This window comes from Fistularia commersonii, chromosome 31, assembly GCF_037954325.1.
Source record: "Fistularia commersonii isolate RoL2024-O1a breed Wild chromosome 31, RoL_Fcom_v1.0, whole genome shotgun sequence".
Classification (NCBI taxonomy): Eukaryota; Metazoa; Chordata; class Actinopteri; order Syngnathiformes; family Fistulariidae; genus Fistularia; species Fistularia commersonii.
Window position 1 is genome coordinate 8,116,457 of NC_141314.1, and position 124,880 is coordinate 8,241,336.

Below are 124,880 nucleotides of genomic sequence, written 5' to 3' on the forward strand. Positions count from 1 at the left end.
ATTATTATTCTCATGATTATTATCATTATTGTGGATATAATTATTGTTGCTGTAATTACGAGCTGCATCCATTTCTCCTACTTTATCAATCTCACTATTATTAATATTATCATTACTATTATGATTATTTCATTTTAGCCATTAAATAACATATGACCAGGGATGTGAAGTATGGGGGACATTTACATTTAGAGGAGTCAGTAAAACATTTTGTGTGGTTACGTTAACAGTAAAAGAGCATACCTATGAATTATAGTTATTATTATTATTATTAGTCGTCGTCCCACCAAAAAAATAAAAAATAAATAAAAATAAATCAGGCATCAGTCAAGCTGTTGTGAATTATCTCATTTGGACCTTCGTTTCCATCAGGCAGTCTGTGGCTGCATTGTAACACCTGCCAAATATCATTTTAAGTTGGCGATCACCATCAATCACGGAGCTTTTTATCAAGATGACTGCATTGTAGCCTGATCATAAGAACACTGAACTCAAAACTAATTGCACTTATGTTGTCTAGACCCTCCCTTCCCCCCTAAAAAAAGACAGACACAGCTGTTTTTGATATAAATGTCATCATTTATCACCCCATTTGTTCACGTATTACCCAAAAGAGCGATGAAGATTTCAGCGCGTTGTATTAGGAGAAAGCGGAAAGCGAATGAATTACTCTTCCCGATGAGGCTGGGAGCGGCACAGAGCTCCAGCCTGTGAATCATCATCATCATCATCATCATCATCAGCAGATAAAAAGCAACGTCTTTTTTATCTATTTCTCAGTCCTTTCACTTTGCCTGCCGGTGTAACACTTCTGCCGGTGTTTTCAAACACAAGAAAAAGCATATCATATAATTATTTGCTCTCGCAGAGATCATATCTGTGCGTTTTTTTTTTCTACACTCATTACAAATTCGAGCGAACGTTTAGCCCCGAGGAGAATGCTGTGCGGTCAGAAAGCCTTTAATTGCTAATAATGCAACATAATTATCACTTTCAACAAGAGTTGTGCCCGACCTCGGCTGCTAGGGCCTCCCGCGTAGGTTTTATGTTTGAAACGGTGCACGGTGAGCCGCATCACAACGAGCAACAGCCTGGACTGTAAATGATCAATTCATTCGCTCCTTTGTTGGTTGAAATCATTCATCGGGCTAAATGATGTGCAAAGGAAAACCTCGCAGGGGGCCTTTGAGTTTCTGCAACACACGAGCAGAAACAACGTCGGCGGAGGGGAGCTTCGATACGACCTCGACCGTTCAGGTCACGGGACTTTACAGAGTCTGGGGATCTCAGAATAAATGGGCCGCCGTCCCGGAGCCGTCCCCTGGGAGCCTCGCTGAGTTGTGGGATCGGGCGTCCACTTTGACCCCGTTCGGATTGGACGTTTTCCCCTCTCGCGACCGGGTCGCCCCGCATCAGCCGTCTGATTGATACAAATGAGTTACCGTAAAACGCATTACGTCCGATGTTATGAAGACGTGAAACCCAATAAATAACGCCGGCCATCATCGCCGAACTTATTTATGTTTCCATTCATGATCGCTGACGTTGTCGCGAGCCCTGTCGTGGTAACACGCTCCCTTCATATCTGGCCGCCTCTAAAAGGGGACACAAGCGTGCGCGGCGTGCACCGCGCAGCATGCACCGCCCCGCGTAACGGGGAAACTCATTGCACCGCAGTATCAATATCTGAAGCTGCGGCTATTTGCAATGCAATTAAAACTCAATTTTCAAAGCACATTGCTGAGGGTGATAAATGGGCCAGTAATCCCTTAATTGTTCTCTCTTCTGCAGAATCACAGGGATGTTGTGTCATTAGAGACAGAGGAACGGGGAGTAAATAAAAGGGGTGTGCAAATTTTTAGTTTTGTTTTATTTTAAAGGGAGGTATTCATTTCATTATCACTGATATATTGAGGGAAAAGGTTACTGGGTTTTAGCCCCTGGAGAAACAGAGAGAGGCTGTTGAACTTTTCTTCTCCTCCATCTTCGTGGGCCAACCGTGCCCCGCTTTCTGCCTTGCAGGTACACGAGTGTGTTTGTGTGAGATTGCACAGTGACAATTGAAGGCCGCGGGTGAGAAGGAGAACTTCTGGGGGTGGGGGCGAGGCGTTCAGTGGAAAAGACAAAGAAAAAGACTCAAAGAAAGAAACAAAGCTCCTCCGTGAATCCAAAGGGTCTCCGGACCATCCATCCATCCATCCATCCATCCATCCATCCATCCATCCATCCATCCATCCATCCATCCATCCATCCATCCATCCATCCATTGATCCCTTCACGGTTTGGTTGTTATTGACAAGCTTAATGCACTCTCATTTAGTTTGGTCATTTGAGGCTTATAATTCAACATCCCATCAAGTCTGACCACCAGAAACGGCTGCAATCTGGACTTCAGATCAGCTCCCCCACAGCCCACGTCTCTCTCTCTCTCTCTCTCTCTCTCTCTCTCTCTCTCTCTCTCTCTCTCTCTCTCCATCCCTCCCTCCCTCTCAGTCGCGGAGAGCTCTGCAGCTGGGCTGCACCCCGATGAACCCCGGTGTTGCACCGAGAGCGACCGCTGGATTTCCACCGGAAGACAACCTTCAGCCCCCAGCAGAACATATGAATCTGGCCAGAGAGAGGCTTTTCTAGAGGAGTTGGGCAAAAAGAAAAAGAAAAAGAAAAAGAAAAAGGATGGAGAAAATGAAAATGGCACATGGGCTGCTTCTGCTCGCACTGTGGCTGTGTGACAGATCGTCCGCAGGATTTCCCAATCAGATTAATATCGGTAAGTGCTTACTGTGTTTTCATATATTTTCATTAATTTTATTTATTATTTTTTTTAGTTTGGCGCGGATAGATCGGACGCAAGGCTGCGGACGCGGCGGCGATGTGAGATCGGAGCTTTGCGCAGTCGGACGGACTTAACTTGTCTTTATCCGTGCACAAACGCTGCATGCCCGGGGGAGGGAGAACAAAAAAAAAAATAGGAAACAAAAGAAAATGTGAAAAATAAATCTGCGGATGATGAATCTGTCTTAATGCATCGGTGGAAAGAGGGGGAGAAAAAAAAAAAGAAAAGGCAGGGAGGACGAAGTGAGAGAAGCGCGCCGGCCACCTTCATCTCAAGTCCCAACGAGGGTCCATTCCGGTTCTCAGCAGCTGATAGTTATCATTCTCCAGCGCTACATCTCCTCTTTTAGTGAAATAAAAACACGAGGGAGCACGGAGCGTGATGTTGCCTCGCATGTCTTGCAGGGGGACTCTTCATGCGATCCACGGTGCAGGAGCACAGCGCCTTCAGGTTCGCCGTCCAACTCTACAACACCAACCAAAACACCACGGAGAAACCTTTCCACCTCAACTACAATGTCGACAACCTGGAGTCCTCCAACAGCTTCTCGGTCACCCACGCGTGTAAGTGTGTGTGTGTGTGTTGCGTGTCCACCCCCCCCCCCCCCCCCCCCCCCCATCACTAACGTCCAAGTAGAATCACTAATGTCAGACTTCCAGGGAAACAGGCACGTCCATCAACTTAGAATATACTTTATAAACATGTAATATGCAGCTTCTAAAAAGAAATCTTCATTCTGCGTGAGAGCGGAGACGCCGTTTCCCTTTTTCAAATGTTTTTTTTTTCTCTTAAAGATTCTCTGACGGTGATGAGATGCTGTGCACATTGCGGCCTTGAGAGGCGGTCAGGGGCTGCAGGAGGGGGGGTTGGTGTTCACAGTACGGGCCGCACCGCAATGAAAATACTAGATTTTAAAATCCGGAGCGGGCTAAATGCAAAGGAGGATGTTCATTTCCTCACACACACACACACACACACACACACACGCAGGAAAATTCTCCACGTTGCATTTTTTTATTTCACCCCGAGCTTCTTTACGAGCTCTATTATGTGGTAATGTTCATCCTCGTGCCACCGCTGCACAGAGCCGCTTTGATTTGCGGCCGATCCAACAAATAAGCTCTTTTTTTTTTTCCCTTTTACCCCCTCTCGGTTCCTCCCAGACGGACGGCGCGGGGAAAGAAAGAATCAAAAAAAATGACATTTTGTTTTAAAAATGATGGATTTTCGGTTTGGCCTGAACGGCAGACTTCGCAGACAGACGGCTCTTTTTCTGACTGGCGCGATTGAATCCTCGTAACACCTCCCCAACCCCGACCCCGACCCCCCCCCTCCCCCGTGTTACACCGTCATAATGGCCCCACTGACTCTCCATGCGCCGGAGCCCCTCCGCCCGCTCCATCCTTTGACTCGCCGCGTGTTACAGAGCATCTCCCCCAGCATTGCAGAGTCAGCTCATTAGCACCCAGCCCTCATAGCACCTCACTGTGCTGTCATTGGGTGAAAGGGGAAAAAAATCCATAGCTCCCCGACCAACGCCAGCAAATGAGTCGGGCTCAGATCTGCAGAAGAGGTGGGTCTGAGCGGCGAGGGAGACGAAACGGAGCGTCGTATCGGAGGCGGCAGAAGCCGCCGGGATCCTAACGAAGGCATTCACAAGAAACAATAAGCAAATGAGAGTGAATAAATAATAGATAGCGCCATGCAATTTCACGCATGTTGAAGAGGAACGGAACCATAGGACGAAAAGTCTTGATATCGGGATCTAATTAAATTCAGGGGCAGACAGAGCTTTGGCGAGAGGAAGGAGTTCCTGTGGGAGCCGTGGCCCCGTTTCTTCTTTCTTACTTTTTTTTTTTTTTTTCACTGCCATGTCAAAGCGCCCTCATGGAGCGCGGCGTCTCAGGGCTGCTGTAAACTTTAGACACCGTGACGTTTCACCGCGAAGGATTTCAAATATATTAAATATTTATCTTTTAGCCTGGTCGTCCGGTTTCCGACCCACAGTCTAAAAAAACCATGCAGGAGCCCAGACGCGTGATTGGTCGGATGTCGACCTGCTAGCGACCCCCGCCTCTCGTCCAATGACGGCCGGGATCGGCTCCGACCCCACCTTGACCCCGAATGCGGGACGAGCTGCGGTGACAAATGGATAAATTGATCCTTCAGTTGTGGGGTAAAAAAAAGGAACAATTGTGAAATTTCCCTGAAAAAATTAACGGGAGCCTCTTATTTTTCACGTAGTAACAATCACAACTGCGCCGAATCCTAAGCCGGCTGCATTTTATCAACATAAAATGAATTTGCACGAGAAGCCCTCGTCTTAGTTGTATCAACAAAACTGTCCCGGAAAAGCGTCGACGCGCGTATTTTTTTAGTTTTTTCCGAAGTTATTCATGTGATACATAATCTGAGACAAGCTGAGCCCCCCAGAACTGCAAACGGCTCACGCTGAGCTCACAACGGTCACATTGTCGCCACCCGAAACAGCGACGGCGGAAAGAGATGACTGACATTAAATATCACTTATCTGCTGACTTCCGGGCCTTTGGAGGCTCGGCCTCCGGCGAGCCCGAGACCTCACGTGCCGCGGAGTTTTAGATTTGTTTGCAGATTTGTCGGCGTGTTGTTTGTTCTGCGAGTTGTCACAGTTATTTATTTCCTTTGTCATCAAAAGCTTGATGTGGATGACTCAGGCCTTTATCAGCAGTAGCATACATCTATTTTACGAGGGGGAGGCTCGGCGTAGATTTTACAAACACGCCATTTATGTGGAGTAAATCAGATTTGAGGCGAACTATGTTTCAGGATTTACCAATACCGGATCTGCTGTCAGAGTCGCCGCAGCGACGACGGGTGCTTTATTCTGCTGTTTTAAATTTTTTCTCGTGAGTTCTCAGGGACATGGTCTCACATCCCTAGGTTTTAACTGTCCCTCCATTATTAAAAAAAAATTAATGAATATTAAAAAAAAAAAAAAAACAGGGAGATGCGCTTACAGTAAGAAGCTTAAAACTTGCAGTAAATTGGTTTCCCTCTCTGAAAGAAAGAAAGTATGAAAATTCTTACATATAATTAAGTGCAAGGAGACTTTTCTTTCAAGTCAGTTTAAAAGCATTTGGCGATTAATTGAATTAGTGACCGGCAGCAAACAAATAGGTGGCTTTAGTTATCCTGAAGGCGCAGCTTTGTACTACAGGGCCACGGAGCACACTTTGGTGGCAAGACTGTTTCTGCTTTGAAGTGGCATCAGAAATTCTGAAATATGTAATTACCGGCGCGGCTTCCATAATAGCTGTGAAAGCGGAGAGTCAGGTACGCTGGCAGAGCAGGCAGGGATGGTTCAAAGCAGAGGGGTCGGATTGTGAGAAAGCCGAGAGGACGGCGTTTATGTTCACGGTGGTCACGACTTGCTAACTTAATGGCAACATCATCCTTCTTCTTTTTTTTTTTTTTTTTTCCTGTTTACTCTTCTTCTTCCTTCACCTGAGGCAAAAACACATCAAACCCTGCCCCCCCCCCACCCCCCCACCCCGCCGCCAGTCCGTGCTACGCTATTTATTAGATTACCCGCCTTGATTTCTGTTAAAGGCAAATTTCGCAATGCTTGACTTTTGAATCTCATTTCCGCGTTCCCCATTCCTTATTCTGTCATTACGCTAATGGTCTGTGTCCTCTCTGCCAGACTTCTTTCATGTGGCCACTTCTACTCCGATCAATCCTCCGCCCTCCGAAAGCAGTCGCGGTAGAAGCAGATGTTTTTTGGCCCCATTATTATATTTTTTTTCCAAGTTGGTGTTAGCTTCTTTGTGGGCCGTGGCTGTTCCCGGATTAGAGCCCCAATTCAAGAAGAAATAAAAGCTACCTTGTTGGCATTCATCTTTTTTTTTTACCGCGAGGGAGAAAAGACAGCAATATGGTAGTGTTAATATATTAAAAAGGAGTTTAGCATGTCGCTCAGCAGGTGCGGCCCAGTTAAGATGGAATGATGGCGTCGGGTAGCAATATTCAAATTAATTGTTGCACCGCACGTCTTCATGCAGAAATCTTTGGCAATTTTTTTTGCAAGTGACAAAATCTATTTTTGAATAATATATAAAATATAGACAACAAAAATAAGCATGCTCATGCTCTGTGCTGCGGGGGTTGCCGACACCGGTCTTAGCTGCCATTGGCCGAGAGGCGGGGTTCACCCCGGACCGTTCGCCAGTTGCTGACGGGGCCACATATACGGACAAAGATACAGTTTGCTATCATTTCGCACGTCATATAAAGAAAAACGACCTTCACGCTTCCATTCAACCGCCATGTAGAGACAAACAAGCATTCAATATCTCATTCACTCGTCAGGTAGAGACAAACAACCATTCAGTCTCAATACATACTGTATACTTCTAAATACAATTGAAAGCAAAGCAGACGTTAAAGTTGGCTTTCACCAGCCGCTTCCCATTTGAAAGTTTTTTTTTTATTTTTATTTCAGTTAACTCTTTTTTTCTTCCTATTAGGATCTGTGGTTTGTCCAGAATCACGAGATGCACGAGTTCACGAATACCACGGCAATGCTATTGAATTGTCACGGTCATCCAGAAACACATACTATGGGATAGAAGACTATCAGCCAGAATGAAAAGAAAGATGTACGAGATGATTTTGCACGGTATAGAAACAGTGACAAGGACAAAAAGACAGGAGGCAGAGCTGGAGGCAACAGAGATGAAGATGTTGAGGTTCTTTTTGGGAGTGACCAGGATGGAGAGGATCAGGAATGAGTCCATCAGAGGGACGACACATGTTAGATATTTTGGAGAGAAGGTCAGAGAAGCCAGACTGAGATGCCAGACATAGTCAATATATTGGTAGACGGATGCTGGAATTGGAGCTGCCAGGCAGGAGGTCTGGAAGAAGACCAAAGAGAAGATTTATGGACGTCATGAGAGAGGATATGAAGGTAGTCGGTGAGAGAGGAGTTAACAGAGAATAGGGTTAGATGGAGAAGGTTGATTCGCTGTGGCGACCCCTGAAGGGAAGAGCTGAAAGGAAAAGAAGAAGATTCAGAGACACGCTACTCTGGTTTTTCTCTCGCCACAACAGATCCTTAGAAGCAACTTCATTACTGACCTTTACACCCACTTGAGGAGTGTGAGCGCCGCACATGTTGCCCAGAAACACCAACAGTTTCCTCACACCGGCGGCCCACACACTGACTGAACGCATGTGGCAAATGGCATATGCTGTCGAGCACGGACTCAAGAGCCCTTACCGAATCTTAGCGTGCATTGTTGGTCATAGCTTTTTATTTTTCATTCTCAGTGTGCAAAAGGAAGGCACGCACACCCGACTGAGAGACGTGCTTCCGCCGTGCACGGCCTGTCAGCGACGGGCTGTGGTCAAGAGCGGCTCCTCGTGTGATCGTAGTAGCGCCGCTCTTGTCTTTTCATGCGGTAACTCAGCTTGAAAGGTGTGACCAAACAAACATGGCAGGCATAGCTCGGGAAAAAGAGATGAAACTTATTTCGGGGGGATAGAGATGAGGACGTCAGGAAGGGAAAGCTGAAGTTTAAGAATATGATTTAATCTTATTTTAGGGGCTCAAGGCCTTAAAGAGTTTATCTGTGCAAAATAGGACTTCTCCTGTCTCGTGGGTTCGACTGTGAAACATTAGCACAGTCCAAGGCATAGATAGTGATTTTTTTTTTTTTTTTTTTTTATGGACAAATGGGCACGTGCATGTGAATATCTGCAAGTGCACGTCGCACAACCCTGCACCTTCATCGGCGTAACATCACGCATCGAGGAAGTAGGTGCGTGCCGTCACACACGCCCCGACATACCCGACCCCTCGGCACCCTCAGCGAGCTAATGGGCTATTTTGGCAAACCAATTACATTTTTCAATCAAGGTAAAAAAAAAAAAAAAAAAGAAAGAAAATCCCGGTGAAATTATTGCCAATCCTGTCTCTGTGTGCAAAGAGCCGGAATCATTTTGGAATATGCAGAGTAATTCAGTGCCGGGTGTGTTTCAGAGGCACTGTGACTGCAGCAGTATCTCTGGAGGAAAGATGAACATGATGTCCTGATTTTGAGGACAGCAGGCCAGGCAGAAAGTCTCAGGGGCCTGTTGAGGTGGCTCGATGCAGGCCTCAGTCAGATGACTCTTATAGCGGCAGCTCCGGATGAGGTTAAATGCTGTGGGAAATGCAGGACCTCTGTGAGGGAAGCAGGTTGTAAGGGGGAAAAAATGGGAAATTGCCCAGTTTGGATTGTAAATAATGAGGCAGGATTCTTCAGTTGGTTTACATGTCAGCTGATACTCATCCTGGTGCAACGCAGGCGCCACGGATCTGATAGTCACTGATACATTTTGATGCCATCAACATTAAAAAAAAAAAAAACTCAAATCTTCTCTTAATCAACCTCAAGGTGCGCTTGCCAAAGCAACATCTCACACTGGCACTGACACGATGCCAGAGAGCTGATCCGGTCGCGGTTTCCACTCTGTGATGACACGACTCTCGGTGCGTGCACGCTGTAACCTCCCTGTTTCAGTAGATCTCTTGGTTCCGTCGTGATGTTTTTAAAAGCCGGAACTCACATTACTGGGTTACAGACCGAAAGAAGGGGAATTTAAAACCCGGCCCCCCGTCTCTTCGTGCGGATTATGTTTATTATTTGATTAAATATGTTAGTTTATTTAAAATTCGGAGCTGAGAGGAATAGCTAAGATAAGCATTTATCTTTTGAATGAATTAAAAATAAATCAATAATATGGAAAACACTAGACGCTGTAACAATAAGCTATGATCACCACATTTTCGGAGTGCCACGGATAGACATTACCGGACACGTCGCAGGCAGGATGCCAAACGCTCACCTAGAGTCGACATAATTCAGTCGCCGAGATTCAGTCTCGAATACAGAGATAAAAATAATAAATATAATTGGGAATTTTTCGGGCCCCCCAAACCCGACTCAATATGACTTTACTTTAGCTAAACAAAATGAGAAATCCATTAAAATATCATGGCGCTACGACAGACGCTGTACCATGGAAGGAAACTACATGATTTACTGATAGATAGCTCTGATTGATTAGCATTAACAAGCATGTTTATAAAATATTCTCGAAGTCTCGATGGCGGTGTGAACACCGCTCACGACGTTTGTAACGTCCGCGTCGGATGAAAGATTTTTCAGCAGCACAATCGCCGAGGCTCGGAGAGTCTCGAAGAGCAAATCTCCGACGGGAGCGTTATTTTGACCCAATTTTCCGGCCATGAGATGCCCTGCACTGTATTTATTTATATGTTTAAAGTCAGGCAGAGGGCTGAGTCTGTAATGAGATTCAGAATAGAAAATATACAGTGCACTCACAGGCAGATTCAACACAATGAATTTTTAAACAGAATATCAAAAGATCCTCTTAAACCCAACCTGAGGAGAAGTGGTACTGTCAGCGTAATATTTGTCTTGGAATCAATGAATCTGGCAGATGTTGTTTGATAAAACAACAGCTCTCCTCCCTCACAGCAGTGTTTGCTTCCGATCTCCGCGTATCCTCCACAAACACCGGGCATTTGGCCATTTTGGAATCCCTGGAATATGAGAGGCATGTACTGTTTTGACTCGGAAGATCGGTAAGCGGCGGCTCAAATCGGAGATTCTCCAACGCTATCTCTCATCTTGACGGCGAGCTATCCTTTTGCGTCGTCGTTTATGTTTGGGTCATTGTGCTCTTTGGGTTTCCTATTGATTTTCCCTTATCAATTTACTCAATTCTGTGGGGCAAAATGGGATAAACAGCAAGAAGGAAGCGGGATTAAGTTCAAATGATTATAGATGGACTGTCACAGCAGCCTGAAGATACCGCCACCTAACAAGCCACAATTATTATTGTGGACAAAGCCGACATGGAGCCATTATAAACACTAAAAAAGGCTATGTGCTTTTGATAAAATGCTGAGTGCAGCAATTTAAAAAGTGCTCATAATGTATCATACATGAAAGCTTTAACACTGATAACAATAAAATGGTCACCACTATAAAAAATGATTTAGTCCACCATTGAATAAAATGCATTATAGATACGGATATATAGATATATATATACACGTGATTTATATATATGATTATTAAAGCAAGTAGATTTGAAAATAAAGTGTGTTCCACTGATGCACTCATGGCGAATACGGGAACGCGAGGCGTAGATCATGGCCCTTTTTTGAGATGCGGCGTGACGGCCCATCTTTTTTCCCCCCACATGCGCTCGCCGCTATTCAAATAATAGTGTGGTTTATGAACTATAAGTCAACAATAGCAAGGTAAGCCTGTGCTCCCTTATTGAAGATGATATCAGTGCTGCGTTGTAATGAATAGAGGACCTGACTGACCAAATAAAAAACAGTGATAAACACCGCGGGGGGAGCAGCACATGCGTAAACACACAACGCCTTTGCGGTGGATTAAATACATTTGTGGCTACGCCTTTTGTAAGCGCAAAATGTTTGCGATAAGAAAAAGTCGCTACATGTGGCGCATTTTAAATTAAAAAAAAAAGGGCCAGGGCCGAGCCGCTATTGGAGCCATTCATCTCAGGTGCATCGGGGATTTGTCTGCCAGCCGCCGAGCTCCATGTGGCTGCTTTCCATTTTGTTTGCTCAATGAGTGAAAGTGCTCAAGGAAAGTGGGGTAGCTGTTTTGTGGCAGAGATAATTTTTCATTTCAAGATGTCATTAACCCTTGTGTAGCAGCCACCGCGAGCTGTGAAAGGATGCGAAAGGAAGGGCTTTTAGTGACTTTTTACTCGTAACGATCCGCGATACCGCAGTCGGTATTTTTTTATTCCTACCCTCCCTCTGGTCTTTCTCATTTCTCGCTCGCACTCGCTTTCTCTCACCCCCTTTGTATATATTTAATCTCGCCCACAAAGCCCATTACATCTATGTTCCCATAGCCATTGCAGTCAGCTCGCTATTGGCCATTCACCAGACTCCCTGACAATACCGTTAATAACTGAATCAGTAATCCTCTACTTTAGTTGGAACAGCATCCCACCTCGTCTGAAGTTGCCGGTCTGGATTTAAAGGGTTCAAACTAAAAAGGGGAGCACTGTGGTCCGCTTCAATGGGAGCTGCTGACTACACTGTCCTCACCAAGGTCAAACAGTTTGTGAAATTGTGTTCGTCCACTTTAGCTGAGCTGTTTCCCCTTGCATGTGTGTGTGTCTGTGTGTGTGTTGGGGGGGGGGGGGGGGGTTGAAGAATAATTTCTGAGCTAAAGACAGTCAAGAAGGAGGAGGACATGCAGCGGTGTTGTGTTGAATACAAAGCATTAACAGGGAGTGTCACAATGTGCTCTCTCCCACCTAGTAAATATTGGATCACAGTGCTTCCAGCTTCCAGTCCCGATGAAATATTGACGCATTCTATCACCTTGATCTGCACATTTCTGCCTTGTTTCAAGAGACAGTCCCTCGCAGAGCCCTCCCAAAGCTGCATGTCTGTGCAGAAACAAGGGCTCCATCATAACTGATTGCTTGTGACAGTTCACAGTCGCCGGGCCAGTGAAGCATCATAACCTTGTGAAACTAGTGTATGGGCACTCTAGCATACAGGGTGAAGGAGAGAAGAAAGATACATTAGCATATTCCTTGCAGTGATACCGACATGCAAATAAGACGTACACTGCGATGAACAGCATCGGCGGTTAATATTAAAGGTATCTTATGTAATCACAGACATAATGCGGGCCAACACCTCCGGAGACAAGGGTGAATTTATGGATAATTACGACAACAGTGATTGCGGCTGACAAACGGAGACCACAGCAACATCAGGAGGGATCTGTTGATGAGTAGCGCTGATGACTGAAACAGAAATATCTTCTGGCAGGCCTGAGGAACAGACCCAAATCACTCACACTGTGTTGTTACCATAACTAAAACGAATATATCTCAGTGTGTTCAGTGATTCAGAGAGGAGGCAGCAGTGTCGTTAAACACGCGCACGCGATGCAGAGAGAGCCATAATCACATGACGATTGTCCCTTTTGGGCAGAAACGCTGGTCACCGGGTAGAAAATAGGGGCCGGGTTTATACCGCGTTACCCTTCATCACGGCAGCTTTTATTTTGTGTCGGACTTACGGCGCAGGAGAGCGGGAGGGTAGGAAGGGGCTGGGGGGGGGGAGTCTTGGTAGGACGTGCAAGGGGGTCAGAACGTGACCGGGGCACCGTCAAACGTGACACAGGTTACTTTCACCGCATCCGCGTCCAAAATCTTGTTTTCTCCGGTAAGATCAGTTGCGGTGTCAATGCTGTGCTTTGTGCGAATCCCTTGTATGAACAGCATTCCTTCTGCAGTGTTGGTTTGGCCCTAGCATGTGTGTGTGTGTGTGTCATACATTTAGTTTCACCCCTGCAGTTTGGGAACTGGGACCTGAAACACTCAAGGATCCTGATCTCGGAGATTGTTGCTATCGCGTTCCTCGGCTCGTTCTGTTGTTTGAACCCTGCTCTTAATGAGCTGATGCATACGAAAGCACAAAAAGTGTGACAACACTTTACATAATTCTTTGCCCAACTCTCTTGTCCGCAGTGCTCACTACACCCATGAGTGAAAATTAAGTGAACATGATGTGCTCATTCAAGCATGACCCGCCTCTGTTTCTCCCTTCAATGGTTAATTCGGGGAGCGTTGTTGTGTGGCTCTCGCCATTTCACACATGGCTACGTAAAACCTGTGGGCGGTCGCTCCCGGCCCACTATCTGTGCTTGTGAGTCCATGCATGACTGTGTGATGAAATATTGAAGTGTTCCATCACTGACCATTGGGTAGCCCCCGTCATGATTCCCGCCCCCCCTTCCTCTTTTTCCGAAAATCTTCCTCCCTATTGGTCTGGGTGGCGTGACTTTATTTTCGGTGGCAATCAGAAAGGCAACCTCATCTGGACCTGTGACAGAGCTAATCCATCGCAGCTGCAGAATGAAAAAGGCTGTTTGGAGTGAATCCATTCCTAAGGCCTCAGCGGAAAGCTTTTCTCAGATGTCGGTGCCCTTTGCTGCTGTGACAGTGCTAGAATGTGATGAAAAGGGACTTGGGAGAGTTCAGTGGCTTAGCTATGTTTATGAGAGAGGGGAATTGTGAGCGAAAAGGCACAGAACTGAAGATGGAAAGATGAAGTGACCGACCACGGCGCCTCCCTTTGCTGTCGAGTGCGTGCGTGCGAGTGCAAGTAGATACCAAACCCGCGACCACTTGATCTCTCCATTTATTCTCCGATACGCCACAGTTTCCGTCTTCCAAGTACCTTGCCTCCATCCGGTGTTCGACCACGATTACATTGGTGATCATACATATCGGTGTATGAAGGTGGAACCCTCATTTAATGCCAAACCCCCCTTTTCTGCCTCACAAAACATTAATAGATAAATAAAAAATGTTTTTTCAAAGACCAAAACTCTGGATAGCTGTGACACAGCAGTTTGATATTTTTTAGTCTTAGATTGTTTTAGGAAAAACTCAGGGATATAAAGCAGCAAATGTCTTTACACCCTATCCATCTATCTATATCTATCTATCTATCTATCTATCTATCTATCTATCTATCTATCTATCTATCTATCTGGAAAGATTGTGTGAAAAAATGAAAAATTTGAAATGATTTTTTTTTTCATTGCGTTATTGATTAATTGATTGTGTTATTCATTCATTCTTTAAAGGTTTTTGTCTCAGTCTAAGATTGTTTTTAGGAGAAACTCAGGGATATAAAGCAGCAAATGTCTTTACACTCTATCTATCCATCCATCCATCCATCCATCCATCCATCCATCCATCCATCCATCCATCCATCCATCCATCCATCCATCCATCCATCCATCCATCTATCTATCTATCTATCTATCTATCTATCTATCTATCTATCTATCTATCTATCTATCTATCTATCTATCTCGACAGATTGTGTGAAAAATGACACTTCATGGTGTTAAAGTGTCAGCCGGCTATAAAAAGGCAGTCTTACCGTCAATGTTTTTCTGTTTGTTTTGTTTAAACTAAACCGCATGGTAAATAGCTGCCATTTCCTCATTTGTACTTCTGCACGAGGCCTCCGGGGGTGTCAGCCAGTGACACGAACCGATGCAACCGCATGAGAGCAAGGATGACTTCTAGCATTGTCGGTAATGCTCCTAGTGCTCGTCCTTCCCACACAGGGGATTGTCAAGAGCATAATCACAGTTCACTCATTTATGTTTGCAAGAGAGACACATGAGAGGCGAGTAAATCGATATGCTGGTTGCAGCGCTGCAACGGAATACCATTTTAGCAGTTTTATGTAGTAGATAAGATGAATATGAGGCAGGCTGTCCGTGTTGATATTGTAGCGGCGCACCGGAAATAAATCAATATAGGAGCCCTGTGCTAGACTGGTGCTGCCCAGAATAGGAATCAAAATATTATAGCAAGAAGTTGTGCTTCACACAATATGTACTGCTTTTTTAGACATTTTTAGAATTGGAAATAATTTGTCTGCTGTTGTTGAAGCTGAAGCTTTCTTTGAAGTAGTAGAACACTGAATTGCTTTTGTTAAGCTTTACAAAAAAGTGGAGGGTCCTTTGCAACTCATTTTGTTTTCGCCATTGCATGGGGCCGTTTTACAAAAACGTATTTAGTTTTGTATTTGAATTTCTGCACGTTAGCGCAGTGTTAGCGCAGACCGCGACATCAATCGCAAACCGTGCATGATACACCCAGGTATAGATATTTTCATACCTGAATTACATCTATTACAATTGTTATGGGTAATGACTACTTATATTTATACTAGTACTGGTGGCGCTGAGTACTGCACAGGTTACCAATGGCTACTTTGGGTAGCTTTTGACCTCAGCTCTGTCAACTTGAACCCTGAAACCAACAATGCAAAATCTGACATGAATGTGTTCATCCCAATTTAAAGCCAGTATTTTGATCCCCCAAATAAATATGGCTATTTTCTTTTTCTCCTCATCGATCCACGGTTATTTGATGTCAGTTTAGCGGTTGTTGCTCTTTTAGGTTCGGTTTTCACAATCAAATCTGCTTTTCCCCAGCCGGGTTCCACCTGAGAATTAAACCTGTTTTTTCTCACTTTTGATTTGAACTGATTTGAGCGAGATGCGGCGACGCACGGTTCGATGCTAACGTGCCGGACAAAAGCTGTGCGCTCGAACAGAGGTTTGAGAAAGAAACGTTCTAGGTTGGGTTGCCTTCCCTAATTGGATAACAGAGATGCATTTGCTTCACTTGTTCCAGTGTTGGGAGCCCGGGAGAAGAACGCAGATTCACTTTCTTCTCGGGACGTTGTACTACATATTGTCCTACCGCCCATTAGTGTTGCTACTTCCTTTTCTAAGCTATTAGGTACTTTATGCATGGCAAGATATATAATTTGAATAGAGCTCTTCCGTAGAGAAATGCTTGTTAAAAAAAAAAAAATCTTCAGGGTTTTTTCTCAGAGTAAATCTCTTTAGTCCTAGACTGGGTCGTGGCAGAATTAAATATTTAGATGTAATGAATATGCTTGTTGACTAAAGAGTTTTATTGGAGTTGTAGGGTGCCATTAATCTGCATAGTTTAATTTTGCACACACTGTTGGCTGACGATTAGGCCATGTTGCATATAGATACGTACACCAACATATAAAAGAGGACTATATTTACACGAGCATTATCAAGTCCGAAAGGGTTGAGGATTGCGAAGGTGGCCGGTTACTCGACAGCAGAGCCCACATTCGACGAATAAACATTTCAAAGTTGCTTAATTAACGTTCAGGAAATCAGAGCCTGCATTACCGGTCTAAACATTGAAAATAAATAACCATGAAGTGTTGCCGCTAAGGCTTTATGACTGATTGTATTACCCTACGTGCGGCCCTGTGATCAATTGGCGACTGCACAATGAGTTGTATAGGGAATAAATTAACAAATTATGTGATTCAAAACAAGAATCGAAGGTTGTTGTCCTAACTTTACATCAGAGAACCATTCGATCGGCCAAAGCAGGTCCAACGCCCGGCACCACGATATCCTGTATCTTCAAGCTTCCCAAAAGATCCGAAAGCAGTGGTCATCACAGCGCAAAACACGTCAACACGGCTGACAAGTTTCATTTTCATGATTATTCTTCGTGTCAAAGAACCCATTGGACCATCAAGAATTACCAACAATTTTCAAATCACTAAAGCAAGACTGTTTAGCCGCCATACCAACTCGTGTCTTTTCTTTCACTCTTAAGTAAGTGCGGGATTTGACCCAGTAACTGCTCCACCTTAGAGCGCCAGTCATGGCTGCAGAGCTGGTTTTAATGTATAATGCATCTTAAAAATTCCCCTTGCTGCCAACTCTCATAAACACAGATATGACGTCTGCAGGTGTTATTCGAGCGGTTGTTTGGATCTTGTAATTCCTCCGACGTCGTGTTTTCTCTCATGGTAGCATTGTTCTCACCACTGATTGTAAACATTCCCTGAACTCAAACCTGTTTGCAAAAAGAGGCGTTAATATTCAACGAGACTGCCCTAATTTACACTCGGTAATTACTTTTTTCAAATGTGAATATACTCGCAGTGCGTCAGAGCCGTCGGAACCTAATTCGACTCCACTGCCCTGCGTCATTGCGACCAGATCAAACTAAATGTCAAATCAGCCCCAAACTCCTCTGAGTGTCTTTATTTTTTTTCTATTTGCTGTCGGTCCTCTGAGAATGAAAGTCTTTTCATCTGAGGTGAGAAAAAAAAAAAACGCTTGCTCTTTTCTTTACAAGTGCCATACAAAGTAGCACTCCGAGGGAAAACTGTTGATTTTTTATGAGACAATGTGCTGTTTAAGGGAAAGTTGAGAGGGACGCGTTCAAGGTTTTTTTTTTAATGCTGAGTCCCCTCAAATGTATAGGATTACAGCCTTCGGTTTCCAATCTCTCTCATCCTCTCACTCTCTGCCGCCGTCAATTTTATCATTCAGGAGGAGAGCACTGTCTCAGCAAGGGCACTAATAAGATGAAAAGTGGTGCTGGACTCCAGATACTTAACCATCCTTGGATTGGGGCTCAGGAGCGGGACTTTTAAGCAATGTCTTCAAGGTTAAAAAAAAACAGACCTATCTCCGGTTCTCTTTGAGTTACCCTTTTTTATTTTTGCTCTGGAGAATGATAAAGAAAGAAAAAAAAAACGATCCTAGAAAAGATGTTTTAAAATTCAAACTTATAATCGGGCTCCATGATGCAAATCCCTTTGTGACTCAAGTGTCTTGCATCGCCACAGGATATTGTGACATATAATTTGATTAGTGAGACCGGTGGCGACAGCGTAGTTAAAATGTGGAGGAACTGTCTTGTAGTCATCTTCTTGTCGGGGCCCCTCGAGACAGGCAGACTCTTGGCTACGTACTTGCATATAAGATGTACACGAGGCCCGAAATACCCCTAAAGGACGGAAACAACTCGTCAGAAAGGATAGTCCTCTGTTACACTGTAAATGAATATGTATATTTGGCATCTTTGCAACCCCATCTTGCAGACAAATGCAAGAGAGATGAAACACCACAAGCGGCTTAACATGCAGGATGGAGGCCTTGTGTCAGTGTATATATAAATATATATGTCAGTGTATCTCTCTCTCTCTCTCTCTACATATATATATATATATATATATATATATATATATATATATGGACTCAACTTATATAATGATCCCCTTGCGGCTTCAAAGCCCTTATTAGCAGATTATATTCACCCATTCACACACACACACACACACACACACACACACACACAATAATGATGGCAGAGCTGCTACGCATTAGGGGGACTCGTTTTTTTTTGCCAAAGGACACTTTGGCATGCAGATAGGAGTTGGGAATTGAACAACCGCCCACCATTTTGAGGGCTGATATATATATATATATATATATACAGAATATTCTACCTATATTTTATACATAGCTTTTCACTTGGGCCTGCAGTGCACTTCAGCTTAAGTTCCTCCCAGGGGGTGGAATTATTATTTTTATAGACAGGAAAAATAAATCAAGTCAACCTGGCGTTGTTCTTAACAGTTTTTTTTTTTAAATCTCATTCTGGAGATGATTGATTTAGAGTTCAGTTTAGTGCAGCTGGATTTTTTTTTTAAAATACAACGCAGACAGAAACCCCCTTCGAGAGTATTTGTATGAACGACGGATAACAGAATCGCGGTATATAGGAAGGCGGCAAAAACAATCAAGAATTTTGACACTGATGGGAAAAAAAACATGCTTGTCTGCAGTTTTTTTTTTGTTGCTTTTGCCCCAGAAAGCCGAGAAACAAGAGAGCATTTCGGTTGCCAGTTATCCCCCCTGCTGTTTCGTATTGGACTCAAAACAACACCTGAAATATCACCACCATTGTTAACCCAGGCGAGTCCGGCTCGCTCGCGCTCCAGTCAAAACGGTCCCAGGCGGGTTCTTAAACCGCTTCTGAAACTTCCATCTTTTTTCTTGAACGCCTTCGCCATGAACAGAACTGATTGGCTAAAACTGATATCCACTAAAGCTGTGAATTACGAGCCACGCGCCACTTCTGACGGCAACAACAGTGAATGTTTGCAGTTGTGGTCAGCGGGCATGTTGAACCGTCTCAATCCTTTTTTTCCCCGAGCACCCGTCCCCTCTGGGGCCTCTTATATGTTGAAGTGATACTGTGTGTTACAACATGTTGGCACACCTTCATTGACCATCCATCCCTATTAAATCCACACACTCCCCCCCCCCCCCCATCCCCTGTCTTCGGTCACCGTGTTCTTTCCCCGCTTCAGTCTCTTCCCTTCCTCCATATTCATCTGCAAAGAGGAGCATGCCTCAGGCCCGCATTGCTGATTGGAGGATTAGTGGTGTGTGAGAGACTTTGTCACCAGCTTTCAGGGAAATCCAATTACAGAATATCATAAGCCTTACATGTTTCATACTCTGCTGAATCCTCCTTAAAAATGCACACAGACATACTCAAAGGGTCAGTGTGTAGCTGCTTCCTTCGACATGAGCGGCGGTGATCTTCTAGAATGTGTGAGGATATCGTGTCTTTTAAAAACATAAACTTAGTCCCGTAGCCTCTGCATCACCCCTGCTTTGCAGCAAATTGTGGAACGCGCTGTCAAAGACGGGACGGCTACTTGTTCTACGAGACGAACCAGGATGTCAGCGGAGGTCTCTCGACATGAAGTAATGGCCGAGGGTGTAATTCTTGAGCCCGCATAAATAGTATTTGTTCCGCATCCGTGTATCAAGAAAGTGACATGCGGGGGACGGGTGTGTGCAATATGAGATTTCTGTCTGTTTCACCCCAGCGCTATCAGGCTGATTCCCCCCGGTGCTCAGCAGACTGTCCAGCCCGACGCCGTTACGCAAACTTTCAAAATTGCCACTATATCTAACATGTAAACAGCGGCCTTGTTCAAACCTGTTGCTCGGCATAATCATTATGTTGCTCAAACAAAAGGCACTGTCAATAAAGAACTCAGAGGTCCCCCCCCCCCCCGTCTCTTCAAACACTGAATGGCGGCGAGACCTTGGAGGTGAAAATATCTGTCAAAGCGAGATGGAGCTGAGAACCATTGCCTCCCGTGGGGATGCTCAGCAGCCACTGTCACTAGTACAGAACGGTATCATCAAGGTGGGAGGTTGACAGGAGAGAGTCGCTATTCGAAAGGCTGCAGAGGGGCGAAGTAACAAACAAACACAAAAAAAAAAAAAGCCAAGGGCAATAGCTGACGGGTGGAGAAGTAATAGTTCATGGACTCAATGTGACCTAAGTAACTGTAATCCCCGGGTCCGATTGTCATCTACGAAGGTGAACCTCCAATATGACAAGCGTCATTATAAAATCTCCCCCGATGGTCAAATCGCTTTACATATGTCTTTTATGCAGGTTATTTTTTATGATAATTACTATGCGAGTATGACTGTGATCGGGGAAAATCTCAACTCAACCCTCTTGCATATTAAAGGTAAGATGTAACGCGATAATATATTCATCTAGGATATTTTTAATTTTTTTGCATTGGAGTGCGAGTGTGCATTTAACTAATGGTTTGTTTCAATGAGCCTGTGGCACGTTTATTTCAATATAGCACTTCTGAAGTCCATATTGGTTGAACACTTCATCATATTAAACGTCGCTGAAGAAAAGATACTGGGATCTAAAATCATTATAAGATATTTTGGCAGCACAAAGAAGCCTATTGGACATTTTTTTTTTTAAAGCAGACAGTTCTAGTTTGCATAAGTAATCCTCACTTGGCTTACTTCAGCGAGCCATATTCAAAGATTCTTATAATCATGTCATATCATGTGAGATCTGAGATTTTAATTTGCTCTCTCTTCTGCTAACACAGCAGAGGTCTGGCCACGTCTTGGCTTTCAACAGATTGGCATTTAGATTTAATTAGCCTTCCATCAAAACACACTGAGGGTGGTTTGGAAAAAGTGGATTTTGTCATGGTTGTATTTCCAGTCAAACTTGCGAAACCTCCAAGAGAAGCAATATAATGATTGGAAAGGGATTTAATTTCCACTAAGATATTGCATTCTGCAACAAAGACATTTTGAATCTCTAAATCATTTAATAGGGTTTTGTTTTTTGACTTAACGCAGAATAGGAACAGGAAACCTATGACTTTTTCTTTTGCATTATCACTTTTGTAAGGTTTCTTCTATTGATTGCTGTTTCCATCCATAAATGCTGTAATTAAATACTTCTGCGTTGGAAGAGGCGTTAAGATTCTACCCATATTTAACCTGGTTAAGCAACTAGATAGTAATGTTCACGTAGAAAGAACCACTGGCTGTTCATGCAGAAATGAAGATACTGAGACGGGCGAAATATTTGTGCAAGCCTGATCGGTATAGTTTCCCAATAAAACATGTCCGCTGAGGCATTGCGCTTTTGAAAATTATGCAAATCACAATTGATTTGAATTTATTATGAGGATTGTTATCTAGATCCTTTCAGGTGGCGTTTGTAAACAACACATATTAAAATAGAGCAAAACGTGTAAGAGACAGCAAATAAATATAGGAGACAACCAAATGCACGAGTTGCGGATGTTAAAAGAAATCGTCAGCGGCACGTGGGAAGCTCCCGGATGCACAGGAGACAAAAACCGCAGCTGTCAAGCTGACGTGCTCACATATAAACCGGATGCACAAACACATTCACAGATAAAGATTAGGTTTGTTTGTTTCTTATGTGGCTCTGGCCGGTTGGTTGATGGAGGGAAAAAAAAAAAAAAAAAAAAAAAATTAAACCTAAAATGTTAAACTTTATTTCAGTTGTAAAATAGCACATTTGGTGAAGTAAATTTGCGACGTTAATTATTTGCACCGAGGGGAATTATATCATAGCCCCTCAGCAAAGGCATAACTAGGATGAACGTTGCGTGTGCATGTGTGCAGGAAGGTACAGAGAGAAAAAAAAAAATGGGTCTATTGCAATTGGACTCCTTACAGCATCCTTTTAACGCTCACGGCAACATTGCAGTTAACTCGTTCTTCGATCTAGCTTTGCCATTTGAGTTAACCGTTTGAATCGCATCACATCATCGTATGACGAGAGCCGGTGCAATCCCCGAGGGCACCGAGAAGCAATCTCCCCCCTCCGACAGCATCCCCCTTTTCAGACCAAGAAGGGCTCGTCCGAATACGGGCTGGTGGAAACTGGATGGAGGAAGGGGACGCCGGCGAAGGGATCTACGAGCACCCGAGGGAAGAAAAGGACGAGGCGAAGGCAGGGAAAAAAAAAAGGAGAGCATGTGGCTGACAGGAGAGACAGTAGAGCCGGGGAGAGAGAAAGAGAGAGAGAGAGAGAACGCAGGTTTTATGAAAAAGAATAGAAACGGCTAAAGAGATAGAATCAGCATTGACATTTTGCTGTTCCCAGCCCGCTTCCCTGGGCTGTGCAAGGCTCTGGCTTTGGGTTGGAAAACAACATGGAAGTTGAAATACTCTGTGCGTATGAAAAAGGTTGTTTTTTTTTTTTTTTTTTTTTATGAATTAGCCTGGAGTGCCTGCAGGACACCACATATCCTTCTGAACTAGAATTCCAGCAGGCCAGCCATCTCAAGTGATGCGTCAGAAACGTAACATCCCCGTAGCACCGCGAGTGTCCTGATTATAGAAGGCAATGAGGGCGGCACACTGTGTGTGTTTGACCAGTGAACTGGAGATGGGATGCATGGTTCCCTGCAGCAGGGAGGGGGAGGAGGAGGAGACGGCACGGTTAGCTGCAGAGGAAGAAAAAAAAAAAAAAAAACGGGGGTGGGGGTGAGATTGAAAGGGTGTCGGGGTGGACTTATATATTTGTTGTTTATATCGGGCCTCATGCAAATTTCCGAAACGACTCGTTGTCGGAGGACCCGACTGTAAATTAGAAATTGTCGACTTTCATCATGACATTCAGAGAATCATTTGATAGCATTTACCGGGGTATTATTTGTTGAGAGTTACTGTAGTGACAGGTTTTACCTCTTTATTTCCACTCAAGGCACATTTATTCTTTTTTCTATTAAATTACTAAGAGGGATTAGATCAATGCCGGGGCTCGCCTCTGCAGCACACTCCAGTACGAGTGCCGAGCACTTGCAGGAGACGTCCAGCATAGCTCTCTGCTCCACTGATGCAGCCGGGTGATAATATGAGTGAAACTATCTGAGAAGGAGAGAAGAGAGGCACTCAGGTGGAGCGAGATACTGCCACATTTGAAGAGGATGTATGCTTTAGGGGATGACCAGATGGCTGGGGCAAAAGACAGGCAACAATAGGAGAGAGGTCAAGACAGTCTTGAGGATAGAAGACGGAAGAGGGAAGCATTGAGGAAAGATGGGCTCAGTGCTGCGTGAACAGAGACATTGCTGAAAGAAACTGTAGGAATAAATGCATATAGAGGCTGGGCTCTTTTTGCCTGCAATGCAGTAATCCAGAACTTTCCATATCTTAAAACCAATGGATAGAGAAAAAAAACAAAAAAAGTTTGGAAAGTGTCCCGTTCTCCACCGCGCTTTAAGGGCCAGAGATAAGAGAAAACGATGCTTTAGTTATTGATTTGTAATCGCTTGCTTTATAAACGTCAGTTCACTGAAAAGTTTGAAAAGCCTCATTTTGCAGTATAAATTTGACTAGATGTCTTACCATTTCATTTCAACACACAGGTCAGTCAATGTATGCTCTTCTTATTTAGTCAGTCACTCTTTTGCCGAGCCGGATGGAAAAATGTGTAATACACTCAAACTTTAAAATGTCTTATTTTGCAGTAAATTGAGTCAGTTTGTACAAAATGTGACCGTTCAAAAAAAAAGCTTTATCATGCATTGTTGAATGTGTCTATTAATGTTTCAATTTTAAAGAACTATAGTCTCATTTCTTCCATCTGTCTACGGCAGCTGCATTGTGGTAAGAGCTTCAATGTCTTTGTCTCCAAATACTGGATGATGGCAATTTTAATTGTCCTCCCATTGTGTGTTATAAATGGTGCTTGTAGCAAGCCGGCTGAAGAAATGGTCGTTTCTAATATGCTGAACTAGCGTTTTAGTCAAGTCATCATCAGCAACACTGCTTGCTTCATGTGAGCAGTCGTGATTTTTTTTTTTTAAACCCCTCCAGTCGATGTAAACACCCTCGAAGCCCCAATATGCAGTGTAGCTTGTTAGAAGATAAGAGTGAGAGAACAAAAGGTTTCTGTGTGGCAACAGTTTCATTGAAAATCAATAACACCATTTCCATTAATTGTATCTACTGCTACAGTAGCCGTGGCGTCGCCGCGTGCAGCTCTGAAAGCAGCCCCGCCGTCACATGACCCGTCAAAAATGATGCTCATGCGGCCAGACGCGGGGGAAGCGGCGGGTACGGACGTATCGCCGAAGAAATCGTGCCGATCTCGTGGCATCAGAACGCTCGCCGACGGTCAGAAGTACCCGATGCTGGCAGATGTGACGCGGCGATCCCGGCTGGTGTGTTTCCCCAAGACAGAACACGTCGTTCTTATTTGAAAAAAAAAAATCCCTTTCAGGCGTCCGACTATGAATCTACCGCGGATCACACAATCTCACTATATGAATGGCATCACTCATGCGATAACTGGGACACACAAACCTTTCCGTGGCGATGTCTTATGCGGCTCAGTGCCGCTCCGCAAATGGAGCAGGGTGATAAAACCCAGGGTAAGGATATGGAGTAGAAGTGTATGTGCATAATAAGCAAAGGCCGGCTGAGCAGAAACACCGAAGCTGCCAGACCTGCTCCCAGAGGAGGAGTTCTATGTCAGAACTGGCCCGAATTAAGAAGGAGTGCAGAGAAGTGCGGGCCTTGTCAAGGCCTGGACCTCTTGCTTTCTCCCATTCAGTACGGAGGATTGCGCTGACCCCGCCGCAGTCGCCCGCAGCGATGCTGTCCATCTGTTGATTCGCCGATCAAGAAGTGTCCAGTGTGAGCAGCGTGTACGCCTGCAAGGGCGCTATTACCTGGAGTGAGGTGTCCGCTGCGGGACAGATAGGGAGGGAACGGAATTGGAAAGGATGAGGAAAACGGTGAGATTTCTCACTCGCGTTGTGTTCAAGAGCTACAGATGTGAACACTTGGAATTTTACAAAGGGTTCAAAATGAATTTCCCGGACCGGCAACAAAACAGGTGCGCGCATAAGCGTCCGTTGTGAGTCCTGTGCACGATTTGCACGTCGCCGGATAATGCAAACCGATGAGCGATTCCATCTCAGGGTTAGTTAGATCACATGTGAGACTTTTCACCATGAGCAATATTAAAACAAATACCTGACCTTTGTTTTCTATTCTCTGTAAAATGCCAATTGATAGTCATCAGCCAATCAGGTGTAAGCTTGGATGGAGTCATCTTTTCCAACAATTGGCGCTGATGTATTGAAAGTGTTTACGGACGTTAAGAACGCTTGATTACCCAGCGGGAACCCTCGAGAGTCAATCAGAATAAGTGAACAGCCATTCACGATAGGAGAGGAAAGCAAAACACACCTGTAGCCCTCAATATTAGTTTCCACATTAATAGTTTCTGACTGAACGCAAGCCTGACAGTTAATGCTGTCCCAGTAGAATGTGAGATGAATAGACGGGTAAAAAAAAAAAAGAAAAAAAAAAAACCTGTATTTGCACACTCAGATGCACATTCCCCATGTTGGTTGTTCTAGATTTGTTACAGGAAAAAAAAAAAAAAAAAAAAAAAAAAAAATCAAACGCAGCTGTAACTGACGTCGCGCCTCAATCAAAAACACACACCCTGAATGAGGTCAATAAATGCAAAATTGAAATAACTTTTGAGTCGAGATGGAAGGAGTTGTCATTTTCCGCCCTCTCACAGGAAGATACAGAAGCAGAGACAGCAAGAGCTCACAGCTGCTGCGACTGCTGCACCGAGTCTTTCATTGTGGTTCGGGGGGGGCGGGGTGCTCGGTGGTTGGAGGCTCCTGCTGGGAACTGGAGAACTTTAGTGGCTCACATGACTTTTTTATCCTTGAACTAACACTGTTGTCGCTACAAACGAACTCCTCCGAGGTGGCATGTTTGTTTAAGGTCAAGCAGCACAGATGGAGTCACAGGATCGAGGATTTAAAAAGCACAGGACCGCCTGCATTAAGTCAATGTTAATATTGTATCACAACAAACACGTTCGAGAACATCAGTAACTACAGCAGACTTGCAGTGAAAGGTAATTGAGTTTTTTTTTTTGGATGATAAAAAGCCCTAATTAGTTTTGCAGTAAGTCTTTTTCACATTTCAACAACTAAATTAATTGGAAAGACTCACGATATATTTGTAAAATTAATATGATACCAACTTCACAATTCTAATCATGTCATTTTAGCGGTGTGCTCATTTCCTCTATCCATCTTTTAGCCATATTTTGAAAATATGATTGGAAAATTCCACAATTTGATTAAAAAAAAAAAAAAAAGGATTTCTTATTTACAAATGAGATAAATAAAAAAATGGAATCGCCAATTACACTGGTGGAGAAGACTGCAGCTCGCAGGGAGTTCCCTTCAGGATCAAACTTAGGGGCACAATGTTCTTGTACTTTGACAAGTACACTAATGTTCAAACGCTGCTGAGTGCAGCCGGCCGTGTTCAAGTGAATCCTCAGGCATTTATTGTAGCCAAAAACCTTGTCAACGCACGCTCCTCCCGCACTATATTCCTCTTCAGATACAGCTTGTGCATGAAGAAAGTGATTTTTGTTTTGTTGAAATTTTTTACATTCGAAAAGAAAACAGTTCCTGCTGAGTGCGTTCTTGTTGTTGGTGAGCTTCCAGAAAGTCTTATTGTTTTACTTGACTCTCGCTCAGTTTGTAAAACACTGACAGAAATCTGATTAGCCTGCATATAAATATATATATGTATATTCACAAACATGTTTTTCCACCGTGTGAAATTGAAACGCAAAGCAGGGGTGACATTTGACGGGCAAGATCAAAAATATAGAGCTTCGAGCAATCATTCATGTTAATAATGTCTCTTTTGATTTACATTTCCTTCATAATCAATACTTATGGGATGGAAATAACCTTGTCAATCGGACCAAGCAGAATATGCCTACATCAGTAACAGTTTGCTGTCAATGCTTTGTCAAGTGTATTGAGGGTCAATGCGAGTCACACCAACCTTTAATTGGTTATTAGTGTTGGGTCAAACAATGCGATCGATCTGTAACTGCTTAAAGCGATGAGGTACGTATTTGTAGATGTGCATACACAAATTTTGCTGACTCCCGTCCTAACGCACCTGGTCTCTTCCCCCTTTGCTCTCTGCAGTTTGCTCCCAGTTCTCCCGCGGAGTGTACGCCATCTTTGGATTCTACGACAAGAAGTCCATGAACACCTTGACGTCATTCTGCGGCGCTCTGCACACCTCCTTTGTGACCCCCAGTTACCCGACGGACAACGAAGTGCAGTTTGTCATCCAGATGCGCCCCGCCCTGCGTGGTGCCGTTTTGAGCCTGTTGTCTCACTACAAATGGCAGAAGTTTGTCTACCTCTACGACACGGACAGAGGTGGGTGACAACAGGGCCCCGGAGACTTTCATGAATCGCAGGTTTCAATCGTAAAGACGATCTTTAAATGTAGCGCGGCGTGTCGGAATAGCATCCGCTGTGACGCACACAGTTGCGGGTTTACCCGTGAGCGCATCTGTTCACGCCGGACTACTTCTTACAGTAGGATATGATGTAAACTTGGAATAAATTTGCTTGCGATTCATCAGGCTTGAAGAAATTGTGTGTCTTATGAGCCTGAATCGTCGGGTTCTCTGAGCACTCAGCTGGTTTCTGTTAGTTAATCTGCTCATATTGTTGATACAGGGTCATCTTTCATCAGAAATGAGGTATGCTACATCCGCCGCTGATTTTTTTTTTCTCTCCAGGAATCAAAGTCTCTGCCCGTTTGCGGAGGCCGACTGTTGTTTTTCATCGATGAGGATATTTATGTCGTTCCCACAACGCAACAGACGCGCATCTCGTGAAAACATTCGCGTCCTATCCGAGTGCCTGTCACCGCGCTGAAGTGCTCGTGTTTAAGGCTCCTAATATCAAATGACAAAACAAGCTCATTATCTCGCAACAGAAAAATGATGTACTCCTACAGAATTTCCAGTTTGCTCAAACAGCACCTGGGCAGGAGGCAAGAATATCTAGGATATGATGGGCAAAGTCACCTTGTGTCCTCCTTTTTCAAAAGGAACAATATTTGGGAGCCAAAAAGAATGGCTGCATACTCCTCCTCTGCTACAGCAGCATGAATTTGCTATGTTTATTTGCTCATTATGGGAAGGTCCTGACCCGTAGATAAGCTTCAAGCAACCTGTCTTCGTTCAGCATGCTCTTAGCTCCCAGTGTGAATCTTTTTTTTTTTTTTTCTGGTGCATCCTCACACCCTCACTGCTCTGTCTTGCTTTGAGGCAGCCTATGAAGTGTGCTTTAACATAAAGTCCGCTGTCTTTGGGTCTCCAAGTCTGTAGGGTCCAGAGCTGAAGGCCTTAATCCACCACACAGCCTGCAGATAATATGTGGTTAATTAGGGTCACTCTGACTAGAACACTCTTTGGATCTTCCCTGTGGATGCTAGTAACCCGCACGTCCTTCAGCCATCCAATCAAACCCGGCTACCTCTGCTTTTGACTTTGTTTTGTCTGTGTGTGTGTGTGTGTGTGTGTGTCAAGTGAATCTGTTTTGGGCAGAGTGCTATATGTGGTGGAGGCGGAGAACCTGAAATATATAACAAAAGGTCTCAGGGAGAGTGATGACAGACATTTAGCTTAAAGACACAAAGGTGGGTAAGAGGGCAACAGAGGGAAGTAAAGTGAGCAGGAGGAAACGAAAACACCAATTCGGTTCGGCAATCAAGGCAACAGCAGGCGTGTGTGATGTACAGCCATTTACCTGTGTACGGACAATTCCCTGTGTACAACATCCCTGTGTTGGAGCCCATGCCAAGCCACTTTTACCACTCTCCTTACTGCCAGTGGTGTAAGACGATCCCTTATTAGTGGGAGGACATTGGCCCCAGGAGAGGATTAAAACCGTTTATTGATGCACTCCATCCAGCACTTTGGGGGGCTTTGACACTTGGCTCATCAAGCAGACAGATGTGTCGCCGAGCTTCTACTTTCTCTTATCAGGTAGTGCAGCTCCCCTGGCAATATGGACACCGGCTAAACCAGGAGGGCTGACAAGAGAAACTAGTCTTTTAGGGTGTATGTTTTTGTCTCACTTTGGAGAAAAAAAAAAAACAAAAACTGTCAGACGGCTTCTTTCATCAAGATTCAGTGTTGATTTCATTTGAGTTTGTCGTTTTGATTCTTTGGTTCCTCTTTCAGTGCTGCTCTCAATGAGATGCAGGGGTCAGCTAATTGAGAGCTGATGAAAGACTATTGTCTTGCAGTCTGTTTTATTACTCCGCTTTCCTTTTCCACAAAAGTTTCTTGCCCACATTTGTAATAATCGGCATGTTCACAATCTTAGACCACTATGTGGTATTTTGCACGCTCAATCAAAAATTAAGTATCCGGGAAATGATTTGTCCCTTTGATTCTTTTAGTCTAGCCGTTCCACGGAGAAATTGGTAGTTATTATAACTAACCAATCCGCCAACCTGTTGTAAGTCGTCTATGTTGAGTTCAGCGGTATCCGATAACAACATGAGTTTTAGGTCTAACTGACTCCAAACAATCATGTTTTTTTAATAGGATACTGCTTCCACATATGCGGTGTGCTTTGTGGCTAATGGCAAGCTAGCCAAGTATGCTAGCCGAGCTAGCCCATCTTTATAGCCATCTTTATGGCAAGCTAGCCAAGTATGGGCAAGCTTGTCCTCTGCTGAACCACTGCGAGCCTCGGCTGCACGCGACAAGTAGAAGCACGCCTATTTTCTATTGTTGATATTTGATTATATATTGTATTCTGAAGCAAACCAACCTCACGCCAGCCTTTCGAGCTTTGAGTCACGACATTAGTTGAAGCACAACTAACGCTGTGAGAATAGGTTGTTGAAATTGGCCCTTTAATATAAAAATCTATATAATGTTGACATAGAAGTGGGGAAAAACAAGAATTGTGTAAAAACCTAGTCTCAGGTGACTGGAGATGACTCAACTAACCAGTTGCTTATAGTAGATAATATTTGTTTTTTTTTGTTTTTTTTTGCCCCGTTATTTTGTTGAGTAATTAAAAACACTGATTGTTCACAATCCTAGAAACAACTTAGCAATTATTCTCCCTATTTTCCCAGATGGAAAGTGAGACAGAAGACAGCGCAGAGGACAAGTAGAAGTACCACCATGAGCTCGTATTTGAGTCAATAGAAAAGATTAATTACCATCACACTATTCATTTAGCTCTGTTATTCACCCAACAAAAAAGCTTTTAGGCCCCTGTGCCGGGCTTTCAGTCAGAAAGTGACGGTCCATATGCTTCAGGCTTAGATGTTCCAGAGGGAAATTGAGGTAAATTTGTACCCTAAATACTAATATCAGACAGCCGTTTGAAAGAAGACGTTATGATAAATGAGCGACAGCGGAGCCAAATGGAGGCTTCGAAGGCACGGCTAAACCACCTTAATTTGAGGCTACTCTTCATTTGCCAGACTTAATACATCGGCAGGGTTTGTGTATTGCACGTATCGTGCGGTTTGAACTCGGTTAAAGATTTTACGAAAATATTTTTAATTCTTTCCCTGAAAAAAAACGCTGAAATCGGGAAAAAAAAAAATGCATTATCCCCCAACCGCTATTATTTTTTTAATTTTTTTTTCTGTACTTAAAAAGTTTGCATCAGGAGACGAATTTCAGGTTAAAGCTGTAGGGGGTGGATGGTGGATGGATTCTGCCCCTTTCTGTTCTGGTGGTCAGATATGGGCAGATAATTGCCAGGTCTGTGCTGGAGAGACAGATGATTACAGGCTTTATTGTCTCTCCCAGGCACAATCAACCCTGATTCAGCAATCTCACCTCTACTTGATTTATGAGTCACACTCTGTTTCTCCCTCTCTGCTGAAACCTTTATACTACTTCCATATACGCTTTGCCTTTTGCCTCGTCCTGTGTGTCACCGTGACTATCCAGTGTGTCAGATATAACTTCAGATTTGGTTCCTGCAATGGAAACTTACCAGATGCAATTAATAATGTTAACCTGCCCTGATGACAACAATAGTGAAGGGTGCAATTGGGCTTTTCAACCGGATAATCCAAGACTCCAAGAGCAAATAGTCTGTAAATATTGATAAAAGGTAGGTTTCATTTACTACTGAGTATTTAGTGACTGAGTCAGCTAATGCATTCCATACTCTGTTACCCTACCATCTAAAATGTATTGAATTCAAAGTATACTACCAAATCTGACATGCCGAGATAAGATTTCCAATCTATGATTGGACAAATTTTAGGGGAGGGATTTGGCTCATGTCAACAGGCTTTTAATTTGATGCCTTCGTCCCCGTCCTTGCAGCAGCTGGCTTAGGTTCAGTATTTCCAGTTGCAGTTTTGTCCGTCTCATTATTGTATCACAACATCTCGGGAGGGAGTTTGTTTGGATTCAGAGCAAATATAATGCACTCGGACTGAAGGATGAATTGATTGTAACTAGACTGAAAAGGTCAAGGTCCCTGTGTTTGCAAAAAAAAAAAAAAAAAAAAAGCTGTAAACTCAAGAATTCTCTCACTAATTAGGCCATTATTTCAAATAAAAGTGTAGAACGATAAAATGGTAATGACATTTCACATATCTGAGAGATCAGTTAATCTTCCATGTGACAGCACAATGTTCTGTACAAGACATGTCTGGCCACAATTTAGGGGCCAAATTTTAGGAACAGAAGGGGAAAATGTGGCCATACATCACATTTTGCCTGATATTAAATTAGCCAGAAAAAATTTGAGAGCTGACCTTGGAACAGACATGATCGGACTGATAATCCTCCCCATCAAATGAAAACACGTGTGAAGCATCCCGGCTACTTCGGCGGGTCCACTACACTAATAGAACTATAACATTTTCAGAGTTAATTTAGTCGACAGCTGTCTTCTTACTTACCCTGTCAATTTCTTCAACATTAAACTGCCCATGATGTTTAGTGAATACCAATCCAGAGAGAGCAATGCATCGTGGCGCCTGAAGCCACCACCTATTTAAATCCATTAAATTGTTGTGCATTAGCCCATCTCACAGTATCCATTGCTGCACCAAGATGCTGATGGCTAAATAAGAGCATTGCCGGGCAACCCTGCTGCCTCTTGATACCATTTTCCTCGTTCATCAATATTCCAAACGCGCAACACTTCATAATCAAAATGATCCAAAGCGGGGCTGTTCCACAGAAAGCACATGGCTATTTGCTTCTTGTATTATTTACCTGCTAAGATGTCGAGCTGTAACCGGAATAGTGTGAATTGTCGTGACGCTATTAGAGCGCCGGGAAGTCAAATGCCCTTTGAACGAAAATCTCCCACTTGGAATCTGGATTTCGGAAATCTCTCTAAGAGTTGTTTTTTTTTTGTTCCCAATGCATGTCTCTCATTCACCGTGTTGATCATTTTCAGCTGAGCCAACTGTGCGTTGATATCTGTAAATAAAGTGCGTGCATTTTGTGTAGCATTTGCATCCACAATGGAAATCTGTTTTACCTTAACTCTTATCAATATTTTAGTTTCCTTTGGATTTTTTTTTTTTTTTCAATTATTATTATTACTATCCCGCCAGGAAGCGGTGGATCCTAAAAGGTCAAACAAAATACCAATTTTAAGGCTGTGAAGAGAAGAAAAAAAACAAAAAACAAAGATATCAAGCGGTTTCTCAAAGTTGGAGCAATCATACAACCCAATTACTACGAACCAAAATCTCATCAAAATTTTTGGGGAGCTTTGCATGGCGTAGATACAAATTAAAGGACGACTTTGAGAGCGGGGATTCATTTTAATAGCTCCTCGTGTTAAAACAGAAGTTAGACTGACACAAATTAAATTCTTGCGCCCGATAAGCAGCACGAACATCAGATAACCTGTGCAGTCAGATAATCTGAGAGAGGCGGAAGGCCTGAGCCGCGGCCAGAGGTTTCTGCTGTGATTATGTCGGCTCAGTTTGCGCAGAGAGAGACCGGGATTCAGCTGAGAGACAACCTTCAAAGTTTTACCAAATATTCGTCGACCATAAGTGCTACGACCTTGCCGCCTGAACAATGGAGATAGAAAACAAGGGTCTGCTGAGTGGGATGATATAAATAATTTGCTTTTGTTGACAAAAAAAATCCTCAGTTTGAGTTTATTCCTATTGATGTAATTGTCATGGAGCGATGTTGCATTTAGTGAACAAAGACTTTTGTGAGAAGTGAAAGGAGATGCAATTTCATTTTATTTTTTTTTTATGGATTGTCAACCACTCCAGCCTCTTTGTGTGAAATGAGTAAAGTTGCTTTTCTCCCATTGTATAAATACAAGAAATAGTTGTCGGGAATTCATTATCGAGGGTGCAAGGGCCTATTCCGGCGGTTGCCAGTCTATTATATAGAGCAGCCGTCTCAGACTCGCGGCCCTCGGAACAATATTTTGTGCCCCCCTGCCTGAAATTAAATCTATGTGGCCCGTGCGTTTTTTCTCATATGCATCTGGCGGTTTTATACAGTGGCTTTAAAAAAATACCCAGTAAGGAAAAAATGAAAAAGTAACTTTGCAATGTATTTTTTTGCTTGAAAATTTGAAAACAAAATGATTTTTGGATGAAAAAAAGGTCTAGTGACATTGTTAAAAAGATCTTTTCTTTTCTTCTTTCTATAAAAACCACAAAAACAACAGCAAAAAAAAGGCAAAATTAAAAAGATTGATTCAATAACCAGAATATCCAACATTAGCTTTGTAAACATTATACCTCCTCTTCTACATGCTACCAATACATTTTCTAATAAATTCTAGTGGTAAATTTTCCCATGGAGGCAAGATTTTCTCTTTTAACTCAACAATATTTTTAGGGTGTAATTTTACGATTCTTTTATAATATTCATTTTTAATATCTATTCATCATGTATTTTTTTGAGGAACAGTTCATTACACATAAAGAATTTTAGAATTTACCTGTTTACCTCCTTTACACTAAAACAAAGGAAAAATTTGGAGTTAGTGTTACTTCTAGGTATTGATTTCACTGGTCCGGTCCCCTCGACATCAAATTAGGCCGTATGAGGCCTCCGGACCAAAATGAGTTTGACACCCCTGATATAGTGACATACAACTATTCACTCTTTCGTGTGCATCTGGGCAATTTAGGATCAATTTAACCACTTGCATGATTTCGGGCCGAGCGAGGAAACCCGTGGAGAACACGGTGCCCCCACATAAAAATGCCCCTTGTCGGAATCGAACCTTCTTGCTGCGAGTCGCAGAGCTTACAACATATCGTATTTGTTACATTTTCACCGGGGTTTTACTTTGGCTTTTCAACACCCTACCTTGTGAAAGTAAATGCAGTCTTCTCCTTGCAATCATGCTGAAAACAACTTCATCCCTTTTGGGTTGATGATTGACATCTACTGGTTCTTTCATTTCAAAACCCCCTCGTGTGTAGTTGACGTTTCAAGCTCGGCGAAGATTTTTAGTGTAACTTTTAAGGAAGTAAATCTGCGTTTCATCTGCGGATGAACTCATAAATCACTCCAAAATCGTACCGCTTTGTCAAGTCGCTTCTGAAGTTGGGGTTGAAATTTCTGCTGACACTTAAGGCTATGTTCTCTGCGCCTGTCTCAGAGCAGAGGTGTAGGTAAATGTTTCCTTTACACCGAATCATGACGCTCGATTCAACACCGACTGCCAACTTTTCAGCCCCGTTAGATTATGAAGTGAACATGATTTCTATTGAACCGAACGCAGATTGGACACGCCAACGATATCAATCGGAACACAAAGGCCATATCTGGCAGAGACATGACATCATTGTCAGTTATTTCTGTCAGCGCAGTTATTTTAATCTACAACACCTCGTCTTTGAGCAGGTGACAAACGGTCGAGTCTGATTTAAGATCGATATCGATTTCTCGGTTTTGACCGATATCGCGTTTTGTCTGAAGACCGGTTCGACTGCCTGTCAGGATCTCGTTGTGCTTTTCGGTGTGTTATTGCTTTATTTCAAGTAGGAATGAAATAACCAACTGGTGAAACTGCAAACTAACAAGTGCATTTTATCCCTTTCTTTGCATGACCATTTTAGGAAGTGAGCCTAGAAGTGCTGGATGTGACCTAGAATAGGAAAAGAAAAAGGAATCCCACCAGCTGCCGAGAGGGTATAATTTTAATGTGGTATGTTTTATAGCATACCTGACGATATCAAGTCTTTCAGATTCATACATCGGATGGCTAAGTAGGAGTCTTATGCAAATACCCCAAATTATACGATACTGCGTAAAGGGCTCAGACTTCTGCACATGTTTTTATCTCCAACATAACTTCCTAAATGGCTGGTTGTGCAATAAAAAAGCAGAAATGGGTTATCAAGTCGATAATGTTTTGACTACATCAATCACAGACCACTTGGCTTTGGATTACACCCTTATAATTCAGCATAGATGGGGTTGATAAGCTGTTAAACAGGCAGACAAGATAACTACAGCCTGGCTCAATTGGCAGCGCAATGTGCCAGCGGGGCCAAGAGGCTTCTGATTGGGAGGATTGGATGGCCGCATATAGTTAGCCTAATCTCTTCTATTCCTGCCAAGCTTGATAGAAGAATAGAAGATATGAAGGGGGTGTTGGGAGCAATCAGCCAGAGTCAGATACACTGTAACAAAAGTGAACCTTACTCCCTATTCTTCAGCAATCCCTCTAATTGGCTATCCAGAGACAGTTGCCTTTGTTCGTAAAAGAGTCGAGCAATAACTGCCTCCCGCCGCTCCCCTGGACGGCTTTCATGACAAACCAAATAGATCCTGACCCAAAATTCGATTGTTGGGCTTCCACGTTGCCTCTGACGCTGTAAACAATGCATGAAATTAAGTAGCACGGCGCACGACCAGATTAACTCGACGCGTAATTGTTGGTAAAGGCACGGAGGCACGTGAAATCGCTATTACGGTTAGCGGTCGAAATGATGATTTGACATGTTTTTCATACGCAGTCTCCATGCATTCTGTATTTTATCTTATAAAGAAAAAAAAGCCGTTAGATCACACCCTCGCTTTCCGTTCCCTCCATTTGTTACACGGGTAAATCATACGGCGCTGTGACACATTTCACACAAATAACGTCTACTCAAGTGCAGTATTGTCACTCAGAGCGGTTGATTTATACTCGTCTCACAATGTGAGATAATAAGTGTGACGGCCAGCTCCCATCTGCAAGTATGTTTATATCATAGGCTGCGGCTTGTTTCCTTGTCTTTGTGGTCTCATCACAGCTACTGTGATGGCTCATCAGCTACACCCGGTCGGGACTTTACACAAACACATACGATTCCTGTGCGTTAGTGGCCCTCTCCTTCACGCCGGCTTCATAACAGCTAAATTATGCATGCATCAGGAGAGGGAATCAGCTTGGACACGCTGACAAGAAAGGGCACATCAGAGAACTCTTAAAATGCACGAGAAAAATGAGATTAAAGAAATATGAATGAAGCCATGCATCACTGGCATTTCTCCGTCTTTCTATTTTGCACACATAAACCGGTATCACCGGCACCGTGACATCCCGATGCACACATTCAAACTGTGGTTGCGACCTCTGTAATTCAGTTATCCCTTGAAAAACTACAAGTCAAGCACCCTTGCCTTAAAAAAAAAAGTGATATGATGGCTATCGTTTGTCACTATAAGCACACAATAAACCTCCATGCTCTCTCTGTCCGTTTTAAACTGAAGCTGGAATAAAGCCATTTAACCACCTACTCGCTGCCTGCTTCAGCAGCCATGAAATTACTGCTGGGAGCTTCTTCTTCTTCTTCTTCTTCTTCTTTTCACCGTAAACAAATGCCCTCGCCTTTGCGTGGAGCAGCTGCTGCTTGATGTCAACGTTGCACCGTGTTGCAGGGGCCAGTGTGATGAAACGACCAATAAAATGAACACGCCACCCGACAAAAACACCGGCGTATAATTATTCCCCGGCAATTCACACGAAAGGTTGATCCTTTCCTAAATACGCGCTGATTAGCCAAAGCTTCCCACTTTTCAGCAACTTGATCAATCTCTTCAGACGCACACAAACATATCTACGGAAATGTGGCGCTGTGTAGCGGGAGAGAAGGAGAAAGAGAGAGAGAGACCGAGAAACAAAGACTGGCAGGGGGAGATCGAAAAGCTTTAGAAAGTCTGTGGGTGGATTTTCACAGTGGAAACGTGCAACAGCCCTCCCTCCTCCATGTATGCACTTCTAAAGATCCAGACAACATGCTGCTTCTGTTTGATTTGACATGTGCTGTCTTTTTGATTAGAACAGAACTTGGCACCGGGACTGTTTTGGTGATAGACCCACTGTAAACACCACATCAAAGCTTTGGCTACACACTTTTGGGCTATTTTGGCTTTCACTTCATGGCGAATGCTCCTTCACGACCATCAGGGTCAACGTCTAAAGCTTCTTTTTCCTCTTGGCGGGACTGAATGGAGAGGCTCTTAGCTGCTTTGATGTACTGCACAGCAGTTACAGTTTTTTTTGTTTTTTGGTTTTTCCCTCTTTAAATTGCAGAACATTATTTGGTTGGTCCCGTTTGTCCACGATTTTAATTGTCTGGTAAGATACCCGTATCCCCAAATAACATCTGGAATGCCATATTTATATAGCCGCTGGGGGGGCTTTTTCCATTTTCAGGCATTGATTTAGATGTCACATTTGTTGTTTTGTTTGCTGAATTAATAAGGTGCCCGTGTCATAAAATGTCATAAAAAAACTCAAGATTGATGCCACTGGAAAAATAACCCAAATAAATGATGATGAAAATCATGAAATCGTGATAGTTCTGCAACAACAATCGATAACATGCAACTATTTAAATCATTGCCATATATCAGAGTCTTCATGGGTGTAACAGCGCATTTTTTCAAAGTATTCAAATATTCCACTATATGGTGACGGGAATCTTATCATTATCAATAAATAGCACTGGACAATATTGGTTCTATCTGTGGGCTTCGACTGCATTAAACCAAAGAATTCTGATGGCTCTGATTCTGATGATCGATCTACCTGGTCCAAAAATAACCCAAAAACAAATGATGAAACTAAATATATTGACTGATCCATTGTTTCGTACAAGTATAGTTAAATTGTAGTCATCCTTTTGAAAGACATAGCAAAGTAAGACATCTTTTGTAATCTGGGTAACTCGCATTTACGGAACCCGCTTTGAACAAAACACATCGACGCAGTCGCTGCTTTGAATCTGTTATACGTGAACTTCAAAGAATCAGTAAAAGAAAATGCAAATGCGCCTCCCTCCGTCCTCTAAGGTTATGCAGAGTGGATTTCATCCAGATCAGCAGTAGTTATGCGCTAATGCTCAAGTCGGTTGCCATTTCCACCAAACAAGGGAAGAGGGTGCTCGCATCGGAAGACAAAGTCGGGCATTTTTTTGTCAAACATCCGTTCAAATATACCGTTACAGCTCTTTTGTGTTGTTTAGGAGATTTGCGGTGCCTTTACCGCGTCGCACCTTCCCAACTTCTTTAGGCGCTGAAGTGTGTCGCATTTGAGATGGAGCGCAATGCCATTTTCCGTACATTCGTTTTTTGTCGAACCTCCGAAGCATTAAATTTCACTTACATTTCAGTGATTCTGCTACTCGACGTCCACTTTCGAACACATAACCTCTTTCTTTGATACCTGAGGGTATCATTTAATTTTTAGTGTTTCCACTTAACGTTTTATCGCGTTGCCTGTATCTGTGCCATCCAGTCGTACCCGCTGCTGTGATTCAAAGCCATTATCTTGACCGGTTCATTTCGGTTGCGTCTGAGACACCGGCCAGCGGTCAGCGGGCCGTTTCACCCCGCCGGAGGCTGTCATTTACCGGCGGACGGGCCACTGAGAAGAAAGATTACCCGCATTTACAGTTTGCTCACAAAACACTATCTCGTTTATTGGGTGTGTCTCGGATTTATTCATCGACAAACAAGTAAACAGTGGGATGTTTTTGCCACAGATTTCAGTTGTTTGTTGATCTCTTCCTTGATCAGATATTGCGGGATCGCTGTTTGTCTCTCTCTAAATATATATTATATTTACCGAACCAGATTAGTAGACTTTAGTGTGGATTGATGTGGATTAGTGTAATCTCAGCGGTGATGCACTGTAATAGGAGCAAGTAGTACGGCGGGGCATCTAAAGCTGCCAGTCGGTTGGAGCTAATGCTGAGGTGTATGCTCGGGGAAATTTGTAATATGTTTTCTCTGATTGGCCGAGTTATCCTGGATCAGCCGCGAGATATATGGAATACAGAGAGGGAAAGAAAGGGAGGGAGACCGAGAGAACCGAGAGATGAGGCCTATGACACCGAACCCTAATGAGAAGCAGGCAACCAAAGGAGCCGGGCAATGAGATTAGATGCAACTCAATTCAATTACTGCTGAGCCGCCACGGGTGACGCTTCAAAACTCATCCGGTTAAGATCTGGTTCATAGACGGAAGAAGGGGGCTTCGGCTTTCACTCGGCCGCTCGGCGCTGCACCGCCGCAACATCTCACTCTGAACGGCTCTGATTTATAAGCACACGGGGCGTGATTAGGCTCCGCTGGGATTTCGCAACAGACCGCAGTGTTCTGATATGGATTTCAAGAAACGCAGAAATAATCGAGTTTCTTCGTTTAGGCCCTTCGACAAAAGGGTCGCATGTTGCTTTAAAACGTGTTCCACATCAAGTCATTAATTACCGATGGTGTGTTTAATTTCTTCTGGTGAAATGGTTTCCTTGGGAAACATATTTTTCAAAGTTTGTTGCTCTCAGGTTTTTAAAAAAACACTTTTAATAAGCAATAAACAAAGAATTTGTTTTCCTGAAGGAAGCATTTGGGATTATTTTGCTGCGATTAATAAAACAGCCTCACGTCATGCGGTGTAGCTCGTTTTTATGTAAAAGAGTCGCGTGAACGTCTGAGTTGTCGGTCAGTAGACGATTTGAGTCCCAGAAACAAGACTATCCGTTAATTTGTTCATTATCTATTGCGATAAAATAAAATTCTTTATCGTCTGTAATGCAATTACAAAAACAAAAATGTCACACATTCTGGATTCTGGACAAATCAACTGAAATATCCCAAGCCTTTAATTATTTTAATATTGCTGATTATGGCTTACATCTTAAGAAAAATCAAGAATCCTATCTCAAAATATTAGAATATCATGAAAAAGTAATTTTTGTTTTCTTAATTGCATTACAGAAGATGAAGAACTTTATTCCAGTATTCTAATTTTCTGAGACAGTCCTGTATATCACATATAGAGACATACAAGCATTCACCCTCTCATTCATAGGTCACATAAAGACACACACACAATCATTCACTAATTCATTCACATGTCATATAGATATACAAATAATCACTCTCTCCTTCAAGCGTGTTATGATTAGGACATACAACCATTCGCTCACCCTTCCATTATTCACAAATTTAGAGAGTGAATAGTCGGATGTCTCTATACCAGTGGTTCTAACCTGGGTTCCGCGGAGGTCAAGACACACACCCGACGCATAGAATCAGTGATGACGCGCCACGCTGGGCCGTCACTGGACGCAGGTGATCGTGCTACATAGCTTAGCTTATCTGTGAGGTCAACTTGTGACTTTCGTGATGGTTCGTCGTGTGATTTCTTTCTTATTAATTAATCCCTTCATGCTAATTATATCAAGCGATATGTACGATATGGATGTGTAACAGAACGTGATGGGAGTCGGTGTCCTAATTTTTTTTTTTTTTTTGAAAATCATGTTTTGCTGGTTTTGTTCTTTGAACATTTTGTGCATGGATAAAACATATACCTATGTCTTGAATTTGAAAAAAAAAAAAAAAAAAAAAATCACATTTTAATTTTCCGATAAAGAATGGTTCGGTGAATTCGCACATGGAGCTGATGGGGTTCAGTTTGCAGTGACAGCTGGAATTCCAGTTCCCCTTCCTGTGACCGTGAGTGCGGGATAAGAAGTATAAATGGTGAATGAATGAATAAAAGGTAAGAATTGGGAGTTGTATTTATTACGGACCACAAAAAGGATCAGTTGCCTCTAATTCCCTATTAGCATTGGCAACATGCTGATATCCTTGTTTTTGTTTTGGTTTTGGAATTATGCCATTAAATTTGATTAAAAGTAGAACTGCAGGAATATGCGCATTGTTTTTGCTACTTGATATTAAGGCTTCTGCTTTTGAGTCATCACTTTGCCGCAGGTCGACCTGCAGCAAAGGCGGAATTGTGATGAGAACCCACAGCCTCGTCCTCGGGCTGTCAGACTCGCGTCACGTCACACGCCGAGTTGCTCTGGGCTACAAGGGCTTGGCTCACAGATGACTAATAATTGTTCACCTCGCAAGACATATTTTATTTCTGTTTCTGTTTTGTGGCGGTCGTGGCTTAACATGTACTGTTTATACCATTTTATTTAATATATCATTCTGTAAATATTTTATTTAGTCATCATTGCTCTGAATCACATTTTCCTGTGTCGTCATATTCCTTTATTTGCAACATTCTCTCACAATGAGAAATGTAACTGTCGGAGTCGGACGCGATGTACAGTACTTTTTAACTCTGTGTTGCAATTTTTTTTTAAGTAAGTCAGCTATCCAGCTGTTTCAAAAACTTTTTTTCACGAAATTATTCATCACCTCTGTCCTCTTGGCTCTTAAACTCTCACTCCAGGTGGTTAGATGGAATTTCCTGCCTCGTTCACATTTCCTGATTGAACGGGTTCAATTTCCCGCTGTTTGTCCTTGATATTACTCGTGAGTCGTTTTTTTTTTTTTTTCTCTCCATATGTCCTCAGATCTGATGTTGGAGACCCCAACAGATCAGCGAGGTTAAATCTGACACAACAAATCAGACAAGTCGGACTAAAAAGCTACCGCAAACCAACATTTCAAGTACAATCCGCTGGCCTGATGCCCTGTTGGTTTGTGTAGATTCTCTTCATTATAAATGCGTTTCAGGTCCACTGAAATAGGGGTCTTCTTGCTCCCTAATGTTTTTAACCAATATTTATATAGAACCAACTGAAAGGTGTTTATACTGAAAATAATACGTTCAAACAAAGTCAACTATCTCAGTGTTTATTCGATGCATTTTTCCGACTTGAGGGGAAATATGATATAATGCGTAAACACTCGGGTCACGAGGGTTATGAACGATCCTTAAGTTATGTTTTCGCTTCAACCGAAATGAAGTCATCCAGTGGTTACCTCTCATGGCCTTTAAGAGGCAGATGTGTGGATAATATTACGGTGCTTTTATTAGGGGGAGGATACGAGTGTTTCCCAAGAGCGGATCAGCTGTGGTTCTCTTATTGGTTTCTTAAGAGTGCACGCTTTTAATACGCAGAATAGAAGAAGATTGGATAATCACAGTATGTCCTTTTCTTACACCTCTGAGCCACAGTTATATCCGAACCAAAACAAGAAGAAAAAAAAAGATAAAAATAAGAATTTAAAGTCAATGACATGAAGTAAATAATTCTTATCTATCTATAAAAGGAGCATTTCACACTTGCAGTGCTGACGCGCCCGCGGCGCTTAATGTATTTCATAAAATTATAAAACTACCTCCGATGAGGATACACAATACAAATTAAACAATTTTCCATTAGACGCAAACTCCGTCTACAGTCTCCAGCTGTTGTAAATCCTGACTGATCAGGTACCCACCAAAGCTGATTAGTTATGATCTTTTCCTGCATCTCAAATTACAGATGGATTTGAATTAATTAATGGTAACATTTTCCTCAAACTTGTATCTGGAGTCTGGTAATCTGAAGTAAATGACAGAAATGTGTCGCGTAGTCAGGGGTTGAAATGTAAACTTGAATTTAATCGTTGTCGACTGTGTTCGCTACGGCACAGCTGCTCACGTCCGGAAGGAAAGATTTCCATGCACGGCCCTTAAGTCAGAGATTCAAATGTAGTCTGAGCACGCTCCGAGTGATTCGCCAATAATTCCCTGTTTTAATTTTAACCTGCAAAACGGGTTCATTTTAATGAGCCAAACAATTATACTAAAATTATTTTTTAACTGAGTACACCGGCACTGAATGGAACTGACCGATGTAACATTTGCAGTTTTTACCTTGAGACTTGAAAACAAATGCACAACATTGTAAGAGTAAAAGCGCCTAATGCAGCAAGTTAAAATATTAGAAAATTAAGCGGTCACTTAAGTAACTATTTTCACAATGTGATCGTGTCTAGAATATCATAGTGCATTGTAATTGTTCATTGTATGTATCTTATTATTTTTATTTGCATACAAATGGCGGAGATTTTCGGTGTGCTGATTTTCTTTTACTTTATCCTTTGAGTCATTTTCAATTATAATCATCGTAAAAGCTGTCAGTGAAAATGCGGCGTTTCTTGCGATGATATTTGGACCCATTACCTGCCAAAAATCCAATTTGGATCAAAACTTTAGTGGCTCGAACAGAATAGCAGTGAAAAGTATCTGAATGTATTGTTTTTCCCTGGATCCCATTTATCTCAATCATACTAGGTGAATGTGGCTTTCTGTGCGTCGTGCCAAACCAACCCCTGTAAAAGCAGGGGTGATTATCTAGAAGCGCCTGATTTCTAACACCTTGTATTCTTCAGGCATGTTCCTGAAGTATTCTTTACATCGACATCCCCGAGAGTCACCGACCTTTGGTTCATGGTCACGCTGAATGGAATCAGATCGTCCATTCATTCATTATCTGTACCGCTTATCCTGCAGTCGGAGTCGCGGGGGTGTTAAATCCTATTCAAGCTGTCGTCGGGGCGAGAGGTGGAGTTCACCCGGTAGATCACGGGGTCGCATAAAGTGACGTCCAACCATTCATCGTCTTATTCGCACGTCATATAGCCGTACAACCATTGGCGCATCAACAGAAAGGACCCCTTTTGATATCGAACTTGCTGTGAGGCGGAAACGCCAACCGCCGCGCCACCGTGCAGCCCTTGAAGCTAAATTATGTTGTTTTCTTGTTAAGCCCAGCTGTGCCAGATATACCAAAAGACAATAAAAGTGCATTGCGGTACAGTAATAACAACACCCTCTGATTTCGCTTTGTGCTTTCGAAGAAGGATTGAACATCATTGCTCTCGGTAGAAACAAGATGTTTCTGATAATAGAGAAATTCAGCAAAACAATACTTTGTGTTCGGTTACACGCGTTGAAAGCAAGCGCGTGGCTAATTGTTGTGGCGTAAAAACTGTTTGCGTTTATGTGTCGACCTTAAAAAAAAAAAAAAAAAGTCTGTCCTCTCTCTCCTGTGTAATTAAATCTTCTGGTTTATGTTCGCGGTTCATGATGAGATTGGTGTCAGCGAGCATTACAGGATGTTCAAACTTTCCTTATATTGATAGCATGATTAGCATGAGGCGCAAGATCAGCATAAGCTGCTGCTGCTGCCGCCTCTGCACATTGGGGATTTATAGAAGGTGATAAGGAAAAGTTGTTCTCTTCCATAATTTATTTAGTTGACTGTTATATATATTTTTTTTATTTGACATATGTGCTGGCTCCTGCTGGATGCGATTATTTCCTCACTGGAAACAAATATGAGCGTGATTTTTTTATGAAGTTGAGTTAGGTAAAAGGGTGAGGCTTAAAATGGACTCTGGTTGGAAGGAAAACAAACGGTATTAGCAAATTCATGCAGAAAGTATTGGAATAAAAAATACGCATCTGATTATTTTCACCTGCCGGCGAGGATGAGGCCGTGTTGTTGCCGCTGTCAGATTAGGTTGCACTGAAAGGACTTTGGCCACTTAAAATTTGAAGTTCCTGTCACAACCATGAACTTTTCTGCTGACTAGAAAAACAGGATCAAAAGTAATCTGTTTCCTTACAGACTATTTACCACAACCAGATTCCATCTCTTCATTTCCATACAAATGTAAAACTAGGCAGGCATGGAATCGTCTTTGAATCTTAAATGAATCCAATTGTTCCCGCGGTTCAGGGTTTTGCCAGAGGCAAAAAAGGAGATGAACGTTGCACAAATCAGCAATTTCAAAATAAAAGCCCTGTGTGATTCTTATCTGATCCACACGACTTCATTTCCCTGTTTCGCATTAGAGATAGCATATTTTGTGATTTTCTATCACATGGGAAACTAACACAACACATTCAGACGCTCGTAAAATGCACTGCGCGTACTCGAATGTCCAAATTACCAGAGTCACTAGCGACGGAAAACGTTTTCTTTTATCGTTTCAGGTGTTCTTGTAACTTCTATTGAAATTTTTAACTTTAACGCAGGAAAACAGTGAGCGTGCTGCAGCTAGAATTACAAAGCCGCGGAAAATAAAAAATCGAATGCGTTGCTTGTTACTCGGCCTATAATTACAGTTGGCAAAATATTTCGTCTGCATTTTTTTTTTTCCTTTTACAGTACCTTTACAACTCCTATTCTTAACAGTCAATATAATCCAACAGAGACCGTTTTCACCGAGTTAATCTGCATGACATCTCTTAATGTGAGGAGCTTTTATTGCTGGGAAGACTGCCATGCTATCCAGCTGGCTTGTAGTCGGTGAGGTTTTGAGCATATGCCTCAGGAAAATGAATAATGCATCCATGTTATTCAAATCTTCAATTTTCAACTTTTGCTTTAGGTACAGGAGATGTAAGGAGGCGCAGTACATGAGAGGCTGCTGGCACCACGCTCATGTAAAAGTGATGATTATTCAAAAAAAAAAGAAGAGAAAGCTTCAGATGTTTTTGCTCAAGTTTTAAAAATGTTCAAGGGGATATTGTTGGCTTTTGTCCAGGCAAACACTTCTACACACCAATACATTTGACAATTCCATGCCTTCGGAGTGGTTCTCTAGTCTGTATTATCATCCTGTCACGTTGAGATGTTCCGGCCTTGATGCCCGGATGCTCAAAGCGTTACAGTTGTCCGACAGCTCCGTGACCTAGAAGCTACAAAAAGGGTGTACATTCGTGTTTGCACTTGCCCACGACGAATCATGTGAGCCCAGCATGGTACTGCAAGCACCATTCATAAAATCGAAACCAAAATCCTTGTCGATGTTCCCCGATAACCGCTTGTCAGATTGCCTTGAGGTCCGCGCGTCTCCGGAGGATACTCCCTCGGTCCTCACACGGACGACTGTGCGTTTGTCTTACCTAAAGGTCACCTGGTGGAAATGTGACTATTTGGGGATTGCATTCGCGCTGCGCAGCAATCTCCAAGCATTTACAAGTACTGCCTCTCCAGGAAAGCCTCTGTGACCGTTTTGATGGAATAGGAAAGAGGGGAGACGCGAAAGTAAAATGCAGAAAGTCAAAAAGAGGTTTTTTTTTTCTCTTCTTTTTGTTATAACTGTTGTTCTTTGGTCCCTATTTGGGTGCTGGCTGTCTGTAGTCTGTTTATAGAGATAAGGTTGCACAGAGAAATGACTCGCAGTAGAAAGAAAAAGGAGAAAAGCACACAAATGTTTACTTTGCCTACTGCTGCTCGTACGACGTCAGCTAATTTGCATAATACTTAATCACATTCAATGATATTAATCATCATATAAGGCCAGCGCATATCTGAATTTGCTTTTCCTGCAAGTTTTCCTTTTCGGCTGAACCTTGAAAAAGGCACAAGCCGCAGAAAAAAAGCTGCTTATTGTATGTACAGTTTGCAGTTTTGTTGTCCGTGACTGAAGGAAAGCAGCTCCTTGCTTGAATCTCATTCATCGCGTGCGTGTTTTTTAGGTTTTATACGTTGGGTAAGAGTAAAGACAGCGTGTTGTCTCCCCACCCACGAAAAAAAGGACGACATTACTAATTGTGTTGTGTGCGATCTGACTACACAGTTTCAGAGAACTCTGTTAAATGAAAATATTTCATGTGTGAATTAATTATTAGAAGGGCTCGTTCTCTAGTCTTCTGATAGCATAATGATCTATTTCTACCGCTGGCCCGGATGAATCTTTCATTGTCTTTATCTTTAAATGAGCTGGCACAATCCTCCAAGGAGACAAGTGCCATGGCGTGTTTCACCGCACTGTCAAAGTTAACATGTTGCTGAGCTAAATGTTATAATTTAATTGATGCCAAGCGCAATAACATCGCCCGCTGATCTTTAAAAAATATGGAGATACGATTCCTGTCCTTGCACTTCATTAGGATATTGCCTCTGCAGTATGCAAATGCGAATTTGTACACAGTGGCACACAAAGTCTGGACTCTCGACTATATTTTGAAGAGCCTGCAGACTTTCAAATGCTATTTCAGATTGTAATGAGATGCCCTTTCACCTTTGAATTCAAGTGAAAACCTCTCACGAATAAATTAGCAGCCACTTACAAACCGTTATGTGTGATCCTCGTGGTCTTTGTCCCCCCCCCCTCTCTTTCTCTCACAAACACACATTCTCATTCTCTGCACCTCTCATCCCCTAGGTTTCTCTATACTGCAGGCCATCATGGAGGCGGCAGTGGCAAACAACTGGCAGGTGACCGCTCGCTCTGTTAGCGGCACGACAGAGGCGGCCGAGTTCAAGCGCATCATCGAGGAGATGGACAGGAGGCAGGAGAAGCGCTACGTGATTGACTGTGAGGTGGGCAGGATCAACACCATATTAGAACAGGTGAGCGCCGAGGTCGGCGTGCACGCCGGTTTACGCCCCCGTTGTCTATCACACCCCACTTCAACCGTCAAAAGGAATATCAATTTGCAAAATCACAAATGTCAAAGTGGCATCGGCGCAAATTTCATTTCCTTTGTATGAATCCCTCCTCGGCCTTTGAACGTCAGTTTAAAAGAAAACTTGAAAAAGAAATGGGAAAAAAAAAAAATCGCTAAAGCGAAGCAAAGTCCAAGGAGTAGGGAATTAAGAAAAGCTATGGATAAATTGAAATTAGATCCATGTTAAAAATGAAGTTTATATATTTACCTTGCATTTTTAAAACAGCAATCAATCACTAATCCAGATTTATCATTTTCATCGCATTTTACGGCCACAGGGAGCAAATAGAGGTTCAATGTGTTGTTCAACAGCACGGAAGGCTAGGAGAACTTCTGGAATCAAACCGGAAACCGACGTCGACCACTTTAACCACCCGAGTCATTCTTATTAATAAAGTATTAAGTGACTACACCATGTAAAAAGGGTCTCTTGTCTCCCAAGGAGCATTCCTTCCACTAACACATTATTCTTGTACTGTTGCAATCAGCCTCTTTGTTTTGTTCCCTCTGAACACTCGCATCGGAGTTTTTCTTCTCTTTGTTTCGTCTCGTTTCAACAGACAATTGCTTTTCGGCAAAAAAACAGTGCCCAAAAATTCCAGGTACGCAGCGTGTTTGACGACAAAAAAATAAAACAGGATCCAGACAAAGCTGGCAGTTTCTGTGAGCAGCCACTCATCTGACATCTTTCCTTCATTAAGCGATGCAGACTTTCGAGCCTAAACCGAGAAGAAATACTGGATGTACTGTTTTATATATCAGGGAAACTTGAATAGGTGATTGCTAACACTTTATTACAACTGTCAGAGCTCAATAGCTTGCATGCTTACCAAGAGAGCATATCAACATTTTGGTGTGAGATCATGACAGTTTTATGTTTTCTGTAGTAAAAAGATTTTAAATTAATTGAAAGGATTCTTCCGTTGAGGCGGAGTATCGCGCAAACGTGGTTTTCTTGTTCCTGCTTTGAGTGACTGCACCTTGGTGCGACTGTCACTTTAAAAACAAATCAAAAGAAATTGCACCCTAACTACCTCAGCATAACTCGTCGTCATTTTCTGTCATCGACCATTTATCATTTTTTGTACTTTTGCGCCGTGAGTCTTAGAGTAACGCTATTTCAGTGCTCTGTATGCGTGAATGAACGGCAGTATTGACGACAAAGTTGACTTCACGGGATCTTACGGTCACTTTAAAACGACGGCGCATACGGATGTCGGAGAACGAGCTGGCTTCGATTTCAATTTCGGAATCGTCCGACGTCTCCTTGCGCAGTCGTCTGCCCGGATGGAACGAAGGGCTCCGAAGCAAGCCTGCCATTTGGCGGAGCTCACTTTGGTCTCGGAGTTGGGGGTCAGCTTGTTTTGACGTTAGTATATGTTGAAGCTGCTCCAGGGCCCGGGGTGAAAAGATCTGAGCGCGAGCGGCCATTTGGAGAGGCCACCGATGATGTAGCCTTTTTAATCCTCCTCTAACTACCCCAACCTGTTTCTGCATCACGTCCACCGCCTGAGGAGGAAATGAAAGGTCCACCAGTCCTTGTAGTGGTGGAAACACAATTACCACGAATAGATGAGTGGCTATTATTCCGTGCATTTCCTCTGTTCGCCTGCCCTGCACCACTCTGCACCCCTGTGTTTGCTGCTGCTGCTGCTGCTGCTGCTGCTGCTGCCTGCTCATAAGGCAATCAGCTACCAAATTAGATTCTGCTTGTTAACATTCATTTAGATATTGGCTTCTCTCTGCCTCACAAAATCCCTTCAATGACTGTTGGTTTCACTTGTTCTGCATGAGTCTAATTTGATCCCGGAGTCATAGTTTAAAGCAGGCTTGCATTTAGTATTAATTTGGTGTGCTTAATTTAATTGTTGTGCTGCAAATTCCCTTCTGTTACAATGCAGGCTCCCTGCTAAAATCTGTTCTCCTTTGCATGTCAGGTTCGCAACAAAGATGGCGCACGCTCTCGGGTTTTTTTTTTTTCTAGACGCCATAAATGAGAGATATCATTGGGTGTGAAGAAAGCGTCTGCTCTTCTGTGTTTGATTTTGTTGCCTTTTGAGGTGGGGAAACAAATATTTATCAACAACCGGCCTTCGAATCAGTAGAGTGCACAATTTTTTCCACGCAACAGCCTCAGCATGGGACTGTTTTTGTTGATGCTAATTGAAATAATCTGGCTATGGTTGCTGATAGGGATGAGTCAAAGGCTTTCAGGGAAGCTGCTGGACTTCACTCTGCAACGACCCCCTGCCAGGGCCGGCTATTTCATTCTGAAGCAGGGACAGACCATCTCCCATGAGGGTAATCGCACCAAAAAGGCACCCCGCCATAGCTATACAGAAAGTAATTTCTCCTACATACTCTTGGGTTTCTATTAACCAACGCTCAGGACAGCTATAGCTTCATCCATGCGAAATACGCTTATTTACGTTTCCTTTTTTTAGCCTCCATCTAACCCTCCCCTCTGCATCCATGTCTCTCACACCAACTAACTTCATGTCGCCGCTCTCTCCGTCCACAAATCTCCTCTCTGGTCTTGCTGGAGAGCTCCTGCATGGCAGCTCCGGCTTCAGCGTCCTTCTCCACAGCTTTACAATCCCTCCACGAAACATGTCCTAACCGTCTCAGTGTGACTTTATCTCCAGAATGCCTTCCATGTGTGTCTCTGATGGACTCATTCCTGATCCTATCCATCCTCCTCACTCGCAAAGAGAACCTCATTGTCTTCATCTCTGCTGCCTCCAGCTCTGCCACCTGTCTTTTCCTCAGTGCCACCGTTTCTAAAGCATACAATATATTTTTATTATATCTAATTGAAGAGTCTCATCCAAAAACAAACTTTTATTTTCCCCCAATGGGGGAAATCTCTCTCTGTGTTACACTGACTCTCAAAACAGGATGGATTAAAAACCGCCAGAGCTGCGAGCTGACATTAGCATCCTGTTCCCTCGACTACTGGACTTTTTTGTGGGTTTAAGCTCCCAGAGAAAATTTCAAATGAATGGGATATTTTACCTTTTTCACTGTTTCCCCATGAATATCACAATTTTTTTGTTCATCCCAAAACATTCACTTTAGTCCTCCTGGGTATTTTGCAACTGGCACCATTTTCAGAATATCTTGTTTATATACCAGATATCTTTGATTTCTTGTTGAGTTTTGGAGCAAACTCACTCCTGGCATCATAAATTGGATGTCACAGAGTTTCCTTCACTGTGGGAACTTTCTGTTAGGCCTTATAAGAGATGCAGTGCATTTATCATGTAAATCGTTTATTGCTATTAACATCATTATGTGCCAAAATGCATTTGAAAGGAATCGGAAAGGAGACTTGATGTTGACTGCAACTTGGTGCAAGCGGGTGAGTTGCATATCAAATATTGGTTAAATAAAATAAATTAAAAATCCAGTATCATTCATCCATAATCGCAACAAATCTAATCTTTTCATCTTTGCTTTATTTTTTTCTGGAATATGAAGGAATTCAGTGTCGGGAGACAAATATGTGCTTTATGTCACCACTTGTTTAATGTGAAAATGCTTGTAAGAGACAGTTAACGTAACTTAATACTTTGGTTTTCTGAATGCACGATCGTGTGAGGCGCTAAAGTCTAGCACGGCTCAACTAAATTGACAGCGCAGCTGCATCCGTACCTGTTTGTTTGCTGAGCCTGAGATAAGGTTGGGTTTAAATTAATGTGAATTAAAGCTGTCTCATGCCACGCGGGTTTTAGTATATTTCCAGTGAAGAAATTTGCCATTTCACTTTATTAACTCGGGCTGAAAAAAATCCCACCATTAAATGAAGTTCATTTTAAGGGATTTTCATTCAAAATACCTAATCTGCTAAGCATACTCAGTATTTAAAACAGGTAGATTTAGCTCACTCCTGACAAAGACCGCATTATTGCAATAGCCATTTCTCACTATAGCGCTGCTGTAATACCAGCTATACAACAACAATAACAATAATGAGAATAACAACATGGTGGCCTAACAGGAGGGGATGATCCTGAGTATTTTGAGAAAATTACCTTAAATCACTCAAAGATATGTAGACGGACAAAAACAGAAAATACATTAAAATTGTCTAAATATTTGCATGATTCGCTTGATTCGCTTGATTGAAGAGCTGAATCAAATTATCCATTACTGTAATTAACCGTATTTTGATTAGCTGATTAATTGTTTGTTTCAGCGGTGGTCTCGCCCTCCACGCAGGACAACAATTCATTTCGACTGATGAAGGGTTCATCATTTATACTCACAAATATTGGCTGTGCCTCTTCTTCAGTCGTGAGTGCGCTCACTTGAATGTCACTTTTATTAGCTTCATTTATCACTTGACATGATGTAGAAACAAGAAGTATTTGCATTCCGCTGCGTCAGGCCCCGTTGTGTTTGCTCGTATAAGAGCAGAATGAGTCTCCCTGCAAATTTGTTTTGGACCACTGAGGAGAATGCTAAACCTGCTGGGCCGTTATCGTTTTATTCTGTAACAACAACAACTCGGAATTTATCGCCTATAGGACTTTCCCATCAATACTCGGCATTGCAGATGAATTATGGTAATCGTGGTCCATCCTTTATGACAAAAAACGGGGAAGCTACACCTAGTCCTACTTTTTGAATCCATCTCAACTGATTTATTTCATTCGTGTAATTAGACGTTTTAGGATTGTGGTATGTCATTACGGCCGTATAAGGAAGCATAATGACTGTTTGTATTGCAACCAGTTGGCGTGATGGCGATTTTTCTGCAATAAAAGGGCCTCCTCGGGCACGGGAGTCCGCATTTGTGTTGAGAAATACAGTATATGTGGTCAAGCCTGATCTGATCCAGCTATGATATTGCACATAAAACGCGGTATCTGCATTTATGCGCCTTCCTGGCCCACTTCCCTCTTGGGATTTCTCGGCCTGACTCTGTTCAGAGGCAACAACCTGCTCATCACAAGTGGAAAGAGAAGCATGGGAAAAAAAAGAAAAAAAAAAACTTCTGGGACAGGCCCAGGGCGCGCAAGCTGTTCAAAGAAAGGCAGGGAACGAGCACTCTGCCTGCTGCAAAGCTGCATTTTCATATAGAGGAAAAATAAGTAAGGAGGATTCACAGGAAATGAAAAAAGTGAATCTGGGGATTTGTTAAAACAACTCTCTGCCTTCTGTGCCGGCATAAAGGGTGGCCGTGCAGCCTTCCCACAGAGAATTTGAGATCCTTTTTTTCCCCCATTTCTCCTCTGAAAGAACAACTCAAGGAGAAAAAAAAATAAATCACAGGTGGTTGACTTATGCTATCTAAAATCATTGTTTTATTAATTTCAAGAAAGGAAGGCCACGGCATGGTAGTCGAGGGAGATGAAGTGAAAAGACAAGGAAAAAGAAAAAGGCGGTGATAAAAAGGTCCTCAATCAACGTCAAGGACGAGTCAAAGAAAATAGAAGGCATCGCGATACTTCTGTAAACCAGGATGGCATTTTTATGCTCATCTTACTGCCAAGTAGATAGCTGGCAAGTAGACCCATTACTAACTAAAACAGCATCAAAATAAAAATCTCTTTCTCGCATTCTTTGGATATTGGAAAAGACACCTCGTAAAATTTGCGACATAAAGTCGGTGATGCATCGGAGCTCCTTGATTAAATTGCATTTTCGGTAAGGACTCCTTGCATTTGCGTTCTTAAAGATACGTGAGGGGAGATAGTGAGCTAGCATGCCTGCTGATATGAAAGGTGCTTGGAATATTTTATTGTTCAAGAGCCCCCGGGAAGGGAGGGGGCGACTGAAAATGCAGCTCTCTGCTCGGTATGAAAAACAGAGATATGCTGTTCTCCCCCCCAAAAAACACGGGGCGATTTGTAGCTGCTTTTTATAGAAATAAACTGGATTAATGTGGAATCATTAAAAAGATTGTGACCCGCTGACTCTGGATGAATGAGAGCCTCAGTGACAACCTGCACATGTATCGGTTCTCACACCCCCATAAGAAGAAGAGGAATCTGAAGTTTCCCTTATCGAGCGTAGAAAGATCAGCCGTATCATTTTGTAATTTTGATCGAGTTCCAAAAAGGAAAAATAAAGAAATAAATGAAGGTAACAGCGTTGGCAAGGACCGAAGACGTCGCCTCGGCCGATGTTGTTGTATCTCATATAATTGACACCGCTAATCGTTAAAATAGCTCTTTCTAAAATGTTCGACATGTACAAAGAGGTCAGCACTTTAATTTAATGAATTTGTTTATTTCTTAAGTCCAACATGGCTGCCAAGAAATGCACAGTTCAGAGCCCTTCAACAAGAGCACTTCTACCGAGAGATTTGAAGCCGAAATGCAGGCACGAGAAGACGAAAGTCCATCTATTTCTAAGCCAGTAGACCCTATTTTTTCCTTTATTCCTTGCACTTCGAAGTGCTTTTCACTGTAACATATACTCCAGTGTGACATCGACATCGTCCAATTACCTCTTATTAAAACCACGTCAATGCAGTTCAGTTTTGACTAATTATAGTGTGGAGCCATTATCTGTAATTTCCCATTAATGTTGCACAGAATCTGATGGACGCTCATCTAAGCCAGACCTGGGCATTTTACGGCCACATCCGGCCCGTTTTGCTTTTTTATCGGGCCCGCCAAACCATTTTCTTTTAATATCATAACAAGTATTTTCAATCAATATTGAACTAGGAAACTTTATTTTTTCCTTTTGTTTAATTTTGTATGGATGATTCCATACAAAGTAATGTTGGCCCACGGTCCAATTGTGGCCCTCGCAACACTCTTTTGTGGCCCCCCTACCTGAAATCAAATCTTTATGTCAGTGCGGCCTGTGCATTTTTTCTCACATGCATCTGAGGGTTTTATACAGAGGGTCTCCATAAAAGAAAACGGCAAAGGAGAAAAAAAAAAGTAACTTTGCAATTTATATTTTGCTTCAAAATCTGAAAACAAAATAATTTTTTGATGGGAAAAACATCTAGACATTTTTAAAACAATCTTTTCTTTTCTTATTTCTATAAAACCCACAAAAACGATAGCAAAAAAAAAAAACAGCAAAATTTAAAAGATTGATTTAATAACCAGAATAGCCACCATTAGCCTTGTACACATTATACCTCCTCTTATATATGCTACCAATCCATTTTCTGATAAATTCTAGTTGCAAATTTTCCCACAGGGACAAGATTTTTTTCTTTTAACTCAACAATATTTTAGGGTGTAATTTCATCAATTCTTCTTTAAAATTCCTTTTTAATATTAATTCATCATGTATTTTTTGAAGGAACAGCTCATTACATGTAAAGACTTAGTGTTACTTCTAGGTGATGATTTTACTGGTCCAACCCCTTAACATAAAAATTCGGACGTATGTGGCCCCCAGACCAAAACTAGTTTAACACACCTGATTTATACGATCATTCTTGATTTTAGAGTTGAAATAAAACGCCAACAAATGTAAATATTTAAATTGCAATTTTCATTTGGTTCAATTAACATGATACCTAGTTGGCCCACGCGTAAAAATTTAAAAAGACATGTGGGCCGCCAGCCAAAATAATTGCCCACCCCTGACCTAAGTGTATCCCAGATCATGCAGTGACATTTATCTGTCGTCATATCACGAAAATTTCACATTTTACTGTTTTGGACCTGAATGACCAAATTCACAACAGTATCACACTTGGAACGTTTAATAATAATAATAATCAGAAATAATTATTTATCCTTTATTAATCCCCACGGGGAAATTCCTTCTCTGCAATGAAGACGATTGCTCGACCTCAGTTTCCCCAAGTTTAACAGGACGATCTGACGAGAGGCTTCAATACTACGTTTTTGCATTTCTGCATTTGCACACACACACAGTAGAGATGGTGACGGCATGTTTAGCTTTATTGAAATTTATCCTTTGGATGTATGCCTTTCAGAACAGCTCAACCCATCAAAAAGCGGTGTGCATGCCGAGGCTTGGTGGCCGGATGATGTTTTGGCCCCAAAACCTGTTTCATTAATCACCCTTAAAAAAGTCAACTAAATAAGTTTCTTCTAAGATTTTAGGTACATGTTGCACAATCAATAAATTGTTTTTCAATAAGGAAAAGAGGTTTCTCAGAATTCTACGTTGAAAAATATAACAAACATATTTTCATGACTTAAATAAGACCAATGAGACGTCAAGTGGTATTTTCATAGGAGAGGTTGAAAATTTGTCATTCTTTATTTATTGTGAAGACGAGGGGTGTGCGTGCCAAGTGTGTGTGTGTGTGTGTGCACCGTGATATTTAGTCAAGTTCCCATAGTTAAGGTAGAGGTTAAAAATAATTGCACCAGTGGTCACTTATCTTTTATAGGCCTCTATGATTGGTCTGATATTTACAAACTCAGGGGACCCGATCATCCTAGGCCTTAGCCTCTTCGTACATTCTTCCTGTAAACTCCGAAACGGAAAGGTCAAACTTGGAGAAATACGGCCTGGCGTTCACTGAAAATGTGCAGTTGTGGTTTTTACATTTAGGGCCGTGTGTTTGCCGGCGTGAGGCAGAATCAGACCGGATGAGGGGGGGAAGTCAAGGTCATCCTTGCTGTCTGCGCCCATCAGACATTTAAGAAACATCCACAGCATTACAAAAGGTGTTGCAGCTTACGAGGCTTATTGATGTGCAAGAGGGTGTGCTGAAAAAAATAAAGATTTCTCTGTGTTGCTTCAAAACAGAATACCTGGTAAGTAGGCCTGTGAGCTAACAGGGATTCAGATTATCATCGATCAATTCAAGGATGAAGGGAAATTGAAGGCACAAATGTTGACGGCTACTGCAAATCAGATCCGTCTGTGCTGTTTGTATAAATATCCATTTCATGCAAAAAAAAAAAAAAAAAAAAAAAAATTCTGAGACTTGGTTGAAGATCTATCACCATAATTTGAGATCCCGTTTCCTGACTTAAGAGCTATTCAAAGATGGATTCTGTTTCACAATAATGTGTTGATCCTCAAATTAAAGGATAAAATAAAAGCACATAGGAGAGAATCATTCCTTATCAGCATCATTAAAAGATAATTATTATTCCATGCAGCAGTTTTTACAGACAAGGCAGTCAGTGGCCCATCACAACTAATAATAATGAAATGTGTCAGGCTCAAATGGAGTTGTGTCTAATGTGCTTAATTAAAGAGGTTGAGTGGATGTAAGATTTTCTCTATGTGTGTGTGTGTGTGTGTGTGTGCATGCATGTGTCATCATTGCATTGCTGTGTTCCAACCCAAGGTTGCTGCTCGGAGCGGTTGCCAGGATGAGTGTGAGCTGGAGGCTACGGGCGGGGGGTGAGGCTTTTCTCTGTCCAGCTCTAGGGCAGGTGTAAGGAGGCTTACAGCCAAAGTCAAGGTTAGCACACAGTGAAGGACTGTGGGGTTCGTCCAAGCAAACGTTCACGGTTCAAAAAGTCAGACTTGTGCACAATTACCTCAGAAGTAGCCAAAAATTGGACTGTGGTGAATCACTCTCTTGTTTAAGATGTGTGTAACCTTACCCTCACGATGCTCGGACCGCTATTCCCCAGAATATCATCAGCATTCTGCCCTCGTCTCTATGTGGCTGGACTCCCTGTGCTTGTTTACTCATACTATATGCAATATGGTAATGTTTTCCCACAGTTTCCTATGTTATCTTAAATTTAGAGTCAAAGCCATGCGGTCACAGAAGGCTGACTCACTCACAGAGCTCAACAGTGTTAAAACATCAGCACCTTTTTCCCTTTTTGAAGGCTGTTCAGACAATAAATGGTGGCTTAATTGTCGCCAGCTATTAAAGATCGTTTTTTACAGGTCAGTTAAAGGTGACCGCGGCTAAATGGAATCTTGTCATTTCACTGGCTGAAAGTGAAAACGGCCTTTAGAGGTATTTGCCTCTCACACGGGGGAGCCGAGAAATAAAAGCAAAAAATAAAAAGGGACTCTCACAAATTAATGGCCCTGTGTAACAAATCTCTAACACTCCCAGTCCTATAGGCACACACACACACACCGGCGGATGACAAAGTGACAGTTTGTTTTTGTGACAGAGCCGAGCCAGAACATGTGCAAACATGCTGATGCAAGTGTAAAATTGTTTCGTCGTGTTTGTAGAATGCAGATGAAAACCCGAGACACGGATGACGGGTTCGGAAATGGCTCCCAATCAGAAGTCCGTCCACGGCACGCGGCAAGTTCATAAACACGAACCGCATGAGGTCATGTTGAATAACATGTCCACCATATAAAGTACAGAGAGTCTGGGACAGTTTAATATTTCGCTGTTGGATTTATTTGAAGGTTCCAATAATAAAAAAAAAAAAAAAAAAAGAGTAAAAAAGCAGCATGGTCGGTCCCCCAGTGAAGAAATAGCTTAGAACGCCACTTACTATTTTCAGTCAGACTGCGTGGGTTGAAACATAATGTTATGCTCCAAAGGTGTGATATTTTCAAAGGCGAGCAGGATTTTCATCTCTCTGTCTCGCTGTACATTTCCTTTGGAAACACCAGATTTTCTTCTTATTTCTACTTTGTGTCCAGCACTTCTTGAAGACACATTCCTGCAGCGTGAATTACTTCAAAGTGAGCAGAACATTTGAGGGTGTTTGCCATTGTTCTTGTTGCTCTCTCATTATCAGCTCCCCCTTAATGAACATGAAATTCTTTTAACAGCTCGGTTTTCTTTTATTCTCCATAGGCGACTTCGCTTTGTTTTCAATTCATTGGTATCTTGTGTTCCTGCAGAACGCAGCTGCGCGTACAGTTGTTTCTTTTTAATCCACTCGTTCTAGTCTCGGCTCGTAGCTTTCGTCTCACGAATGGTTTACTGCGCTTTTCTTATTCTCCGATAGGTTGTGACCCTGGGGAAGAACAGCCGCGGTTACCACTACATCCTGGCCAATCTGGTAAGTAGTAGCCGAGTGGCTTCGGTGAGCGAAGCCTGCTTACGTGCCACGGTCTCAATGTGCGTGCCCAAGAAATGACTTGTTATTTCAAATAAATAAAAGGTGGTGTTTATATGTTTTGTTTGAAGTTGCGTGTTTCTATTTCCCTTTGTTTGTTTCTTATGTGTATTCTGAAAAATTTGGCCGCCGCGACACAACGCAAATTAACATCAATGAATCTTACAAATAGAAAAGTAATCTATTAAAAAAAAAAAAAAAAAAAACATTTAACATTTCAACCCTCTTTGGAGGACAGCCATGTGTCTCCATACACTCCGAGACAGATGTGTCTTGTTGATAACAGCCTGTGAGTTTTGAAGTAGGAGCCAGCCGTGCTCTCACTCGCTGGACTTTTTTTTTTTTTAGAAGATTTGATTATGCAGCAGGCAGACACATGTCACAAAGCTGTTCTTGGAAGGCGGCGGCTGGGGGGGGGGGGCAGACGGGGAGGGGGTTACAGCAATTTGACCATAAAAAGAAATAACTTCATGTAATTGCTCTTGGGTGAAGAATCAAATTCAAAGGCAGCTAAAGTGAGAAAAGTTTTTGAAATGCTTCAGAACAAAGGTTTTTTTTTTGTTTTTTTTTTTTAGGTTTTTGTTTGTTTTTTTTTTGTTTTTTTTTTTGTCTGAATGAAATCTGAATGAAAGCCAGTTGGAGCGAGTAAATATATGTCGTCCCTCATACGATCTGACAAATTCTATTAAATCTTAGCATCTACCGGCGGGCCGTACATCTGTAAATGAGTCGAGATTACGCAGCGAAGTGTGAAGAGAAACATTTGGCCCTGTCTGATTGTAAACATATGTTTCTCTCGCATACAGCATGGCTTTCTTAACAATATGCACCTTGCACACGGCCAACACGCTGCTAATATTTTGCGGTGTTCAGCCCCGGGCCATATTCAAAAACCTCAAAGAAACAAGAGTTACACGAGTTCTCTCCTACCCCATTTCCCCTTTGTCTCATCTTAGGGATTTTCTAACGTGAGCTTGGACAAAGTTTTCGCCGGAGGAGCCAACATCTCCGGGTTTCAGATAGTCAACCCTGAGAACCCAATTGTGCAGCAGTTTATGCAGCGCTGGGAGCGTCTAGATGAAAGAGAATTCCCAGAAGCCCGAAACACTCCTCTGAAGGTACTTTGCTTGCAAGACCTTTCATTGTGCATGCAGAGTACAGCAATCACTGCCTCTGAAGTTATCGCTATCGGTTTTTCCATCCTCTCATCCTCTGTTTGTCTTTGTCATTCTGTCTTCCGTCCTACGCGCACTTCCTCCTCTTTGCTTTGCATCCCGCCCAACGATCGATATATTGATGGGCGGTGCAAGGCAAGGTTATGCGTTGCCTCAATTTACATCTAATTAAACACTGATCAAGAGAGAAATGGATTTTGAATGGCATTTAATTAGATTTTGTCATGCTGCAGTGGTCAACAAACAAGTCCCACAACCCCTCGGTGGTGAAAAGGTCAGGTTAAGGTGGAGGGGAACTGTTTTGGAGATAAAATCACACTGAAGCTCTAATCTTTCTTCAAGTCTGCACTAAAAGTTTGGGAAGTACTCCTGACCACGAAACAATTTCTGGATTTTCTCACCAAATCTGCCTGGTCAAAATATTTTCTTCCCCGGAGGCCTCGCTTACCCGCAATGTACACCGCGCGGACCGTGTTCATCACATGAGCGGCGCATTTATATTGATGAATAAGTGTTTTCACCCAAATGTGCAAAATACCGAGAAGAAAAATGCAATTTAGCAAACGCTTCTGTGATTTTGTAAGAACCTTTGAAAGCAGCCACGGGCGCGCTAATGGACACGTGCACCCGGGTGTCAGACGGCAGGCTACACCTCCACATCTGAAATATCACATCGGCCTTATCTGAAGAGCAGGATCCCAGTTTGCCCGCTTGTTGTCCAAATCATTAGCTGTAACACGAGTTTCCTTCAGTTACTCGCTGCCTGGAGGTTCCAATGAACTGAAGTGAAACTAAATGTACTTTTGTAATTTTGCTTCCCCTTTAAAGCCATTGTTTATTTATAAAGCCCAAAGGAGCCCTTAACTAATATATAGACATATGAATACATATATTTGGTCTTCAATTATCCGTGTGACGCATGAGAATCTCTTTGGTCAGTGGGACCCGGACAAAACGGCAGCGTCGATAAAAATATATTGCCGATTAAATGCGTTGAGGAATATCACACATGAAACTAGCGTCGGACAAAAATCTCACTGCTTGTTTCTTAAATTATCACGCTGTATTTTTCATGAATTTTCTTTTCCAGTACACTTCAGCTCTAACCCACGACGCCATCTTGGTGATAGCGGAGGCCTTCAGGTATTTGCGACGCCAACGTGTTGACGTCTCTCGCCGGGGCAGCGCCGGAGACTGTCTGGCCAATCCGGCAGTTCCTTGGAGCCAAGGCATCGACATCGAGAGAGCTCTCAAAACGGTAAGGGGGGGGGGGGCGGAGGATGGAAAATAGAGGGGCAAGCTGATAAGTAAAGAAAAAGCTAGAAGACGTGACGCAGAGATAGTGAGTGAGAGTGTGATAAAGATGGAAAGTGACAGACAGAGGGGAAGAGAGTGCAGAGCTACTCTGCTCCCTCTGCCTCCAGATATCTTAGCACCGAGCTCAGTCAAATCCAGGCCCTCATTACCATAAAACTACATCTTTTATTAAAGCGTATCCAGTTCATCATTTGATTAAAAGACTGTGCGCACTCCAGTAGCTCCATGAACACGAGCACCTTAATACCAGCTATATATGCAAAGCGATCTCTGTTACCCATTCCCCTGTCCGTCCGTCCGTCCGTCCGTCTGTCTGTGTGTTCGTGTCTTTCGCACATGTCAGGTCCAAGTGCAGGGTATGACTGGGAACATCCAGTTTGACAACTACGGCCGCAGGACCAACTACACCATAGATGTCTATGAGATGAAAACAGGTGGGCCAAGAAAGGTGAGAGGGGGTTGTGACCTTTATCAGCTGGCATCCATCATCTGACAATTCCAGAATTGATCCGAAACTGGTCTGTATCAAAACGCAGCTGGCGCACATCAAGGTTTCGTTCGTGGCTTGTCAGAAACGTGGAATTTGGCCAATGTGTAATTTTAGATGATTTATTGATTTTCTGTAGAACTAAACACGGTGAGTGTTAACCACATGTTCCAGAATGACAAAATGTTACCGGGAAATCTGTCGCCTGGCATTTTCAAACAAAGACTGGACCTCCACATATTAAATCACTAACAGCTCCCGGAGTTCTGTGGCAGCGGCAGGGCTGAGAAAACGTCTCCTTGTACTGCGCCGTACGGCCTGTTCACCTCTTAGCACGGCCCGGAAATCACAAGACACGCGATCCATGCAGGACCTGCGATGTGATGGCTAAACAGCCGAGTCCAAAGGAGGATACGGGACGATTCTCAATCTGTCAGATTTGACCGAAATGATTTTTTGCTCCCCTCTTGACAGCGATTACCAGTAAAATACTATAAAGGAGTTCCAAAGAATACACTTGGCTGCACTACAATCACGTTAAAACTGCTAACATATGATGACCTCTGGCTTTTTTTCATAACTTCACCAAGTTCCAAGAGACAGCTGTGAATTTCTCGTTAGCTGAATAAGTGCGGGTTCGGTTTGATATGACACGTGATTATGCAGCCTGCCTCCCGGGCCTCGAAAGCCAACACTTCAATTAGCATTACAGTGCCCTCAGAGCCAATCCCGCGCAGCGCCGCAGACAGTAGAGACACACATGCAGGGAGGAGGGCACTGGAAGGGAGCGAGAAAGCGAGGGGGGACAAGGGAAGAGCTCGGCGGCGTTCGTCAGGACCCGGACCCCGAGTCACCCCGGCGGCAGTTAGCGGATGACGCTTCTTAGCCGTGACTGTCACAAGTGATGTATGGCCCGATATCTGTCCCAGCTGCACAGGGTGAGATCAGGGCTTTGCCTCTAGAGCAGCACTCTATGACACAGCTCCTCACAGTCTTGTCCCCTGAGCTGTGCTTCTCAAATATCACTGGCAGACAAGACAGAATAAACATTTACAGCTTTTTGTAGCTTGGCGGTGAATGCATTCTGAGGCGCAACAAAAGTTTGAGCCTAAACCTTGACAAGTTTGCTGCTTTCTAGCGCCTCCACTTGGTGTTTTAGGACCTCTGCACTTCTGTTCACCTGCCTGGCCTAAATATTCAAAGATCTGAGGGAAAAAATGCCAACCAGATGTGAATAGGAAAATCCCAGCCAGCAACAGTTAGACTATTGGCAGCAACATATGCAACATATTTCATCCTCAGCCAGACCAGCTATTATTTCAGACGGACAAACAAACACTTGACATTGGGTTGACTTTAGCATCTGTAAAGCTGAATGCAGGCTAACTACAGTGCTGTGCATAAGGAAATGTGGAGCCGCTGGAGTATTATGCTAAATTATTTAACATGTATACTGTTCAGAGGCCCGAGTATCAATTATTTATCAGAAAACCTGGGAAGCTCAAGGTGGAAAGGCTTGGAAATGTCTGCTCAAATGAGTGCTCGTCTATGCAGAGGGGCATAGTTTCCTTTTAAATTGCAGAGAAAAAAAAAAGAACCTAGCCATATATTGACAAAAATGCTACATCCATGACTGCTATGTAAATGTAGAATCAGTATTTCTTAATTCATAATTGGATTATTGCAGGCACTTATTTGCCTTCAGTATTCTGCTCATTCGTTGCTGTTTTGGTGAAACTCTAGAGAACTAGCTGCAGGCCTCTGGGAAATGTGGTGTTGTTTTAATGAGCAGATCCTAGATACACTTGAATTTTCCTGCTTTACACCCTTTCATACTGTTTTTGGTTTGCAGTACCGCTAACTCGTGTTTTCTCTTTGCAGATTGGGCACTGGAACGAGTACACACGATTTGTAAATATAATGGACCCGCAGGTCTCCAACGACTCCTCAGTGGAAAACCGAACGATTGTGGTCACTACTATTATGGTACACTTTCCATGCAGTTTTAAATGTTTCACATATTCTGCCACTCAAGGTCATGGTGTTAATTCCAATGAGTGATACATTCTGTCCTGGGCGGGTAGAACCACATCTTTTTTGTGTTGCTTTACATCCACTCACTACACGTTGAAACAGTCGACCTGAACCCGGGGAGTGTTTCAACTGTATCCGTGTGGGTGTCAAAGCATTTTGATTTTCCATACTTCAGTGGCCTGTCGTAGCAGTGACATCACAATATTGGTATTAATCATAATGGTTGACTCCATCAATTTACAAAAGCATACAAACGCATACGTAAGTAGACCTGTTTGTCCTCATCAAGTAAATGTTCAATGACACTTGGGGTAGACTTGCCGAAGACTTACTAGAGGATGACGCTGCAATGGTTTCTTCAGCTGGGCAAAGCAAAATAATAGGTATTGGAGGTGGGATAAGAAGGTGTGGTATTTCTCCCTTTTTCTCACCCCGCTACTCTATTTTGCACTGCTCCTTCATGTGTTCTGTGTTGAAAAAACAGTCAGAAACATTAGGAAAGATTTAAAGGATTAATGGATTTACCATTGATTCTTTTTTTTTTTTTTTCCCTCAAATTAATGTTGTGTTTGATGAAGAAAAATGTCGCGAATTACGTAGATTAAAAACGGAACGGCGTTCTCCGAACATGCGTTTCAAAAGTTGAAATCTGAAAAAAATAAAATAAAATAGCGGAAAGGGAATCGCTGAGAATATCCTTTAAGGTACGAGTTACTCATTAGCCAGATGGAATACTTTGCGTACCTTTAGTTAGGAAGAAAAAAAAATAATCAGCTGAAGGAAAACACTCGATGTATCTAAGGTGAGGAGATCAATTCAGCACAGAACAAACAAACCATTGCTCTCGTACTTGCACTCTAATGGTGTGTGGCTGTAGTGACAATGCCTGCTCTCCTGAGCGGTCCTTTTGTTTGGTAATGATGGTGTGCTCAGTAAGACAATAGACAAGCAGCAACAGCATTATGAAGAGGAGAGAAAATTAGCACGCTCCCGCTCTCCTAATTAAATTATTATTTACTTTTTTTTTTTTTTTTTTTTCTGGAAAACGGCAGCTCCTTTTGGTTTTATGTTCATTTGATTTTACATTTTGGAATGAATGAGCCTTTAACTGCACATTGATGCAATGTGCCTGAATATGTTGGGATACTATTGGCATTCTCTGATCTCTCTGCTGTCACTGACATTTACTTGTGAAAGTCATTCCCATTCTCATCCCCATCCACAACCGAGCTGACCTACACCTTGCCTAACAATGACTCCCAGCCCTTATAAAAGTCAAAAAAATCACGGCCTCCCGCAGATATTAAAAAATTTGTTCTTCCATTCCTCAACCTTTGTTTGATATTTCATGGCGATAAACCCAAGGGCTCAAACCGGGCGGGTGCGTTGGGTTCGGTGTTTGCTGGCTGCCATGGCTTGATGAAAGCAGTGTGGACACACGATCCTGCTGCCATTATCACCGCATAGTTATGCATTTTCGGGGAAATCATCTGTGTGTGCATGACTGCATGGATGTGTCTACAGCAGATTACAACCTTTTCAAGCTGTTTCGGCGCATCTTTACATGTGAGTGTGTTTGTGTTTGTGTGTGTGTGTGTGTGTGTGTGTGCACGAGCACAAATGAGTGCATGCACCGTTTGCATTTTCCTGTATAACTGAAAGGTTGCTGTGGCATGAGAGTGAATAAACCAGTGTGTGTTTGAATCAACAGGAAGCTCCTTATGTGATGTACAAGAAAAATTATAATCAGCTGGTGGGGAATGACAGATATGAAGGCTACTGCGTCGATTTAGCATCTGAGATTGCCAAACATGTTGGAATTAAGTACAAACTGTCTATAGTAATGGATGGGAAGTACGGAGCCCGAGACCCCGAGACCAAGACGTGGAACGGGATGGTGGGTGAACTGGTCTATGGGGTGAGTACTGGGAGCCTCGTTTCACTGATTACATGACAGTTTGCAAGGAACTTCAACATGAGAGGAGATCTCATTTTTCTGTCTTAAGGTCATCACCAACCCGTTGTGAACTCATCAGCTCTTGCCCAGTTCAAAGTCAAATGCGGTGTCAGGAAGCTCAGCTGTGAGTGAATTTGTCAAATGCAGCCTTAAGCATTGGGGGGGTTGGTGATCATCTTGAGACGGAGAAAATGAAATCATTTCTCAGTGCTGTTCACTGCAATCATTCCTTATTGCTTAGACAAGAAATCTCTCTCTTACAGGCCAAACAGAGGTAAGTACACGAAAACAATGGGTCCATATGGCAAACACACTGTAATCACTTTGATGAGTGAAAGACTGTGCAGCTTTTGAAGTGATCGTGCAATTATTCCCTTTGTTTGATGTGTATGATGAATATGCCACGTTGTAAATTCACAGCTATGAAAATCTGTTTTAGAATCAACAGCTAAATGGTGCTTTGCGGTTTCAAGCAACATGATCCATATGTGTTGTGCTCCATAAAGGTTGAAACTCTCACATTAGCAAGGGGTCATAGCGTATTTTACATCTAAAAGAGCACTCGGGGTCTCGCGACACCCCAAAACAGCCGGCCCCCTCCGCCTCTCTCCGAGGCCACAATAGTCGAGCGGAGGCCAAATACAAAATGCATAAGGCTTAGGCTTCTTCATCTGTTCAATTTCCCGACTATCAGCTTGCGAGATTGCTTGGTTTGATGTGCTATCGCCACTAAATTATCTTTCAAATGGGAAAAGTCCTCTCCCTGCTGATGGAAAGAGAAAAAAAAAATATACCAATCACATCACTGTCAAGTCTTTCCGGGCCAGTAATTTTACAGCAGGTAGGCCAAGACTAATAGTTCTGTACATTTTGACCTTTTGACCAGTAAATTAATTTGATTTTAGTTGTCTTTTAAAGGTTAGGCCCGAGGCTGCTATTGCTTTGTTTCTCTCACCATTGATTGAGTGCTGCTTTCGCGTGCACAACCATTAAACGGTTATAGCCTTTCACAATTTTGTGTTGACAGGGTAAAGAAAATGTGTATTTACTGTTTTTTTGTTGTGTTCTTGTTTGATTGACCTGACAAGGGGGGGGGGGGGGGGGGGGTATTTGGCACATTTGTCCACAATTCAATGTTTTTTACTGTTGGGACATAACAAGGAAAACAAGGTTTGTCCATCTCAAGGTGGCCCATTTGAAGAAAAACAGTTATTTAATTAAACACATACAGTCTAGCTGCAGTAACGCTATCTAATAAATTCTTTTTTTTTTTCCTGCTTGTACAAATAAGACCATTGTGATTTCCAAACCTCTGTGAATGCGTTCTGATAACATAAATTGACTCAAGTCGTGTTGGAAAAGAGGAAAATAAAGACAAAGAGCTGGGTAAAAATAAGGCTAATACCAGGATATGCGGCATTTGGGAAAGGCAGTTTATTAGATATAACGTGACGACAATCACAACAACAATAATAATAAGAATAATACGGCGAGCACATTAAAGTGCAACAATAAAACACACGCAGAGTGTTAAAACACACATGAGTAAAGAGGCAGATATCAGCGACGGATCAGGATAGAATTATCGAAATGTGAATTAGTTTGTAATGAAAGAAACACTGGCACAGATTGCTGACTTCCTGCGGTTTAAATGCCACTTATTGGTAAAGCATCCCGGAATGTGCGAGGACTTTTAAATTGTATTTGAAGACTTACTGCATTAAGTGTTCTCAGGCATTTTGAGTGCGTTTTAAACTTTCGACAATTATACATTTGCACATGCTGAGAAATGTGCTCATTCTGTGCCTGATGATATCAAAAGATTTTTAAACCCGGAATAATTTCATTTCAAAGGTAGCTGCTTATCACGATAGTACCCGCCATATCTCTTTCACACCCTTTAACTGCTCCTTCCCATAAATTGATGTTGTTTCACCTCACAGACTTAAATTAGTGGTAGAATATAACTAATATAATAAGCAATAATCACTTCATGCTATCATCAGGTCGGCTACGGGCATTTCACTGTTTGGGCAGTGCGCTAATGATAAGTTACCAAATTAACATTAAAGTAGCTTAAAGTATTCATGGCATGATATAAAATGAATAAATGCAATTATATGAGATGTGAGTAAAAGGTAATTTTCTGGGGCGCCGTGCCGGATTCATAACAGAACTAAATGATGGAAAGGACCTACTACAAAATTGTTATTTCTGGCGGTTACGTCTGCTGGAATTGCGCCCGACTTACCCACGGCGACATAATGTTTGTCTCCTTCATGCAGCCACTTCCACTGATTATAATGCGTGCATTACATGCACGGCGCGGGCCTCCTCTAATTTGTAACTCCGTCCTTGGACAATATTTGCCTGACACGTGTCGATTCGGTGTCATCTCGGCTGCCCTCGATGACTACGACACCTGTACCTCGGACTAATTCACCGCACCACCAAACCGTTTCTTTCTTTCTAGTTAAATATAACGGAGCCGTGTAAGAGCGTGCTGTTTTGTGAATGTATTGTATGTTACTCGTGCGTTCTCCCTATTTTAGGAGAATCGGCTCAAGGGAAACTCAAACAGTCACACACAGATTTAATATTTCTCTGCAGCGGAGTTCCTCCTTTCTGCCTTCAAGTACAGCTTAATTTCACAGAAGCTTAATTAATGTGACTGTGTGTGTTGCCATCCCAGGGCAAAACACTGTTCAAGTACTACGTTGCTTTTTTGTGTATGTTTTTTCCAGCCTGCCTTCAGCTGCAACAGTCTGTCTATTTCTTATTATTTGTAAAAAAAAAAAAAAAAAAAAATTGAATAACAACATATTTTATGCCCCCTTTTTTTCTACTGCATTAAAGCGTTCTACAAGCTCCAGTCAGCAACACACACACATTAAAACTTGCCTGAGTTTGCATGCTGGTCATAACTAATGCTTGCTGTGCATGTCCCTGTTTCCAGAGAGCAGATATAGCCGTTGCACCTCTCACCATTACTCTGGTTCGAGAGGAGGTGATAGACTTTTCCAAGCCGTTTATGAGCTTGGGCATCTCCATTATGATAAAGAAGCCCCAAAAGTCCAAGCCTGGTGTTTTCTCCTTCCTGGACCCGCTGGCCTATGAGATCTGGATGTGTATAGTGTTTGCCTATATTGGCGTGAGCGTGGTTCTGTTCCTCGTCAGTCGGTTCAGTCCTTACGAGTGGAACCTCGAGGAACAGGATGAGACCAAAGACCCCCAAACACCCCCTGATCCTCCCAATGACTTTGGCATCTTCAATTCTCTTTGGTTCTCGCTGGGCGCCTTCATGCAGCAGGGCTGTGACATCTCCCCCAGGTGAGTAGCTGGCTCAGGGGTGGGAAGTAATTCTGAACAAAAAATAACTACTATTTTTTTTTTTTTCCTATATCACGTTATGACCTGTATTCTTAATGACTGCGCATTGAAGACACCTTCCTTCTCTGTCAGGTTCTTTTAAGGTGTTCATTATCATTTAAAGCTCAAGTCATTTCACATCTATTGCAGCTATTATGTCCGTAATTGGGTTTTTCAGATTGTGCGCTGATATCAGCAAAATGGATCCATCAATACTTTTCTGCTACGGAATAAACTTTGCACTTTGCACTGTCTCGAACCGAAATCATGAAATTGCCATTCGTAATCAAACTGTTTTGCTCAGAAATGTGCCGTTTTGATTATGCGGGTGCGATAAACAATACGGTTATAAGTTCGTAAGAAACGCAAAATTGAAATCTATTTTCAGCACTTGATGGGAACCTTATGCCGCTGTCAATAAACTCTGTGATTCTGTGTCATGCGCTGCTCTCTCTCAGATCTCTGTCAGGCCGTATCGTGGGTGGTGTGTGGTGGTTCTTCACCCTCATCATCATCTCCTCCTACACGGCCAACCTGGCTGCCTTCTTGACAGTTGAGAGGATGGTGTCTCCAATTGAAAGTGCTGAAGATCTGGCAAAGCAGACAGAGATAGCATATGGCACTCTTGATTCAGGTTCCACAAAGGAGTTTTTCAGGGTGAGTAATGCCAGAGAAGCGTTTGGTAAAGCGCACACAATACACGGCGTATCAAGTCAGCGTTTTTTGCATGTAGCTCTACTGGGGAAAAAAAAAAAAACGTAATGGTTAAAACAGGCACACCGGGCTTCAATGAACCCTTAAAAGGCCTTGAATTATATCTTTTATAAAATACTCCCCGCGGGCTTTCCATTCTGCACCTTAAGTGCAACATTCTTGACCCGCAACGATATTGTGCCAATTGAGGCATGTTGACATAGAGAGAAGCAGTTCTTGAACTCTTATTGCATGAATGTGAAATTTATGCAGCCGTACTGCAGTGTGCAACCTTGAGGCGCAGGGGCTGTCAGCAGAAAGTGTGATAACAACGTGGAAGACTCCGAGGTGATAAAAACAGGAGGCTAATCAAAGCACCCGCATCAAGCTCAAACTCAGAAGGGTCAGCTCATGAAATATAATTAGCCGGTTGGCCGTGGCCGGCAAATTGGACCTGATGAAAAAGAGCCCTGCAGGTCAAATAGTGCAGCCTGAAAGCCGGTTCAGATGGAATAAGCAATATGTCCATCAGCATAAGGGACTAACCTGGCAATTTAGTCATAAATTAACTGCAATTTCAAGCACAGGTATATTAGTCTGTAAAAGATGAACACATGCTCACCTCACTACGCACTAGTTGGACGCCGCTCGGCGTTTTGCTTGGAAATCCGTAGACGGGTCGAGTTTAGGTTTGCCAAAATCTGCTGAAAAGTTCAGTCTCGTGTGTTGCTATTATAAGTTTGATAGCGCGTGAAACCAAAGTCGCCGAAAATGGAAAGCTTAGGCGATTCGGAGTTTGACATTTAAAAACGTACACTATATAAAGAGTCTCTGCTGCAAAGATAATGAATCCAGGCAGGCATCGAGCAGGGCTAGAACACCTGCGATAACCTATCGGAAATTTTACTTTCACACCCGTCGCCGCCGAGGTGTAGCTCCATGCATGTCTTTGCGTGACATAGATGATAGATGCCAATTACAGATAAAGTCCGGAGCCTGACAATGAAGCCACGGCAGGTCAGCTTGGAGAACATCTGAAAGGTGGCTGGCAAGTTGCGTTTTTCCTGTATTCTGTATAATGAGTGTCCTAGTTACATCGTCAAGTGTTCAAATAGGAAATGACATGTGTGAACTGCAATTCCGAGAGACTTTTAATTAAAGCTGTGGAGGGCTGACAAGGAGAAAAAAAAAAAAAAAACACTCTGATTAATAGGAGTTCAAGTTCTACTTCAGATCTGTTTTTCGTGAAATACATTCAGGCTTAATGAGAGCCATACGGCATCAGCCAGCTGGAAATTTTTAAATCCAGACTAATGCCTCCAACAAGTCATATGTTATCATCTCTGGTTTTAATTTTTGATGATTTCACCTGGGTTATTTTACAACTCGGATCTGCATACAGAGTAAACCGAGCGATTCGTAAAAATACGTTGCATTTTTTTTTTTTTTTCCCCCGTGTCGTCTCACACGGGACAAAAATCAAGTCACACTGACACAATTATGAGCAGAAGGAGATCATACATTTCCAATACGCGCCCTCTAATAAACCCAGAATAAGCCATAATTCCAAACAATCCTATTTTTATCTGCTAAATAATTGACAATCCAGACAGCCTATTTACCGACGGTGATTGTACTCACATCTGTGTATTTACTTGGGGAGAAGCTGTGCAAAAAAGTGCTGCGCTGAAAGGAAAAGATCTCTTGGAGAGTTTTCTCTCTCTTTCTCTGCTGCTCACAACCAACAAGGACAGCTGGCCTGGGAGTCTGTTTGAGGTACCCAACAGAAGACTCAATGGCTTAAGGCGTTTGGGAGCGAGTCTCTCTTCTCCTCCCCAGACTATCCTGTTTGGGCACCCTCTTCCCTCCTTCTCTATCCTGCCGGTTTCTTTTCCTTGAGACAATGAAGGATAGCTTTGAGGTTTTTGTTGCTCTTCAACAAAGCATCTGTCATGTGCTGATGCACCACTGTGGTTTGTTTCATCACTTTAATTCCTGCCATGGATCCTTTCATGCAGTCAGTTGAAATTTGTGTTTTGGATGATTAAAAATGAGTTGTACCAGTAAGGCCATGTTTATCCTCTTGATGAGGTTTTATTCCATCAAAAGGCTTGACTCGCTTACATTTTGAAATGTACATTGTGCGAGAGGCAGGGTCGTAATAATGACTCCAATGATAAAATGGGTTGATGTGGCTGCTTAATTATGTGTAAAGACCGGGGTGAGAAAATCAAAGACAGCCACACTTCTGTCCCTTCATGCACCTCATTTCACAGCGTAACAATGAAGGAATGATAATGGTGCGGAGGAATGAGACCGCAGTGTTGTTTCCAGACCCCCCCCCCCCCCAAAATTCAACATCATCCAAATGCGTAACAGCAAGCGTGTTACTGTTTTGCAGGTGTTGAACAACAGATCCAGCACAGTCGCAAATCCTCTAACAAAACACCATAATCAATTTCGTGTCTAGGATATTATGTCGCAGATATTAAAACCTTTGTATAGGTCAACTGAATTTAATGAGTTGATTTTTCAATATTGACTGGACGTATATCTGGCCAGGAATTGATTAAGAGGCATCGGAAGGTGAATTATAAGGAACTATGTGGCTGCTGTGCTCTACTCCCTGAGCTCTTGTCACAATTAATTTCAATGCAGAAAGAAGGGGAGGCTTCTTATAAGATGAAAGCTTGTTTGCATAAAAGACAAAGTTGACAGAAGAGATGATAGACAAGTTTGAGATATGCATTCCCTCAGAGGAGCAGCTTTATCCTCAGAGAGCATTGCCGCTGAAGTCCAGCAACGTGCTTGAAAGATGTGTCATTTGCCAGTCACGATGTCGCACACGGACCCTCGGAGACAAAGTGCACTTCCGGGCTTTCGCTTTCTAACAGCAAGTCCTGGTGGGGTGGCTAGGATGATGAGGGACAGCACAGATGTCTATAAACAAAAGTGATCGAGTCAAACGATGTAAACCGGTCACTTTTTTTGTGAATTGTACATAAAAACGAAAAAAAAAGGGGGTATATAGGTAGGACCCGTGCCACGTAAGAAAAAAAACAGGGCGCAGTTGCAAGAACGCGTTGAACGGCAGAGGCCAGGCGGGAAACTAAACCTCAGTTCCAACAGTTGTCTTGTGGTTTAACATAGACCATAAATCTGTGATCATGATCATGAATCTACTTTTCCAAATTAGTCACAGCGCTCACATTCCAATAACGAAACTGGAATCAGTCCTCAGATAGAGCCCAATAATATTACATGAATCATTATAATGGATCACAAATGTGTCATAAATCAAGTTTTTTGGTAGCAATATGCCTAGAGTGCAATGTCAAGCTAATAATCTTGTGAACTAACTAACCCTTAAACCCCAGCGAGATGGAAATGCAGAAGGTTGTGTCAGCAAGGTAATCCGACGTAAACTCTTTGCCAAACTGAATACGGGAATCGAACCTGTGACTTTCACAACGGGCAGGTCAAGGCCCGGGTTGACAACAGCCGCCGTCGCTGCTAATAACCCACAGGGTACCGCTGGAAATTGGGATACTGTGAATCGAAGAAGGCGAATAATGGTTACGTTGGAAGTGCCCGGAGGAAGACCAAAGGGGAGATTTATGGATGTAGTCAAAAAGAACATGAAGTTAGTTTGTATGAGAGAAGAGGATGCAAGGGAGCGGCTTACATGGAGGCAGATGATACACTGTGGTGACCCCTGTAAGCGACTGTTGTAAGGAAGACAAAATAGATACAAATATAAAGTTGTAGATTTTGATATCTTCTCCCCCACATTGGCATTAATATATGAAATAAGACTCTTAAACAGCTAACACTCATTCTTCTTGCACATGTGAAGTCTACTGCCCACTTAAATTGCACTCATCCTTGCATCTGCACTTTGAGATTCGCACATCAAGCTGCACTCAAATGTCTTATTGCACTGTTCATATTCATATCTATAATCACATTTATGTTTACATGTTACATGGTTACCCTCTTCCTATCGGCACATATCCAAATGCACTGCAGACAGCAAAGTAGGAATTTCACTGTACAGGGAAACATGTGTCTACACTCTACATGTGACAACAAACGCTTTGAATCTTGAATAAGAACCAACATTGTGAACAAATGCATGGACTGGATCCAGCACTGAAAACCTGATTTTTTGGAACTGCTCCAAAGAAATCTTCATCTCTATCTCGGTATTGTTTGATGAAGCATTTTGCTCATATCTGCATGAGTGCGCCACAAAGAAATTTAACAAAAAAAAACACAATAAATACCTACAAACAGTCTTCTGCTTCCCTTCTCACATCATCTACCTGGGGTCATGCTCAGCACTCCCTATCTCAGCTCATCCCGCAAGAAAATCCCCGCTTTTGTCCTCCAGCTATTACCACACAGCAGGGGGCTATATAGCTTCACTCTGACGCTCAGGAGAAGAGAAAAGAAAAGAAAATCTTAAACCAAACCCTCGCTCTGAACTCGAAATGTATCACTCGGGTAATATTGTTGATCGGAGAAGACCGTTTAAGCGCGTCATTATGAAAATAACATTGTTACTGATTTATTACGTCGCCGAAAAAGGCATTGAAACAAGGTGGGCTATAACATCTGCAAGCTCCCAGCATAACACTTATGTTCCCTTGCAGGTTATGGAATAGCTGTAAAACAGAGACACTCCCTCTTAATTGTTTGCAAGCAATGGTTGAATATGCTAGAACGTTCTAACCGAGTCATTATATAGTGTGCAAGAGTGCCTCACATTTAAAGCTGTATTTATGGCTGTATATAATTGCACGACAGATTTTCTATTCATTGATGATGGACTTATGCAGCCGTTATTCCCTAAGTGAATTTGAATCACCACTGTAGACAGGGATATGATTAAATTTTAAAGGGAATGAGAGTAGGTATCCAATGTATGATGGTGCATTCATGTGAGGAAAGTGTACGCTTGATGATTTACACATTTTGAGTGTAAGCAGTCAATAATGACTGTGCCCTCTTTTCCCGCTGGGTTTTATTTGTATATATTGTCTCTGCTGCTCTGTAGTCACTGGGATTCTCTCTCTTTAGTTGCAGTGGAATCAGCTTATTACGTTTTGGTCGGGGTCGTTCCCCGCTCTGATATTGATGAATTGACCTCATAAAGCACTGAGACAGCGCACTATGTCATCAGTAATCAATGTCCGATCCATTCTTTTCAATTGAAGAGCAGTCAGAGTCCTGGGTATTCGGTAAATTGTCTTCCAAACTGGTGTAATTTCTGTGATTCCTTGCCTGACATATGTGATTTGCACACATTTAACAAGATTGCCGGTAAAAACATTGCATCTTACGCTGACTTCCCTCCTCCCATCTGTCAAATTTAGAGTACAATGCTGCAGCCGAGGTTCCACCTTCAGGCCACTTTAATCAGAGTGGGGAAACATTCATCATGCAGAAGTTTTAATTGTGTATTATGCTACTTTTTGTGTATTATGCTACTTTCTCATTGCAGCCTCATCCTTTATGTATCCTATATATATATATATATATATATATATATATATATATACATTGTCAGTGGCATGTTGCTATGTATGGATACATGTAGAGATTTGCTCACCAAGGGTTAATATTAAGCTCAACATCTTCAAAAGGGCATGGTTTTTTCAAGTTATACGTCACACTACATGTGGTTCAATTTTCTTAAAGTATATGATGATGCTGAACACCTTTTTGCATTCAGTGCAGCTGCTGCCTGCTGCCCATTAGAAAAGCAGGTTTAAGTCTTCTGCATTAGCTTCACCGTCACCTAAGCTAAGTCTGCGTGTGCATTTAAACTGCAGATTCTTACGCCTATTGAAAGAGGTCTGTAAAATCGATTCCATTCATTTATAAATAGGCTGATTTTTGCAAACCCGATTTACTGTAAAATCTAATTTGAAAGAGTAAAATGTCTTTGACAGGATTGTTGCATGTTTTGTGCATTTTGCAGGATAGTAAAGAAATAAAAAAGAAAAAAAAAATACATTTTGCACTACTTTAAGTGCCTTAAATCCTGCCAGTCCCTTTCTTAAATCTATTTTGCAGTTGGAAGCCTTTGAGCTGATTGTTATGATCCACCAAGTCGGTGAAGTAGTTGGTCTGTTAGAAGGTGACATCTTCAGGTTAGCCTTTAGCTACGTTTGTTGTCTGTGGATGGAATTGCGGGCTTTCCGTATTCCACAGCTTTGGGTTATACTTAAATCTCTCAGAAGGATGAGGAATGTCATGAAACATTAAACAATGACATTTATGATCCACAAACCATGAGACCAAATGGTGTTTTTCGTCCTCTGAGTTTTCCTCGAGCGACACCTGCAGATGAAAGTTCTAATTTAATATTACAACATTTACTGCACGGATAAGCATCTGCGTCTGTTAAACCATTCATGGTTTACCAGACGAAGAATCCTAGTACGTAAGAATTAAGCCCAAAGCCCCGCTGTACCGGTGCAGTCTGTCACAGCTCATAAAACACAAGTGATCATTTGACGATCAGGGATGTTTGTAATTATTTTTCTGTCCAAAGACTTCATTTCAATGTTATTGTTCCAGTAACGCCGAAGAAACGCAGATCTCACAGGGCCTCATACCAAAGCTTGCCCACATTTTACTCGCTAAACTGTTACCGGCATTAGACGCGTTGATTCCGCTGATCCTTGGAAATCATCCAATCACATCAGTTTCTCTCTGGTAAGCGAAAGGATTTTTTTTTTTTTTTTTTTTAGAAAACATGTTATTGTGTGGAACAAGTCAGGAGCACACATTTTGCCATTGCATTGGGCTCATCACTACTTTGACCAGGATATGTTCAAAGTGTGAAATGCCTATGCCAAAATAAATCCAGCGGCACTGAATAATTTACTTGATGCTTATTATAGATAGTGCTCAATTCCCCCAGATTTTACAGGCTGGCTAAGCCTGACCGTAGGCGCGGGGAAAAATGTTCATCTATGTGATGGATTGCCTTGTGTCTGCGTAACCCGCTTTCGTGTTCTCTCCTCTTGCCTCTTCTGCACATTGCCTCTGAGTCACAGTGAGGAAGTTACATCAGGGACCGAATGTGAAATCAATGACTATAATAAGTTCAATTAAGAGTATAAACTCAGGCTCAAATGCACTTCACTGTATCTCCCCCCCGCAAGATAAATTAACATGAAGCTCTAATATAAATGATAATTAACCACAAGTTGAGATAAAACTTTGTATTTTAGGTACAACCGGTATATTTGCTCAGTTGTGAATAAAGTTCTAGAGCTCTACCTCGACAAGGGGCATAATGACGATCCTTTTTAGTCTCAAGCGTCACGCTTGTGTACGGCGCTTATGAGGAGGAATGGATTTTGTAAATTTTTTTACTTCATGATCTGGGAAAAGACCACCCCATGTGAAGTATGTATTGGAAGTATTTAAAGATATCGCATCTCTACTTGAAAGGATGTCTATAAATACTTCACAAAGTTAGTGCCAGTCGAGTGATCATTAAGCTTAAAAATCCTACAAAATCCATGATACATGTGTGGTATTTTTGGATTTCTAAACTACTTCTTCTCTCCTCTTTTTTTTTTTTTTTTTTTCTCCACACAGCGGTCCAAAATAGCAGTGTATGAGAAGATGTGGTCGTACATGAAATCTGCCGAGCCCTCGGTGTTTGTTAAGACCACGCCCGACGGCGTAGCCCGGGTGCGCAAGTCGAAGGGCAAATTCGCCTTCCTGCTCGAGTCCACCATGAACGAGTACATCGAACAGCGGAAGCCGTGTGACACCATGAAAGTGGGTGGGAACCTTGACTCCAAAGGCTACGGCGTGGCGACACCCAAAGGCTCAGCATTAAGGTGGGTGGAATAATATAACAATATTAGCCATGTTGTTATAGTATTCCACCTACCCTGATGTCCCTGTTGTCATTCTCTTCTCCTCCTCTTCTTGTTTTGTTATGGGCAACCAGGTAACGGTAGTATGACTTAAAATGCACTTGGATACAAAAGGTTATTAATGATAAAAATATCTTTTTTCAGATGTTCGTTTGTGTACCCAGAGTCGCTTCTCTGTAGTAGAGGAGTGCAATCCTTGTAATAAGGCTAAAGCTAATTATTTCATATTTATGTCTCTCTTACTGTTGGTTTTCTCTCTTCTTCAATCTCTCCTTCTGTCCCGTGTGCTGTCCTACCTAACTGTTGTGTTGTCACTTTTAATTTAACAGTTCAATGGTTTTTCAATTTAGCCTTTAAAAGCTGCGCTGTCACTTGTGACGAATGTTAATTGCATGATGTTTGTTGTTGTTACTTTTTTTTTTTTTCTCAATGACGAGTGTCCCCATCCCGCACACTTCAGTTTTGAGCTACGTAACCCTTCATGCCACCTTTTCCAAGATTTAACATTGTCTTTACCTGAAATGAGCCTCTCTTATCTCTCCGTATTCCCGAAATTCTTAAACAATTTGTCCTTTCCCAGACCATTCTGATTAACAGATCCTGTGCCTTAGCCCCTGCATTAACCGTGGTAGTCTCTCTACCAATACCCACCTTTATGATGCTTAGTATAATACCTACTTTGCATTAGATTTCTCACGGACCTGTGCATTTTCTTACAAGTTATGTTTTATCGTTTCAAGAAATGCTGTTAACCTGGCAGTTTTAAAACTGAATGAGCAAGGCCTCTTGGACAAATTGAAAAACAAATGGTGGTACGACAAGGGAGAGTGCGGCAGCGGGGGAGGTGACTCCAAGGTCAGCCTCGATGTCACCACAATCGGGTACCATAGTGCAGAGTAATCGGCGAGGCTGTTACAACAACCCAACCATAACTAAACCAACTGTCCACGACAACCAACCTGCTGCTGCCCCACGGCAGAAGACCAAATAACCAACCAACTGTTTGAACAGACCATTTAACAATTTAGCTCAAACAAAAGAGCATTGCTTGGCAAACAAATAATACCGCTTCTGGCTCTCAGCATTATGTTTTATGAAGAGACAAATACAGCGCACGGCCACATTTGGATTTTTGTTTTCTTCTCCTTCCTTTCTTGCCAAGGTTAAGGTTGCTGAAATCTCCCGGTAGAAGGAGATTATGTAGTGAACGTGCTGCCCTGCAGTTGTGAAAGGCTGAGCTTTGGTTATTCATGCTTTCACATCTGAAGGGCAGATAACCAAATTTCACGTCGTAAGAGTAGTTTTTTGGGGGGTTAAAATTCGATTATATTAATCTTACCTCCGTTCTTTTTAGTCCACCAGTAAAGTTTGCGATATTTTGTACCGTGAAAGCGCAACCATTTTTACCATCCACGAACGCCAAAGAGGCTCTCATAAGACAATGGCTTTGCATTAATTCAACCGGCTGCTGCTTCACCTTCGTATCACTGGCCCAGACCCCATGAGCTGTAAAGCCAACAAGATAAATTCTTCTTCACGAAAACAAAAAAAAAAAAAGAAAAAAAAAAGTCATAATGGCTGCTCAGCTGAGGCCAACAGGAAAGCGAGGGGAACAGCGGCGTCTTGAGGGGACTAAGCATTGCAGGCAAACGTGAGAATTCTAATTAAAGAAAAGACCTTATTTCTTTTTAATGAGTTATCAGATAAACCACCTGTGGTCGGATTCCGCTACGTGCAGTTCCTACCCCAGCTCATTAATAACCATGCTATGAATGTTTTGACTATCTTGTCCCCCTCTTTTTTACTGTGGTTAAATGATGAAGGATTTTCCCATTATGGTAGATAATGGTCCTAAGTGTGAAAACCCTCTCAGCCATGGCAACTTAGTGTAACATTACTCAGATAATGTGCCATGAAGTATTGTGCTCTTTTCACCAACATACAGAGAAGCAGCATTCTATTCATTTCGGCACAGGTCGGTATGACGACAAGTTATGTTTTAATTTCAAATATCACAGTCGCGGTGGGGTCATGTGCCTGAAGATTATGGATGGATCTCGATCACATTGAACGTCTCGACAGAAAGTCAACTTGCATATCACAATTATCGATTTACGTGATCGAAATGCTTCGGAGCTCGGAAGGTTGTCTCTTTCATCCACTTCGGGCACGGCGCTCCCATGAAAAGAAAAAACATTCTGAAGATGCCCAATTAGAGTATGCGGGCTTTCAAGAGCAAGATGCCTTAAAGAGACAAGGTTAAACTTTTTTTTTTTTTTGGACAGGCGGTACATGGAGGGCTCGCAAACAGTACCAGAATAGGTTGTGTGTAACACAGCATTGCATTTAAGTGTTGTATACCTCGAGGATAAGTGTACAGCTTGAACTCTGCCTCGTGGTCCATTCAAAAGAAATGTTCTCACTTAATGGGCAACATTACTATGCTTTACATCACCTCAGCTCAGAAGGCCTCCCTGTGCTTTTGAACTGGTTTTCTAGAGCGTTTGTCCCCTATGTTATCCTCGTTATTTTATTACACATACTGTGGGTATGTAACATCTTTCAGTTTTCTGGCCTGTTGTCTCTCCGGGACTCCGCGAAAAGACCTGCTTAGATGGAATAAGCCAGTCAGGAGCACTCCGTTCCAAACGCCGCATTACCTCGGCCCGTGCAACTCACAGCTCCATGCTCCGGCAGACTTCAGGAGACACACAAACACTCACGCACGGTCACACACAGTTAACACAGCTCTTTCCTGCCCCCAAGCACAACACAGTGCCGTCTAGATTGAGTTTCAGACATCGAGCATGTTACCGGGTAATGGCATTGTTAATCAATGTCTCTCAGAGCCAAGACAATAGTCTGGTCCTTGCAAGCCATTTCTGAAGATTGGCTATGAGGGATATATTATGATGAAATCTTTTCCCTGTGCATTATGCATTGTTCCAAGGGAGTAATCATGCCCCTCATTTATTGATGCGCTTTCCTTTTCTTTTCTTTCAGTTAACTGTTCATCTTTCAGTGAGACTGAAACCTAAATAATCCATACTTTTTAGTTTGTTAATATGAGATGCAGTCTTTTTTTTTTTTACTTTACTTGACTCATTTCTTTTATCAGATGCCCTTTAATAGTTCTGGCTCTTTCGTAATAAGTTAACAGTATTAAACCATTATGCCATTTCAGGTACTTTTCAGGCCACGGTCTGCAACTCCATATACTTTGGTTTGAACACATGAACCTGCAATTAATCAATACAAATTTAAGTTATGTTCAATAATTCCACGGAGCACCTGCAACTGCTGGTGCTTCGGTATTAAACTGTTGTTTTGTTTTTTGCCTTCAGAACCGATTGTTCGGCAACAAGGCTGCAGCCAAAAGAAAGTGAAAAAGTAACGGGCGACGTCTGTTCGAAACTTTCAATTTTCCGACTTTGTCAAGGCCATGCTCTTGTTGAACTGAACTTGTTGAATGCTGTTCAGAAAGCCCCTTTGATACATGACCTGCCACCGAAGTCATGTAACCTAGTCTAATACGCACAGATTTGCAGATCGTACTTTCAGTACCTGCTTGTCGCCCTGCTAACAGCGTCTGCCGATTACTCAAAGCGATATGGGTAGGTCCTGGCTTTAGGGTAGGGTTTATGAAGGTAATAGGTAGAATGCCTGCTCTCTTTGATGTTGACATAGCCAGGAACCCTGCTTTATCGCTTTGTACAGTTTGTAGTAGATTAAAAGTTGAATAACATAAAATAACATAATATAATGTTATTTATGTTATTTCCCACGTGAAGAACTCCTGTAAACCTTGCAGTATTGAAACTCAGTGAACAAGGCATCTTAGACAAGCTGAAAAACAAATGGTGGTACGATAAGGGTGAATGTGGAACCAAGGACTCTGGAAGTAAGGTCAGTCGCTGCAGGTCTTTTGTACTGATTCCAAATTGCATTTTGAAGTACTGTTCATATGTAAGACAGGAACTTTTTAACATCTTTTATACATTTTGTTCTTTTACTCGTTTTTTTTTTTTTTTTTTTTTTTTTTTTTTTTTTCAATTTTATATTTTTTAGCAATTAAACGTTATCCCGCCACAAACTGTAACACAGTTTACACGTGGCTTATAGGGCAAGGCACCTATTCCCCAAATAAATGTACTCTTATGCCATAGAATTCAGACTTTTTTTTTTCCTCATAAGGAGAACACTGTAATGATAAAACTATGGGGAGTTATGATAAGGTGCCTAAGAGACATAAAAATTTGATTGAATCATGGCAGTTACCAACTGTTAATAAATGATATTTCTGCTCATTTTCATTCTTGACATTCATGATACTTTGACCATTATGCTGCTGTTTCTATTTACCAAAGTGTTAATGAAAATTTGATTTATTTCTGTTGTTACTTTTTTGCATCGAGATGTTCTATTAGATTTTTCAGCCTCCCGTGGTGTGATGAACCAGCAAAGCCTCTTAACGTAATGAGTTACTCGCATGTAACTTGCCAGAGAGCGCTGTGGGGTATCCTCTAAATCTTGCGACTTCTCCGAGTTGAAGTTAAAAGCTCTGTTTGCACATTACAAGAAGCTGAGGAATATAATAAAATCATTCTTGAACCCTCTGAGCTCCAACTCCAGAGATAAAAGAAATATATCCCTTGATATTGACATAAGTCTGCGCTTAAAGGGTTAAACTGCAAATAGTAAAACTCTAATGAACAAATTTTTAATGAATATGTTTGGTAAGTAAGCAGCAGCAAAGTGGTTTGTCTTACCTTTTTCTTTTTTTTTTTTTTTTTTTTTTTTTTTAACTTTAATAGCACTTCATCTGCAATGAATTTGACTGTACTGTATGACAATGTTGCCAGTGAAAGTTATACGTACATGTCACTTAGAGAATTTAAAAGACAGGGATACTCAGACTTATCGACCTATGCGATACTGACCAGCTTCCTAACATGGTCAAGAGCTGAAGTCACTTTTCATACATGCAGCACAGGGAAGCTGAAGTGCATTCACCAAAATATAGGCGCAGACTCGGCTTCTCCGTCTCCTCAGTGGAGAACCGTTTGACGACGGACGTCTTAAGATCCTCCTCGTGACAGCCATTGGAAAAAAGAAAACAGTTCAGACCAATTATTTGTGTTACGTCTACCAGTATAATAGTCCGTATAAACTGTCATCAGTGGCTCTTGAAGAAAGTGTATAATGCTCTGCTAAAGCCATTTCACTGTCCAGTCTAGTTGAGGCAATGCAAGGCTTAGTTTGAACGATACAGGATGCATTTTCTTCTGCTACACTTATTCCACCGCAAACCTCTGAACTGTCCTATTCACTTTCCCACAGGACAAGACAAGTGCTCTGAGCCTAAGCAATGTGGCTGGTGTCTTCTATATTCTGGTTGGAGGGCTGGGGCTGGCCATGATGGTGGCTCTGATAGAGTTCTGTTATAAATCACGACAAGAAACCAAACGGCTGAAATTGGCCAAGAATGCCCAGAATTTTAAGCCGGCTCCCCCGACCAACACCCAGAACTTTGCCACATACAGAGAAGGCTACAATGTTTATGGAACTGAGAGTGTTAAGATATAGAGGTATGTCCCCGCCTCTCTTTACGGTGCTCAAAGTCCCCTAGCTGTGCAAAATGAATCATTTAGCCTCTTGTCATGTCTGCTCCAGTAAATTATTCATTTTTGTGTGTTTTTGTGTTGGTGCTGTTTGTGAAATAGTTTAAAGTTGTCATGTTCTTAGAAGATGCAGAGCGTAAACGCCCGCTTGAATACAAAAATCTGTTATATTGTGCATGCTTTGTTACATGGGTATTGCCTAAGGGTACATGGTGGCTAAAAACACTTAGCCGTAACCAGATGCGCTCCTTTTGTGTCACATACGTCGTCAAAAACCTGTATACTTCTAATTAAAGTATTTTGTGATTCTAATACTGCCATCAGATGTTCACAACATTTAAACCTAATGAGAGGTGTTCAGAGATTCAAGGTCAATAAATAAATGAAATGCTGCACATTGGCTCGAGAGGAAGCAAACCTGATGTAGTATCCCCTTGTTGAGGAAAAGTAATCAGCTGCGGTGATACCAATCTCTGGGCTTTTTAACCACAAACCCATTTAACCCATTATTGATGAAAACATATTGATCAGATCATCAAGGCGTGCTTCCACGGGGACGATTCCTTGTGTGGAATAGAGAAGTCATTTCCAATCAAAGCTCGCATTGTCCATCCCAAAAGTAAAATAAGCCCGCAAGGTATGTCTAAAATGCCGTGTAGAATTAAGGAATACACTAAAGTGCACTGAAAAGATTCAGTGCGATGCATGTATGTTTAGAATGAAAAGAAGCCTGACGTGTTAACAGAAGACAAAACATATTGCACTGAATTAGCAGGTAGATGACCCAAGGGATATTCTCGATGAATTCATTTGAACTGGGAATGCAACCGTTTTACATTCACTCAAACATATTGTCAAATTAGCGGTGGTTGTGTTTCGACTTAATCGATTGGTGATTTTCAATTTTAATTCGAAATTTTAATTCCGTTCTGCAGAGGCAGAGAGATACAAACAATTTTTTTTTGTGTGTGTAACACGGTGGCATGATGTTAATATCTTGTTTGCATAAATTCACATTGTGTGGGCTGGAGCCCCGCGTTCGCCCAACACGAGCCGCACAGCTGAACATGTATGTAAATGTGACTTGACAATTGTGTAAACCTAAAGTCTTGTTATTTTTGAATCTGCCCTGTATGCTGCTGCAGGTTTAAGAAACACTTCTATTGTCCCTTACAAATGTGACTAAACATCTATGGATAGACTGGATCATGAAAATTGAGCTCCAAGCCAAATCCTCTTGGGCGGACACAGAGAGATAATCTCCAGAGACGACACAACTGGACTAGTCATGGGAAGAGCCGATGTGGTTCCCTCCTCTCAGTGCCTTATGGAAGTCCAATCAATGCAACTCATTCACAACGATATTGCTTTTTGCTTGAAACTCATTACAAAAAAGAAGAATGGTGCAGTGATCAAGAAATATAAACACAAACACGCACACACACACACGCATAATATAGACATATATTTGACATGTTACAATGAATGAGAGAACTAAAGCCATCATTTGCAAACCTAAGCACATTTTGAAGTGCCAGACAGAAGAAGACAGAATCTCATATGACAGGGGTCTAATTGGTTTCTTGTAATCATCGTGATCAGATTACTCTTCATCCCTCTGCCGCCAGGTTTTCTCTGGTTATACGTGTTAAAATACATTTCCTAGATCTATTCAGTGCACTGTAAGACACTGGTTATTAGAGGGTAGCTTTTATACTGTTGTGAGTCACTCATCGTGACCTTGTTCTCGCTTAACTGACAAACCAATCTCATTGGAGTGAAATGACATCGAGCCCAAAACAATTATAAGTGTGTTGTTTGTACTCTCAACTTTGGTGCTGCTGCCACTGTCTTCTGACAGGCTAAAGGAACAAGCTAAGATTAAAATTTAAAAAAATAAAAATAAAAAGATGATCTGGTGTGGGTTCTGCATCCTGCAGAACTAGGCCATTGTTCGCATATCCAATACTGCCATGGGTGTGTTTTGTATGAAAGACTGTGAAAAGAAAAGTATCCATGCTTGATTATGAAATCTACATGTGATTTACAGTTTGTAAAAAAAAAAAAAAAAAAAATAGCAGAAGAGCACTAATTCACTCCATTTTTTCCCTTACGGCTAAAGTTACTCTGTAAATGAAAGTAAAACCAAACACAAAGGGTGACTCAATTGTAGATGAACTGCAGTCCAATTCAAGGATAATAGTAATGGCTTTTAAACAGTAGAATTTTGGGTTACCTTGAATTTTTCTCCAAACAATTGCACATTTTACAATGAGCTGTGGTTTGCTTTTAATTTGATTTATTTCAATGAGCATTGCAGTGTTTGGTGACTTCACATGATAAATGAAAATGAACAATGTATGAATAGGAAAAATAAATTTTACCCAGGGGGGGAGGGCCCTGGAGCTTAGCACATTTCCACATTGCTGTAATAATTCCTCTTCTTTCAAAAAGACTGTGATTCCATAGGATTTAGAAAGATAATTATCTAATTGCCTAAAACTGTGGGCAAATAGTTTTATATATATAAAAGAAACTGATAATGTGAAGAAAAAATGACTTGAGATCGGTGTGTACATTTAGATACAATATTTATATTACAAGATGACGGATTGATATCCTTTTTTCGGTTGATTTGTTTTAATCCGATTTGTTTTTCTTAAAAAAAAAAAGTGCATGCGAAAGCAGTGATGCCTGAGAAGCTCTAACACTCACCAGATGACATTAGTTTAACTTTAGAAAATTCCACCCTGTTTTTTTTTTTTTTTTTATTATTATTGTAAATCAGTTCCACCTTTTTATTTTTTGTAATCCTCAACCCCCGCAAACGTAAAATTGCCAGGCATTGTCGTGGGTACATAAGAGCAAGAAATGCATGCATAATTTGCCGAGCCTCATTCGTGAGGTACTGTACAGAGAATTTTAATACATTTTGTAAATAAAATGTACAGAAAGGGATCTCTGCGTCTGTGTCAATTCTGTCACTCGCCGTAAATGAAACCCAAACAAAGCGGCCGATGCTGAAGCCTCACAGCACGCCTATCAGTGACCAGCAGTATTCCCTTTCTGTTGTCTCAGAGGGACGGATGGCTGAACCCGAGAAACATCAGAGATGGAGACTTGCCTTACCGGAATTGAAATTTGTCACTTATCATACACTCGGCTCCTCTGCAATCATTTGTGTGTAAGAGGCTGCTCTGCTCGCAGTTACCAATATCATGTTTTATTTCAACCTTTGCATTTTATTATTCGCTATAGACAAAATACATATTCTACCGATACACGTTATCTCTGGATACTTTCCTTGTGGTGGCAATCTCGTTCTTGCAAGGGAATTACCCTTTTCTTAAGTGTTCTAAGGGAACCCTAAAATCAGGGTCTTAACTGGCTGCGGTGTTCCAATATTATCTAAAAAAAAAAAAAAAAAAAAACAGCTTCTAAATGACTTACTGACTTCGACTTTAAATAAAACACTAATGAATCGCTGGCCCGCGGGGTTTTGTCGGAGCAGATCTGAGCTTGTTTTAAAAACGCAACATCCAATGTGCAGTCGTAGGCTAACCAGTCCCCCGAAGATAAATGCACAAAGAGCTTTTTTTTCATCCCGTACCGGGCCGATGTTGAGATGTTAGTCAGTGGAAGTGTGCGAATGCGTGTTTCGAATCGATAATAAGCACCATCCTACTTTCTTTCCTTGCATCCTCTGATTGAGGGCTCCATTGACCACTTCATCAGGCATGTGATCTTCCTCCCTCTCTCTTTATAAAATGCTCTGTGGCAGAATCAATAATGTATTGTTATACACACCGATTGCTTGCAAAAAGCAAACTGCACACAGCCGCTGCTAACCTTATAATTCCAGCACACGTTTCCAGCGACGGAAACCACATTTTCATTAGGATATCCTCACAGACACCGGGACAGTTAATCCTTCAAAGCGTAGTCATTCCCACACTGTTAATTCTCACATGTAAAGAGTATTTCAACACAATATCCAACCGATTGCCCAGACAGTCTCTGTCATTTTGGTAGTCCCCGGTTCTGTATTGTGTGATAGAAATGAATTACGCCTTCCAAACTTCCACACTGCCACAGCTCAAATAACAAATCCGTCAAAATGGCAAAACACCAGTATTTTTCTTTCATTTTTTGGATGAGGACAACAGTGATTCACAATTGATTCACTGCATCATTCCTGTGGAATTGGCTCACGCTGTAGAAATGCAACTGTGGAATCCAAACAACAGGTCTTGACAATGCATGAAATGATATTGCTTTTTGTTTCTCCTTTGCTTCAGTGCATCTCCTTTGGCGTGTTTTTTTTTTTTTGTTTTTAAGTTTTATTTTTGAATGTTACGCTCGGACAGCTTTCAAATGGAGACAAGACAGAATGCGGGGAACTGGCGTGCCACGGAACTGCACTGCAGTGAAAGCAGGGAAATTAGACTATTCTTGAGGGTCATTTTGCACATCTATTAAAGGTAGTGGTATTTGTAGTAGATGAAGAGGAAGAAACACAACAAGCAATTAGGATGAGGCCTTTCATTCAGAAAAACACTCGGGAAAAGGACTGTTAATCTAATCACGGGAGCAGGAGCAAACATTTCCATCTACCGGAGAACAACTAATCATCCCCCGCCGAGTCTAGTTTATTGTACACTTCTTGCATGTGTGCAGCTTGACTGCATTCTGGTGCTCGCTGCCTCTCCAGGACTGCGACTGTGAACGCTAATCTGATCTAACGTGGGCTCTGCCACCGAGGGAAGGCCGGTCATGTGTGTGCGCCTGCGAGAATAGAATAGAAAGAGTGTGTGCGAGAGAAGACTTAAAAGGCTGAGAGAGGACGTGTCATGGGGAGGATACTTTGATTACTACCACGAGGAAAGCTTTCTGGTTCACTAGCTCCCTCTCTTTGCGGCGCACTGCAGTCTTTCCCCTATCTCTCTCTCCAAGGACACAATGAATGAATCAGATTCCAAGTCACTTGTTCCATTTCCCACTATTCTTCACCCTAACTCTTCAGCCGATGTCAAGTGCACCTGCACCCTGTTCGTCCAGACAATTCAAGCCTGCTTTTGCCACTTTAGTTCAGATGACATAGATCAGCATCACAATCACTTGAAGGTCAGCACAAAACAAAAAAAAAAGCTCACTGCTGTTTCATTCAAAATGGTTTGCTGATTTTTGGACATTTTTTTTGAAGTTGCAGCTATTTTGGCGCTGTGTTTCCGCTCTTGTTCACATCCTGAACATACTGGAATAACACGATGGGTGCTGGTAAAGCCCCCAGTTATATGACCACAGACTGTTTACTGTTTACTTTTTTTACTGATTATACAATTTTCTACTAATATTTATTATTGTTATGTTTTTCTTGTAACTCTGGCACAACAATTTCCTTCGGGATAAATAAAGTTGTTAATACAGGTCTGTCCCAGAAAATTAGAATATTGAGATAAAGTTCTTTATCTTCTGTAATGCAATTAAAAAAACAAAAATTACTTTTTCACGATATTTCAATATTTTGAGATAGGATTTTTGAGTTTTCTTAAGATGTAAGCCATAATCAGCAATATTAAAATAATAAAAGGCTTGCAATATTTCAGTTGATTTGTAAAGAATCCAGAATGTATGACATTTTTGTTTTTGTAATTGCATTAAAGAAGATAAAGAACTTTATCACAATATTATAATTTTCTGAGACAGTCCTGTATGTGTGAGAGTCTGTCAAGGAGCATATGTAAAGGAGAAAATTAAAAATCTAGGAATCAAATATTAGCCATCCATTAGCATTATGGACTGAATAAAATATAGCTATTTAAAGCACTTTCCATGCATACTTGTATCTTGAATGTATATTATTTATGTCTCCTATTCTAGCCAGTCACTAATGCAAATATGACTCATTGATACCAAACATACATGACCCAGATTGGGCGATGAATCTTGTTTTACTTCACGTGGAATACGCATAACATGACTTTGAAAATGGTGTGAGCCCTGGTTAGCACTGTGCAAGTTATTTTATCTCAAACCCACTTGATTTGACATTATAACCTAGCATACAGCCGTGTACATTTGAATTTGATGTATATAGAGTGTGAGTATGAGGAAGGAAAGCACAAGGACTCACCAGGGTCAGAAATGTAGAAGAGGATTAAAGGGAAACTCCACTTTCAACTTCTTGACTTCCATAACACATTGTCAGTGTCATTTTCACTTAACCCATCCTCAGTAACACCTCCGGGGTCATGATTTCCTGTATTTATTTCATCTCTTGGGGTAAAAAAAAAAAAAATCAAGCTTTACTTGGGGAAGTTTTATAAACCTGTACGTCATTCTGGCACTTGTTCTTTTCCTCAGGGAGGGACGAGATCCACTCGTAACACGTCACTTGAATCTGTCCAATTCTGCATTACTCTATACATTTGTCACATCTGTGACCTCATTAAGCATTCATTAATATCATGCACAGACACAAATCATCCAGGCATTATATTAAATTGCCTCAAGAGTTCTTTTTTGGTCAGTAGAATTGCTTCCTTCTGAATAAACATGTCTTGGATGTTAGGGGAAACGTACAGTGTGGTTGCTTGTTAATTCCTTTTATCCTGGAAACTGGGCTGGGCTACTTTCTTGAGGAGGCCACTTGAATGAGAAGCAAAGCATCTGACCAACTCCATATGCCACAAAAGATTTAGAAACAAGCACAAGGACCTGGGAGACTGAACTAGGGGAAAATGCAAATTTTGCACAAAAGGACAGACAGCCAGGAAACCCAGGACCTACTCCCTCTTCCAAAGCTTTCAGTTACATCTATGGCTCTCATTATGAGCTAAATTTGTATTTGTGTTTGTATTTAATGACGCTATTCTCTTTCAAATTGCTCCAATAGTTACCCGACAAATGTCCCCTCTCCAGAATGATTATGTCATCATCCAAGCACAACGTAACTTCGAGTGCATAACCTTCTTTACATGAGGACTCACGACGTTGGGATTATTTACAAAAAACAAAAACAAAAGAGAGCCCTTTGAGAAAACAAATTGGAACGACAATTTCGACCTCACACTCAAAAATAGTAACACGAGCATAAAGTAGTAACCGGAAAGTTGCATTAACATCAGAGCAGATTGACCAAGATATCTGCCGGTACTGCATGACTGCTCCGGTAAGCGATTTTCTGAGCCTATGATTTTATTCATTTAACTGATGGGTAAGGAGCTCAGCTTTCAGGCGAGTGCGTATAACCTGTCAAGTCATTCTTTTCTTTTATTAAGCAGTAGTCGACATCTAATTTTGTACTTAATATGTAAAGAACACAGGATGATGTTGGAGGGATGCACAGTGTCGGACCAGAAAGAAACGGACAAGAAGTAGTCTTGCAAAATACCCATTACAAATGGCAAGCTAAGTATCTATTCACATCTGGATATTGCATTTCATTTTTAACTTCAAAGCAGTCGGATTTTGTCATAGATTTGGCTTATAGCTGATGGCTAGAGTGTCCCTTATGAAATAGAAAAATGGTGACCCTGATATATTTTTCAACTTTTATGAAGAAAAGGGATTATCTGTTATCAGCTCCTGGCAAACAGCATGCTGTTAAATTTCTCAAAGATAAATTTAGTTTTGACTTTGTTTGGGTTATGTTTGTCACTGGAATTCAGCTCGGGGTTTCTGAGACTAATGTTGATCCAAGTATCATAATAGCTTTTCTATGATGTTATAATTGCCCTCAAAATGGTTAAAAAATAGGACTGTGAGTCAGCTGCGGTCCAGCCCTCGAGAACCCACCAACTGGGTTTTGATGAAAGTTTAGAGAAAGATTAGCTGAATGTGGTTACTCAGTCGAAGTATTTTTAAAATCACACTGTTTGTCCTTGGGGGGCACTGCGTAATGGAGTTCTTTTTATGCAGGGGAATGACGAGCCCTGTCATCTTCATGTATAAACAGATCAGTCCATGTAAAGGTCACCAAGTAATTTGTTGACTCATCTGTGAGTCATATGCTACAATTTCAGACACAGCTATGTTTCTAAAAGCATCTTAGCTAAAAATGGAAGTAGAAAAAGAATATGTCGTCTGATCTTTTGCTGGATTAAATTTTATGTCATTTAAAAACAGATCAGTGACTGCAGAATGTTCAGTGAACAGATCCACGTTCGCCGCCACCTGCACGTCTTGCTGCTGATGCTCTTTGTTTGTTGCGTAACAAACACAATGTCAGACCATAAGTTCTTTACAAGACACTGTAACATAAAAACTAAAGCTAAACGTGTTAGCTATTAGCTAACGTTATTTAACGTTTACATGCGCCTTTTTTCTAAATGTCAGACGTAGAAAGTGACAGCAACATTTTTAACAATGACAGAGAAAGAAAGATATGACTCAAATAAAAAGAATAAAGTAAGAAAATAAATTAAAAAAACATTTTTTTTATGAACTAATTCTCAACTGACAAAGGTTAGAGCAGATTTGAACAATGGAACGAATTACATTATAGAGGAAGGATCGTATGGATAATTCGGCAATAAGATATTGATACTGATATTTGAACTTGTGACTGACAGTTATCGCAAATGTTTATGTTGCTATTTAAAACAGCGATCTTACCCTGTGAAAGCGAGTCAAAGAAGAACTAAATCACGATCAGACAGTAATAAATTATCTCTGTTACACACCCACTGATAAGCGCGCTAAAGGTCGGCAGCTCTTTTCGTGACGGTTGTGTAGATGTGCTTTCAAAGTTCCTCCAAGACATTACGATGCTGTGCATCGGCTATAAAGTCCATGATCACTTTCCACCGAAAAAGTAGGTAGTAAACCCGTCCATCCATCCATCCATCCATCCATCCTCCGATGCTTCGGTCAGGTCACTGGAGCAGCAGTCGAAGCAGAGGGACGCAGCCACTTGGCTCAGAATTTCCGGGGGGATCCCGAGGGGTTCCCAGGCCAGCAGAGAGACGGTCCCTCCAGCGAGTCCTTGGTTTTCCCCAGGGTCTCCCCAAGATGCCCGAGGCGCCTCATCTGACTCCCCTGGATGCAAAGGAGAGCAGCTCTACTCCAGATCCTTCCCAGAAGACCGGGCTTCTCGCCCTATCCCTAATCACGGTTTAACTCTGTAGTATACCCAGAGAAAAAGAACAAACTTTTCTCATGTTAAAAACTATTTGAAATACCTGTTTAACATCAGGAAACATCATATTATATTGCCCTTTTGGGGATTCTGAGCGTGTTGTCGTCAGGATTCGACTCTGAAATCTGTAAGCGCTAAATGATGTTGCTTCAGGCTAAATCTTAACTGGGATAAATAAAAAGGAAACTAGTTAAATGTAACCAACAGTTTTGGAGCCAGCAGTGAGGTCTTAGTAGTTGCATGATAGAAAATTTTCATTCAACTACTTTTTTTTTTTGTCCCTCCTTGCCCTGGAATGTGTTTACACATTTACAGAGCGTGTTGCTTTCACTGGAATATTTTACCGCTTGTCAACAAAATGTTTATATCTCAGGGTTTTCGTATTCCTGTGCTTGCTATGAAGCAACCAATCAAAAAAGAAAACTATAATCCAGTATTGTTTAAAGGGCTCAAACACTGGCCGGGCCAATATTTCATATCATCCCAAAGGTGAAATCCAGTGCAGGAAACACGGTGTCCTCTAAATTCCGAAGGAATTGCTTTTCAAGTGGCATCATCAGCATATTCTCAAATTCACTGTCATCTTCTTCATTTAACATAACAGCTAAAGCACTCCATCTGCTTTGCCCCTTGATGGGTGCAATTCAACAGGGACTGGCTGAATAAAAAGTGCAGAGCCTGCAAGAAGGTTTCGTCCAATCACAGGGCAAGGAAATGCGCAACAGCCACATAGCGCGAGCACGGTGTCCAGAGAGATATTGTTGCTCAGAAATTGCACTACAGGAATATGGGATAACAATGGGCATTGGTATGGCCGATATATTCCATCTAAATGTCACAGAGGCACCCTTGGCCAACCCCCCGCAAACTTTGGAGAGTAAGAATTCTTCGAGAAAAGAGGATTTAACTGGTACATTGGGTAAAATGTTGCCATATTAAAAATGCAAAGGGTACACTACAGCTAGCCTCACATGCTGTGGGCTGAATTCTTTAGTCGCTTTCTTCTTTCTTATCGCCAAACATTTCGAGCCCTCAAAAGGTACTGAAGACAGAAAAAAAATACTTCAAAGGAAGAATCCTTTAGGAAAAATGTTTCAGTGTCAAATTTATGGAATTTTTCAATTGTCTGCTCATAATACCCATGTCTTATATGGTAGGCTATTTTTGAGTCATCTCCCTCAGCAATAGCTCAATTTAATAGAACGGTAACAAGATACTTGCCTAGAACACTGTTCAATTTGATTACGCAGTTCATGGGGACCATGGACTTTGATAAAGGATTGATTTATTTTGCAGGAAGCTTGAAATAATAATCCTCAACTAAACCTTCATGGCCTCCAGGCTCAAACTTTTAATAACGTTATGAGAGAGATGAGACTAGGCTAGTGCATCACTCCAGGCCTGGTGGGGCTTTTCTCAGCCGTCCTGTGTAATAGGCTCTTCCCATAGTTCTTGTTGCCTCTGCACACGGGGCTGTTTGTTATTCCTATGTTGGTATGTTTCTAAGCCATTCAGTAATTTGCCCTTGGGTTTATCTCAGATTCATATGTGCACTTAAATCACCCACATCATGAATCATAGGGGCTCTGAGCAGTTTAAAAGGATCACGGTTATTTGCAAAGGCTAAAGGAATATTCCGATAGTTGCGCAGCTTATTGTTCACAACTAAAAGAGAAAAGAGGTTGTTGGCTTAAAATGCTGCAGCCAAAGGCAAAATGTAGAAATGCTGAGAACCAAGGCACGTACAGTAGAGGACATTGTGATAAAAGCAGGAGGGAACTGCCACCGAGGTCCCATAAAAACTGAATGCAAATGTTACATTGAATGAATTATTTAAATTTGAAAGGGAAAAGACAGTATCGATAATGCACTCTTTACTATGGTTGAAAATATTGTCTGATTTAAAGGTACAACAACGGTTGGTGTATCAAGGTTATAATGATTATTCGTTGCTTGAGGTTGGAAAATGAGGGTATAGGTGGCATTTAATGATTCACATTTTAATCACTTATTAGTTGTCCTTTTACATGTGCTCTGGTTCTGGATCAAGGGGTGTGGGAATAGCAGGTGCTGATGTAAGCTGAAGCCCTTTGAAGAAACTGTTTTGAATTTATGCTATGTTCATAAAACTCTAACTTAACTTGACATCTGTTAAACTGCAAAGATTGAGCTCTCTCTCAGCAGGAAGTTCAAACAAGAAAACCACATCAAATAGAAGAACCTTTCAATCTGAATTAGCAGATTTTGGGGGTAATTCTTATAGGGAGCAGTTACTTGCAGGTATGTAGCGCCATTAACATTCCTTTGGTGCTGTGTTACTCCCCAAGTATGAGCTCAGTATAAAAAAACCCTTGCAAATAGCTTTTTCCTCCTCTCAAGGAGACATTTGGCTCTTTGGCCACTAACGGCCTCACTAGACGTAAGAGGGTCAAAACTGGATGCAAAACTGCAAACATATTTTGTTTCTATACGTTGAATTGATGTTGACAATTGGTGAGATTCCTTGTTGACTCCTTTTATTGGATCCAGGAAAACTTTCTTGGGAGAAAACATTTGAGTTACTCGGATTATCGCAGGGTTTTGGACCCGGTGAAATGATGTGTGCAGTACTTTTTTCCTTTCATTTTTACCTTCGTAGGTGTGTAAAATGTAAGAATTGTTTGTGTTTCCTTAACTCTGCAGTGTATTAAGCACTTACTAAAGTTTAGTCAGTGAAAAAGCTTATCCGTGGTTTTGTTGTGGAACGATAATAAGGACCAAAGTGAGCACCATGCATCATATCACTCGAGGCAACATTAAAAAATAAATAAATCGGAACAATTCGTATCCTATTTCACTGTGGCGAGTGCACAAAGTCCTTTTTTCGACAATAGCATTCAACTTATAGGTCCAACCCTTGTTAAAACCCCTATATGAAATAACAGGTTGGTACTAATTCAGACTTATTCCATTACATTGTAGCGGCAGACCAATGCTCAAGTTCCACTAAAGTTTCATAAAATTAATGAAAGCCATGATGTTTCCTGGTGTGAACTTTGTTGGGTGTTTTGTTGGCTTGTTTTTGGCCTTAAGAATGGGTTTGTGCCAGAACAACTGTGACCTACTTGATTATTTTTATATTTTTCAAAATCTAAAACCTTTTTTTTTTCAATCACATTTTTCTCCATATTAGTGTCACATTAACTTTATTAAAAAAAAAAAAATAAAACTTTTTTTTTTTTTTTTTTTTGCCATAATACCTTCTCTATTATATCCTTAGTTCAAGATGCGATCGGTGTCTGGACCTACCTCTTAGCATCAGACCGAGATGTTATTATTTCTTCTCACGGCACAAATCTCATAGAGAGCCACAAAAGCTCATTACAATTGATAACTGATAGCATCACTTAATCATGACTGGACAAAGGCCTGACCCACCCCAACTAGTCCCCTGATTGAATTAATAGTATCTATTTGGCCCCGGTGTGGGACTTTAACCTTATCCTACTCCTCCATCTTCCCTGGAAAGAACAGAGTGTGCAGAGCAAGGGGAAAAGGGGTTGGAGAACAGACAAAAAAAAAAAAGAGATTGAGATAAGGGACAGATGAGAGAATGAGGCCCCAGAGAACGGCGAAAAAAGAGGAGAGTAAATTATGAGAAAGTGTCTAATTTTCACCAACTGTACATTTCAACAAGGGTACTGGTGCCAGAAAGACCTCGAGTGGATTATAATCACCTTTGCAGTGATTTGAGGATGCCCGGCATACTTGCCCTTCATTGCCACATTTTGTCAAAAATCTACTGGAACATATGTGAACAACATTACACAGCGAAGGCAATCATTTCTTCCTTATTAATAGAAGTAACCTGGGGCATTATATCCACCCAGGGACCTGAAACTTTGAGTTAGAGGACATTATTCAGCTGCTCCTTTAAAATCTGTACTAGCATGATCGTGCCTGCCCGCACAATATGAATCATTTACAGCCGTGCTCCAACAGCTTGCTAACACACCGCTGTGAGCTTAGACTCCCCCAAGGAACTGGCAGCCCAGGAATACACAATGATGTTGACCCTTAAGGTTCAGGCAAAGGAGGGATTTTATGTAGTTAAGGCAAAACTGGAGGCTGTTGTGCCCATTGGGACTCTGTAATCTATACTGTCTTGCAGGGTCATGCTTAGGACTCGTTGACCCATCAGGACACGAGCGTTCCACAGAGCTCTCTTCACCCGCAACAGTTATGATCCAAAGAATGGGAAATACTTTTTAGATGTAGGAATGTAAACATAAGCATCTAATCAACCGCCAGCAAAAACTACTGATGTAGTTTTCCCTTTTATAGGCTTCCTTGAAAATCTTCTGTTTGAAGGTCTTTGGCAAATTGTATTGTCCTACTACCCTGCAAGGTAATAGATCAGAAATTAACAAGTCTTTGGTTAATTCAATATTAACTATTGATGAATCTGCTTTGGTTTTACAGCCAGATAATTCTGGTAAAGCTTCTATGTAAATATTCCCTCATGCTGCAGCTGTGATGTCTGACACACAGATGGCATGTTGTGCATGCGCTCAGCGATCGGCGTATCCTTGCTCTTTGTTTACTGTATGTTTTTGTGTGACTCCATATGATTTTGTGTATTTGCACAGAGGCAATTAGACCCAAGGAAAAGCTGCAGAGTTGAAAACATTTCACCTAATGCACAGTGCAAGAAAAGAAAACATTCCCCTATGTCTTAATTAACTGAACCACCAGTTAAAAAGACTTTTTCAATACCAGATGTAAACGCCAAGGTAGTGACGCCTCACATATCAGTCTTCAAAAAAAAAACAACAAAAAAACAGGGAGCCCCTACAGATTGCCGATCGCAAAAGGCTATGTCAAACTCATTTTCTGCTCTATGTCCCCGATAAAAGTTCATCCACTGACGACTTTGCTCTATCGTTTTGCAGACAACAACGAACTTTTATGTGGACGGACCTAATGGCTTTACCGAGTCACTGCAAGACAGCAAACTGAAACATAAAGTTTTTTTTTTACAACTTTAGTCTATATTTTTTCGCACGGATAGATTTAAAATCCACTTTTACAGATGGGGGTTCTTTTCTGAACACTACAGTCACTAAGCAATACCTTTGGTTTTTCTCTATTCTTAAATCTCTTCAATTATGCATCGTGACACCAACATTTTTTTTCTGGGACTGTTCCAGAAAATACCTGCCTCCGCGGTGATTGGCTTGAAAGCAAAGGTAATGTGTTTTGCTCTGAGAGGCAAGCAGTGGGAAAATATAACATTACAACATTCATCCATCCATCCATCATCTGCCGCTTATCCTGCGCTCGGGGTCGCGGGGGACGCCGTCATCGGGCGAGAGGCGGAGTGCACCATGGACTGGTCGCCAGTCAATCGCAGGGCCACGTATATAAACAAAAAACCATGTACTCATTCACCCATTTTTGTTTTCCAATTAACCTGCTGCATGTTTTTGGACTGTGGGAGGAAATCGGAGAGAACCCCATGCAGACACAGGGAGAACACGCAAACCCTTGTGGGAATCCAACCAGGTTCCATCATGCTGTGTTGCCAAAGCGTGCCACCAACATTACACCAATAACAATAAAATCGAAGCGTATTTGCAGGAGTGGCTCATCCGTCCCCTACACAGAAGCTCTAAGTTTAATTTCTACAAGCTGAAAGCAGCGCTTATAAATACGGCATGTGTTCATGTGCAAATTATCGGACCTTTCTTGTAATTCACTGTTATCCTGAGACTTCATGAGCAGTTTCATGTAGGTGGCTGGGGACACCGCTGAACAAAATGAAGGTTTGGTTGACAGTTTAAGGTGCCGAGAATTACATTTGCAAGCGGAGAAGAAGGGAATCAGTTAACTGCACTGAGAGGAAAAATTTGTCAGCTGGGGTCAAGTGGCTTGAATGAGCTGATTGTCAGATGACATATCGGGGTTACGGGCTGAACTTGACCTTTCAGGCCTGCCCAATCTAACTTTTGCTACACTTTCAGGGAAACATAATGGAGGCAATGAATCAGGCATTTAGAATCCACTGCAATATAAAAAAAAAAAAAAATGCAATCAAAAAATTCATGGGCCGCTGTGTAAGTGTTTGCTGTAGGACATAAGCGGAACATAGGCGGGTCAATAAATGATGAATGCAATCAGCCTCTTTAATAATACAGTGTCCCTACATGAACACATATAATTCTTTAAATGTAGACCAGTATATCAGGTGACCTCAGTGCTACAAATGACAGACTCAGTACCACGACAAATATTCCACCATACTATTGCAAAGGTACAGGTGTCACACAATTAAAACCAAAATTAATAAATCTGCTCATGAACTGCAGCACATTATTCCCACGCTGTGTCTTTCAACTGGTTAAATTCACCTAATCTAATGAGCGCGGATCACTTTCAGTCATATAGTTAAAAATGTTCCAACATTGTGCCCTCTGTTAAATATTACACCGCCACTGGCTTTGTTGAAATAAATTGTTAGAAGCAACTAGATATCGTTTATGGCTGGAAATTAGGTGAAACAATTTCTTGACCCTTCCTAGAGGGTGTGAGTGTTATACAATTTACACTTCCAGAATTCATGTTCGCAGCAAATTGCTCAAATAAGCACAACAGCAATATGTCATTGTCTCAAAGCAAGTCTCTGTGCAAAGAGCACTCCCTCCTCACACAACATATATTTGCCTAATGCATGTGTGGTAAACACACCATTTCTTTCATTTAGTCACTGCTCAGTCAGTAATTACACAGAGGGATAGCTATCACGGTAATGCTCATTGTGCAATGCTTTAGTAGGTCATCAACAATGAGAGAGGGAGAGAGAAGGAGAGAAATAGGCCTGTTAAAGCATTCAGGGATCATATTTATAAAGCATCCGACATGGATGCAATGTGGCAAATGAAAAGGTGTCTTCTAAAAGCTGTTTACATTTGCTAACTATTGACTCAGTTGTCAAAATACTGACTTTACAAACTACTCTGCCAAATTGCAGTCGGCAGAGTGTGTAATTTTCCAACATTTCATAGCTTACTTTCATGTCTGTATGTGTGTCTGTGAAAGTTGGTGATTGAAACTACTGTTAAAATTCCCAGGTCAAGCCAATTTATTTGTGTCTTCTTTCATCTTCCTTTACTGTGACTGGGCACGACGGCCGCGGATCATCTTTGAGCTTATTAATTAGTCCAATCACTGGCAAGCAGGCCTGTGTTATCACTGAAGCACAACAGTCTTTCAGAGCTGAAATTAAACCATGCACACCACTGTTTCAGTGCCAAGGGGAGAAGAGATTTAGCTGCACTGGCATTGCACATGGATAAATCACCATCACTAGGCAGACTGGAGGACTGCTATTGCAAGAAAAGAGAAAGGGCAAATAAAATTAGCAGCTGTTTCAAATAATAAACACAAACACACACACACAACATATATATATTTATTTATTTCTATTTCTGTATATACATATATATGTGTAAAAATGTATATATGCATATATATGTATATGTGTATACATGTACACACACGTGTATATATGTGTGTATATATATATATATATATACACACACATATATATACAAACACACATATAAATACATACATATACACATATATATACATACATATACATATATAAATACACACATACATACATACATGTACATATGTATATGTACATACGTGTACATTTATCCATATATATGTATGTGTATATACATATACACACATACATATATGTCTATATGTGCATACACATATAGACATATACACACATGTATCTATATATATACATACATTAAACATATACATACACACATATACACATAATTGTATACATAAATAAATATAGACATATATATACACACATGCATATATATATATATACACGCACGTATATATACACACACACACACACACACACACACACACACACACACACACACACACACACACACACACACACACACACACACACACACACACACACACACACACACACACACACAGAATATTGTATCCAGAGGAGTGAATCTGTCTGAAAAAAAGGGAAAGAGAAAGGATTGAGCATGTAACTGAGTTAGGAGGAAATGAGATGCCAAAAGATCTTGGGCAAACCGATGTGTCACTTTATTTAAGGAGGAGGAGGAAAGGCAAAATAGGTAGAAGAACAGAACGTATGAATGAATCAAGTCGTGATAGAAGTGTGCACATCAACGCATGTTGACGAGTTGTACACGGCTTGTTGTGTCTGGCCTTGAGTTTGGGTTTCAGGAGTATAATGAAACAGTGTCTCCCGACTCAGGACCTGTTTACTCCCCTTAAAATGCAGATGTTGGTAATAAATCCTGCATTTGCTCATTTATTTGGGAGGGGGCCACAGCTTGCTTTATTAAACTCATCTATCACTCAGGTCTCTTGAATCAATTGGATGCAGAGGAAAGCAGTGTCAGCATCGTGGCACACCGAGAGAAAACCAGAGTACATGCCAGAGCAAGGAGAAGCACTGAAGCAAAAATACATCAAGCCATCTGTCATAGATTGTTGATGGACGGTGACATAGGCCATTTTCTCGTGTGCAATAATATAAAAAAGCATACTTTATGGGATCTGCCGGCCAAGCAGTTTAGAGCAGAGCTTATAATAGAAGGGAACTGTGAAAAGAATCCAGTGTTGTAGGCAAATAAAGCTCTGAATGCAGTCAGGTAATTAATAATTCCGACTGCTCAGTTAGTATTCAAATATGCTGTGTTATGCCGTATGGGCCTCGTCTAGGGGAACTGAGGGTGAACCGCTTCAAACCGAGCCCATCTGGAGGCTCCCTCCCTGGGATTCACTCTCCTGTGGTACAGGGGGCCACATCAACCTTTATTCTACAGCTGCCATATCCAGAGCCCGGCCTGCCAGGCGCTTGTTAAATAAGTCTGTCTCAGTCGGTGAGACCCCGGCAAAAAGAATTTGAAAGCAGTCTGCCTGAGCGGAGGAACATGAGAGAGTGAGGAGAGAAGAAATTTGGGGAGCAAAGTGAGAGTGGGAGGGCATAAAATGGGCGGCTGGGAAATTAGGCATCGTGAAAGATGAGAGTGTCGTGATATAAACGGCCATCAAAGACTGAGCGGTCCTTCTCTAAATGATGCTAATTACCAAACAGAGCCACACCGCAACCTCTTTGGGTGAAATGGAGACCCATTTATACAAGGCTGACCTTTCATGCTTAGTTTGGAATTAGCTGATGATTGTTAATTCAGTGATTTGAATAATTTCATACGGTATTTACATCTCTCCGTCCGAGTCTGCTCTTTAATTCAGAAAGTACAGCTGCGCACGTACAATCCTGCAAGAACTGCAGGGATGACAGCGGAGCTAAAAACACAGAGCAAATTAGCTCTCGGTCAGAGCCATTCCAGTCCTGTCAACGGATAGAGGTTCACATTTTCACACTCCTTTTACCTCAGCTTCGGTCCCCATCTTTCAAGTGACGAAGGAGTCGCTCGGTCCTCTTTAGCGATAAATTACGACCCACATGTGGAACAAAGAGTTTGGGGTTGGTTTAAGATTGCTATTTTCTTCATCAATTGTTAAACCTATTCATCTTTTTTTTTTTTTATTTATAAAAAAAGCAAACTTTCTGCTATTGATTGAGGCAATTTCTGATTTTCTTTATTTCCAAAATGAAAAAAAGGGGAGTGACAGAAATTCAAAAATATTTGAAAGGTAATCTTCAGATTTACAAAGATGATTTAAGAGACGAGGCTGCCGAACTTCAATTTAATTTCTCTCCCCGGTTCCCGCGGGACCCCTTCCCACTCGAGTTTCTGTCTTCAACGAAACCGATACGATCACAATCACTTTTTCAATAAGATTGATACGAGGGTCAGCGGAGGAGTGGTAACGCCCACTGCCACCGAAGCATTTTTGTAAACAAATCATGTATATATTTCACCGGGTTTCAGACAGTGTCTAATTAAAATGTTATTTCAAGAGTGTGTATGTTGAACACGATATGTCGGAATGTTTTCATTACGAATTCTAAACTTTGCATCTTCAACTACAATGAATGCCAACATTTTGGATACGTGCGATGGTAATGCTACTGTCTGCACGAATTCATTGTTCTGCTTCTGCTTGTAATAGAATGGAATCTGAGCTTGCAACTAGAAAATAAGATGAGCCCTCTCCTCACTGCAATCTAAATCTTCAGACAACCAATGAATATTGCAAGTGTTGAGATTCAAGCTCATATTAAGAGAAAGAACTGAGAGAATGAATAATGTCAGACAGTAATTATCTGTTGGATTATCATTACAAGCTACTCCTGACACATTGCACAACCATTGTTTTTCTTTTATTATGCCTGATATGACTTTTGTTCAGGCTGGTGTCATTTCCAGATCTGAGAGAATGAAAAAATGTGAGACCGCTATCGCGGACAGCGGCTCCTGGTCCTTTCCCCCCGTGGATTTGATGAAATATGCATTGTCTCCATTACAAAACGACATATACATTTCACGTGAATAATAAGATCTCTGGGGTTACGATGCTGCACACTGATCAAGTTAACAGCTGATCTTAAGCAGCAGAGTAAAACTGGAGGATCGCTTACAAAAAGTTCTGTGTGATTTATGTGAATTGCTGCCAAAGGCCGCATTTCTCCTTTGGGAAATAAGGTATTATATCTACTGTATCTATATTTTATAAACTGGTACTCAAAAACAAACAGAAAAACCCTTATCCTGCAATAAAAGGACAGCAGTTTTTTATCTGACTTTTTTAGTCTGTTTTTTAGGGGTGTCATTCATTTTTCTTGGAGTTCTCTTGTACTGAGGTGTGCAATAAACGCAGACAAGCACATTTTATCTCATTTATAACATAAGAATATCATGTAATCATTAATCTTATTTTCAAAAAATACACCGATCAAAATGTAATGAATGGTGGGGTTCTGGTAAGGCCTTATGCGCATTAATATTATTGGGAAAATGCTATTAATAAAGCTTAACGTAATAATAATATTTGATTATTTTGATTTGAATGAGGGTATCTAAAAGTTAAACAATCATTAGTATTCATTCATTCGGGGAATGAACGCATATGGGAAATTCCTCTGTCACAACAGTGTAACAGTTATAATGTCAAAAAAAAAGACGAAATACATATGAATATAAATAGAAAGGCAGAAGACAGGAGACAGCAAACAAAGACTAAACAAGTACATTTTAAAAATTCCACAAATAAGTAGACAGCGAATGTAGCAAATAAAATTATATGTAATGTAGGGGCTCCTCTTGATGGTACCCTATGATGGTACCTCAAAACACAATCCTTTGCTTTAGAATATGCAATCATTTATAGACAATTAATTATCAGCAATTATAATTACATGACCACATCTGTATTTTTTAGGGATCAGGAATTCAATTAATTTGCTAAAAATGATGAAACTTCCAAGTGATGTCAGTGAAAAAACAATTTCATCGGTTGCATAGCTCCTGTTGTGGGTTGGAATGAAATTGTTTTTTCCACAATTTCATCACTCTCTGCATTTTCCAATTTCTCTGTGTTTACCAGATTCTCTTTGAAAATGCTGTGCTCTTGTCGGAAAAATGCAAAGCAGTCACTGGGCATACTTTATATCAAAAGCATTTACACCAGCGGAAACATAAATTTGTGATGTTATGACATCTGTTCAATAGTAGATTTGTGTGACTCACATCCACGCAATACTCAGAAAAAAATGATGGATTCATCATCATCCAGTGATGACGATCTTATCCATCTTCATCACAGTCGTCACATAATAGCAAAATTGGATGCATCCAGTTTCACAAAGGCGAGAAACTGAAGGAGGACTTGCACTTGCAACTACAGGAGACGACCAAAGCAGGTGCTGGCTGGTTATATTTTATGATAAACTTCTCCAAATTGTCTATTATGGCCCCTGAAAAAATAACACAGGTTGGTAAGAGACAGGCGCAGCCTTGCTGAGGTGATGCTTTTCCTGACAGAACATCTGTTCTGCCCAACTGGATCCTTTTTGTAAAAACTGTTGACAAAACAGAAGTTCATAAAATGCACTAAAGCCTGAATGGACTGCCTAAATACATTACACTACATTTGGATACAGTTTAGGGCAGGAGTGGGCAATTATTTTGGCTGGTGGGCCACATGTCTTATTTAATTTTTATGCGCGGGCAAAGTAGGTATCATGTAAATTGAACAAAATGAAGAATGCAATTTAAATATTTAATTTTTTTGGCTTTTTTTTTCAACTTTAATATGATTAATGATCACATAAATGTACCGACACTATTTCGTATATGATCATCCATACAAAATTAAACAAAATGAAAAAAAAGGAGGTTTTAAATTCAATATTGATTCAAATATTCAAAGAAAGTAGTTAGACGAGATGGATAAAAAAGCAAAACGGGCCGAACGTGGCCCGCGTGACGTACAATGCCCAGGTCTAGTTTAGGACAATAGGGAAAGATACTCAAGCACAGAATGTAATTCTCAGTTAATTTTTAAATTACTAATGTCAATATCTTCTTTTCTTGGCAACTGGACTCTATTGTAAGTCGCTTTGGATAAAAGCGTCTGCCAAATGTAATGTAATGTAATGTAATGTAATGGACTCGAGTTTCTCCACTTGAAGACGTTTCACCCCTCGTTTTTTTAACTCATGAAAGTCACTGGGGCTTTTTCTGATCATCCCCAAAACCAAATGACTATATGGCTCATAATAAGACCGGTTATTCTCATGGCTTTTGAGGAAATGTGAACGAGGGACTTTTACAAAACACGGGGAGAAATCCTGAGCGAACGGCATGACTCTCAGACACACTCCAACGGCACCACTCACTCTGGCTGTCTGGAAAGCTTTGTCTGTGTTTATCAAAGGGTCAGCGCCAATATGAGAGATGAGCTCACTGGAAGGTCAGTGCACACATTACTCCTGTGACTCTCACATAACCATCAATCACCATCCTAATTCAGCTCTATTGCTGGCAAGTCAGGCAATTACAAAAGCCTAATTACAGGTAATGTCAGTGAAAGCCCAAAGTCAAACAGAGACACGCGATGGAATGAATTGAGAATGCAATGTGAAGGAAACATGACAGCTTACAACATGTCCCGTAATGATTTTGTAAAGCCATTTGGTAAATACTAATACAAACAAGCCACTGTTATCTTATACTCCAACATTAAACAACCAGATATGTTCCGACACATGTGAGAATGCCCTGTGAGTGCCAAAATCAAACATTTTGAGAAGAGTGACAAAAGCTCTAATTTCTGCATTCAAAGTACCTCCATTGGGTGGGATAGTCTTAAGGTGCCTTGACACTCATGCATAAATCATGCAATCATCATCAATGCATATTCAGAAAGTCAGTATCTCTCTGCAGCTCTATGGGAGATCAGAGAAGGAGCCTGGACTGTGACAAAACCCAGCTGATTGTAATGAGCTTTTCTGTGGCCCCCTGTACAGACAAAACAAGTCAGAATTAATCATGATACCACCCTCCTACTGCGGCAAGGAAGCCCTAAGCCTCCACCCATCACCCCCCAATGTAAATTGGACCCGGAGACAGAAAATTCCACAGTCAAAGTGAATTGAGTTACAAAATGCTCTGATTTATTCACAGAAAATGAGTGAAAGAAACTGTTTTCCTTTTATAAAACATGACTCAGACGGCAGTGGTTTGTTTGTTGCAGCCTCTGCATTTAAAGGCTTTGATAAGTGATGGGAAATAAGGCCTCAGAAATGTACGGTAACTGCAGCAAACTACACCTGGCATCGACGGAAGAAATCAACTTGTCTAGCAGTCTCTGCTAAAGCGGGAAAGAAAGGATTTGTAAATCTTCAATTTTTTGGGACTAGACTGACATCCAATCTCTGCATGACAACTTAATCTCCATGCATTACCTCTGCATAAATGTTGGCTTAATAGTTGATTGACCTGACAAGGAAAACAATGGTGAGGAAATGTCTTTGTAATCCAGCCTTGTCCTCCAACTAATGAAAAAATAATGGAAAACAAAGACAGAACCTGATTTCATACCACAGCAAAACAGCTCCTTTGCCTCTTCATTACAAGAACAGACAAGTGAAAAAATTATAAGGAGGGCTGGAAATGTCCCTTCAATTTGCCCACTTTAGCTTGGTTAGCTCTCAAAGGAGCGGCAATGTCAACATGTACCAAAGCCAGCACCGGTTTTAAAGAAGTTAAATGTGCTGTACCAAAGTGGCCTATTCGCCCTGCTTTCATGTGGTGTCACGGTCTTCTTCTTCTTCTCCTTTCGGCTTTTCGCTTCAGGGGTCGCCACAGCGAATCAACTTTCTCCATCAAACCCTATTCTCTGTATCCTCCTCTCTCACACCAACTACCTTCATATCTTCTCTCACTACGTCCATAAATATTCTCTTTGGTCTTCCTCGAGACCTCTTGTCTCTTGCCTATATCTACCAATATATTGAATATCCCTCCTCTGTACATGACCAAACCATCTCAGTCTGGCTTCTCTGACCTTCTCTCCTAACATGTGCTGTTCCACTGATGGACTCATTCCTGATCCTATCCATCCTGGTCCCTCCCAAAGAGAACCTCAACATCTTCATCTCTGCAACCTCTAGCTCTGCCTCCTGTCTTTTGGACATTGAAACTGTTTGTAGTCCATACAGCATCACTGGTCTCACCACTGTCTTGTACACCTTTCCTTTCACTCTGGTCGATAGTCTTCAATCACATAATACCCCTGCACTTTTCTCCACTCATTCCAACCTGCTGGAACCTGTTTCTTTACCTCTTTTCCACACTCTTCGTTTCTCTGGACTGTTGACACAAGGACTTGAAATCCTCTAACTTCTTGATCTCCACTCCCTGTAGCCTCACCATTCCACCCGGGTTCCTCTCATTCACACACATATATTCTGTCTTGCTGCGACTAACTTTCATTCCTCTCCTTTCCAGCGCACACCTCCACCTCTCTAGATTTTCCTCTACCTGTTTTCTGCTCTCACCACAGATCACAATGTCATCTTCAAACATCATGGTCCATGGAGATTCCTGTCCAACCTCATCTGTCAGCCTGTCCATCACCACTGCAAACAAGAAGGGGCTCAGAACTGATCCCTGATGGAGTCCCACCGACACCTTGAACTTCTCTGTTACCCCTACAGCACACCGTACCACTGTCTCACAGCTAGCATACATGTCCTGCACCAGTCTAATCTATTGGAAGACACTCTGCTGTTTTATCTGGTCAATATGTTACTTTTTTGCAAGCAGGAGGGCAACAGACTGAATAGAAAAGGCTCAGATTTTGTGTAGAGGCTCAAAATAAATGCATCTACTGTAACTCACATGTTTAGTGTCAGTTTAGTGTCAGTGCCGTGTTAAACAGGGAGTAGAACAGGCAGAACCGGAGAAGAAGTTAGAAAATCCAAATTTCTCAGAGATTTCTCAGCTCTTTCTGCTTGAGGTTGTTTGAATAGTTTGACAAGAGAGACTAAGTTGTAACAACAATTTGAGTTTTTAATGACACAGGATTTTTTTTTTGTCTGCTCACATTCTCACTGTAGTTTTTTTTCTTTATGAAGATCTGCACCTCAGACTCTGAAAAATAATACCCTATCTTGCGCTGTTGACACATGCTCCATAGAAAAGATTTTTCTTAGTATGTAATACTGTTCAACAGTGTTCCGTTCAAAAATGAAGGGAATTATTATTAGTATTATTATTAATAATAACATTTTGTTATTATCGATTTGGTTCTACTGACAAGCAAATAACACATGAGTAATAAGCCGTCTTTGTCAGACAACCCTTGAGGTTACTTTCATTCGTTACACAGTCGTGGGTGCTCTGAGTTAGTCAAATATATTATTTTTATCCAGGCATTATCACATGGATGGTAACATGAGCTTATCAGCCTACCCACCAGTTGAAGGACTTCTACTGGTCAAGAATGATGACACTGTGTGGGTTATGATTTGACAGGAAGTTGAGGACACATCTCATCAACCTTTTTAGTCACACTGAGAAGAGAGGCTCACATCCTCTATGTCTAACTGATACTTGCCTCATGATTCCATTACCTGCAGTGCCAGAGGGTCCGTGGGATAGAAGTCATCCACACAGGGAGCCAAGGAGCAAGGCAGAGACATGATGAAGGTAGCTGCTCGGTTGACGAAGAGAACCTGAATGTGCCGTCTCTCTCCCTGGCAAACAGATTGCCTGGGTAGGATAGATTTTATTCCAGCCACATGCCTTAAGGATATACTTCTCATTTTAAGGCTCATCTTCTGGGTTTTGCATGTTCAACAATTTGTGATAATAGAAAAACTGGGTCAAGCCGGCACTCCCATATTCCGGTCACATAGTTTTCATGGAGTAAGAACTTTTGATCATTTGCATTGTAGTTTCAAATGGTGGGAAGAAGAGAGCAGTACTGAATCAGGAGGGGAACGGGTTTTAAGTGGAATGCAGAGAGGGTTTCACAACTTACTTGACAGCGGTATGGGAACTCGCCAGAAGTATTTCTGCCCCAAGACTAATCACGCAAATGACAGATTACCAAAACCTATATCTCAAATCTACAAAGAAAAAAAAATGTTGCATTTAACGTAAAAAAAAAGAACAAGAGAAAGATCCTTGGAGCTTAATATCAGGTCGGGGATGCCCTGAAGTAATTTACTTAGAATGACCCTGCACATGAATAATGTAGAAAGGCCATAAAATGAAGAAGAAAAAAAAAAAACAACCTTTAATGGTTTTCACCTTATTTTATACAAATTATCCCAGGAGATAGGACATTAAAATATGGGGGGGTCCAAGAGCAATATAAACTATAATAAACTTGCTGACAGCTGTAAATGTGAAATGCGGTTTTACGGCTGCCGAAAGACAGTGACTGCATGAACTATTCACGCTGAAGCTACTTTGTCATAGAACTCTGAAACCAGTTTTATCCTTATTTTTTTCCCAACTCCTTCATAAAAAATTCCCAGACACTGAGAGCAGGTGAAGAGAAAATGAGCTGTTTGAAAGGCGGAGAAGGAGAAGCGAGAATGAAAGAAGAGAGGGGAAACAAGTATAGGATAGAGACAGTGCTAGAAATGAGCCATTGGGAAAGGTTGAAGACTATGGGAAGCTATTTGGACACCACCCAGACACCTGGGGCTCTTATCAGGTTGCAGTTAGCAGAGCTTTCACAGGACTCGAAATGGGAAGCTGGAATTCAGCCCAAACTGACATTTCAAGATTTTTTTTTTTTTCATTGATGACCATAGCATTTCTTACGCCGGTCAGTCTGACCCCGGTACCTAACTTGAGCTCAAAGAAATCTAAAGGAAGAAGAGAAGAAGTACAGCTTTAAACCAAGATTAAGAAAGTGCTATGGTGCCTGATTTTTTTTTTTTTTTTAAGCAGAGAAGAAAAAAAAATCCTTGTTGTAAAACACCTGATAAAAACATGTGAAATCAATTAATTTATAAGATAAGATAAGATAAGAACAACTTTATTTATCCCGAAGGAAATTGTTGTGCCAGAGTTTCAAGCAAAAACATAACAATAATAGATAAAAGTAGGAAGGAGGGAGAATAAGAAATACAATAAAATATAAATTGTCAAGGTTAAGGCTATCAAGTGTTTTAAGGTCTTAAGTACAAAGATTTGAAGATTTATAATCAATTTAATAGGTACAACACATTGTTATGTGTCTATTGGTTATCTGGGTTCAACCTAAATATACCAATTTGCAGACTGTGCTTTCCACATCCTTGCATTTGACCCGAGAGATGAGAGATGACAAACATATATAACAGGATTGTGTCGCAACTGTGCCCTGTTGGACTGGGTATTGGAAGTAGTACAAGTCTGTGGGGAATTCTGTCCCCCTTTTTTTTTTTTTCTTTGCTAAAAAGTCTTCTTGCAAAGAATTACATTTAACATTTACTTGTTTTACTTATGATTACTATGGATTTTGTTTTCAATAAACCATTTTTACCAAAGCATGGACTTAATATAGAGGCATGGTTTCACAAAACTACCAAATGTGTCCACATAGTCATTTCAAACATCGTACTTTTATTTTTCACATTTGATATTATTTGATCAAAAATTTTATCTCTAATTTACCTCCATTCTGAGAAGAAAATTGCACCCAATTCAACACTTCTATTCACCAAAAGATGTTGAACACCTCATAAGAATTTTAGAAACTCTACTGATGCCTCATTACTGAAAGAAGAATGTGAAATTAATGAGTGCTAGTCTTACTATTTTTGGATCACTATCACCTTCCTGAAAAACAGAAGAATAAATGAATCTCTGTCAAAATAATACACAGATGACACGCAAGTACTTGAGTATTTTGTATAATCTCACATAACTTAAATAACCTAAATAGAACACTAAATGCAGATGGGGTGTACTACCATCAATGTGCAAGTGGTCTTAATTTTTTGACTCCAGAAGAGAGAAAAATGGCTCAACTAGAAAAATGCAACATCTGCTTGTACGAACAATAGTGGGTGAAGAATTATAAAGAAGCAATTCCATGAACAAGGACTACGCCTTAAATGGACTGGACTGAAAGACAGCCTGGAAGTCATTCATCTTTAGCAAGTGTCGTGCTGGAAGCTTGAAAAGAAAAATAAGAGAAGTGGAGAAAGCTTTTTTTTTTTTTCGTTTTTTCCTATTGAACATTAGTCCTTGGTTGTGTCAGTCAGTGCTGATTTAGCTTTTTGTTTCCTTTCTGTTTCTTCTTCTATTCCCTCTGAAATGGTAACACGGAAACTTGCGCCGACGTCAGCCTTTCGCAGCCCCCACTTTACATCTTTATATCTCCTGTATGGGATAACTCTGTCTTTCCCTCCCTTTGTTTCAGCGTCTCCTCTCCTAGATGCTTGCTTTAATATCCACAAATGAAAAAAAGGCCAGTCGACATGCAGGTCTTAAATGCTCAAAGACAAGTGGAAAAAAACAGACACATTCCACCAGGCAACTGTGTTTTTCAAAATTCAACAATGCAATGACCTTTCTTTTTACGGTTTTGAAGAACAGATTCGGCGAACTTCTATCCACCGCATAGGTCACTGAAAGCTATCATTTCAGTTCTTTTTTTTTCCCCCAAACTTTTCCCATTGAGTTCACCTGAATCTCTGGGGTGTTAAGAGGCATATAGGATATCAACGCTCTCACGTCTTTATTACATAACGTGCCAAGTCACACCTGCCTTTATATTTCCCTGGCAAACAACTTCGGCCGTTCATTTACCCAAGAAAATAAATGCAATGATGAATGAAAATCATCTTTTTAAGGCGGTTTGTTTATGAGGATGTGTAAATCAGGCAAATCCGATGCTTGAGCATCTCAAATTGTGGGTGTATATCAAGATCTGATGTCACTGTTGCTGTACCTAATACCGCTTTCCCACCAGCCACCACCACTGAGCTTCATTTTCAGCACAAAGGCATACATGCTTTGCATAAATTTGAAAACTAAATGACTGGATATTTACGGAAACACTCATTTTCCAGTCCTTTTTTGTTGTAATGATAAAGTGCACCTTCAATCAAACACCATAGACCCAGTTGTCACCTGCCAGCATTGGACTGTGGCTAATCATTTGGTATGCAGGCGACACACAGCACAACACTCCGACAATGGTAATGCATGCTAACCAGCAGCTAGCCACTCTGCAAGCCGGCCACAGCTTTTAGCTGCAAGGGTAAGAGCTTGACCAAAAAAAAAAAAAAACATTTACAAATCATGTGTTGTCACATTAATGTTTTGGGTTTTTTTTTATTGAACATCTGCCTTCACTTATCTATTGCATGCATGGAGAAATGTTGATCCAGCAATAAGAATGGGAGAAAATACGGCAAACTATAGTTACAAACTGGACAGAAAAGAAAAACTGCAGAAAAACGAATATTTATAATTTGATGAAACAAGCTGATGGCTCAGCAAGAATGCTATAGAAAAATTAATTCAACCCACAGCTCTTTGATTAAATTAATGTTATTGCCAACATTAAAAATTACCAATTCAGTAAGTCATGACAATAAATGAGAATCCCTTTGCAAACGATTCCTTGAATATTCAAACAAGTCACCATCATGATGCCTTTCAATAAATGCACCATAAACATATGAACATTGGACCCTAAGAATCACACTCCGCATTTTGATTACAACATGGCGTCTGTCCTCTATGGAATCTGCGCTTTGGTTGACTGAGTCCTATCCAAGTTTCTGTTCTAATAAGCAGCAAGTTAATCGAGACTATAGACCAACACAACTTCCCCCTGGGAGCAGCCAGCCAGTGCGGCTGACTGTGGCGCTGACAGCAAGAGAGCATTAAGCACAGGGGTGCTGCCGCCCAGTGCAAGGACTCAGTGAACCGTGACGGTGTCATCTCTTTTAATAGGGCTTCCTTCTTTCTCTCTCTCTCATCGTCTGTTTCCTCGTCCCGCTCCCGCTCCCCCCCCGCCTTAGTTTCTTCCTCCTCTGTTGTACTCGTAAATGTGACCTTGGCCAGTCTTCCTGCTCTTCTAAACAGTCTTATTTCAAGCTTTCACTTCCTTTTTTTTTTTTTTCTTTAATCCCGCGTCTCGTCATCCTATTTAAAATGCAAGACATGGGGATGCAGTTGTTGCTGAGAACCCCAACGGCGTGTGAGGAACTCTAATTGGTTTGCTTAACCTTCAGAACACAATGAGCAGGCTGTAATGAAGGCTCATGATTCATGGCCATGTAATAAAGCTGAAGAGGGCCGTTTACCCAACGGCATACACACACACACACACACACACACACACACACACACACACCTTAAGACACTCCATGTAACACACTGCAGCTGCATATGGGATTTAACACAACATCAGGAGTGTGTTGTCAGACAGGCGTATGGTCCCTAATAAAGCCTTAGGCTATAAGAAAGAAAAAAGCATTCCTTCCTGGCAATTGATTTTCATCAAAAACATTCAACAGACATGGCAATCTGGTGTGGATATAATTAAAATGCTTGATGCCAGGAGGGAAAATGAAGGTACGTGACAGTGCGACAACATAATGTAAAGTTTTCTGCTGCCAGCAGCCTCACTCTTTGTTAAATGCACCATAATGGTTTTGCTGCTTTTTGTCTGTAGATATTTCTGACAGTACTGTAACTTTCACTCATCGCCCCAGAGCCACGATAAATATTGTGTTGTGTGATCTGTCAAAAAGCTGTCAGAAGGGTCAACATCCAGATCTTACACCCTGATTAGACACCTTATAAGGGCTAAACGAAACTTGCAAGCACCACAGGCTAGCATTTCTCTGATAGCTGAATATGCTTGTGTGAGCATGCTGGAGTGTATCCACGTGTTTGTGGTCTGCATGTTTGATGAGATTTTTTTTTTTTTTTTTTTTTTTTAAATGAACTGGCACGCTCCTTTTGGATATTGCTGTGTCAGGGTATAGTCTGCCTTTTAAGGGCTTCTGAATAAGTTATGATATTTGGGGAGATAATGAGATTGAGAAAAGGACATAGAAGGAGCTGAGATCATCAGCAAAAAGTCATAACACAAAGTGACAGTTTGAGGTTTGAGACACTTTTCAAGGTCAAGGTCCCATGACCAAACCAAAACTTTTAGGAATTAAATAACTGTATTGAAGCAATCATTCCTCAGGTGCTAACTGGGAGCTCACTCGCAAAGCTGTCTCTCTGTACTCACATCATTTCACTTTTTTATTGATAATTTGTTAATGCAGTAGATCACTTATTGAGCTTATTTTAGATTTGATTAGGTCACAATTAGAACACAAAAAAGACACAATTGACTAATTCTAGGCCATTTAAATAAATACAGTATGTTGAAATCGAAAATGGAAACCTGTGATTTGATATATACAGTGTGTGTGTATGGGTGTGTGTGTGTGTGTGTGTTTAAGTACCTATCAGTAAATAAGCTACTTTTGTGTATGCATATACACACACACACATGCATATACATATATATACACATATACATATATAAACACACACATACATATACACACACACACATATCTATATGAATATATATATATATATACACATAGTGCAGACTATTTTCATTTAGGGAGCTGTAAAACGGTCTCAAACAAAACACTTGTCTGAATGCAATAAAACAGATCTTTAGCCATTCTGAAAGGGAATGCACAATAGAAAAATCAATCACAGTAACAGACCATGTGGGTCAGAAGATATAGCCAGACAACACACTGCTTTCCAAATCCCACTGCAAGTCAGCAAAACCTTTAAGAGATGTTTTTGTTCATCTGTTGAAGAAAATATAACATCCAGGTTGCTCAATCAAATTCACTGCCAACAGAAATCGTTTGCTTACTAAAATACCCCTGCTCCACATTGCCTTTTGACCACAGGCCATTGGCTGGTTCATGCGTAACTGTTCGCCTACAATACATTGTGTAATCGGCCTGGTCTCTGCAAACCGAGTAAATACTAAATAAATAAGGGTTGGACAGTGAATGAGGAGGTCTTTCCGCGTGAACTGACACTTGAAAATAATAGATTCTTCGTTTCTGCAGGTTTCAGGTGATCCATGTAGACTGCATAGGACTTTTTCAACCTTTATGGACTAAGTGGGTTGCAAATTGTGCTTTAATAACTTCCCATTGCATACATATGTTTAAATCTTCTAAATTTGTAATTGATAAAAACCTGGATATACTTGTTTTCTTAAATATTTGTTATTGAACACATTTGCATTGAATTTTGATACGCTACAAGGGAGCAGTATTTGTAATGAGTTATATCAAAGTACAAATGTGTGTTCGTGATCAGACCACATTCTAAATAACATAAAAACGGCATTGATGCCATTAAAAAATAGAAAATGTAAAACAAAAAGGGGTACATGCAAAAAAACCATAATTATTACATTATGAGATATTCACTGTTGCGTTATAAATCCACCATCTATCTCTTCTTATCCATATTGCCTTTTTATATCCACTTATTTCTAGATATTTTAACACTGTAAGGTATCCCTCTGGAGCCAAATGTGTAGAGTCCATATCTTTTGACAAGATATGCTATTTGGGTATTGACTCCTTTCAAGCTATTTAAAGCCACTGATGTATAAATGTGCCTGGTAATTTACCCCTAGTATTGGAAGTGTTTGTTAGAGTATAACAGAGAAGCAGCACTTTAAAATGAATTAGTACAGAACGTTTCGGGTGGTTTAACCAGTGCCCATATTGCCTGAGAAATTTGATGTGTTGCTATGATGGTGGGCTGCAAGCGAGAAGTTGTTCAAAGTTGTTTTCTTTCTTTAGAGTGAACACAGCAGCAATTACTTTCAGCAGTTTGCCCTTTCACAATTCTCATTCACGTTTTTGAGCCTGTCTATTCAGCTGTTTGGAGGAGGTTGATTGTTGGATTTAGCAAACTACAGCCATTTCCCAGTGTGAAAGCTCAAGCCATTCATCTTGTAGAGTACATGTGAATTCACCCCATGAGGAAAAATAATATGAACACTGACCTGAGCTAACAGATATTTTTCTTCCGTATGATGACTGTGCTGGGAAGTAGGGATCCAAGATGAGAATATACTAGTAGGATTGAAGGAGACAGGAAAAGATGTGTGACAAAGTGAACGCTTGATATTATATGAAATGAACCAGGGTCAATGGATCCTCAGAACAAAATGGAAAACAGTAGCATGTGAGATTGGTGAATTCTCACTGCATGGCACTGCTGAGGATGTAGTGCACTTGAATCAAGGTGGTGACACTGCATTCACCTTTAAATTACATCGCTCACACCAAAACAGGAGACAATATATGCTGATGAAACACAAAAGACAAAGAGTAGAAGAAAATAAGAGAAGCTGAAAAGTAGATTACCTTTGGGTTCACCACAGGTGTGCCTCTTGATTATGCTGTTGGTCTTGGTTAGACGGTTTGATATACATCGAGGTGGTTTATTGAAACTGGCAGAGGTTGCGCTCTTGGAGGTTACAGCCTCACATGAGCCTTAGTAACAAACAGCATGGAGTCAGTCTGGAAAGCAGAGAGGCCATATATCAAGGTTCATATAAACACGCATTTCGCTCATATTTCACCTTTCTCTTGACCTCGACTTCATAGAACATCCAAGTGTGCAAGAGCCAACACCGAGATATTCTCAATTGTTTCTTTATTTCCGTAACTGCCTTGCGTTACTGAGCAATTTGATCCCCGAGAGCCCAAAACAAACATTCCTTGGATGATGGGAGCAATTTTGTTCACTACAACCCATTGTGCTGAACCAAACAGCGGGAGGTTGGTGTGCAGCTCATCACTACATAAGATATACAGAAAAGAGATTATTTTTAAATCTTATTTTGAGGGTTATATGTTTTGGTCACGGTATTAAACAATCAAAAGCTATGATGTTGATTTCAGATTGTCATGGATTGCCTCATGATAGTTTTGAGTAATTTGGTAATTGCTCTGCAATTATATGGCGCTTTCATCACCTTATGGTTTCAAAGTACTTTGCACTGGATTCAGTTCAAAAATTCACACACACATACACACACACATAGCTGCCAGACAAGGCACTAACTAGACCATATGGGAGCAACCGGTGTTTCTATGTCTTGCCCAAGAGACACATGAGCTTGCAGACAGGAGGGCGCAGGAATCAAACCACCAACCATTCTAGGGACGCCCATGCTACTAACTGAACCACCTATAAGATACATATTGCATTAAACATTAAGTAAATTGCAGAAATACTCTTTCATTTCATTTTCCAGCACCGGAGCTTAACATGCCACCTCTGTTTGACAATGAAATTACTATTGATTTCAAAATAACATAGAAAGTAGCTATTTCTTCTGGGGATAAGTACAGTGTCTAATGCTAGCAGGGTAGGTATTCAATGCTGATCCGTGCAGACACTGCAGTTTATTCTGATCACTGCCATGTTCACCAGGCTGTTCTGCATGTGTTACACTTGTTTGTAATTCATATCTCATAAGGATTATAAGATGTATTATTATAGAAGCCATATTAAATGTATGACCATCACATATATATCCCCCAAATACAATTTTAGACATAATGAAAATTGTGCTAAAGATATTTGATCAGATGTGGCTTTGTAATGATTCATTACTGATTAAACCAACCATTTGCAAGTGAAATCCCTTTAACAACGTACCCATCTGATCGTCGGCAGATTTAATGTCTTCAACTCTTTATTAACTCTTTGTCATAAGTGTTTTTTTTTTGTAAGTCTTATCATGCGCTTTTCAATAATGAATATAATTAAACCTGTGTCTCTGCTGACGGTGCTTTCGCAGGCATGGTCTCTCACCGGTGACAAGGTAAGAACATACATTTTCAAGAGGATACTTTTTAGCATATCTTAATTAACTTGCGCAGTGAGAATTGGCTTTGTGGTGATTTTAAGGATTCTGCTTGCATTTTAATATCTTTAGTGTTCCAGCAATTTAGTGCATCATTAATGGATACCTATTAGAAGAAAATATATTGAGAAAAGCTGCTGTAGTGACAGGACCTCAAAGATATAATTTACATACATACATACATACACATATATATTCTTATTTATATAATAATCTATATGCAGTCAACATCTGAGGAAAAGAATATGGGGTGGGATTCGTTGTCAGTTAGTAGAATGACATGCAAAAGGATGTTGAGCTGCATAATGGGCAAGACAATAACTTTAGACCATCCATGCAAATATTACTTTTAGAATGTTTGAATTCATTCTAGAAGTGCCTTGGTGTTATGTATTCATTCATTTAAAACAACTACAAATCTCATGAGCCCCTGAGAGTAACCTTCATTATCTCTCCTGCTCAAGTCATCTTCTCATCTAACTGATGTTAAACATATCTTGTCTCATCCTTTAACTTGTTGACCAAGCGGCCAGGAAAACATCTACTGGGGGAATACAGAGGACACCCTGAAGAATGGGGTGTTAATTGTGAGACATATCATAACAGAGTAAACAGGGATGTAATTGATGAAATGAATCATGGTCCCATTGTGATCGGTGTGTCACAGGCATTCTAGTCAGCCAGCGTTTACAATAGCAAGCCCCCCTCCCTAAATGAAACATCTCCGTAATTAGTGTTATTAATTATACCTGCTTATCCTGCTCTGACATGCTGCTGCTGTGGAAGGGCCTGTTAGCGATGGGAAGCAACGCATTGGAAATCCAGTCTGACTGGGATGCAGGGCTGGGCTAGGAAGGACTGAAAGGAAAAAAAAAAAATCAGCTACACCACCCTTCTTATCCCTTCAAATGTTGCAGTGCATCCTCCTAAAACTCTCACAATTTTATTATTATGTACATATTTTGAAAAGTGGTTTTCAACTGAATCAGAAAAACTTTCTCCAAATTCCTGGATAAATAGTTGTCTTGTGTCACGTCGATCTGTAACGCACAGCAAACTGAAGGGAAAAAAAATGAAAGTGTGACGTTTGAGTGGAAGGGTGAAAAATTAGAGGATTCCCTGAATAGAAAAACGGAAAAAGTCAGACACTATGAATCCTGATCAAGGATAGTTAACGGCAAATTAAATCACAAAAGGTTTTAATCAGACATTGTTAAAAGCATGAGTCAAACAGACAGCACTTGATGCCCTCTGTTTATTGCAGGTTGAACGCTTTCCCCCACGCCTGACTCATGTCTCCCTCTTTACATCTTCATTATCCCGACTGATAAAAATCAAACATTTATATGGCTATAACAACCATAGATTTACACCGACTTCATGCATAGCATCTATGCATACAAGACACATAAAACGTCCAACAAAGAAAACTGAAGCGTAACCATCCATATATAATGCTTGAGTGTCTTGTTTTAACTCTCCACTAGCTGCAGAGTGAATGGGTCACTGGAGAAGGGTGAGGGTTTTTACTGGAGAGAGTAGGAGGGACCACCCAGCATAATTTAATTCAATAAAAAAAAATCTTCAGAGAATAAAACAGCACCATTTTCAATAATAATAATTCTTTATTAATCCCCGTGGGGAATTTTTTTCTCTGCAATTAACCCATCATGGATAAACCATGAGCAGAAGGCTACCGTCCACCAGCAGAGCAGTTAGGGGTTCGGTGTGTTGCTCAACACACTAGGAGGAGCCGGGAATCGCTGCGCAACGCCACCCCAGCTATTTCAGAAAAATGTTTAGTGTCATATTTTTTAAACAATCTCTTTTCTTGAACCTTGGAAGGCAGATAAACGTTTACTGGAATTCAAGTATGAAAGGCAAAGAATTACATGCATATTTTGAGCCTCAGCCATGCAACCGAATAAGAAGAAGTGTTTCGATGATATTGGATCACCACAAATATCAATCAGTGAAAAATGAAACGGCAAACAAGCGACTCTATCTTCATAAAATAGAACCAGGTAGTCAGCATTGCAAGCAGAGTTGTCGTAGATAACTGTTTGACTCAAAACCAAAACAGTTTTCAGTTTGCCGTCAGTTTGTATTAGTCCAGCAAAACGACGATGAATAAATTGTCACAAAAATTTAACGCCCAGTGGTCAATGTCTTTCTTTTCATTACTTCACTACCATCATTATCATCATACCATCATTTTGACGGTTTCTTTCTTGTCATCAGCATTAATGGTGAAATTGACACATTTGCAGACAAATCGCCATTAAATTCAGACACATGGTACGTCGATGATGTTGGTAGATTTGTGGTAAACATGTAGCGACAGAAAAACATCGTGTTTGCTGTGTGAAAAACAAGCGAGGCGGTGTTTAAAGATGTGACTTAGTCAGCCTATTGTCAAAGAAAACAAAGGGGGCCAATCAACATGGGAAAAAAAAAGGTATTGGTGTTGGCCACAAATATACTTCAACCCACCACAGAAGTATGTTTTTAATGCAACTTGGACCGAGCAGTTATAACATTAAACACATTGTGAAAATGTTTACTGAGAAAATAAATCAAGAAAACGGTGTCATTTTCCAAACCACCAGGGTTACCCACAGCTGTCCAGTTGAGAGAATGCAGGTTTGAAACACTTCCACGTTAACATTACTTTCAAAACAAAAAAAACGAAATAAACAAAAAGCCACGGGTACATTTTTATAACCTCCTGATAGAGGATGTCTTAAAGTGCTTGTTGCAAAGTCGCAGACAAATAAAGTTCTTCAGACGGCTGTTAACGGAAAAAAATAAAATAAAAATCATCGTCTCCCATCTTTTGTTACTCCAAGACTGTGAGCATCTGCTGCCTCTTTTAAAGGGAACCCCGCCTGGCAGGCCTAATTGGCAAAAATATGATTTAATACTCATCTCATACTAAAAAAAAACACTTAAAATTGTTATTTCTTTAAAAATTGCAATTTATAACATATTACAACCTACCAGCGCATCCATTGTTTTACTAGGCTAATATATGATGGGTTAATGATGTCTACTGGTTGTTCATGTTTAATTGGGCTTGCCGCTAGCGTTAACTTTTGCGCTACATACGGTAAATATGGTAATAACGCTACATTGTGCTGCATTTGGGTGCGATTTCCAGTCAAAAGGAGACAAAGGGACAGATATAAGTCTACGCAGCCTTCCAAGGAACAAGAAGAGAAGAAGGGAGTGGAAAAAACGTTTGTGGATGCACAGAACTTCCAAAGGTAAACGCAACTTCTCTCCGGATGCATCTGATGCATTTGACCGACCTGAGCTGCTGAAAGAGCTCACTGGTGCGTAGTTTTGAACAGGCATGACAGCCAAATGCACTGCCTACAGTATTCTTTCACAAGCAGACAAAAGGTCCTGGGTAAAGGAGCGAAGCCCGCTCCAGCTCCTTACAACACACGCTCGCCCTCCTTGCAACGCGAATTGGCAAGAGTTGGCAAAAGTCAATGCTGTTGCTGCATGCAACTCTTGCCAATTTGCGTCTCTGTTCGTCTTCATTTTGTAGCTCATTTTGACTTCTGTCTCAAGCATTGCACTCCTCACTCACATCTATCTAGAGTTAACATGGGAAGGGCTGAACAAACGTTGTTTTTTTTTTTGTACCGTATGGTACAAATGAAGCCCAGTTCAACCTCATGACGTCACTATCCAGACAGCATTGCAACGTAAACAACTGCAGTCCACGAGTGCAAAGTTATTTTACAGTTTTATACAAACTAAGATACGTTGAGAGATTTCATCGCTTTTACGTAGCTGGTACAAATCTTGATCAAGTATGACAGTAACATCTTGGTAACCGAGGATCCCTTAAACTCAAAGTAATGTGAAAGACTTTGCATGCAATGACTCAGACCCAAGAGGATTATCTTTCTTAAAATATCCACACCTTGAGTCAATATGAACACCTCAGAGTGCGCTGTTAGAATTAGAATAGCATCCATAGTTTACCTTAGTTTCTGCTGCTACAGTACTTGCAATAACTACTTCAATGTGATAAGTAATGGTGACTGTTTCTATCTATTCAGTTTGCAATGCATTTGTATATGGTGAAGCACAAGCATATATAGCATCCAACATTTGTTTAGATTATTTGTATATTCTAAAAAGTTGTGGACATGATTTTCCACATTTTACTGTCACAAATCAGTGAGCAGTGATGGTGCAAAACACAATAAAAGCAGAGCCTTTCCTGTCTGTCCTTTATTTAATTTATGGTATAACCCACTATTTGAATACCCCACTCTCTTACACCATGCTTTATGCTCGTATATGTGCTCTACTTCAAATTTTTTGATGTTGTTACCTAAAGAAACATATATTAACACCCTTTGTCCACAAATAAATTCATAAATTAACAGTTGAATAAAAAAAGCAACACTTTCTATTGACTTATCCAGCTATCAGTAAATACTATGGAAGCAGAGGAGGGTGAAAAAGCAGAAAAACCACACAGTTGAAACATCAAAAGAGAGGGAGACAGAGAGGAAAAGAGAGAAGCAGACAGAGACAAAGAGAGTTCTGATCTTGATATGGACTTAAAAAAAAAAAATCAGACAACCACAACGAGAATGAATTAATCATCACTCAGGGAAATGGGAGACAAGGTCCAATTTACTGAAGATGTATATGCAGGAAATCAAATGCCACAGGGCATCAATTCTGCCAAGGTTACATTTTCAATTCTGTGTGCAGAAACAATGACTTTTGAGAAGCTAATGTGCAGGATGAAGGGATATAAAACAATTTACTATAATTTGTAATGGCATTTCTCTATTAGCTATGAATCACTTGAGCTCATATGTGATCCCTTATAATGGCAATTGTAAGTCAATTTTAAAGTGTGAACTTTTTATCAAAGCGGAGAGCAGACATCAACATGGAGATGAAGTAGACATTTACAGATCGCACCTCTCGCTGAGTTCAAGTAGCTCCCTCGAATGAGCCTCTGCCCACCACTCAACTCTGCATGGTAAAATCTAAGATGCTATTCCTCCTGCAAAAGTCTATCATCTGGCAGCAAAAGCCTGTAAATCTTGTTATAAGCTCAGAGAGGATAGTGGCACACCATTTATGAATGCCGCATTGAAGCCCAGGGGATGTTATAAAAACCGTTCCTGCTTCCTATGCCAAAAAGAGAGAGAGAGAGAGAGAGAGAGAGAAAGAGAGAGGGAGGGAGAGAGAGAATAAAAAAACGGTTTTAATTTTGACAGCTTTTAAAGTTGTTTTGGTTTTTCTTTTCTCTCAAGGTTGTTTAACCTCAATTCCAGAGAACAACCGTGCAGAGATGAAATGATAAATATTTTTAATTATCCAACTAAAACAGTCCCTCACACATACTTACCTAAAGATATTAAAAATCGCAAATGCACGAGCCTAACTATCCCAGTCAAGAGTTATCTACTTCTCAAAGTCATTGTGCCTGGTGCTCAGATGAAAAGCGTGGCAAACATGCTTAGGCTGAGCCCTCACTCACAGGCCCTATGAGAGTTGCTATGCCTGCCTTTCTCTCTTTGATTTCACTATCTTATACTCTAACAATGGAGAAATAACTTCCCGGGAGAAAGGGAGGCAGAATGCTTAGTTTGGGATCAGCACTCCACGGAGAAGCTATATAAAGCAATAAATCAGAATATAAAGTAGGGTGTTTGAATGCCGTCGCGCAACCATAAGGGAAGTGGTAAATAGTTGAAGTTCAGCAGGACACTGATGCGCCGTGTTATTGACATATGGCTTGGCAATGCTGCCCTTCAGTGGCAACTGACTAGAATCACTTATTCCCTGCCGATGAGTTGAAAGAATGATGTAGGCGGTGCGCATGAGGGGAAAAAAATGCTGCGTCGCAGTGGCGGCCTGAGGAGACGCCGGATTTCACCGAGAGGATGTGATTAGCCTGATGTTTCACAGCGTCATAGCGGCGCATAAAGGCCGATGAATCACGCAGAACAGTCTTGGGTTATTGACAAGTTAGTCAACGCTTACGGAAACTTAATTTATATCTTATCCGAATCAGTGACCAATCAAGCCACAGATACAAGTTCTGCATCCTGGATCGGCGGCTCCGAGGACCACCGCTGCTCCTCACCTCAAAGACCCGGGTAGAACTCAGCTAAACTTTGGATGTTTAAAATGTAAAAACCACAATTGACCGTGTCAAAGGACCAGCTGCAGTTGGCTTTTTGGTAAGACACATGTCAAAGTATTATCCACGTCCAGCTGAGTGACACGTGTTTAGAGCGTGTGATGGTGTTGTACACAAAGCGGCGCTGACCTCACCGTGAGCTGTCCTTATTAATTACATTTAATTATGTGCAAGAGGATACTTATTCACGCTTTCGTGATATGAAGACATTATAAAAAAAAACGTTGCTCTGTTTAAATAAAAACAAACGTCCGCTAATTCCCCCTGGGTTTTGCGTAACAGAAACAAAGTGCCACACACAGTAATGAAAAATAGCACGTCCAAAGGCCAAACATAAACAACAACGCAATCCATCAGACGCGCCCT

General features: G+C 41.3%; 1 protein-coding gene across 3 annotated transcripts; it reads left to right on the forward strand.

Annotated features, from left to right (window-relative positions):
- Positions 1-2,512: 2,512 nt before the first annotated feature.
- Positions 2,513-86,715, forward strand: gria3b (glutamate receptor, ionotropic, AMPA 3b). 3 transcript variants are annotated; one of them, XR_015109252.1, is made up of 17 exons: positions 2,514-2,767; positions 3,238-3,396; positions 27,669-27,908; positions 47,951-48,138; positions 59,087-59,140; positions 60,154-60,315; positions 61,463-61,630; positions 62,033-62,137; positions 64,058-64,162; positions 65,922-66,128; positions 69,124-69,497; positions 69,995-70,193; positions 77,850-78,097; positions 78,877-78,991; positions 81,928-82,042; positions 83,477-83,724; positions 84,903-85,767. XR_015109252.1 is itself a non-coding variant. In XM_086178946.1 (16 exons), exons 1-15 carry the CDS (start codon positions 2,674-2,676, stop codon positions 83,720-83,722), a joined length of 2,664 nt encoding a protein of 887 aa, XP_086035072.1. In that variant the 5' UTR covers positions 2,513-2,673; the 3' UTR covers positions 83,723-83,724; positions 84,903-86,715. The 3 variants fall into 3 exon arrangements, 2 of the variants coding, with proteins under 2 accessions (XP_086035072.1, XP_086035071.1); XM_086178946.1 differs by lacking the exon at positions 78,877-78,991 and having other exon boundaries at positions 2,513-2,767; positions 84,903-86,715; XM_086178945.1 differs by lacking the exon at positions 81,928-82,042 and having other exon boundaries at positions 84,903-86,715.
- The last annotated feature ends 38,165 nt before the right edge of the window (positions 86,716-124,880 follow it).

Coding starts and splice junctions, on each gene's coding strand:
- gria3b (XM_086178946.1), top strand. CDS start 2,674: ATGGAGAAAATGAAAATGGCACATGGGCTGCTTCTGCTCGCACTGTGG. Junction 62,138..64,057: donor AAACAGGTGGGCCAAGAAAG/GTGAGAGGGGGT, acceptor TTCTCTTTGCAG/ATTGGGCACTGGAACGAGTA. Junction 69,498..69,994: donor GGCTGTGACATCTCCCCCAG/GTGAGTAGCTGG, acceptor GCTCTCTCTCAG/ATCTCTGTCAGGCCGTATCG.